General features: G+C 39.7%; 1 protein-coding gene across 2 annotated transcripts; it reads left to right on the top strand.

The window, feature by feature from the left end:
* The first annotated feature begins 35,017 nt into the window (after positions 1–35,017).
* Positions 35,018–142,587, top strand: LOC133452442 (netrin-G1-like). 2 transcript variants are annotated; one of them, XM_061731749.1, is made up of 7 exons: positions 35,018–35,439; positions 40,833–41,352; positions 74,701–75,344; positions 117,853–118,025; positions 130,153–130,179; positions 133,309–133,353; positions 140,513–142,587. In XM_061731749.1, the coding sequence occupies exons 2-7, from the start codon at positions 41,107–41,109 to the stop codon at positions 140,749–140,751; spliced, it is 1,374 nt and encodes a 457-aa protein (XP_061587733.1). In that variant the 5' UTR covers positions 35,018–35,439; positions 40,833–41,106; the 3' UTR covers positions 140,752–142,587. The 2 variants fall into 2 exon arrangements, with proteins under 2 accessions (XP_061587733.1, XP_061587734.1); XM_061731750.1 differs by lacking the exon at positions 133,309–133,353.
* The last annotated feature ends 1,592 nt before the right edge of the window (positions 142,588–144,179 follow it).

Here is a 144,179-nt window from a genome sequence, read left to right as displayed (position 1 = left end):
CATATTGGACCAAAAACACAAAAGACAATTATGTCTCAAAAGACAATTATGTCTGGAGGCACAAAAAATGAAAAGGTCTTGTATAAGCCTTAGAATGAAGGCAAATGGTGAAAGGAGAAATGTGGAGAAAAAAGTCAAAATGTGGAGAAAAAAGGCAAAATGTGGAGAAAAAAGGCAAAATTTCGAGAAAAAATTCAAAATGTCGAGATAAATGTTGAAGTACAATCTCGAGAAAAAAGTGTAAATGTTGAGAAAAAAGTCAAAATGTCGAGAAAAAAGTCAAAATGTCGAGAAAAAGGTGTAAATGTTGAGAAAAAAGTCGAAATGTCGAGAAAAAAGATGAAATGTTGAGAAAAAAGTCAACATTTTCGAGAAAAAAGTCAACATTCTCGAGAAAAAAGTCAAAATGTCGAGATTAAAAAGGAAAGAAAAAAGGAAGAAAAAAAAGGAAAAAAACAAGAAAAAAGCAAGAAAAAAGGAAAAAAGAGAAAAAATAGGAAAAAAAAGAAGAAAAACTGAAAAAAAAGGTCAAACATTTTTGAAAAAGCTCTAGGAGCCACCAGGGCGGCGCTAAAGAGCCGCATGCGGCTCTAGAGCCGCGGGTTGCCGACCCCTGGTCTAGACAAAGAAGTACAGAGTTTGTGAGAAAAGCAACAACAAGAAAATGACTGAACTGGGAATAATCACTGGTCCTGGTACCAGTAAGTGACAGCTAGACTTCTGACATATCTTTGAAGAAAAAAAATGAAAAAAAAACTAAAACACCCCTTTTATTTCAGATTTTATGCAGTTTTAATATAATTTTAGCTGATGAGGTACACAAACTGCCTTGAGAGACCCAAACTGTTTTTTTTTTTTTACTTGACTTAACATGTTTATTTCTGCAGCAAAGAAGCAGAAAGATTTGGGTTAATCGCAGATGTTGCCCTTCGGGCAGAACTGAATCTCTCTTGCTTTCAGTGCTCTTAAAATTAAATTTTGAGACTCCTCAGATGTTTGTTTGTGACTGGTGTTGTCCAGGGCCAGCCCAAGTTCACTCAATGCCATGAAGAGTCCCTGGGCTCTGTGAAATCCATATTCCGTTATATAGGTATATACGACCTGTAATTTGTTCTTGATAATAAGTGACAATTCCACTGAGTAGCTCAACACGTTGAATTAAACATTAGCTTTATTATTTCTAAGGCACCTTTATAAACCCAGTTACTGCACTCGAGGTGTCACAAAGTTTAAACTCCCTCACAACAAAGGTTTTTGAAATCTTAACAAATTTGTACCTATAGTGTGTGACCCAAACAATGAAAGATTCCATTCATAAATTCATCCAAGTGCCGATGCTAATAATGGTAATCTTCCACAATTTCTCATAAACACAATTCCGGTGTGAACAAACATGACAGAAAAAAAGAAAAAGAAATGAAGAAATGAAAGAAAATACGTTATTTACATCTATAAGAATCCAATCATCCACCCAGCTGTTTTAATCCTCTTCGGGGTCTCCTGGGTCTGCTCTAAACCAGCTCCCGTCAGATTAGAAGTGGGGTACACCCTGGGCCGGTTACCAGTCCATCACTTTTTCTGACAATAACCAAAAACAGACCAGGAACTTTAAAACACAAGTTGGAGGCACACAGTTGTGCTTTTTGTAAATTTAAATGTGGCTCAGGTCTGTATTTGTAAAATAGACGGTCTCTTTGAGACATATTTATTACACAAACATGAAGTTTTTTCTGTCAGTTAAAGCAGCACTATGTAACTTTTCCACCTTAATGTAATATTTCCAGAGTCATTGTGATGGTACATCAACTTCCAACAGGTTTAATGACACCTCTGTCATGGTCTGAGGGGTCTGTATCGCCTTCACTGGCATTATGTATCTTGGAGGTGGATGGTAGGAACCCTGCCACACTACTGGTAAAGAACTACCGCTTTTGTCCAAAGGAGCCGCCAAACTCAACAAAAGCTGAAAGTTACATTGTGCTGCTTTAATGTGATTGAGTATCATTATGTCCCAGGTAACAGTCCACAGAGCGACTGAGTCTTTGTCATCAGGATTTGTAAATCATAAATATTGACCATGTTATATATTTATGATTTTAAATTGTGGGGCTAACTCTTCAGTCGCACCACGAGAAAATCTGATCCGCTAGTCCAGTGTTTCTCAATCCTGGTCCTCGAGTACCACTGTCCTGCATGTTTTAGATGCTACCCTGCTTCAGCACACCGTGATACAAGTACCTGTGTCATCAACAGAACTGTGCAGACCTTGGTGACAAGCTAATGAGGACCTTTAATTAGAATCAGGTGTGTTGGTGCAGGAAAACATCTAAAACATGCAGGACAGTGGTACTCGAGGACCAGGATTGAGAAGCACTGCGCTAGTCTGTAGAACGATCCAAATGCTCAAGGCTTTACCCAGGATCATTGGAAGGTGAGAACTGGATCCAAATCTGCTCTATTGAGCTTCTAGTTTAAATACACTTGAGAAAGTTCATTTACAGTGAATGGAAGAAGAGTTTCCATCCACTCAACAGTTCTGTTGAGTGGATGGAAGCTCTGTTACCTCGCTTACTGTTGTCCAAGACATTTGTTTTTTTTTTTTAAATGGTATGATTCATTTTCTTTAGTGTCCCAGCAGCTCTCCTGAGCCTACTCATGGCTGTACAGTTCTCTCTCTGCAACTCACCTTCCACAGGATTTCAGAAGGAGACTCCTGCAACTAGTCTGCTCTTAAATATCAGACACATGTTTTTTTCTGTAGGAATTCTCTCCATCATGCCATCAGATTAAAGTTAAAATATCAGTCCGAGGACATCAGTGGCAAATAAACAAGGACTTTAACTTTGAAGTAGACTACTGCCCCCTTTGATTATGAGCAGGTGTATCACTCTGGCAAGCTATTGCATAATCGCTCCATATTGGTCCAAATTTAAAAAATCTTTCATACTAGTTCAGAGCCCATTCAGAGCATAATGATCAGAGGTGGACAGAGTACTCGACCCCAGTACTTGAGTAAGAGTACAAATACTACTGGTCAAAATTTACTCCGTTACAAGTAAAAGTAGCTCAGTCAAAATATTACTCGAGTAAGAGTAGAAAAGTACTTGCTTTTAAAGGTACTTAAGTATACAAAAGTAAATGCTTTTAAATTTAGTAGTATTTAGTAGTATTTATTTAGTAAATTCAGTAAATTACTATATTTTTTCTAAATTAATTTAAGGATCTTTTAACTCTTGTTTCTGAGAATTCGATGTTGAGTTGTTGAAAGCAGAGAGGTAGTTCTGCTTCGGCAGACACAATAAACATTTGAAAATAAATGTCTGTGGTTTGTCTGTGCCCTCGTTTTTTACTCGGTCGAACTCAAACATTGAGTTAAGATACGGCCAAGGATTTTGTGAAAGTCCCTGCTCCGAGTCCGGCTCATTATCAGACTCAGACGACTCAGCGGATTGTCTTTCTTCTCCTGACGCAGGCGTAGCCATTGTTGCAGCTCTGTCTTGACTTGTTGCGGCTCTGTCTTGACTTGTTGCGGCTCTGTCTTGACAAACGCAGGCTACTTTGGCGGTATCGTTTTGAGGACGCTTGACGTATTTCCGCTTTACGTACATCCCAGTGGAGAGCGTGCACTGTGATAGGTCTCCTCCTTTGACAAAAACAGCTTGTGTCCAATAGGATTTTAGGGAAGAAGAAAAAAGAGCAGACCTGAAAGTAACGAGTACTTTTCAGCCTTCCTAGAAATTTACTCGAGTAAAAGTAAAAATATTTGTCTTGAAAATGTATTCAAGTAAGAGTAATAAGTACCAAATAAATCTAATACTCAAGTAAAGTACAAATCCTCTGGATATGTACTTAAGTACAGTACTCAAGTAAATTTACTCCGTTACTGTCCACCACTGATAATGATGACATCATATGCACCAGGTTTAAATTTACTATAATTTCCATTTATTAAAATTACTTCCCACAAATATTCAAAATAATGAAGCAGAAAAGGAAGTTAATTTGGCTTTACAAATCCTGGAGATAGAGTTTTGCTCATATCATTTAAGAATGGCTTAGCTTGTGATCCATGAAAAAACTTTGTAAGCTGCCATAAGTCAAGTGCAGAACAGCAGGAGGCTGTCAGAGCGTCTGGCAGAGGGGTTATGGTATCCACACTGCCAGTCGTAGTGCATATTCATTCATGCTGCTCGGCTCTGGTTCACTGCTGAACTGTTCAACTGTGTCTCAAAAGGTGAGCATCAGGCATAATTTCAAAGCCTTGTGCCCTCATTGCTATTCTGAACCATATTTACCTGTTTAGCTGAAGGAAGAGTGTTTTATCAGTTCAACAATAAGGGCTTTACATTTTGCATGAGAACGTCTAAATAAATGTCTAACTTTTCCGGATGAATAAGTCATGGGGAAAGTTTTTCTTTTCAGGTTTAAAAAGCCTGAGCAGGGCTGAGGAATGGACAGAAAACACACAACAAATGTTCAAACACAAGTCTAATATATTTACCTTAAACAGATATAAATGTAGCAAGGGAACAACACATCTGGTTCATTAAAATCAGGAATGTTTTTGTAATGTCGCTCACTCTATTCAACTTTGTCTGCTCTTGAGCTTAGCGGTATGAACATGTACATGTTGGTGTTACAGCGAGTGTGGATGAGCTCCAACATACAGGAACAACTCACTAAACGGTCCAACTATGGGACTGGAGAATGGCTTCAAGTGTGTGTGTAACTTGGCCCTGTCAAGCTTTATCAAAATGTCCCTATTGTGCCGTACAACTTGCTCTGCATTTGAAATCCTCCCCCCCGAAATCACTGCTTCTGAAATACCTGTGTTTATGGTCCACATTTTCTTCCCTTTACTTAACAAAAATCAGTATGAAACACATTTGCATAATGACTTTTTGGCATACCACAAAGAACAGCTCACATTTTACAATTTTGGATCAATTTACAAAGCAATCAGAGCAGTCGGGAGGTACAATGAGGAATGTCTCAGCATCTCATCCTGACTAAACTAGGGATGTTTGTGTCCACCACTTCACACTCGGTAAAACCAACATTCACATCAGATTCATGTGGAGATAAACAAACAAACAAAAAACCTTTCTTCAAACTTCTTTTTCCAGACAAACTGCACAAGGCTTGATGTCTCAAGACTGCAGAATTATCCCACTTATTAAGCATTAATCCATCCCCACTTGCTCTTTGTAACAGCTGTAGAGACTTTTTATTTACAATAGTCTAATTCAGAAACACTGAGACCCAACCTAAAGCAGTTTTAATAACTGTATGTTTTAGACCCAAACAGCAGGTCTGCAGAGGGAAAGATGTAAGTGATTTTAAAAGCACAGAACTTAAAGGAGACCTATTATGGCATCTAATCCCTATTTTAAACAGGCCTTGAATGTCTTAAAAACAAGCTTTTGATAGTTTTTTCTATATAAATGAGAAATTCAGCCTCTGGGCCATGTCTTTATCTTTACCGTTTCTAACCTCATTCTCTATGAGGGATTCTGAGTGGGCGGGGCTATGATAATGAGGCTCTGTGCTGATTGGCTGCCTGAATGACGTGTAGCAGGGGAGGGCACAAAGCCTCGCTCTGGACTGAAGAGCAGCCGGCTGCGTACACTATTAAGGCTGATTTATGGTTCCGTGTTACACCAACGCAGAGTGCGTCACCGCGTACCCTACGCCGTGCAGCGCAGCGCGACGCGGCGCGCCGTTTTGAACTGAACATTTGTCGGATGCAGGCTTCTATTCTCTTCCTGCCGTTCACGTTGAAAGCCAGTTGAAAGCGCTGTAGGAAACTGTCACGGATGAGGAATGGCTGATCCAGTTAGTTGAAATGAGAAGTTATCTCTATGATTCCTCCTCATTTCACTACAAAAACCTCAATAAAGTGGCAGCTGGCTGGAGGGAGATGGACAGAGAGTGTCCGATGTCGCGCAGTGCGATGTGATAGTCGGACGCTCGCATGCAGTTACACGGTTTTATAGTTGTTGGTGTGGTTTGCATTTTGGTTACGTAACGAAAATGCACCGAATCTGACTCGTAGAAGTCACATCACACTGGACGGCTCATCCGGGCGGCGGTACAGACACTGCAGAATTTGGTTGCTTTCCTCCTTCTCTGAGTTGGCAGGCTGAGGGGAGACCACTTTATATATGTTAAAGCAAGAAAAAACCTGTTTTTCATATAGGTCCCCTTTAAAAACAATTTAGGTAGTGGTTGTTTGAAATGAACCCCCCCCTTCCAATTCGTTTTGCCATGCATTGAGAGATACCTATACATATACATCTTTCATGTCAACAGGTCTCTGTGTAGCAGAGCATGCTGTGCCTAGCATGCTTTACCGTCAGGGAGATGTTTTTTTTTTTTTTTCTTCCCACGTAGTCGTCTCTCAGTAAATGTGTTAGAAACATGCAGTATATCACAAAAAGCTGGACCAAGTGCATATGGAGGCCCAGGCCTTTTTCTCTCACACCCACAGGTCTCCTCCACATCACCCTCTCCCAGGCAGCAAATGCCACCCACCAGCTATCCAGCTGCCAAACAGTAGGTGGTGGAAAATGAAAGACACATATATGAATTTCAATAGCCTAAAACATACTGTTGTGACTATGTTAAGGATCCATTTAAACCCAAACCATGAACTTTTCCGAGTCATATTAAGTTTGTGCGGCTTAACCTAAGTGAAAAGAAAAGTCATTGCACATAAATTCTGTAAGTTTAAAGGCAACTAAAGAAAATACAAATAAATACCACAGCCCCGGAAAATCAATCAGTATAATTATAAAATGATACTAGATTTAAAACCAATATAAAGGCCACCACCGTGCAGTGTGTACTTTAAAAAAGAAAAGTGGAACAATTTAAATTGCACTTATTCAATTTGGAGAACAAAATTACAACGTTACATAACATAATGTTTAGCATTTTAAAAAAATAAGCCAAACATCACACAGTCCCCTCGGTGAAATCATTTTAATTGCACAGTTTATTATTAAGTATCAATTTATTATGTGTAGAAAATGATATAAACAAATCAAATTGAAAAACAAACAAACAAAACCATACACAATAAGCCCACACAGAGTAGACTTGGTTCACGGCCGTGACAATGATAACTCATTATTGCACATTTTAGACAGAAACTGAACTTTTCCTCATAAAAAGAGGTGAAGAGGAGATGAGATCTGCATGTGAGGGTGAGCTGAGGAACACATGACAAACACTCGCGGCAACACTGAGACGCCTCTGTTTTATGCTAAGCCGTTATTTGGTCTGTGCGAATTTCCGGAGGGAAATGGCAGCAGTGGAACATGAATATCTTTTATATTTTTCTCTTCTTCTCATGTGTTGGTGTGGTGTAGCCTCTGGACTAAAGGCAAGAGCTTAGCTTTTCAGAACGGATGGAGTTTTTTCCACTTTGTGTTTTTTTTTTTTGTTTTTGGACCAGATATAACAAATATTATATTCTATGACTAAAATCACACTTCATGTGCAAGACCATTTAAAGTGCTTTACATAAACATTTTTTTAAATGCATAAAAAAAACAAAAGAGTTTAAAAGCAGAAGTAAAAACAGACATATGTTCACAAGAATAAAACAAACGAGATGGAAGAAATAAAGGTTGTAGTGCATTATGGTGGATTACTGAAATGCAGCAGTAAAGAAAAAGGTTTTCAACCTTGATTTAAAGTAACAGGGTTTCAGCAGCCCTGATGCATTCTGGGAGTTTGTTCCACAAGTGAAGAGCTTAAAAAGTGAACGCTACCTCATGTTTGGTTCTAACTCCGGGTTAAGAAAGTAGGCGTGACCCTGATGACCTGAGGGTTCTCGTTGGTTAATAATGGACCAGGAGATCAGATACGTATTTATAAAGGAGATTTATAAACACACAGTAGGATTTGAAACGCTATTCAGGTAGCCAGTGTAAAGATCTAAGAGCTGGAGTTATGTAGGCCTTTCTCTCGGTCTTAGTGAGGAGTAGAGCTCTGAACTAACTGGAGCTGTTTGATGGATTTTTTTCGGGAAACCCGTGAGAACAGCGTTGCAGAAGTCCAGGCTACTGAAGATACAAGCGTGACACTGAGAATTTCATTCAATTTTTCAATTCACACATGTATTCATATTCAGATATTTCATCACTTCTATTTTTCAATTGTTTTTTGATATTGTTATCCTCGAGGCTTCTTTCTTGAAATAATAAATCATAACTTTGTTGTGAATGATAAAACATGGCTTTGTGGTTATAACATCCCTTCTGTTTTAATAAAATCCCTTTTAAATTATAAAATACGACTATGCATCACTCCTTTTTTCGGTTCACCTTCATTTTTAACTCCTCCATTTTCCAATTCACATGCAGTACTCAAGATTCGCGTTAATATTAAAACGCGATAGATTTTTTTAGTAACACCAAGACACAGAAAATTTGCTCCAACTGCCACCTTACATTTAACAACCAAGGTCCCGGGAGTTCATCCCAGCTCAGACAAGACTCTCTATGATGTTTCTTTCAACTCTGGAATTGTAGAAATATCTGTGTAAAAATGTTAAATGCAATGTTAGATATAAATATGATTATGGTGGCAATGAAATGGCAAGAAATCCGACTTTTCCAAGCCACTGGACCACAGTTTCCCACATACTTTTCATGTAACACCATGTCAGATGGAGAACTTGCAGCCCACAACTTGTTTTTCAAAAGTTATATATATATGAAACTGTTTATGGACTGTCTAGAGGACTCTTTGCACAAAAGGAGGGAATGGCTCGTTAATAAAACCCACTGGCATGTTCCACGTCAGAGCTGTGCTCCTATCTTTCTGTGGAACAACAGCATTTGTGATGCAGTATCCAATTATAGAGGACAGAGGCTTGTTGGGGGCAATGAGCTTCGGTGACCTCCACTGACTCTACAGTCAATTTATCGGTGGCTACGTCTTGATTCGCAACATCCTTCAACAAGTTTCCAGAGCACGGGTCATCATGAAACCACATCAGTGTTTGTGTGAAGGTCATGAATCTGTCCTTTTATTTAAAATGGGTGGGCGAAAGCTGAGTCTGGTGATAACTGATTGAAACACTGTGGAATCATAATTGACACAGACAGCTAATGACACATGCAAGTCGAATGAGGCAAAAAAGGTCGGTTCCTTGTATCCACCCAAAGCTGGAACTGCTGCATTCTTTTTTTAATCCGTCAGTCTCTCTGAGGTAGGTCGAATATTACATGGTTCCTTTTTTAATGTTCTCTGTAAATCCTGTGGGGAAATTACCCAAGCCCAGTCACCAGAGTTTGTGAGGGATGGAAACCCTTTCCAAAAGGGATTATGATGCCCTAGACTTGCTCTCATTCTCATTTCTTTTAAAGCCCAGGTATCAGTTATCTGTCAGGCAAGCTCTGGATTGCCTTGACAGGAGTGCACATGTCACAGCTCACCCCTCATCAGAAAGGGGATGAAATTCCCTTATATGACCTGTCTGCCTCTGCTATTCAGGGCTGTCAGGCAACAGGATGACATAATGGTGACATTTGAAATGCACCATTATAGTGCCCCGTAGGACCTTGTTACCACTACGGCTCTGACCTAAGAGAGGGCTTTATAGCCCATCAATAGTGTGTCACTTTCACAATTGTCCCTTGGAAAGAGGATTAAATTTCAAGTACACACCTGACACAGACACACTGAGGATGAATTGATGGAGTCATCCATTAGAAAGGATATTGTTGACTTTTCTTTTATTGAGATATAAAGCACTTCAGGGAACATCTTATTTAACCAGCCATGCAGGCACATAAAGAACACTTTCATCGTCCTCTAAGAAGTTCCATGTAACAGTCAGTGGGCACATGTATTTGACTTTGCTTTATCATCACTGTAATTTGCTTCGGGTTCATCATATAGAAAATCTGCACACGGTAGTTGATGAACATTTGTCATCTGTTTATTATATGCATGCCAGTGGCATTGTAATGCAAGCAAAATGGCCTGGAGGGTCAGTTTTGCATTACACCGCCCTGATATGGAAGATCCCACCCCGCCCCAACAAAAAGAGAAAAAAAGAGATTTGTGAAAGGGGTATATTCGTATCCAGGAAGGGGTTCCCTTTTCTTCTTCTTATTCCACACATATTTTCATCCATTAATGCAGCCTGAACCGTATGGTACACCCAGGCAACATCAAAACGTGCGTCTCGATCGTGCAACGATGGCCATTACTTTTCTTGGTCAAAAGTGTTACCGTGGGGACGCTAGATGCTAAAAGTACAACATACAGTACATGTTTTGTACCGTATTTTCGCGACCATTCGGCGCACCGTGTGGAAAGGCGCACCCTCATTTTTGTGTGTCATTTTTAGATTTAAAACATACATATGGCGCACCGACCCAAAAGGCGCAGTCTACAGAGCAGAGCTGCACACACGCGTGCCGCAAAACACGCCGGCCGGAAAACACACACACCCGCTGCAGAACGCACACACATGCAGAACGCACACACAAGCACACAAGCGCTTATTTCAAAAATAGAGCGGGAGCAAAACCTCTGTTTCTGCATTAAAGAGCTCCGCTAATTCAGCTGCGCCAGTCCGAATTTCCTCGGTGTCAGTCACTTTCTGCACAACAGTAAATAAACTTTTCATAGCCCGTCTCTCCCCAGCGGGGTGGAGCAGTGCGCGTCACAGCGGCTTTAACCGGGAATGTGACCTGTTCGGACCGGCTGGGACCGAAGCCACCCACCTGTATGGGAGTAGGGGCTCCCGGGGAAAGACCAGCGGCATTTCGGCCGGATCTGCCCCGGGGATGGTGCGCCCTGGCCCGGCAAACCCGCGGCGGGAGCCTGGCGGCTCCTGAGCGCATCCTCTGCATCTTGGTTAGGCTACCAGAGATCAAACCTACAGATTTGCCTGAAAATCTCGCAGGGTGAAGTTGTTCCGACCTGGGACAGACCCCTGAATAAATAAAGGTAAGAAAATAAACGTTTCATACCCCGTTGTGCTGCGTTGTGCTGCGGATCCCGACCGCGGCGGTCCCGGGTCCCGCGTCCCGGGTCCCGCGTCCCGGGTCCCGCGTCCCGGGTCCCGCGTCCCGGGTCCCGCGTCCCGGGTCCCGCGTCCCGGGTCCCGCGTCCCGGGTCCCGCGTCCCGGGTCCCGCGTCCCGGGTCCCGCTCCGCGCTGGTCCCGGGTCCGCTCCCCGTCTGCTCCCCCGCGCTGGACCCGCTCACACACGCGCTGTCGGGGAGCCGGTACCGGGGTTTGTATCCGACAGGAGCTCCAGTCCGAATTTCCAGACCTGTCTCAGCCACCTGATCATCATCATCCCTTCATCCAGCCCCCCCCTTTCCATTCGTCCTTATAATGACTCCGGCTGGAAACGTCTTATGCAAAGTTTTTCTTTTAAAAATCACCATAGGTTTCTGTCCATCAGCTGCGCCAGTCAAGCGCTACATAAATGAGAATCTGTGTGTCGCGCCGCGAATACACACCCGCGCATGTCGGGGTCCGGTACCGGGTTTGTAACCGACAGATTTGGCTGCAAATTTCGGAGGGTGAAGCTGATCAGACCTGAGACAGACCCCAGAAATCTCTGCTCGCAAAGCGGCCGGGAACCAGGTCGATTGGACCGCTTGGGGAACCAGGAAGTCGGCTGCAGCAGCGCCCATCACCGCGCTGCTCCAGCCGCTGCTTTAACCGGGGAAAGTCACCGGTTCCGACATGCAAAACACACGCGCGCTGCAGAACAAGTGTGCTTATTTAAATAGAGCGGGAGCAAAACTTAGTTTGATTGTATTTTATTTCACTTTACACATCAAGCAAATCCTTAAAAGTTTTCATCTTCTGTTTCGCATTAAACAGCTCAGTGGATGGTCTCATTCAGCTTCACCCGCCCCCTTCTCCCTTTACCGTTCTCATGGCCGGCCTTACATTACCGTAATTCAGGTAATAGACACGGCGCACCGTTTCTTAAGGCGCCCGGCACATTTAAAAAAAAAAAAAAAAAAAAAAAAGTTGCGCCTTATGGTCGCGAAAATACGGTATCCCTCTTACTTCTCTTTTCTTTTTTTTTGACTGCTATATTATGCTGAAGAGACTCCGAGGCGTGAGCAATATTTTTGTTTTCCTCGTGAGATAATTTTTTTCCTCTGCAGCTACAAATAAGAGTTAATATTTTTTCCTCAACAAACTAGTTTTATCTGAAGATTGGGGTTAATTTCCATGCAGAGAGCTGGCCCCATTCATTCCTATAGGGCAGTGCTACAGTGGCGACGCTAGACGCCATTCATTCCTATGGGGAACATAGTAGCTTCTTGAGCAACATAGCTGCAGCTCATATGACGCTTCAAAATAGCTCTTCATAAACCAGTGGGTCGTATGACTTAATACATTGATTGTTAAAATCTATGAACGCAAGTGTCAATCATCTTACTTTTAGGTTGATCCTCAAGTAAAACTAAAATTATGTGCAGTTCCTAGAATGACCACTAGAGGCTGGCTACAAAAGCGAGACAATCTCCACGGACTCCCATGTTCAAATGTCCAACTTTAGACCAGAAATAAACATTAACAGCCTGGTTCAAAAAATGGTTTTGGTCTCAATTGTTTGATTTCACACCTGTGACAACTCTGAATGGGGTGAATCTTTTCGTAACACACCAGGAAAGTTTATATAAAGCAATACATTTATTTGTAATGTGACTGATTGACAGTTGCCTTAGCCAATGGCTAGCCATTATCCTTCCCTCATCCACAATAGTCATGCTACGTACTTAGTTAATCACGTAGCATCAGCAGTCTGAAAGAACCCACCATTGGCTAAATGTGACAGTAATTTTTGAGTTTACCATTGAATCAACACGTGAAATGAACATCTGCTACTTTGCAACTACTTCGGCAGGGATCGACTGAAGGAGCCGGTAGCCTCAACTAACATTGATTGACATACGGTTGGCAAGTCCCCTTTCATCTTTAGAAACCAATGTGTCCCATAACTTAGTGCTCCATCCACTCGTTTTTACAGTCCGTGCTCTGGTGCAATGTCTCATTCATGTTCAGGCTGCCAGAATGGAATCATGTGCTAGAGTTTTGTTTTTTTTTTCCTCGATTAAACATCTTCCCCTTACTTTGTATGAAATCAGTGTTGGTGCTCTGTAATCTTAAAATATGTGCATTAAATTGCATTTTTATACTTGCATACTGCTAATAGGTAACTGCAAAATATTTTGGGAAATTATCCCAGGTCCAGTCTGTTAGCAAGTTCGGTATCATGTTAAACCTTGTTTCTGTAGTGCCTGAATGAATGACACCTTGAACTGAATGTAACTGAAATGATCAGAATGGCTACAATTCCAAAGGCAAAATTGATATATTGTTCGATACTACATGTAATTGTAAAGTTTGTGAATTTCTGTCTTTCCTTGATGGATATGTGAGGAAATCTGTGGATGATCTGTTCATGTGTTCACAGTAGTCTAATGCTGCATTACTATGTTCAGTTAGACAAGAAGTATACTTGCCAGTAGTTGTCAGTAAGTCTCTATAAATAAAGTTACATTGAAGAAATTTTAGTTAGTGAGTGGACCAAAGTTTCCATTAGTGAGGCTAATTTATTGCAAAGTCAATACTGGAACTCCTCCCCCTAAGGGTAAGCGATGCATGTTCTGTTTTGTTTTTCTTTGACACAACTGCTGCAAAAAAAATAGATGACACACAACATGACTTACATCTAAACTGAGTGGAAACATGAGTCAATGCATTTGTTTCCGTCAAAACTCACTTTTTGTGCAACATAATTTTCCATAAGTTGTAAGACATTAATGCTAGACATTCAATGATATAAGGAGGAAATAAAACACCAACAAAGCTTCTTTGTATACGTGAACCCCCCCCCCGGCGCTGTTCTGACTGAGAATGGAGATTGTGCTCTCTGGTAGATATTCATTGTGTATTCTTCCAGCAGGGATGTGTGACTACTTCTTTGCATCTTTGACTTTCTTTTCAATGACATTCTGTCTGCAGCTGTCAAAACTTTAAAAATCCAAAATGTTTAGGTCTCCGACTTGCTCAGTCGATAGACAGGAAAGGAAAATCTATCAGGTACTGTGAAACTAATTTGTGAAGTAAAAAAGTGACTCAATGCAATGAAAATAATACATGTGGAGAGAGAGAGAGAGAGAGAGAGAGAGAGAGAGAGAGAGAGAGAGAGAGAGAGAGAGAGAGAGAGAGAGAGAGAGAGAGAGAGAGAGAGAGAACAAAACCAAACCCCATCACTTAAAGGAGCTTGAGGCCTGATTGTGGCAAGATTTATGAAAAAAATCCGTATACATTTTAAGTTTTCTAGTAATAATGTCAGATGAAGCGTTCCAAACCCAAAAGAATGAGCCCTCTAGTGTATCTCTCCGTTGCCTTGAACAGGCTGTGTGCTGCAAAATGTGCTGCAATTCGGTCCCGAATTTCCCGTGCTGTCCTGCGGATGTGACGTCACATGACGCTGCATGTGCGTTCTCCCCGTTCTCCGTGCCGGTGTCGGTGCTTTTTTTTCCCACCTGCTTTTTTTTCCCGGCTCCCCGTACGTGATGACGTTTCGTCTTCTGAAAACTGATGATTAATAAATGTAATAAAGCAAATCGATAATTTAAAATGTCTATTAAGATCAAAATATTTAACTGCTTACTGCTATGCAGCAAGCAAAAGATTGTTTACCCTATACTGTATATAGTAGGCTATTATTGTTCTCAGCTCACTGATGAATCTCCAATTGTCTAATGAAAATAGTCCCTAATAAATATTTTAACTCTAATATTTTTTTTAGCCTATGTCAGTAAGATCACTGATCATTCTGATAATTCCTTGTATATGTTTCTTCTCCCTTTTACCTCCACTATGATCTGCTGCTTCTGACTAAAATACCATCGCGGGGAAAAAATGCACACTTCCGGGGAAAATATTGTAGCCCGATACAATCTGGTACCCACACCGGCTTCACTGTTGGCTGCAGTACCCCCAACGGCCGTCGTGGTAAAGGGTGGCACTAGAGAGTCTCATTTCTTAAAAGGAGCCTCAAGCTCCTTTAAAAAGTGGTTGAGAGCAACGCTTGAGAGTTTCAGCTCACTGAGGCCCTTTAGAGTCATGGAGGGTACATAGATTTTAGTTTTTTTTTGTTTTGGCACATTCCACCAATTTTATTCTTGTCTCATCTCTTGCTTGGTCACTCACTCATTTTCTTTTCCATCATTACTTTTTTTAATTTCTTTGACACTTGTTGTTAGCTAGTTTCATCTTTGTTGATGAGTGACACGGTGCTATAAAGCCAAATACAGTTGTCACTAGACACAACCAGCACCAGAGTCCAAGATACTATGGCTGTTTTGTAATGAGGCAGCAAAAGCTTAACAACGCTTACCAAAAATAGTCATATATTGCCTCAAACGATATTGAAATGGATCACATGGAAAAACAAATGTGTGCTGCTTTAAGATCAGAGAAGAAGAAGAATTAAGAATTAAAAGAACAGTTTATGGTACTATTCCACTTGCGATGAGTCATCAAATATAAAATGACTGAAGTTTTTGAAAACAGCACCAGTAAATAAAATCTCTCTAGAGAGAAGATTTGAATTGAAAATCTGAATTCTTTAAAGCTCATTTGTCTTCCTTTGAGTATTGAAGTCTAACATTTTAAGAATATTAGCTCTGGCTTTTATTTGAAGTGTCTATCATAGAAAAAATAAAAAGATGAAAATGAAAAAAAGTCAGCTATGAATATATTTCTGATTGGAAAGTACTACTTTAGATGTCACAAAATCATGAGTCCGCCAAAATGTTCTGACATCTAATTAGGTCTTTGGTCTTTGTGTGTGTGTGTGTGTGGCGGGACGGGGGGGCTGTAATTTAGTTAAGTGAGTTAAGTGAGTCATCAAAGAAAGTCATTTAATCCCAGATATATCCCAGACAAGAACAGAGGACTCTTTTGATCAGGAAATCAGGTCAGCAGTGGGCCTCCAGAAAAAATACCCAAATCCATTTTGGGGATTTAAGTCAATGCAGGGAATGAAAAGATCAACAAATTGTCTGTCGGATGAAAAGTCCATGTTTTTTTAATTAAGCAAATTGTATACAAATGAGTTGCCACATCTCTGAGAAGACTTTTCTGTGTTTCAGAAGATAAGAAGAATGACCTCCCAGATGGTGCCAGCCAAGAATATCCACTCATTAAGTACATATACGCATTCGGTACATTCCCAGTCGGAGGTGAAGTTGTTGTATTGTTGTAAACACCCTTAATTCATTCATTCTTATGCAGTCATCACTGTTTCACACCGAGAAATATCACAGCTTCGATGGCCATTATATATTATTAATGAGAGAGACAGAAAGTGCAGGTAGTTGGTGTTTAATATTTTAAAGGTTTGGCGGATTTCACCACCTGCCTTGCATACCGAAAAAACAAACGGTTTGCAGACTTGTCTTGCAGACACTGTGGCCTCTAAACCGCCACCCCCTCCCACATCACCCTTGATTCCCACTTCCACCCACCACATCCTTCAACCGGTCCACAAAGCCATGTCTGCACCCAAACACTTCACCTTCATGCTTTATTCATTTTCTACAACATCAACATCAAAAGTAAGTCTCTCTGTCTGCCAATCCATGGATTCTGAGATTAATGTAAATCCAGACAAACAAAGGAGGATTCAGTAGGAGTTGATAATGGATAGGTTTCCATTTGCATTACAATGTGGCGTTATTAGATCTACGTATAGCCAGAGGAGGGTCGACTATTTCTGAAGTGATGTGTTGTTTGTTTTGTCATTGTGGGGAATTGTGCATTCTCCAGATGAGGCCTGGAGATAGAGGTGTCCTTCTTCATACAGGGAAATGTTTATCATGAGCCTGTTTTTCTTTCTGACAAATCAACTGCAGCACTTTTAAACCAACATTTGTGCGGAGATGTCTCGACAAACTCCCTCAGGACCCCCAGTACTTAAGCCTTTCAGTTTTGTCCTCCCCCCGCCCCCAAAGATTCTCAGCAGGGGTTGGATGCAATGTTTTATGTCTGAAATGAAAAAGAGGTGTCATGAGGCATCACTTAATGCACCAGGACTGTGTTTGATTGCTTCACCGCGGTATGAGGTGCCGCTCTCGTGCCTCGTGTCTGCCTGTGCCTATAACTTGCTGCCGGTTTGCCTCATCATAAATAATGCAGTCTTCACCTTGCCCACCCAACAAACACCTAAATGAAAACAGCCTGCATTGCAGGTTTTCAAAATGAGAAAGGTTAGCTCAAGAAGCACGGCAGAATGAGAAAACAACAGGGATTGTTTGACGAGGAAGCATCTGTCTGAGGCTGGTGTTTACAAATGTGTGTACTCTTGTTTGAATGATGTGTGTATGGTGTCAGCATGCTTGTCTGCATATGTATATAGTCATGTGGGTGGAATAAATACAGATGCTATAAATAACGAGTGGAAAGACAACTGTATGCGTGGATATTCAAATCTGTAAAATACAGTAGCTCTGTCTCCAAAAGTATCATGCTTTTGGTAGAAGAAGAGGTTTTCTGAAGAAAAAAAAAGAAACAGTTATAACTTTCTTTATGTTGAAGATATATCTTCAACATAAAAATATTCTCACCCTACTCCAGAAAAACCTTTTATTGAGGCATTTCCATGAGTCGGAAATAGTATTTATTTAGTAGTAGTATACATTTAATTATCGAGTTTCTCATGAAATTCTGTAGCTGGAGGCAACGCAATGCCTGTTAAAACGGGAAACAAAGACAAACCAACTGCTTTCCGATGAGTATGCCACTGATAAGCAGATGTTATTGTAAAATTTGATGGCACATTGGTAAATAGATTTGAGTGACAGTTAAATTGTTATTGAATCATCTTAAGCCAATATGTACAGTATCAGGATCTTAGAAAGCATATTTCAGTACTTAAACGTATATCTTACTGAACTTAAATAATGTCATATCTGAAGGTATAAACACTTACAAGTTTATTCAATTCGAAATTTTGTTTATATTATTTTTCTATTACGTACAAATGTATATATGAATATATATAGCGACGATGAGCTAATACTGTTGAATATGTATATGTTGTTTCGGATTGTTCTTTTGTAAATACTGTTTACCAATCGCTTTTGTGCCAATTGTCTGAATTAAATTCAAATTCAACTGAAGAGACATCAAATACCTCGCTTTATCAATCACTCATTATTGATGCAAGTCAATTGTAGTTTTTTTATCCAGTTTTAACTGTAGATATTGACAAAATACTGTGGTTTAAGAGGACAAACACCAGGATAGATTTTATTAGGGATGCCCCGATACCATATTTTTCACACCGAGTACAAGTATGAGTATTTTAATTTGTGTACTTGCCGATAGTGAGTACCGATACGATACTTCTACCACATAAATAACTAGGCTAAAAATGCAATGAAAAATGCAATGAATTGGAAGACAGGTTTTCTTTGCAACAGATAAATTCAATAAAAATAAATAAAATGAGTAGAATAATTATTTTAAACAAAACTCAGCCGGCTGGGCTTTCCTCCGCAGCCGGGTGGCGCTGGGAGCGCGCAGCTCCCCGGCCACGCGCCGCGCCGACAGCCCGCTGAGTCCCAACACGGCCCTTGGGTTGTTGCTTGGCATTGTCTGTCGCTTTTGCAGAACCTGAGCTAATGTTGGCTGTTTTGCAGTAGCATTAGCAAACTCTGTATACTCACCTTTATGATGCGCCTTGAGATGTTTTATCAAGTTTCTGGTATTAAATGACGTATTCTCCTTTCCTCCTCTTGACACCTTAGCAGCACGTAGCTTGCAGTCTGTCTTGCTTCTGTCGTAGTCCCTTATTTTGAAATATGTTCACACTGCTGACATCCCGCTGGCATTAATTGTCGCTATCTTGCCTGAAACGGCGCTGCCAGTCTCACTCACCGGTATCACTCTCTTCTCATCACCATGCTAAGCTTAGCCAACTAGCGGCTAACCAGAACAGCTGGCTGAGCAGCGGCGGCTCGGCGGCTGCTCCGCCGCCAGGCTGCACACCAGCCCCCGGGTCTGGCAGTCAGAAGGCGCGCCGATTTTTTCCAGTGGCCAGCCGCAGTACTGCAACAAAAAATCCCATGTGGCCCAGAAAGCTTTTTTCCCATAGACCGCAATAGTAAAAGAGAAGCCTCTAAAACTGTTCACAGGACACCTCCAGCTGTAATCACCGGCAATTACTAATCTTTGTATTCTATATTTTTAAGTCATGGACTTTATATCCGTCAAAGATGTTTTATAACGGCCAGAAAAGTCAAAGAAAAGTCTCTTTCTGGGCGTGACGTCACGGCTGACGTCACAGCCGTGTCCGTGCATGCCACAGATGTTTATATTAATATATATTATGTAATTATAATATATTAATACATTAATAATATATGTAATACTATACATGTAATAATATACATTAATTTATATATTATATTAATACATATTATATTAATACTCGCGTCATTGCCCCGGGGCATGATGGGAGGCCCCAGAGCGTCATGAGAGGTGACTCAACTGCGCATGCTCTATGGGCCGCATAACGCGGAAGTAAACCCGGAAGTCAGAGATTTTTTCGGCGTATGCGCTGAGTGAGCAGAATGCATTGAAATGAATGGGCGGCCATTTTTGATGTCCCATCCAGTTTTATAATAGATCCATGCTGCACACTCACCCGGGGAGCCGCGGGGTGGCTCAACAGCTCCCCATAGAGTCACTAACCAGTAACTACAACAATGAAGTGGTATCAGTGCGTGGTATCGGCCCCGATACTGATACCAGTATCGGTATCGGGGCATCCCAATATATATATATATATATATATATATATATATATATATATATATATATATATATATATATATTAGGGCTGTTCGATTAATCGATTTTAAATCGTAATTGCGATTATGCAATTAGAACGATGTTAAAACGTGAAAATCGTAAAATCGATTTTTCACTTTTTTTTTTTTTTTTACCTTGTCTGCACACATATTAATGATTGATACCATATTAATGATTGATGGAAATACCTCTCAATACCTGCGACAAGTGCCCCATCGGAGAGGCTCTTTAGTGTAGGAGGGGGCGTTGTAACGGGCCACCGGGCTTCCCTCAAGCCAGATGCGGTAGACCGGCTCGTGTTCCTTGCAAAAAACTTGCAAATGTGAATAGCAAATGTAATGACTGACATTACACACCTCTACCTCCTTCATGGGTTGCATTATTATTTAGCATGCAAAGACCCAGTTTAGTTTAATTAGAAAATGTCTTGTTTTATTTAATTGGAAGTATAACTTACTGTATGTTTGCAAGTGCTGATTTGCTGATTTTTTTTTCAGAGATAAAACTTTATATTTTATTATATTTTTTTAAACTTTTTTTCAACTTATTTTACAGAGTTTTGCACTTTATTCATTCATTTTTGGTTTAATAAGAGCAAAGTTTGCACAAAGCCCAATGGGGCAAATGTTCAATAAAAAAAACGCATATTTGAAATAATTTCTTTGCCTTTTGTCAATTCACAAAATAATCGTAATCGTAATCGAAAATCGGATTTTGAGAGAAAAAAATCGAGATTTTATTTTTGGGCAAAATCGAACAGCCCATATATATATATATATATATATATATATATATATATATATATATATATATATATATATATATATATATATATATATATATATATATATATATATATATATATATATATATATATACATATACAGGGCTGGAGCCTATGAATGAAAACAAACGTTCTTGTGACACCGCTTGTACACTGTCTTGTTGGTGTGTATGTTCTTGTCTAATAAACCTAAACCTACACCATCCCCCCCAGTCCCGTTATAGATGTACTTAGTACTGTTTCTGAGTAGACCAGCAAACTTGTATGGCAAGCCGTTTTAACATTTAATAGCTAGACTGGATATGTGTTGCAGATATCTGTAATTCAATTCTTCCTAGTCAAAAAGAACATTTCAGATATCTACAATGATATATTAACCCATTTTAAACAGGGGGAACGCATTCTGACAGCCTGAAATACTGCTGTCAGAATGCGTTCCCCCTCTGTTTATCATGAAGGGATGCTCACACATCTTTCAAATTCATACTGCTGACTTCTTTCACCACCACAGATAAGTCCTGTGATTTTCAGGCTGATATCATCATATTTGACCATTTTAAACAGGGGGAATGCAGCGCTGCCTCTGTTTTTACTAACTAATGACCATGAATTGCCTAAACAGAGGGTTCTTCCAATATATGTATATATACACAATGTCTTTGCTGCGATGGCATCACTGTAGGTAAACATTTCTCCAAAAAGATTGATGTATTATTTCACCCACCAACTATTAATCACAGCATTATTAAAATTTAGTGACAATCAGGAATCCAAACACCACTGTCCCTGTCAAAAAAGCAACTTAAATTTGGAGATGGTAATTTAGTTTTATAGAATATATAAGATATTGAATATGAACTCATCATTCTTCAAATAGTATAAATAATAATATCAATAATAAGCCACGCGCTCTAATGTTGTGACTACTCCAGCCAGAGCTGCCTGGGAGACTTGCGAGGCCCTGTGCGGAATGGCCGGGGGGGGCCCTCGAAATTTTTTGGGTTTTTCGGGTCGGATCGGGTGTCTATATGCGCAATTTTAACTCTCCAATTAGCAAAATACTGGATACCTTCCCCTGCCTCATCATCATTTGGCTTGCCTCGACGCGGGGCCCCACGGCTGCTTGAGACCCGGTCGGATCGGTGATTTTTCTAACAAATTTATCAAACGAGCCTTTCAGAGAGGCATTAAACTCTTCCATTTTCTTTAGTTTTTTTTCTTTTTTCATCCCTGATGGAAATTTCCTGATTCTGTCTCATTCTCTCGACATTGTGACAGTTTGTTCCAACTCCACCCGTCTGGATCAGAGCAGCTCGTGTCTGCGCTTGGTCTGATCAGTTGTGTTGAACAACAGACATGCGCATCATTGCACATATATTTATTGATATGCACAGACTAGTACACATTTAGGTCTGTAATGGAACGTGACTGTTGATATTTATAAGGGAAAAAACGAAAAAAAATTGAAAAAAAAAAAAAAAAAAAAAACGGCCCATAGCGCGAGGCCCCTTGGGGCGCGAGGCCCCTTGGAGCGCGAGGCCCCCTTGGGGCGCGAGGCCCCTTGGGGCCTCCCCTTGGGGTGCGAGGCCCCGTGCGGGGGCACGGTTCGCACACCCCTCGCACACCCCTTGCAGCGGCCCTGACTCCAGCCCATAACCAATCTAGTGGTACCAGTCTGGTACCAGTTGTTGTCAGGTAAAAAACAAAATCAAATGGGCCGGGCCGGGCCGGGCCAAAAAAAAAAAAAAAAATTCAAAAAAATTCAAAAAAAAAAAAAAAAATATATATATTTTTTTTTTTTTTTTTTTGGCCCGGCCCGGCCCAAAATCACCATCGGCCCACCGGGCAAATGCCCGGTATTCCCGATGGCCAGTCCACCCCTGTACATATATATATATATTAGGGCTGTTTCGATATAATATATATAATAATATATATATATATATATATATATATATATATATATATATATATATATATATATATATATATATATATATATTATATACACACACACACACACACACACACACACACACACAACCAGCAGCGTTGATAGGAAGCAAAAAAATGACATTTTCTGGCAAGTTTTATTTGGTTCAACTTTATTTAGGAATAATAATATCTTGCTGTGTTTGGTGTCTGGAGACCAGCGAGACATTGATCACTGGAGCAGCAGTAAGCCAATTCGTGTGCTGCTTTGATTTCCAACTGAAACATGTGTAAATTGGTGGAGTTAGTGGAAGCAGGAGGTTTGTTTTCCTTTGAACTGGCCTGAGTTTTTGAAGATGTGATCTTTTTTCTCTCAAGTGTTAAGATGTATAAGCAACGGGATTCAGTTTACAAGTAACAAGAGTCCCTGTGGTTTTCAACATCTCAATTTGTTGTCTTCAGTTTAAAAACAATGATTAGACATGAATGAATGAGTGCTTAGTCAAGCCTTTACCAGCACAAATGGTGATAGTAATCTTTATTTAACCATTGTGATGGTTAAATAAACTCCACTGAATCGTTAATCTTAAGGAGCACCTACATATGAAGAAGCAGTATCCACATCAAAGTATGTTATTCTTAATCAAAAGTAGATTACGCAGAGGTCAGTGACTACCTTGGTGGCTCCCAATGGTCCATGCTGGAAATAATGAGCCGCTCAAAACATGACAGACACAAATAGCATGATATAGGAGGGTAACAGACTGTGAAAGGCCTAATTGATATGAATAAGACAGTAAATGAACAACAAGGCGATAAGGTAGAACATATAAACTCCAATCAATTAATCGTCCTCGCAAGACAGCACTTACACGGCCCTACGCGCGAAAAATAGAGATGAATGTTCTCATAAAACAAGGATTAATGAATGGCCTGCTTGGAATTTTAATTAAAGAAGGTAGCGCTGTTTATTTGCCGTAAATTGTTTTTAATATGCGCACAGTGCTGGTTGGCTACACCTCATCTGCAGAGCACCTGCACAACACATATGTAGCACTTTTCTGTAATATAATAATTCAATTTATACACAACTGATCTTAGATCCATTCCATCCTAGCTCACCTTATGGGAGACATGATGTTGGTCATAAATATTAAAAAGGATTCTTGATGTAAAGGTCTTGGCAAAAAAAACAACAACATTCTAATGGATTTCTTTTTTACTCTCTTTTATTCTCGCTGCCAAAGCAATAATCCATCTATTAACTTCCACTTATCCAACTTCCAGTAACAAGGCAGCAGCCCAACCAAAGACCTCCTTTTCCCCAACCGCAATCTCTAGCTTTTCTGGCACAATACCAAGGCATTCTAAGCCAGCTGCAAGAATATCTTCAGTGTACCCGGGTCTGCAACAGGATCTCCACCTGGTTGGACATGCCCGATGCACCGGTATAGGGCAGCAGCCAGGAGGCATCCTAATGAATAATTAGACCAACCAGAACAACCTCAAGCCTGAATCATCCCCTTATCATGATGATGGGATCTGCATGGCCAAATGATCACACCCGCTACGATATCGAGGGCTCCTGGGGTCTCCTGTTGTAAATTGCTCCTGGAGGGCGGACCAGACCAAGAGCAATTAAAATAGACTAATTTGAAGAAGTGAATGAAAGATTACAATGTCCATTACCTAAGCATGGGTTACCAGTCTCCCACCATTGAGCCAGGGCTGGGTGAAGAGCTCCTTAAAGAGCACCTGGTGGCTGGACCTTCATCCATGGGGCTCGGTCAGGTTTATTCATAATGAATATCGTAGGCCCACCACTTGCAGGACGGGCCGTGTGAGTTTGGGTGCTACATGAAGTGGATAGTGGCCAAGGAAATGGCTCTTGGCGTTATGACTCAGACACAAAGCAAAAGATGAAACAAACTTTCAACATGCAAATTAAACCACAGTTTCTGAAAAAGTGGCTTTAAACTAAACAACAAAATGAGTGCTGTCAAGCGATTTAAAAAATTGAGCGATTCATCAATTAAGATCTGTAATTAATTTATCCCTTTTTTAATCTCACCTAAAAATTGCCGAAAAAATCCCTCAACTTGAGGTGTTTTCCGTTAAATTCATTACAATATTGTGGCAGATCCAAAGACTGATATGTAAAAACAAAAAAAGTGACTTTATAAAGTAATAAGCAGACGTGCTCATGCGCAGGGAGCTCTGGTCGAGTTTAATTTGGGGAAGAGCGTTGTTGTGGCTCGATAAATAGCTAACATGATGCTAACGGTAGCTGTGGCTGCGCTCGCGACTGGGTCCTTTGCGTTTATGTGGTAGCTAAACTTGAGCTGCTTCAGTGGTAAGCAAATTCCTTTCCACAAAGAACACGTATCACTCTACATTTATCAATGGTTTCATCGGGGCATTTTATAAATGTGAATTCCCCATTCACCGGACCAACAACTTTCACGTGCTCCTCCACTTTCTCTTGTCCGCTACTCACCGTTCCTCCCCCAGGCCTGTCCAGCCAGTGTTGCCAACTCCTCATTAAGGAAAGTAGCTATTGGCTGTCCCAAAAGTCGCTAAATGATGTCATCGCCTAATTTGCATAATTGGCAATTTACATATAACTGTAATGGGCGCTGTAGGAGAGAGGAATAACGTCGTGGGACAGACAAAAGTGAGTAAAAAACACCCTAAATATGTTTAGAACTACAAATAATTTCAACATTAACAACATTTAATGATTTTAATGCTTTGTCTAGATCCACATTACACACATCAGTTTTGTCCTGTATTGCTAAATGTTATAACAGCAAATTTAATCAAAAGATTGTTATGTAGGGTGAAATTGCTAGCTCTACAACCAACCCTCCTCCTTTATCCGGGCTTGGACCCGGCAAAGTGACCCAAAAGAAAAAAGAAACATTTACATTTACATCCTGCTCTGCAACCCAGCGGCGGCTTTGCGCAAGCACATTTCATTTGCAGTATGGACGCGGAGTGGTGAGGGTCTCCTCTCTGCTCTGCTCTGCCCATCAGATAAGTCTCCAATAACACCAGAAAAAGTTGCTAGATTTGTCACTAGTCGCTTTTTTGAAAAAATGTCGCTATAGGGGTCTGAAAAGTCGCTAAATCTAGCGACAAAGTCGCTAAGTTGGCAACACTGTGTCCAGCTACAATGGGAGTTTACTAGCGTTGCTAAACAGGCCCAAACACAGTGACAGCCAAAAAACATAACGCGCTCAATATGCCTGTAAATAATTAATCGCAATTAACACGCTAATTTAACACCCCTAACCAAAAGAAACAACAACCCCACAACAAGACAGAAGAAATAACATAGTTATCAGCAATTAAAAAATGTGATGACTGGGTGTGAATCTTGGCTCTCTTTGATACCATGTTAGAGAAGAAGAAACCTTGTCAAGAGATAGTAAAAGAATCTTTGGGAATACATGTTTTTATGGCATGCCCTGTCTAATAAATGTCATGAGGGATGGCATGGGTCTGCAGACATGTGAATGAAACGTACAGTCATCTGGATCAAAGCAAAGATATGCAAAAGCTCTTTCAGTCCACTGCTTTGTGGAATTCTCTTTTTCACCTCTAAAGCAGCCACTTCTTTTATTTTAATTTACATTCATAGCTGTTTTGTGAAATCCAAAGCACTTTGATTCTATCATTATGAATACAGTTTCATTCAAGGTCATTTTTTATGAAAATCTGAATAAGCCCGCAGCAAGTGTGAACAATTCACAGTGCATACAGCGACAATTAAAAACACTCAGTGGCATCATTTCACCTGTCTACTGAGTTAAGAAGGCAGAAAATATTCTCAATATATCAACTTGCCTGTTATTCAGACGGGAGTAGTCACTGCCTCATTAGAATTTAAATTTTAGCCTTGCTACTTAAAGGAAGCTTTTATCTCCTTGCAAATATTGAGGAGGGCTGTTGATGAACTGATTCATTGTTACATTGTCGAAAATGACTGGAACTATCTATCATGTTATGAAATGTAGCACAGCTCCCACAGAGTTTGGCATGATGCCGACTGCTCCCACTGAAAGAGATTCTGGATTCCAGCTGCTCACATGCCCTGGTTTTGGAATAGATCATACCTGGCAAAGAAGGGAAGTGTGCCATCCATTCAGATCTCTTTAGAAAGTCATGAGGGAAATAAAATTATATTGTAAATAAAAAGGAGTTGCTTGGTGGAATGACTCCCAGCATACTCTGTTAAATATAGATTTCGAGTTTATATTAATTTGCAATCAGTATAGACGAGACAACGTGTTTTTACACACACACACACACACACATACACACACACACACACATACAAAGGTGATGAAGCACTTCCAGTGCAGTTTTGTCCCACTCTTCCTGCAAACATGACATTAGGTGTGCAACAGAAGAGCTTTGTTGTCATTCCAAAATTCCTCACACATCGTATATTGGGGCAAGTGAAAAGCAGACTATCCAGTCTAGTGCCTGTATTTTCTTCTTCCATAGCCATCCCTTTGCAATGTGTACAGAATGTGGATTTCCTATGCGTTGTGGAATCATTTATGAAGATCCTTGGGATCCGGGTAGTTCCGGGTAGTTTTTTTCGGGGCCAAGCCGTTTGCCTGTGTCTGCATTACCAGGAACAGCCCTGTAATGTGGCCTTTAGGAACCTTTACGCGGGCAAAAAACGGCCCTGTAGTAGGAGAGGGACGTTTTTCGGCCGAGAGGGGCTACCTGGTGGGTGGTCTCTGCTGATTGGTTATTCTAAAAGCAAGAAATTACATTCAGCCCTCTCATGTGAACTTAAAACCATGTGACCACAAATCATTTAAGCATTTGGACCAGATACATTTTGCTACGAGTACATTTGATGCAGTAAGAGAATACATGAAAAAAACGATGGATGGACGGATGAGTCGTTTAGGGCTTGTTGCCATATTACACCAACATAGGAAGTCGGCGGGGGGGGTTCTTTTAATCTCAATTACCATGACTGCTGTGTATTTTTGCTTTATTAAAGTCTTTTGCAAGTGACTTGACAGTGTGCGGGATACCCCTTTTTTTCCTTTGTTCACTCCTACCTACTCCAACGCACCTGTTTTTCAAGTTTTTTTAGGTGTGCATCAGCCTCCAGATCTTTACTGCTGTGTATATTTTAAAAAAAAACAACAACATCTGCTGTTTGTTTCTTTTTCGTCTTGTTTTATGCTGCTGGCCATTTGTCAACAGCAAAAAAATGTGCATTACTGCAGTCAGCTGTGCTATTTTTCAGTCAAAGGTTCTTGTGCGGCGCTACAGTGTAGTGGAGACACTGAAGGGGCCGATGAGACGGCCGGCCCTGTTAGAGGTTCCTCTCTGGCAAATTTAACCTGAACTCCTGCTAGTGGAAACGCACCTAATGTTACAAACTCAAAAGGGTACATTTCCTTTGACACTGATACAACTCCATACATCACAGGCAGGCTTTTAAAACTTGTTACTGATAAACTGTTATCAGTAAAAAGTTTAAAAAAAAAACAGTTTGTATTAATTTATTCTTTGGTATGAAGACCTTAATATCTTTCCATCCATCCATTCCTGCTTCGTATTCAGGGTTACAGGGCCTACACACACACACACACACACACACACACACACACACACACACACACACACACACACACACACACACACACACACACACACACACACACACACACACACACACACACACACACAGTTTAAGCATCTGTTGTGGTTATAGATCTGTACTAAAGGTTTCCCAAAGTAATCCCCTGTCCCTGCCTTGTGGTTATACCAGCTGTTGATGAATGACGGTTTTTGCTGTGCCTTCTCAGGGATTATAGATCACAAATGTCCAACTTGAGTTTTTGTCTTCCCTTTTGTGCACTGAAATGCCACCAGATTCCATGAAAACTACCTTTTTTCGACATTTGCAAATTGATTTGTATAATTTCTAGGGGTTAGCGCTTTAATTGCGATTAATTAATAACAGGCATATTATGTTTTTAAAATCTTTTAATCTCTAATTTTACTTTTTCTGTTTGCGAGTTGCCTTTATTTTGAAATCAGTGACACATTGAAGTGGACATTGATTGGCTGTCAAACGGAGGAGCATGTGAAAGTTGTCGGTCCAGTGAGGGGAATTTACATTTCTAAAATGCCCCGATGGCACCATTGATAAAAGGTATTGATATGCTTTCTTTATGGAAAGGACTTTGCTTACAACCGAAGCAGCTGAAGTTTAGCCACATAAACATAAACGTTGCCACAGCAACGCTGAGTCGAAACTAAACTCAAGGAGAGCACCACGCGCATGGCTATAAATTGTCTGCGATCGAGAGGCTGGCGAATGTTCTTGCCAAGTGGCTGTAAATGGCTAGAACTCCATCTGTTCAAGTCTGTTAAAAAAATAAATGAATAACTTTATAAAGCCACTTTTTTTGTTGTTATGTATCAATCTTTTGATCTGCCACAAAAATGTAATGAATTCAAAGGAAAATACCTAAAGTTGAGGGCTTTTCTCACCAATTTTTAGGTGAGATTAAAAAAGAGATTAATTAGATGAACTAATTACAGATCTTTATCAATTAATAACTCTAGTTTTTTAATCGCTTGACAGCACTAATGATTTCCTCACATTTGTTGAGGAACTGGAGATCATCCACCTATCTAAGCTTTCGGTACTGATTTATCCTAAATCATGATTACAATTAGCATTTGACATCACCCATTTCAAACAATTTATTAATAAGAACACTTTTATAACTTCATTACTAATCCAAAATTGCCCCATCCCAAATTTTCTAGGCCTGAAATGTATATTAATGTCTGACATACAGGTGAAAAATCATAGCATGAATCATCTTGGAGTCATACTATATGCACTAAAAGAAAAAAAAAACAACAGCAAAAAAACCGAACACATATTTTAAGAAACTGTCAGGGTTTGACATTTCTCCCAGTTTCTGTTCTTCCCCACCTGTTTTCCATCTGCCCTGATTGTCCACACCTGTGTCTCGTTATCCCCTGGGTATATCTGGTCTTGTCTTTCCCTGCTCCATGTCGGTCCGTACTGTTTCCTCCCTCCATGTGTCCTGTCAGATGTTTGGTTTTTGCGCTCTTGTTTTTGTTAATCCTGCTCTGCAGCGTTTTTTGTTCTTGTTTTTTTGATTAATAAACCCAGTTTTTTGCAACTTCTGGCTCCTGCTCTCCAGCATTTGGGTCCTCAACAAACCACACCCGTGACAGAAACATTCCCATTTCTTTACCCGGCCATCTTTTTTCTCATTTAATACTTGCATAAAACATAATGTGCTTCATAACATGCACAATTAAAGTTCATTTACCAACATCAAAATCTTATCAAACCTTCCGTTCAACATTCCCACGCCTTATGGAGACAGAGGCAAACGGTGCAATACTCCACACTCCACGTAGATCACCATGTACTGATGTCTGTTGACATTCTTTCCATTAAAAAGAAAAAAAAAAGAAGGGTTAGAAATTAATATATGCAAGTTCGGACGCTATGCTGCTTTAAGGATATCTGCTGGGAAGCATAGCACTAAATAACATGTTTTATAATGGGTAATCAAGACAGTGACAGAGTTATTCAGATATGGGTTCTGACTTGAGCTTTTCTTTTTTTTCTTTAAGTATGTGTAACGTCCAGATCCTGTTGGGTTGAAGGGTGCAACTCGAGCTGGAGTATAATGAATATCAAAGAGGACAAAGTTCAAACCATTTCCATCCTGAATTTCATATAGATTTAAGATCACTGGCAGATAAAATAGAGCTGATGAAGAGAAATGAAGACCGCTGACATGCTTACGAAACATAATGTGAGACCTCAACACTACTATACCCAGCTTCCATACATCGAGACAAAGATTGCAGGCTGAGTAGTAAGACTAAAAGGAGGGACTGCAGTGCTTCTTGACCACAGGAGTTGCTAAATCCTTCACATATATCTGTGAATGACTTAGCAACTCCTGTTATTCCAGATATTGAACTGTTGCGTGTGACTTTCCCATCCCCGTTTACTTTCTAGAGAGTTCACTCGTGTTACCTGCCAACACTGCATGCAGTCTCATCATCTCAGTTGTTGCCAGGCTACATACACTATTCAGTAGGTACTGTGATTTCAATCTCTCCTACTCTTCAAAAGTTTAACTCATTTTATTTATTTTTTTTCTTTTCAATTTATTTAGTCACTTTATATTACCATATAACAATATATTTTCCCTCGAGGATCAATCAAGTAATATTCAGTTCGGTTGTGGCAAATGCTTTCACACACACCATTTTGTGGAAGTTTTGGTGAAGCAGAACCCCTGTCAATCATCTATCCAGACAGCTGCCTAGTGGTGTCCATCAAGCATCCAGTTCTGGGAAGACGTATTACCTCATGCTAGAGGAGATACAGATTTTAAGATTATACATTTTCAGAAAGCATAATCTAAAACATTTCACCAAAAGGAGTAAATAAGAATGTTTTCAAACTGGATACTCTCAAATGAGTGAATGCATACAAGGACATACTCCAGTGAATTAATTCCAAAGAGGGTTTCCTGACTTTCTCCATCTCCTTCCTTACCCTCATCACTTCCTGTTCTGAGATTCACTGCACCAGCTTTGCCATTATCCCTCAGAGATTTCTCACATATTCAATTAACACAGGGACTTTATTTGTGGTAACAGACTCAAATTGAGAATGAGGTCCCAGTGAAAAAGCACACATCCCTTGCCACCAGGCGGTGGCTCAGCTCATCACTTCAAAAGGTGACGTTTCACCTTGATTACTGGGAGGCTTGTGATGATGCAATCAGTAAAAGGTAAGCAGTTATAACAGCCTTTTAATTCAAACTCTAAGAGAATTGAGTTACGTTTCCAAATTGCACTTATAGCCTAAAGTGCCTGGGATTTTTGTGGGAAAAAAAAAACAAAAAAAAAACAAAAAAAAAACTTTAAGTTCACTTTCCCAGAGATTGGAAAGTGGACTCATCTAATATTTACATCCAATCTAATTGCAGGCCATAATTACAACCATGGCCTTTCGAAAACCTTTTGTATAAATTGAATTAATTTGGAAGCCATGAGTTGTGTCTGAATGCTGATTCACTCTGCTCAATCTCTAGAGAGTATCTGATTAAATTCACTATTAATGTATTTAAAGCAGATAGAAATTCTCAATGTAAAAAGAAACCTAAATCTGGATGAAATATAAATCTGTATCATTCCACATCTCTGTGAAAGCACATAGAAAACATCTTAATAAAACAGATTTTTATCACTGCAGGTCAGAATGCTTCTATTTCCATCTCTTTATTTCTAGTTTTCCTCCTTTTTCTTATTCTCTTGACTGCTCAGTGCTCACATATCCAGGCTGGGGAGACTGATGCCGCCCCCCCTCAGTGGTCTTCCACTGGGGGTCATGGATGATTAAAGCCGTGGCAGGTGGACTCCACTTTGAAACCATCAATAGACCCCAGGGAGCGGAATCAAACAGAAAACCTCCATCTCTGTCAGCTCAGGCTCGCTTTGGCACCGAGGTAAAGGACATGCAGAGGGTGAGAGGGCAGACTCCACCTCTGGATCCTTCCTCAACGCCATACTACTCAGCTCCAAAACTGTGGAGCATGTGGAAGAATTCCTGATGTGATTTCAAGCTGATTTTGTGTATGCACCGGGCTGATCCTGCACCCTTTGACTCGATAAGACTGTTTTCTAGTCATCTATCTATCCATCTACTTTCAGGGCATCATAGTAGCATTTCCAGGAGGAATGATTTCAGGGAAACGTCAAGAACAACGATAGCTCAAAGCCAAGAGCTGAACCCTCTGATACAGCGTATAGCTCAGTGGGGATGAGAAACTTGTTATTCAGCTCCGGTCTTGACTAAAATCTGCCTTTATCAGAGCAGAAATGGCATTGTCACTTTCTAATAGGATTACAGGTCTTTCATTGCATATTAATTTCAGAGAAATCAATACAGGCTGCTGTTTGGGGACATTCTGAACACTGCTTAGCTTACGTTTTACAACAGTGGTGATGAAGATAGGGCAGAAAGGGGGGGAATTTTGAGTTTTACGTTCTGATTTATTAAATAAAGTGGGGGAATGGTGGGAACACGTGGGAAGAAGTGAGGATAAAGTCCAAGAGGTGTCTGGAAAAGAATGTGGGTATTTCCATTTTAGAATCCAAGGCATCAATGGATTTTAAATGTAAAGAACTGACAGAAAAAGAAGGAAGGAAGGTGCAACAAGAGCTCATCGATTACTTTTATGTGCTTTTTATAATGTGATAAGTGTTTACAAAAAACAATGTGCTATGAAACTTTGTCATTGAATGCAATTTAAGTGGATTTCAAATAAAAATCTAACTGTTTTAATGACTGAAGGGTGTTGGAACTGTCCAGTGTACTGATTTCAGACTTATATTATAGCTTTCTTGGGAAGTTTCTACCATCAGATCATATTTAAAAAAAAGATTTGAAATCGGTAGCTACAAGAAAATCCAAGTTTATTAGTTTGGAAGAACTGACGTCGATCAACGACAAAGAAAAGGAAGGAGTTATACGTTTTACAACAGTGGTGACGAAGATAGGGCAGAAAGTGGGGGAATTTTGAGTTTTACGTTCTGATTTATTCAATAAAGTGGGGGAATGGTGGGAACACGTGGGAAGAAGTGAGGATAAAGTCCAAGAGGTCTCTGGAAAAGAATGTGGGTATTTCCATTTTAGAATCCAAGGCATCAATGGATTTTGAATGTAAAGAACTGACAGAAAAAGCAGGAAGGAAGGTGCAACAAGAGCTCACCGATTACTTTTATGTGCTTTCATAATTTGTGTAAGTGTTTACAAAAAAAAACAGAAAAAAAGTGTTTTAATGTGCTATGAAACTGTGTCATTGAATGCAATTTAAGTGGATTTCAAATAAAAATCCAACTGCTTTAATGACTGAAGGGCGGTGGAACTGTCCAGGGTACTGATTTCCGACTTAAAATTATAGCTTTCTTGGGAAGTTTCTACCATCAGATCAAATTTTAAAAAGATTTGGAATTTGTAGATTTGTAGCTACAGGAAAATCCAAGTTTATTAGTTTGGGAGAACTGACGTCGATCAACGACAAAGAAAAGGAAGGAGTTACTAATTTGTCCAACTAAATCCATGTGAAGCGTGTGCAGCACGGATGTGCTTTACAGTCCGTTACTGTGTGACCTTCAGCTGGGCGCGGCTGTTCTGATCATATCTTCTCCTCCAGCTGACATTATAGCACAATTAAAATGCGTATTGAGAGCGGGCTGTGTGCGTGTTGCTGCTCCAGCCTGTAGTGGAGGGGTGACATCTGGGACTCTCGCCAAGGGAGCACAATTTTGGTTATTCTTTCTCTTCTGCTTGCAAAACCCACCCCATGATCACTGAAGGAACTCCAACCGGGAGATTTTTTTTTTTTTGTTCAAAGCTACCTTTCATGACTTTTCCTCCAGATTTTGTCTTAAAGGACTGATCTCATCCCTCGTATTTGTACAAAAGGTAAGATCATCATTTTGTTCTCCAAAAGCCTGAGGCGAGTTTGTAGTAATAGTTAGTACATGTGATCTCAAGGTGTTATTATTGCATTAGGATTATAATTACATTCAAAACTGAATCTTAAGAGGGAGATTTTCTTAAACTCTCGAAACTTAATTTGCATTCCAAGTGTGGTACTTTGAATTTCTGCGTTTGGCGAGTTTTGGACAGGATCACCCTCAAAATTCAACACTTACCTTTATATCGCGCGTGAAATAGAATCAAAAGTTTATCTGTAATTTATCAAATGTGCAACTAATACAGCAATGATCGGTGAACATTTAGATGCGGTAACTCATTTTGCTGTTTTCTTTTCTGCATTTGCACGATTAAGGTGACATCTTTCTTAGCTGTCAGAGTTAGACTCTCCTGGAGTCACCGATGCATTACATCCCTAAAAACGGAATAATCCCACCTTCACGCCACGACAAAAACCGATTAGCCTAATGCCGAGACTTGAAAATCATTTTTACAAGAATGATTCTCAAGAATGATAACCCGCTGTGAATTTTTGTACGTTAGATGGCACAAGTGCGTGTGTGGACGGAATGAAATAAAATGCGTAAAAAAGTCTTGGATGTCGGAGACGACGTGAATGTATTTTACAAAAGAAACGAGAATAAATCGACATCTTCGTGAAATAAGAAGTGAAGTTGAGATTTAGCGTGGCAGTCCGCATTCCCTTTAGGACCCGGCGGAGCGCTCACATGTAACTGGACAATGTGGCTCCATTTCAGCGAGATCGCTTATCTCTCTCCTCCTCATTCAACTCAGTGGAGCTGAGAAGTCAGTGTCACCTGTCCGATCATCCAGCCCAACTCCGGCTCTGCACTGGGATGTGCTTTTATACGTGTTGATGGACTTTTCTAAACCTGGAACCTAGAGTGAATCCCGTCAGCTTCTTTAAGCCGTTTCTTTTTCTTTTTTCTGTTCGCCATTCCGATGAGTGGTGCGTAAAGTCGGGCAATCCGTGCGCACTTTCGTTAATCGTGTTTTTCTTTTACCTTTTTCCTTTTTGGAGAAAAATGCTCCGTTATTGAGGCGCAAAAGTTGGAGAAAAGTTGGGACAAATTAGTCAAACCGCCTCGGTCTTCACATGAATCCACGCGTTCAGTGCGCACCTTCACTTCTATTGATCCATCCTTGCCTGAATTAGAGATTGGAAAAGGATTCAGCGGAATGTTAAAGAACAACTATAGGCAATTACCTGTAATAACTTGTTGAACGAGAAGCTCGCCTCAGAAGCGCTTTGAAATGTGAGTATTATTGTGATCCTTTTGTGCATTTTGTCGCTTATGTGTCCTGGCGACAATAACCGGTACTAAATGGGCAATTGATTTTATTACACTGAGCTGTACTTACGTTTTAAGTGAGTTAAATGACGAAGAAATGAGCGGTTTGTGTCACTAAACTAAATGAATAAGCCGTTTATGTACACATGCCTTCTCTGACTCCCCTCCTGATCCCTACTGAACAGAAGAGATTCTTGTAGTTTTGCAAGATATGAGACCTTATCTTGCTCTATGTGCACTCAGTACTTGGATAAACGAAATATTACTCCTTCAACCTGTTGTACAGCAGATAAGCAAAGTCAAATCTAAGTGTTCCTTTCAATCTGCATAAAAAAACAACTCCACTGTTGCACAGTCCCCTTAAATTGTTTTTTTGCATTTAAAATTCACTACATATCCATGCAAGAAACTCATGCAAGAGACATGGCTTTCATGTCTAGGATGAAAAAAAAAAGAATGAAGAAAGAATGTGTATTCTAGATGGCCAGTAGAAGAACCTTTAACTATACATGGCAGTAGATTTCATATACTGTTGTAAGCTTGCTGACTGACTGGATCCATCACTCACTGACTCTCAGGGAAAAAAGCTCTTTACAGAAAAACACATGGACTCCTTGCTGTAAATGTTGGGGAAGTTAAACAGTGGATCAGGAATATTTTTCATGTTCATAATGTTGTTGGTATTGAGACACAGAAAGACGATTAAATAATTGATATAAAGATGAGCGATTGAATGAGCAATTTAGAATAGAGGAGAAATTGTAAGACCAACCTGCTCCAACACAGACATGCATCTGTTGCCAGTCTGTCCCACCATGACTCATATTGTGGGGTTGGTTCTTGGCTCAGACAAAGTTGGACGCATTAACCCGTTTATTGTTGCTCTCATCAGCCAGACACAAAGCATCCGTCTGCAAAAATTGGCAATGGATCAGAAGTTATTGTTTGGAAGTCAACTGAATCAATAGGGGCAGCGAATGGGCATTTTATGTGTGCGCGTTTCCAAATCCTGACCAGGTGCACAGAAAAGAAAGGAAAACCAGCAGTATTTGTAAGATAAAGATTGTAAATATCGATTCTTTATTTTAGAATTTTCTGCCACCGACATTAGTCCACACATAATGAATGGATTACAATTTGGAAATCATGAAAGACAACGAGAGGGCCAAATTCAGATGGAAAGAAAAGCCTCACTTAGGAGAGATCCCTGTAAAATGAGTGGAACAAATCTACCACAGTATTTAAGAATCAGGCTGTGAGTTTGTAACCAGTATAAGCCACTGGGCACGGGTGCCTGCTGACTTTTAAAAAACACTCTTCTATGCTTGAGCTGCCCAGGGGATGGCATGCGAGCAGACACAAGGGGGTGTTTCAGAAGCTTTAAAAACAAGTAAAGGAAAAGGAGATGGAGAGGGAGAGAGGTGAACCGGTCAAACCTAAGCTCTTCCTCTCCCTGCATATGGTGAGCTGCTCAAATATTTATGAATTTTAATATAGAACCTAACCTCATATTTTATCACTGAAATTATGACATTCCTAGTTTATTTTATTTATTTATATATGTTTTTTTACACTTCATTTGGAATATTAGCACTGAGTTTCAGGAAGAGATGTGAAGATGGAGGGAACGGAAGCTGGGGTGTTTTGTCAATATGAGCCCAGTGGGAACTGAGATGATACCACTTTGAGGAATTTTCAGAGAAATAAAAATCAGTTTGTTTGACTTTTTGATGTCAGATCTTTAGAAATATTATCTTTGGTAGATCCAAGCATTTGGAATACAACCATATGTATTGATTCACCGAAAATCCTCGCTTTTGTGTGATGAATCCAGTGCAAAATCCCTGTGGTGAACACCCTTTGGTTTCTTATTAAGTATGAAAGTTCCCCATTAAATAAGAATATGATAAGTGACCATCATTAGTCTTTCATTTGACTGGCTGTATTTTGAAAATCAACCTCAGCATTCTGAGAAACTGTGTGTGTGAGTGAGTGTGTAAAATAAGAGTGGGCTACCTGATGATGCATCTGTGATCAAGGACTTGAATTTTTGTAATTTGATACGCTAGTTCCCATGAAAGGAATGACTTATTCATCACACAGAGTTCTAGCTGTGTTATCAAATTTGTAACTGGTCTCTTGTTGATTTGTTTAGCATATTTAAAAAGAGACCAAATGTTCCCCTCTTGCTTTTATTTCCACTGGTTTCTTCCTTGCTCCCACCAGAGGTCTGTCAAATGATTTCTGGCATTTACGTCTTCTGATGTGAACACTTTGAAGGGTCTGCCGAGTCGGGACATCCATGGGGCTCAGATCAACATCTTTATGAGCGTTGAAATCAAGCACATGGTAATTTTTGCTAAAAACGACATTATAGGCTGGAAAATGGATCAGTAATTGCAGTATCGGTATTTGCTACAAATGCGGTGAAACAGAACGGTGAGTTAGTTGGTTCCTTATGTTGGCAGGGAGCACACAGTGCATTCACACATAAGCACATCATTCGTTAAGGTGAGTTTCTGTTAAAGAGCATTATTAAAATATGTTAATTTCATGTGAAAACCTCGTACACTGATTTTAAAAAAATACTATGGAAGTATATCATTGCTCTTTAGGTAAAAGCCTCTCCACAGATTGAATGTGTTAGTTCAGTAATGAGTGCCGGTCACAGGCCGCAATCATCGCAGAAAGAGAAGCTGGAGATTGAAAAGGTGCTGGTTAAAGTTAAAGCTGCAGTGATTTAAAAAAAAATAAATAAGAAAAACCCTTGTTGAACTCTTGTCTTAAGCAGTAATCATGGAGGTTCACTTGTGTGAGGCAGTTAACGTCCAGCAGCTTGAACGGGATATGCTGCATGACAATTGTGGTTATCATTCGTGACTCTCACAAAGAGACCATGGAAGTAAGAAATGTTCTTATTCCTTCCTATTCCATGTCAACTCTCCAGGTGTGCATTCACAAAGATCCCACAAAGGCACAATATTCGCTCCCCAGTGTGTGCTTACATTATTCCACAGTCTGAGGGTGCTCGCTCTCCTCTACTTCTCGGTGCAGAATACACAAACCTGAGGTCGGCGCTGCTCGAGCTTGCAGTGCTTCCGGGGGCTGAAGTGACTCCTCCAGGTTGATAAACCATGCAGAAGGGATCACTGAGTAACTATAGCGCCCTAAGTTTATATTACAGCCAGTCAGGCCGGTCTCTGCTTCTCCAACCAGAGTTTGAAGACTAGTGTTTTAGGCCTCCGTTTCTACCTCCCGAGGCAGAGCAGATGTGTAGCAGAGAATGTTGTGCCAGTCCATATCCATGCAATTCACACAGCACTGTGGAGCGGAATAAGGTGAGCTAGGGAATTCTGTCAAAATAACTGTTAAAGTAAATGATGTAACACTGCAAACTTGTTAGATGTTTTCAAAGAGAACAAGTTTGTAGGTTAATATTATACCAGGAGACAAGCTAACATTTATCAATGTAAGCTTGTTTTGACTTTGGAGAAAACTTCCGGCCCTCTGAGCACACTAAGGGCCTGATTTACTAAAGGTTTGCGTGCGTAAAAACGTGTGCAAACTTGACAGCATCCGCAAACCAAAGTGCCAGCTGATATACTAACAGCGTGCAAAGAGGACTGCGCCTCTCAAATGCGCCAAATAGCACACGCAATCCATTTAGTACTTTTGCCCTGATGAATAATCAATATGGGGCGTACCCGCCAGAAATCGCTAAATACTGGGAGGGGAAGATGCAAATTGGTCCATTTACCACGCGCAATGAGATTTACCAAGCCTGAAAGTTTTTGCGGGGATTGTGATTGCGTCTGTATTTAATACGTTCGAAAGGAAGGTGCTAATCTCCACATGCAAAAGGAGAAATATTTTATTTGAATGTTAAATCGAGTATTATTCAGCAAAAGGTTGCCACAGGAGGCACATTCATTTTTTTATTTGTGATAATAAATAAATCACGTGTTTTCATGGAGAAAAAAGTGTTTCTTATTGTGCGCCTGTTCTGCAGTTGTCATACCCCGGTGTTGTGCCGTATTCAGCACCCCTGCCGTGAAAAGCACCCCCTCGTCTGACAAAAATGATATTCTCATTCCGTGTCATGTTCTGTTTAGCGTCCAGTTTTGTGTTAATGATTCATGTTGAAATGCGCTCATGGATTCCACAATAGTCATACTTTCCCACAATCACAGTCACAGATAACAAAAATCGAGTAAATGGTTATTGATGTCATTAATTAATAGCCTGCTTACTGTGTTGTCTTCCATAATATTTGTAAATATATATAATATAAACTCCTAAGTATGTGTTTGTGTGAGTGTGTATATATAAATATATTGAAGTGTCAGTGTGTTGTTTTTTTTCTTGGTCTACTTATCATTGAATATACGAGGGGGTGCTTTTCACGGCAGGGGTGCTGAATACGGCACAACAATTTGCCTCTTCCACTAATATCTCTAACGCCAACTCGTCAAATTTCATTTTGCGCTTGCGACTATATCCTGCTTTCCATCCAGACTCTCCATGGCGCAAAGTTTGCGCCGCAAACCGTAAGACGCGCAACACCTCATTTAAATACTGCTGTTTGCACCTGTTATCAATTGCGCACGCAATCTTAGTTGATCACCCGCAAAACAACAACACGCGCAAACTTTTTCAGTGCACACGCAATTTAGTACTCTTTATTTAGGATCTTAGTAAATCGGGCCCTAATAGTCTAGAGTATCTTAACTTCAGTTTAAAATCTTCCTCTGGTAAAGCCAACCATATATCGCCACCTCTGTTTCTTCCCCATACACACACTTTTTAGGCGAGACTTTGAGGTTTTGCACAGATCTCCACTGTCTGCTAGACGCCATTACCAGATGTGACACCCCATCTGACTGATGGCCCGTGATAGCTCTGAGAAACATACAATCCCTCAAATAAACCATTTCTGTCTGCCAATTTTGCTTTAATATTTCCCAAATGCCTCTGTAAGTGTTCAGACAAGCCCAAATCACTACGAAGGAGTCAGAGAAAGCAATAACTTAAGTGCAGTGATTTGACACACGGAAATAAGCCTCTTTATATGAAAATCAAATGGAGATTACATTTTTGCAGAGCAAGCTCAACTTGAATTGTGTGCAGTGATTTTTCCACAAGGTTGTTATTGAGGGATACATGCCAATTTGGTTGTGTTTTTGTACACACCATCTTTGAATGCAATCGTAGACTGAAAGATGCATCAATCATCCATCCAGGGTCTTCAAGTCATTTTTGAAATTCTCTATATTTTATTGCTGCATTTAAAGTATTTTCTGTGTTATGTGAGCTGTGTAATTCACCATGTAATTTCTCCCCCTTTTCTTGTCTTTTAGGATGCTCCCAGCGGCAGGCATGGTGGCAATCAAAGGCAAAATAACTGAATGGAAGCTTATTATTGCCTGAAGACTCTCAAACACAAGTACAAGATGATGCCATTGTTCCTTAATGCTCCATCACACTTTTCAAAGCAGAAGTTAATTTAGAACATCCTCAGTGGTTACCACCTGTTCTATGAAGAAGCAGCAGCATTGAAGTTCCCCCCCCTTCCCCCCCAAAAAAGAAATTATATTGAGAGGAACCCTAAAGAAACTATAAAGAAGACCAGCAATGCTTTGGCCTATATTGTTCACTCTGCAGGCTGTGTGCACCGGTGTGACACATGCTATGCAACATTACCCCGCGGCCTGGGGACACTATGACGTGTGCAAGTCCCAGATCTATACGGAGGAGGGCCTGGCGTGGGACTACATGGCCTGTCAGCCAGAAGCCACCGATATGACAAAGTACCTGCGAGTTGCCCTCGACCCTCCAAATATCACATGTGGAGATCCGCCGGAAATGTACTGCGCTTTGGTGAGTCATAACCTCGGTTGTCCCCTGATGGAGACAAATGAGGCTGTAGGAAGGATCACAGAGTATACTGGGTCAGGGAAAGGGAGCAGAGCATTCAAGGCGATGCCGCTGCAGCTCCACAGGAGATTAATGCACACATAGACCGGGACCATTAAGACACACCTATCTGTGTCAGCATACAGCTGGAGCCACATGTACTAACAGAGTTATTATGATAGTGTTTTTGTACACCCACCACAATGGAATAGAAAACAAAAACAAACCATCAAGTTAGGATCATGATTGAGGGTTTGTAAAAGTGTGGAATTTACCGTTTAGTATTTACAACCTTTTTAAGCAAAGCAACTTCATTTTCATGGGCTCAAATGTCTTTAGAACAAGTAACAAGTTGGACAAATTATAAATAATCCCATTATATTTAGTATATTTAATACTTGAAAGAAGACACTTTGCAGTCATTGACTACGTTTACATGCAGTCAAAATTCGGGTTATTGCTAATATTCCGGTTACTGAAACATTCGGAATATTCCGGTAACATGCGTGAGCGAACAGGGTTATCCCTGTATACATGGTAATTAATCATTTGGGATATCTGGATAAAAACAGCGACACGCGGAGAACGTGATGACGCAATTCCCGTCATTTCCGCTTCTTCTTCCTGTATCCAAATTCAAAACAAATGCTGCTTCGTGCAACTTTTCGCTCACCTTCTTGTAAATCTTGCTATCCCGGTACTTTCTACCGTCTACAAATGCCAAAATGTTCATATCCTTCATTACATTTATGAAGTGATTAGTCTCCTCCTCACTCCAAAAGTGTGGCGTGGTCTTGCGTTTCTCCATGTTTATAAGAACATCCTGGACTCAAAAGACCAGGATTCCTTGTGAACAGAACATGCGCAGAAAACAAATTCATGTTCCGTTTGACGGGGATTTTCCGTTAGGCGTTTATATGACCCAATATTCTGGTTTTAAAAGGAGTAACCCAGGGCTTATATTCGGGTTTTTAAAAACCCGAATATGAGCAAATTCGAGTTATTCAAAGGGGTTATTGGTGTTTACATGCCCGTGCAAAATCGGGTTATTACTAATATTCGCTTTTTAAAAGGGTTATTGACTGCATGCAAATACAGTCAATGACTGTCTCAAGTCTGGAGCCCATGGACGTCAGCGAAGTCAAAGTTTCCTCACTGGAAAAGCTTTTCCAGGCCTTCACTGCAGCTTCATTTGCTGCTTGTTTGCAGACCTTTCTGGTTTCACTTTTGTCTTCAGCATGCTTGAAGAGGTCAAGGTCAGGCAAATTACTTGACTTAATATTCAATTTCTTTGTCCTCAAAAAGTCTTGTTTTTGCTGTTATCCATCTCTATCGTGACGCGCCGTCTTATCAGTTTTGTAACACGAATGTGAGCAGAAAGACGAGATAGCCCAGTGTACCTCTGGCCAATCCTGTCAGCAGTCACATCATCTATAAACACAAGTGAGCCTGTTCAAGTGAGAGCTATACATGCCCATACCATAACACTGACTCCACCATGTCAGGCACATGATCTATAACTGTTCCTATCCCTCTCAACACTTCTCTCCCCATCATTTTATTACAAGTTTATCTGGGTTTAATTTGTTCAAACAATCTGATTCCAGAACATGGGTTTATTTTTTTTTTTTATGTTTTCTGGAAAAGTTGAATCTAGATTTCCACTTCTTGAGCATTAACAGTGTTTTGCACCTTAACCCCCCATCTTCAAGACTTTTTTGCTCAGTAGTGCCGTCTTGCTTTTCAAAAACTTACTGAACTGTTAATGTGGCTATACCTAAAAAAGGTTTTCTAAAGAACAGAGAGCTCAATTTTGAGTGGAAGACCCTTATTTAATCGTTCTTGTGCTTCTAACATTTGAAAGCTTCTCCTGTGATCTTGTAAAACTGCCCTTTAGATCTTATTTCTTCCAATCTGATTTTTCTCTATCTTCTCATATCTTCAAGGGTTGTGTAGAAGTTGGCAGTGATTAACTTTTTTCTTGAGTTTTAATTGCATATTTCAGTCGAAACACACGCGCACACACACACGCACACACACACAGCCTTGTACAGTGTGTGAACTGATGACTGAAGACGTTTAGTCTACATAACTGTTTATTCACATAACTGCACACAACACTGTGGAGGTGACGGAGTAATTGTACCCGTGTTGTTGTAACACAGAACCTGCTCATTGGACTGCTCACTGTTGCGTTTCATTGGCCCTTACCAGTGATTATTAACAGTTCAACCTCAGGTTGGGTTTGTTTAGAAACACACTCAAAGTAAGCTGCAAGAGCCCATAAGCTTTAAAGTGCTTCATTAGAAGTCGTGCGCCTGCCCACAGAGAATTCCAGCAGGTAAACATTTACCAATTAAATTGAGGCCCCTTTAAAAGGAAAGTTTTTGTTCTGCAAGTCCAGATGGCATTGAAACATTGAATGCACTTCAGGATACAAAAAAAAGGAGCCAGTCTCCAGTCATGTGTGTAATTCTGCAGGGTCATGAATCAAATCAAACTATAAAACCTTTATCAGGCAAGTAGATTATCCTGAATGTGGAACATTAACATAAACAAGTAGCATGAAGAACAAAACAGAGACAGAATCAATGGGTTTTGAGAGCTTTTCCCTTTCATTTCACCCTTGTAATGAAGGGTTTTCAAAAAAAAGATCTCATTAAATGTGCCATTTTTTACTCCCTTTCTTTGTATTGTTTTAGTATTATTGGCTTATAAAATTGACACCGTAGGTAGATGATGATGCAACACTGCGCAAGTTTTTATTTTCAGCAATATATAATGGAGTGTCAGTCATTATTTGCTTGTGTCAGTGTAACCAGTTAGGTTTATCAGGCACACAAAAAAGGAAGCTATGAATCCAACCAATCTTGGACATATAATGCCATAAAAATCTTTATAGTGTGTCAACAAAATGTGAATATTTTGGACTTGGATCTTTAGGTGTGTTTTGAATGAACGCAAATTATTATATATTTGAACATAATGCGGAAAAGCTCATTGAATGAGATGTAGCAGGTTTAAAAAAGAAAGAAAATCCAAAAATTCAATAATTGCTTTGTTGCAAGTCATCACAAGCAAAGTTTCATCATAACGTTTATCAGCATAAGTTTAATCTTATTCACTAGAATTTTTGGATGCCGACATATCAGCATAATTTAAATGTGGATTGTTTAAAAATAATAAAATTGTCATTTGCAGGGAACACAAAATAATTTCTTCCACAAAAAAAAAAAGTTCTGTGGCGACGAGAAACTTCCATGATTAGATTTGTCTGTTTAACAAACTATAAAAATGTTAATAGATTCAGTGTATTTTGGTTTACCTTTAAGTGCCATAAGCACATGACATTTTGAATTTGTTTAGCAGCTGACATATGTCAGACATACAGATGTGCATGATATTCTGCTTTGACATTCATGGTATCCACATGACACGTTTTATCGATTTTTAATCTGACCCTAGTTATTCACTTTGTGACAATTCTCTTTTGAAATACATCTGGTATCCATTTTCTTCCAGTGGCTCAGAACATACAAATCAAATCACAATGGGAGAGGATTTATGTCCTGACTCATATAGAGTCACTGTTCAAAACAACCCATATGGCTGCAGAATTGCTAATAACACCTTCGGTCAACAAAATTTTCACTGCAAAACCGATAACAGTCATTCCCCGACATTCCTATTCCACTCAACAGCATTTTGTACGTCTTGTTTTGTATTGGTACTAGTAGTTGTTCTGCCAGAGGCAGTTTCTTCTGGAAATCCAACTTGAATCCAGAGCAATCAGACTAATTCTTTGTATTGACGAGGAAGAGAATTAGGATGGCTCGTCAAGTAAAATATCGTTTGAGCAATCCTCACATATTTCTTGAGGTTATAGTAAAAACCAAACAGTGCAGATTTCATGTTCCAGCACAAATGACAGAAGTTGAATTTGAGATTTATTTGCTAATTTTCTAGATTATACAGGTTGGCTCCAAAGCATGCAGGCATTCTTAGGTTCTCTTTCCCTCCTAGGAATCCCAGCACAGTAACTAGAAGGGGAGAGCTTATTAGTGAACTGCTGCAGCTGGGAAAATTGGTCACTCCTTAACAACTGCCCTACGGCTAAACAGAAATAATCGTTTGAAATTTTCAAGCTTAAGGAGGAGACCTGAGCTCAGTGCAGGGCCCTCCCGGGGTTGGTAGAGGATGGCAATGCACAGGACTGTCAGTAGGTAGGAGCACGGGGTGGTAAAAATGGGAAAAAAACCGGGATAAAAATATATAAAAAAAAAAAAAAAAAAAAATTTCAAGCTATATACATCGTTTTACTGGATTGCCTTATAAAGTTTGTTACTTTTGGTCTAATTTATGCCAACTTTGGTGGTGCTTTCACTCTCCACTGACTATCTGGTCATATGTACAGTTTGTCCAATACTCTCAAAACAAAGCTGCTTATTATCCAAATAAAATCTGCAAAATCTCCTCTTGGATCTAGTAAATGGTGTAAAGCTTGGAAAACATGAACAAAAATCCCCAGATACTTTGCTCAAATATAGTTTCAATGTGCTGATTCAATGGCCCATATGCACACACACACACACACACACTTTTGGAAAGTCTATATGGTCAACAAATACCCAGTTTTAGGTTATTATAAGCCATTTAGTCACCTAATTAAGTAATTACACATTTTAAGTTTTCCACATTACTCCATATTAGAATATAATGTTTGCAGTAACCAGTCTTTCCAAAAAACAAGATAATGATTTGTTTGAGTACCAAAGTTTTCAGCCACCTCCAACAGGAATTTGAGGTTATCATGTCCAGGTGATGAGGAAAACACAGCCCCTGGATTTGCTAAAATGCCTGTTGCATGTTTGATCAGTTTACATACTTAGTTGGCACACAGGCAGAGGGACACCAGTGACCTTATCCACCAGTGCTTCCTGAGAGAGTTTGTCAGAGATGAGAGAAGCATGCAAATGAGCTCTTTCAGCCTATCGCCACGTTGCCTGCAGTTGTGAGCTCAGTCTAATCAGTTTACCCGGGGGCAGATTTGACTCAGAGGATGGTCAAAAAATCCTGGGTGGCTTTTTCCCCTCTTAATTCCTTGCATCTTGCTCTTATATTTCCAATACTAAAAACATCTGCCACACAGTGACAGAACAGGCATCTACATGTGCTTAATATCCCCAAAATTACACTCATATTTCAAGTAAAAAAAAAAAAAAAAATGTTGTGACTTACTTTTCATCAAGTGTAGTTTTGAAATTGCCATGCTTCATGCAAAGGTACCCTGTTTTGTTTTCTGGCCAGCGATAAATGGAGTAAATAGAAACAGCACGTAGGACAGGTGTTCTGGATCAGAGAGTTAGCCTTGTTTTTATTTTTAGCTACAGACCTTCAGGAGCTCTTCAAAATATTGTGCTATTCAGCCTGTTCTCCTGTGGTGCACAGTGGTGCCATCACTCACTGTCACTCACCGTTTTAACTACCCCCGTCCCCCCATCTCCTTTCCACTATTTCTTTTTACAATTGACTGTACAACAAGGCAAGTTTTCAGGTGTGTTTTGTTTATATAAATGTACAATTAAAACTTTTGGATATGGAGATACAGGACTATTCAGCATTGGTTTAATTCATAATTAAATTTATTTAACTATCAAATTTCATTGATTCATGTTTTTTCAAAACTCTTGTTATAATTCCTGATGGGACAAAAACAAATACATTAGAATATAAATGAAAGGGAAAACATTTTAATAATAATTAATATAAAATAAATTGTTTATCGGCAAAACAACACACTTCGCACCATATGGAGAATCATTCAGAGCTAGGATGAATTCTAGCTATGAATGAAGAGCAAGCTTGTTGAATTCTGTATTTAAAAGCATCACAACTATTTTTGACATGGCTAACAGACAAGATTGTGATTTAAAAAAAACTACAAAAACATAATTATAGCTCTTCACTCACCAGTCAGTCTTTTTAAGTCCAAATCAGATTAGCTTTGGTGAATTTAAGAGCCATACACAAAAGATGCAAGTCATTAAAATCGACTTTGTTGCGAAAGCAGGTTTAGATTGAATGCATTTCAGCGTTAAACCAAGGGATGCTTATTTCACGAGATAATTAAAACAGTGGGCAGATCAATACTAAAAATGGTCATGATACAAATGTCCTGTTTGAAAGAAAGAAAAAAGATGACGACGACATTGACAACTCCTCCCTTATAATGTGACAGTTCAAAATGAATGAACAGAAGCTTTGAGTGAAGGATCATCTGCACATTTTCCACAATATCTGCAGCCACGTCACCAATGCAGTGGAGTAAACGAGTCTGAGGAAATCATGCTCATGGCACTGACTCTGACTATATCTGATAGATTCCTGTAATGCCTCTGAACTTTACTCAGCTTTCTCAGAATGGATGAAAAGAGCCATGGCTGCCAGTTCACCGAGTGGCCTCTTTGGTGGCTTTGAAAAGAAAGACAAGATTAGAGCTCCCTAAGCTCCACGGAGACTGCCACATTATTGACAGTCAATGCAGCAGATTTGCAGGCAATGTCATGAGTCATTGTAAAGTTTCAATCTCTGTCCTACATGTCTCCAAGAAGTACACATGGAGACTTTAGAGGCACAAATAGATTACGGGCTGCTTTAGACAGAGGCTGTAAGGTCACTGGTGACGCAGTGAATCTGCAGAATGGCTTATGCCTCAGCTAACTCTATTAATAGCCCACTTTGCTAGGGTTATTAAAAAAGAAAAAAAAGTAATCACTGTTTTGATTGAATTCTTGGAAAGATTTCTTTGTATTGCACTAGAAATCCAGGAACTGTGTGTGGGAACATTGGAAGTAAATCCATCAATATGAAGTTAAAAAAAAATTTCATTTCAAGAAAATGTTGGTTCGTTAGTTATCAACCCCCAACAGATCCTGGCCCCAAAAGGTATTATTTACACAATATAATTGGGTTGTCAGCTCCCATAAACAAAGACTGTTTAAATTCCCACACAAGGTAGTGTATCTTCTTTTAAAAATTGCTGTTTGTAATTGAATGAATGAATGAATGAATGAATGAATGAATGAATGAATGAATGAAGTTTATTCAGTCATTGCAACACAAAACAACACCAAAAAAACATTGTACACAGCATTAACTATTAAACAAAAAAAAAAATGTGTTGAACAATAACTGAAAAGGCATAGGCAGAAGCAAACTGCTTATAAAAGCCTATCCTATATTAACAACTTTCTATTTTTGGCTACCGACCTCCAGAAAACCAAAAAGAGAATAGAAAAGCAAAGAAACAATAGAAAAGCAAAGAAACATTGACAGATGGTCAATTGCACTTATAAGCTTCAAAAATAGCTTTACAAACCATTTTCTTAAATACAACAAAAGAATGACATGTTTTTAAATTTATGTTGGCATCATTCCAGAATTTAACTCCAGTGATGGAGACACATCTCCTTTTCATACCTTTTTTAGCCATTTGTACTGTGAAATTACAGACACCTCTAAGATTGTAACGAGTCTCCTGAATTGAAAAGAACCTCTGTATTGGGTCAGGGAGCATTTTTGATTTTGCATGATTTTAAAATAAAACAAATCATAAAATTTAATAACATGAGAACTTAGAAAAAGTGGATCTGTGTGAGCGTAGTAATCAGCCTTATTGATGGTACGTATGGCTCGTTTTTGAAGTTTTATTATTGCATTTAAGGTGGTTTTAAAGGTGGATCCCCACAATTCCACACAGTAAGATAAATAGGGAACAATCAATGAGTAGTAAATCAAATGCAAGGCCTTGGAATTCAGTACATTTCTGGATTTATACAGGATTGCGAGTGATTTTGAAATTTTCCCTTTAATATATTCAATGTGTTGTTTCCATGTTAACTTGTGGTCGATGACAACCCCAAGGAATTTAGTCTCAAAAACCCTTTCAATATCAACATTACATATTTTTAATTTAATATTACCATCACTTTCATTTAGAGATAATTTATTGACATCAAACCAAGTCTTGAGATTTTCCAGCTCCCTTTCAGATTTCACTAATTGACAGTTTTACAAAGTGGGTTGGACTGTTTGTAATTGTTAAACAAGTCACAGTGAACTGGATGGAGTGTGCACTGACGCCACCATTCTACATTGTGGAGTACAAAAGTTTTAATTTACTAACAACTACTGGGGAAAATATATATATATATATATATATATATATATATATATATATATATATATATAAAGTGTCAGTTGCACAAAAACACAGCCAGTGGTAAACATTTAGGATCAGACTACAAGAGCGCTAGACTAGAAAGAAGCACGGGACACCTAGAAAGCCTAAAACAATCTGGCAGTGAGATTGGAGCTTAACTGTTGAGCAGGAATAATCAGTCACAGGTGTGGATAATAATCAGTGCAGCTGAAACAGGCAAGCAATCAAGGCACATGCGTATGCAGTAATGAGGTGGATCAATGCAACAATAGGGAAAACAAAATAAGGCAGGATAAGGATGGAATTGGAGAATGGAAAGAAAACACATCAGTCAACAGTTTGTGTTGTGAGAAGTTTGAGTTTTCAGCGACATTAAAGTATCTTTTTCCCTTTTTACATCACTTTTTTCCTACGTTTGGTCAACAAAACACTTGATTTGGTTTGGCATGGATGTGAAGCATTTTAATAGGCCCACACTGCTTCATGACACTGAAAAAAACACATTATTACACTTTGCCCTGTTCAACAAACACCTGAATGTTCTAGTTTGCCACAGAGACATGTATCTATGGGCTGGTAGTAAAGTTTCAGATTCATCAGACCACCCACCTGAATGAAAACTGACATTCAAGGGGTATTGTGAGTATAGCAACTTGATACAGAAACAGAAACAAAAGTTATGTTGGTAACTATAGGTGCATTTCCATTACCCCTAGAATCAAATACCAAAAAAGAAATGTTATGGAAACTAGAAACCAGAACTAATTTGAAAAGAAATCCCAAATATCAAATAAACCTTTTTTCGCTTCCACAAGGTGGTTTTTCCAGGCGATTCGATAACCTAACTTTTATGTAAAAGTGTCACGGAAAAAATTTTGTGAATTTCCACGTCTCTGGATGTGATGACACTGGTTAATCTAAATTACTCAAAATATAGTTTCCAACAGTTTTTGGCCTCATTAATATGATGTAGTTGGTCTGTAAGACTACTTAATCATTATACATTAGATAAGGGCCTTACATATGAATAATCCTTAGAATTTTGATTATCTGCTGCCTTCATCATCTGAACATTTTCACAGCGGAAGCGCCAATCGCAATAATTCGTCAAAGACTAAAGATAATTTAGTCAATTTTGTCCAAAGTCGAGATTTTCTTTTTTGTTGTTTTGAAGAGAAGCCTCACAGGAAACAAGGTACGGAGTTACAAGAATTACGCTTATTCGAAAAAAACAGTTCAATGGAAACACAGACCCCCTGCAGTGCAAACTTTGACCTTTCACAGATTAAATTTTCTTTTGCGAAAAAGTGTAATGGAAACGCGACACCATGGTTCTGTGAGTTTCCGGATGATTGTCGCTGACGAAACATAACTGCTGTTTGGTATTTAACTGCTGGCTGTTTACGGTAAAAACACAGAAGGGAAGTATGGCAATATTGACACAATCGGACTGCCGGATCAAAGTCGTCTCCGTCGTTAAGCTGGGGCCTGTTCAAGACAGGAAGTTCAATACACTTTGCGAGAAACAACTAATTCAGAGTAGTGCTGGGCGGTATGACCAAAAATTTATATCACAGTATTTTTCAAAATTATATCGGTCTCACGGTATATCACGGTATTTTTTTTTTTCATGCACAACTGGTGTTAACCACATTTTCTAATGATTTGGAAAGGAATTGCTGCAGTAAATTGGCTTAGAATGGCCTATTTTACTGTCATGAGGAGGATGCATAAATCAAATAAATTTGATTTAGGCATGCTTTTCAAAGAAAAAAATCTTTTACAAAATTACAAAGTAGAAAATATTTATTCAACATAAAAAAACTGAAATTTTTTTTATTTCATAGCATTATGTTGTTTTGGTTCCACCTCCTGGTGAATGTTGGTAAAATTCTTACGTGGTTACTTTTTGGTTGGCCAACGATTTATGTTTGTGGTGCGCAACCTGTACAGGAGCGGCCAGTCTATTTCCTTATATTACAACGCCGTTATTAATTGTTCAGTTTTTTCCCCACTTATTCCACCGAACACCGAAAGTGTTTTTTTGCCATTTTCGGCCGAACAATTTCGGTTACCGAATAATCAGTGCATCACTACTGCTAAACAGTCCCCTCACAAACAGTGTCCAGCGGCGCTACGTTCCGCCCCGCGGTGTTCCCAACGTTGTGTACGCTACTGTAAATACTCACCGGTATTACGGTATATGAAAAATTCATATCATAAGAAAAATAAACACCGGTATTCGGTATGAACCGGTATACCGCCCAGCACTAATTCAGAGTCAACAAACTTGGAGTTTTTGGTTCATCAATGGAGCTCTGATACTATGATTGACCAGAGTTTCTACATAGTGGTCATGGTGGACCACCTTCAGGAATCAACTCTATAGCAGCACGGAAACCGGATCAAACTGGGGTTAAAATTAGAACTATTCAAAGTAAATCTGCCCAGTTATAACAAAAACTTTTCATAAGAATATTCTTTTAGGAAATGGGGTCAAATATTTGCTTTGATTACAGTAAAACTGAGTATTGATGACCTACCACAGCCTTAAATCTTTTTTCAAGCTCATGGGTTGTGCCTGAAATGACTTCATTGCTTATAAATTGTATTCTCTTCATAAGAGGAAACAGTTCATTCCAGCAAATTGGCATTTTAAGTTATTTCATTATGAGTCATCTGTAACAGTTGTTCTTGTGAAACCAATTTGAATCGCCGTATCATCAACTGTGTGTGTGTATCTCGTTGCTGGAATGTCAAACAGTTCAGAGGTCAAACCTGGAGCTGTCATTGCCCCTCTTTGATCTCTCTCCCCTCCTTCTCTGTGGGAGATTCACTCATCCATATATTTGTTTGGAGACACAGAACAGTTGGAGCGTTTAACTTGCCTTCACCCCGGTGACCTTGACTCTGCTGCAAACCGGCGCTGCCCAGCACATCATCACCACACCACTAAGCACCAAGACACCGAGATGACATGCAACATGTCCCCTGACTCCGGGAGATGGGGAGAGTCATCATTTATTCTCTCACTCGCCTGCCACTTCCTTTGTCTCTTGGCTTTTTAATTTCCCTGTCCCTTGTTTTCTGTCAGCTGATGATGCATAATATCCATGTCTTGTTTGAACATGTGGCAGCTGGATGCACCATATGAGGTGAGCACTTGGCAGGTGGAGATATGTTGGCATTATTTCCTGAGATCTGTGACAGGTTAATTTTTAGAAGGTTGTAAATACAAAGAGAGATGAATTATGCATGAAAATATCAAAGAAAGTGATGGGCTTCACGCTTCAGATAGTTTGGAAAGACAGCTTAACATTTAAATGCATATTCTCTGACTCTTGTGAAGATCTTAAATCTTTACGAGAAGCAAATGCATGAGGTGATCATATATTAATAGACATAACCTTCCACATCATGGTCCGATTGCTTCCTGAGCCAGATTAATTTTATTGATTGACATTATGAGAAAACAGTCATGATGAACTGAACTGAATTGAATTATAAATGATAGCAAATTGGATTTCATTTGAATTTACTGTATTTCGACTAACTAGTTTTTAGTCAAGTTAAAAATCATTAGTTTGCAGATACATTTTCATAAGATGTATCATTAAGTCACAGCTCTTATAAAAAAAATTTAAAAAAAATAAAGAACATTACTTCCTTGGGCATTTTGTTTCTTTGTTTTTGAGTGCAATCCAAAAAGGTTCTGAAAGATTCTTAAAAAACATAAATTCAGACACTTGTGATTAAGTCGGGTGTAAATTTGAGATAAGAACTTTAAAGGAGCTTGAGGCAGGATTGAGGCAGGATTTATGAAAAAATTCGTATACGTTTTAGGTTTTCTAGTAATAATGTCAGATGAAGCGTTCCAAACCAAAAAGAATGAGCCCTCTAGTGTATCTCTCCGTTGCCTTGAACAGGCTGTGTGCTGCAAAATGTGCTGCAATTCTGGACCCGAATTTCCCGCGCTGGGCTGCGGATGTGACGTCACATGACGCTGCATGCGCGTTCACCCCGTTCTCCCGTGCCGGCTTCACTGTTGGCTGCAGTACCCCCGACGGCCATCGCGGCGAAGGGTGGCGCTAGAGAGTCTCATTTCTTAAAAGGAGCCTCATGCTCCTTTAATAAGGCTACCAAAGAAACCAAATTCACAATAGATAAAACACCAAGGTGCAGCAAGAACAGGGCTGGGAAAAAACGGTCCTCGAGGGCCAGTTTCCCTCATTTTCTGGATGTGTCCCTGCTGTAACACACCCTGATATAAAAGGCTATGTTGTTAACACACTTGTGCAGACCTTGATAACATGCTGATGAGGAACTTTAATTGAAATCAGTCGTGTCAAAGCAGGGAAACATCTAAAACATACAGGACACCGGCCCTTAAGGAACAAAATTGTCAATGCCTGTTTTAGAACAAACTAAAGTTCAAACAAAGAACGGAAAAGTAGAAAATATCAATTATACTGAACTCAGAGAAATCAGATGTGTTAATATATATATTTATAACAAATACCCTCAATTTTACCTCCAGTTGTAGATTAAAGCAGCAAGACTTGTCAAAATGTGAGTCAAATGCAGAAACTGGATCTCCAGAACATGACAAAGCAGAAAAGATTTGATGATGACAGTGCAGAACATAATGTTTTATTTGATGGGAAATGGTAATTCAAAATAGAAACATAATGAGACTTTGGATAAGTTGGTGACCTGTCTGGCCTGAGCTGTAGACTGGATGAGCTGAAAAATCTGGACAGAAATTATGCAGATGAACCAATTTATTTCAAAATAGCATTAGGTCTTATGGCGTTTAAATGTCTCCATCAAAAATGCATTAAACCAATGTCCAGTTGTTCATTATGTTCAACATTTCTCATTCAATGAATATACTGGGTATATTGTGCTACCTTTTAGCAGCTACCAGGTGACTCAACAATGACTCAGAGATCCCAGAACATCCTGTCCACTCATGAGTCATTACATCAAATCAAACTTTATTTATATAGCACTTTTCATTCTCGGTAGGGCAAAGTGCTTCACATAATAAAATTGACACCAACATGTAAAAACTGACACACTTAAGGTTAAAAACACACATCTTAAAGCAGCACAATGCAACTTTTCCACCTTAATATAATATTTCCAGAGTCATTGTGATGGTACATCAACTTCCAACAGGTTTAATGAACCTCTGTCATGGTCTGAGGGGTCTGTATCGCCTTCACTGGCACTATGTAACTTTTATGAGCATGGTAGGAACCCTTCCACACTCCTGGTAAAGCACTACCGCTTTTGTCCAAAGGAGCCTCCAAACTCAACAAAAGATGAAAGTTACATTGTGCTGCTTTAAAATACATCACAACTTCTCCACTCGTCTGAATTAAATGATAAAATACACGTATACTCTTCAAGGAAGGCTGTCAAAAAATAGCATTTTATTTTGCACATGGACAAAACCATTACTGCATGGTGGGATATAATCTCTTTGCTCTGCATTAAAACCGTCACAAAAGGGCTGATTATATGTGTGTATTGTGTGGGTATTAATCTGAGGATGTGTGTGAAAATGACCTGATGTGTGTTTTTAAAGGTGAGTGAAAAAGTGAGTTTTTATGTTAAATGTTGATTTTATTATGTAAAGCACTTTGCGTTACTATTATATGAAAAGTACGACATAAATAAAGTTTGATTTGATTTGATTTGGACTCAGGGTAGGGTTTAATTCAAGTAACCATGATTGGCAACTGAGAGATCCACATTAATCTCCCATCCAACCTAGGGCTGGGTATCGATTCAAATGTCAAGAATCGATTCGATTCCGATTCTTAATATTCAGAATCGATTATCATGATTCGATTCGGTCCGATTCGATATTGATTTGGCTTAGTGTTATTTAAAATGTTTTTTGAGCTGTTGCCTGAATTATATGACTGTAAAATAACTAGTGAAATAATAATTTCACAATAATTATTGTGAAATAACTAAGAAATAAATAACTCAAACAGGCCTTTCAATATCCATTTAAAGTGCAAAAAAGAAAGAAATTGCAACATTTCATGCAGTAAACAAATCATTTTAGCTTATCTAATTTATTCTGTCACCACGCACACATATTGCCATGAAGCACCTGGCATTTTTCAGAAGTGTCATGACAAACTGTGTGTCCGACTACTGGGATTAAAGTTCACCTGGCGAAAATGATGAAAAAAAAAATAAAAAAAAATTTGATCTTTAGACATAAGAATCGATTTTTAGGAATTAATATGAGAATCGATTTAGAATCGGAAAATCGATTTTTTCAACACAGGCCTAATTCAACCCAGTACTTAGTTTGAAACTTAACTTCTCTTTTCATTATTTGTACTTTTCAAAGTAATTGCTGTTTGGTGTTAGGCAACAACCCAGTTAGGGTTAGGGAAACATTGTGGCTTGCCTTGAAACAGACACTCATAACCAAACATTGTGAATATCATCATTATCATCATCACTTAACAATGTGTGTTGTCAACTAATACTCTAATACTATCTAATGCTAAAAGCAAAACCTAGATTGAGATTGTGTATAAAAGTCCAGTTGAAAACAGTGATACAGATTGAGTGATGCATTAACTTTGAGGACACTGTAATAAACATAGGAAACCTCAAAGAAGAGGTGGAGGAGGAGGAAGAGGAAAAGGAAAAAGAAAAACAGACAGGACTTTAGATACATGCCTCCCCCCCAACCCTTAAACAATAAATATCACTGGTGAAAGCATAGTCATTGATTACCCCTCACTATTCCTTTCAGGTGTTAAATACGGGAAGCTATTTAACAACAAAATGTGGCAGTGCTAAAATCCCAAACAAATCAAAAGGGATTTTTTAAAGGTCAAAAATATGGAACAGTATTTGATGTTTTGTTCTCCTTTCTTTTCTTTTTCTCGTGCAGTAAGTCAAAGGGCCGGGACTTGAAAGAGAGACATAGTGGCAAGCAGGCAGGCAACTGTTGCGACCCACCTCCCCTTAGGAAACCCAACCATCATGCTGTCAGGCTATATCGATCTCTGAGAAAGAGTAAAAGAGACTGCGCAGTAGAAGGAGATGAATGCAGAGAGCTGGGGATGAAAGTACAGATGGGAAGAATATTCACTTCCAAACGTGCTACTGGTGCGATTTTTATCATGCTCAGTGAAAGGCTGACATTTCAGCAATGTTTTATTCGCCACTTTGGCATTTCAAATTAATAAAAGCCTCTAATAACTATGCAGATTGAAAAGATGAAGGTTGAGTTGACACAATATGAGTTGGTGGATTGATGAACAATGCAGCAAGTTTGGCCTCACATTCACTAATTCTATTCTTTGTCCCCGCTTAATTTCATCCCAGTTTCTATCAATTTATTTCAGACGACCCTTGAACCCCGGTCAAAATCCCAGATTTTCTCCCTGGTTTTCTTCTAAGTACGGGTTCACCAAGAATCAATGGATTTTGATGTGATTTGAAGGTGCTTAAAGGAAACTAAAAATCTAAATCAATAATGCATTGACTGTAGTGTCACGGAAATTGCTAGATTGATGGAGTAATAAATGGATTAGAATTTTTATTTTATATTTATTTTAAAATATAGAGCCAAATTGGAGTGATACTGAGTTAAGCAGTCAAAACAATTAATTCTCTAGTCTAGACAATTAATGATTGTTTGAGTAATGATTGCAGCCCAGTTGCTGAGAAAATATATTTTATGTTTATGGAAACCAAAATTCCACATAATATACACATTGCAGCCAAAAGGACCCTGGTGTTTTTTACACCAGGTGGATTTGGTATGCATGTGTAACCGAAGATACACTTTAAAAGTGACAGAGTGAGACAATAATGTCCACAAATAAACTAGAAAACATATAAAAATCTAAACATTTGCCGCCTAGAATTGCCAAATATTAATCGGGATCGGTTCAATTATATTTCCGTGAGCATCCTGACTTAAAACAGAAGGAAACACTTTGTTTCACACTCTCTTCTCTCAAAGTCTCAAAGTCATTTCTATCAGTAGAATAAAATCATCCCAGTTGTCTTTGATTAAAATGCATAAACAGTGATGTAAAAAGTGCTACTTTCGGAGAGTTGGGTAGGAAAACTATCAACTCTGCTTGAATGCCTGAGAACATCCTGCTGTCTGGCAAACTCACAGTAAACTTGGGTATATTTTGATGAAGTGACTTCTAGCACTTGTGTGAGATGGCATCATCCACTTCAGAAGAAATTCCATGTTTGCCTTTATATGTTGGCAGCTGAAAAAGCCCTGTAGTTGGAGTGATTAAAATCAGAGTAAAGGAGACAGTGAGGTAACTTTATTATGAAGCCAAACAGTCTTAACTTCAGGGAGAAGGTCAGGGCAGATTTTTCTAGGTTTGGGAAAAGGATAAGACCTGATGGTTTGGGGATTGTCTCCATGTGACATACTCTGACAACAACTGGAAACCAGAAAGTCCCAAGTACTTCAAGTATAAAAATCTCTGCCCTGCATATTTTGTATATCAAATTCAGTGGGTATTATCAATGTATTAAAACTTGGTTATTTTAATTTTGCATGTGCTATTACCTGAACCTGTTCACTATTGTTGCCAAGTAAACAGAGATCCTCTAATCTCAAAGTATGGACTGTAACCTAAACCATGATCTTGTCTGTGATCCAGCTAAATGAAGAATAACTTAATGAAGGTTTTGCTAACTTATATTTCATTTTTTTTATTATTATAGTAATAGTAAAGCTTGTAATATAAAAAGTAACCTGTGTATTAATAGGACAATGTATGGAATTAACTCACATCTACAAAAGGCAGGTATTAAGCACAAGTCGTCTAATTATTATTTTTTTCAGTACCACAGTATGATATAGCTGCTGTAGTGTTGGGGAGTAATTGTTACCGTGGTTCAATTAAGTGAGAAATAAGCTATTTTTCATGTAAAATAGGATTTCAATTCTGCAGGAGTTTTTGATTCATACAGTAGAATGTTCATTTCATATTTTTTATATTCAACTCAATCAAATATGGGATATTCCTTTTTTTTGATAGCTGCCTTTAGAAAAGAGATCTGACTTTAAGTATGTGCGTTGGTGGATATAACGGAGTAAAGGGGTGTTTTATTAGATAATGGTAAAAAAGAAAAATATTTTACAGGTAAATGTCACAAAGGAAGTGTGGAAGATCCAAATGCAGAAATAATGGAAGCAGAAGAGATCAAACAAAGTTTTTTAATTAGAAATAAAGTAGTAACTATGCAGGATATTTGGAAACCTAAAAAAAATAAAAAATTGGCAGGTACTTCAAGGAGAAACAAAAATCCAAACCATGAGACAGGGACGGGTAGGAAGATTAACACTGGGGCAAGCAGAGAGATGACGCCAAGCAGCAAGGAAGGAATGAGATGGAAGTCAACATGTAGATGCTTACCATGAATATTGTGGATGAAGCATCAGTCACGTGACCCATAGGTTTGTGAAGAACTCTTTGAAAGCCTCATTTTCCTCATACTGCTTTGCTCATGTTGCCTGGGAACCCGACAGGAGCACATGCACCATATGTCAATCAAAGTTTGCTGTGGCTACCAGCTCCTTCACTTGATTCCTGCCCAAATAGGTGCATAGCTGCTGAGGAACATTTATAGCAGAATATCCCGTTTCACATGATCTTTCAGTGGCAAAATCACTCATTTCTGCCATGTTTGGCCAGCGCCGGGTTTGTATAACTGCTGATTGCCTCAGTAAGTTTGGCATTTGACCATTCCAAATGAGGAAGTGGTAATGGCTATCCACTGGCTATGGCTCACATTAGAAATATGTTTATTACTTTATATACATTCCCCTGATGTGGTTCAAAAAATGAATCCCCCTCAGAGTTGTCAAGGATGAACTCAAACATTAAAGAGAAAAACTTTTCTGAACCAGGCTGTAAATATGTGGGGTTTTTTTTTTGCTGTGAAGTTGCACATTTTAACAGGGGAGTCAAAGGAGATTGAGGCCACGTTTACACATAGCCAGGTATTTACAAAAATGGATATGTCCCCCTTTACGTTTTGAAAAATACCATCATTTACACAAACCCGCATAAATACACTGTTAAGGTGCTATGAGCTGCCAAACCTGCAGGGGGCAGTGTAACGAGAAGCGTAAAGTCATGCTAGCCAATCAGAATCCTCGAAAAAAACGTCAATAAATGACTAGTGTAATTGCCAGTTACTTCCAAGATGAACGAGAGTCTTTCGTTTGGAGTGACAGAGAAGTGGAGTTACTTTTAAGTGTGACTTTAGAATATAAAATACAAGAAAATATTGACAGTGGCCAAACAAATTGTAAACACAGGTCGCACACATGACGCTGGTGACGTTTCTGTCGCATAATTTGACGTTCTGAAGCCTAAATGTCCGTTTCTCTCTGTTTACAAGCAAACGTGAAGACGGGGTTTTTGCAAATCTCCACTTTAACCCGGGGTTTTCAGAAACGATCGTTTTTGTTGACTTTGAGCTTTGTTTTCGTGTGAACGAACGGCCAAAACACATGAAAACAGCACCGTTTTTGCTACGTGTAAACGGGCCTGAGGCAGTCGAGGAACTGCAGTGAATCTTCCACATCTGTTTTTTTTGTAGTTTTTTTTTCCTATTCCCTTTTCATATATTTAATAAAGCACCTTGAATTGCCTTGTTGCTGAAATGTGCTTTATAAATAAACTTTCCTTGCCTCTATCCAGAAGTTAGATGGCTGGCACTTGACACTGACAAACAATCAGGGATAACAATTTACTGGTGTGGACAAATACATGTAATCACATAGGAAGTCACTAGAGGGTTCTTTCAAAATAAAACGATGCCAAACACAAAGCAGGAGTCAAGACAACAAAAGAGCATAAGTAACCATGGATGAGAAACTAAAACAGAACTTAACACAACTCAGATAACCCAATAACCATAGCAATATGTGAACTGTTTTTTTTGGAAATTGATAAAAATCTGAAAAAGTAAAAAACTAAAAAGTTGAGATGTCACAAACAAGACATGCAACATATTGTAAGACATCCTGAAAGTACAAAACTGTGCGTGTAGTTTGTAAAATATGAATGTTTGGAACAGTAGAAGTCAGTGAGACTCAAATTTACAATTTGACAGCGAATGCTTTTTGAAGAATAAAAAACATCAAATCTCCTGAGATGCGTTTGTTTTACACATAAATATCTGCCAGTGTATGATCTCCGTCCGGATTATTATCAGAAGTGACAATTTTACTACACTTGGAGGCAATGTTTGATCTACTGGCACAGAATGATGCCAAGAGAGGGAAATCTACGAAAGAGAATGAAATCTCCTCTAATTATCACAATGCTAAAGCTTTTTATTTATTCCTGACATGAGAGGGAGTCCAAACCCACACAAGTAGGAACCTTCAATCACACACAAACAGACGGATAAATACACAGGTTTGTGCATGCACCTACAAAATCAGCAGATAGACACGTACAAATGATTTTAATTCAGTGCTTCATGCATATAAACACGTGCATTTCATAAACATAATCAAGTGCACATACACAACCTTGTGCCATGAGAATACGTCGGTGCTTAATTTACCACAGTGGACTTTTTCCACATGGGACAGATAATGACGACAGGTGTTAATTAATGTGGAGTGTCTTTTCCTCTCGCCTCCCAACACCCTGAGAATCCCAATCACGCTGGCGTCCCTGAACTGTGGTGCAGCTGATTTACCGAGCAGTTTACTTCAAAGAGCGAGACTGGTGGTGGCGTCGCCCTCACAGGGACTGCTTTGGCGGGGGGTGAAGAGGGGGGGGGGGGGGGGGGGCGTGTTCAAAAGGACGGAGTGTTTGTGGGAAGCAAATTGAAATGTGAACGCCACAAGAAGATTTTGTTTTGTGTTTGATCAGACCTCTGCTTTAATAGCGAGTTACAGCCATCCCCTCGTCACCTTCTTATGTCCTGTTAAAATAACCACTTGATGCGTCTGATTTCATTTTGTTAGCGATGCACAGCTTCACATAAGCTGCAGGCGTGTCATTGCATAGCTGCCACAAATAATATATAGCCACGTGTTTTGTTCTCTGCCGTGATGGCTGACAAAACCTCTTCTGTCAATAGACCCTGAACTTTTATCAAATGACTTGACCGTTCCCTTCTCACACAAAGAACAGACAACCTCTCACATGGAAGATTCTGTATTGTTCTTGCGTCCATTTTGAAGCTCCAATTTAAATTAAAGCTGCAAGCAGCGATGAACGGGCCCTCGCACTCACGGCCACCGCCCCCCATAAGCATATCAGACATGACACCACCCACGACTTCCTATGTCAAACCATTCAAAAGTTATAGCAGAAAAAAGGGACAACCAATCAGAAGAAGGGGCGGGGCTAATTCAAGCCAATGAAGGTCAAGGACTCCATACAGAGTCTGATGACACCACCCACGACTCTCTATGTCAAACCATTCAAAAGTTATAGCAGGAAATAGGGACAACCAATCAAAAGAAGGGGCGGGGCTAATTTTCACTAATTATGGTCAAGGACTCAATGCCGAGTCCCATGACACCACCCACGACTCTTTATGTCAAACCATTCAAATGGCAGAGAAAAGTATTCTAGGGGGCGCTGTTGAGCCGTTAGGCCACGCCCATTAATGCAAACCATGAAATATCAAATGTATCGCCAGGCCTGGCTTGCATGCAAAATTTGATGACTTTTGGAGAACTATCAAATATGGACCAATCAGATGAAGGGTGGGCGCGCTTTTTGGCGTCTAGCGTCGCCACAGTAACACTTTTGAAAGAGAAAAGTAATGCGTGGTGTCGCAGGGTGGAGACGCACATTTTGATGTATAACACACCTGGGTGCACGTTACGGTTTGGGCGGTATTAATTGCCGAAGGAATGGCATAAATTGCGCCAAAATTACACAATTAATTCAAAATGGCCGACATCCTGTTCGGTTTCGGCCATGGCGCCAAGAGACTTTTCTTTAAGTTGCGCCATGATACAGGTGTGTACCGATTTTCATGCATGTACGTCAAACCGTATTGTGGGGCTTGAGGCACAAAGTTTTCCGGGGGGCGCTGTTGAGCCATTTTGCCGCGCCCATTAATGCAAACCATGAAATATCAAATTTATCGCCAGGCCTGGCTTGCATGCCAAATTTGGTGCCTTTTGGGGAACTATCAAATATGGACCAATCAGATGAAGGGGGGGGCGCGCTTTTTGGCGTCTAGCGTTGCCACGGTAACACTTTTGAAAGAGAAAAGTAATGCGTGGTGTCGCAGGATGGAGACGCACATTTTGATGTATAACACACCTGGGTGCATGTTACGGTTCGGGCCGTATTAATTCTCGAAGGAATGGCATATATTGCTCCAAAATTACGTGATTAATTCAGAATGTTCAAAATGGCCGACTTCCTGTTCGGTTTCGGCCATGGCGCCAAGAGACTTTTCTTTTAGTTGCGACATGATACAGGAGTGTACCGATTTTTGTTCATGTACGTCAAACCGTATTATGGGGCTTGAGGCACAAAGTTTTTTCTGTCTGAACCAATCAGATGAAGGGTGGGTGCGCTTTTTGGCGTCTAGCGTCGCAACGGTAACGCTTTTGAAAGAGAAAAGTAATGCGTGGTGTCGGAGGATGGAGACGCACATTTTGATGTATAACACACTTGGGGGGACGCTACAGTTCGGGCCGTATTAACTGCCGAAGGAATGGCATGAATTTCGCCAAAATGACACGATTAATTCAAAATGGCCGACATCCTGTTCGGTTTCGGGCATGACTCCAAGAGACTTTTCTTTAAGTTGTGCCATGATACAGGTGTGTACCGATTTTCGTGCATGTACGTCAAACCGTATCGTGGGGCTTGAGGCACAAAGTTTTCCAGGGGGCGCTGTTGAGCCATTTTGCCACACCCATTAATGCAAACCATTAAATATCAAATTTTTCGCCAGGCCTGGTTTGCATGCAAAATTTGGTGACTTTTTGGGCACGTTTAGGGGGGCAAAAAGGCCCTCCTTTCGTCAGAAGAAAAAAGAAAGAAAGAAAAAAAATTCCTACAGATACAATAGGGCCTTCGCACTGAAGGTGCTCGGGCCCTAATAAAGTGCAGATTAAAATGGCTATAAAACTGCACGCATAATTTGCAAATCTTTGCGATCCCTATATTTAATTATTTAACGATCAAAGATAACTTCAAATGTAGAGACCAAGGAAGTTTGTTTGAATTAAAATGTTGTTCTTTGAAAGATCAATGAATTTGATTCCAGAGGCGGTTTTTGAACAGTTAGGATGTGAACATGTTTACCATCGAGTTGCAATGCCTCCTCTTCTCAGAAGATGCTTTTGGTGTTTGGGAAATAAGTATTACTCTTGCTATGAGAGCAAAATATTTTCCCCGTTTTTAGTTCATATAAATTTCGAGCTGCACTTTATCAGACACTTCGACCAGAACTAACTTCCAATAAAACTGTATTCTACACCAGGAAATGTTCAGGTGTATTGGTATTTTGGATGGTATTGCATTTTGAACTGTACACAGCTTTTACAGGATTTTTATTCAACCAAATTATATCTTTATTTACATTTTCGCACAGCATCTTAACAAAATCCTGAAATTAGGATCGTACTTTATTACACAACACTGCCATCACACAGGACCTGGTTGCCATACAGTGGATTGAATCCTTAAAGGGGACCTATTATCAAAAACACATTTTTTCTTGCTTTAACATATATAAAGTGGTCTCCACTCAGCCTGCCAACTCAGAGAAGGAGGAAAGCAACCAAATTCTGCAGTGTCTGTACAGCCGCCTGGATGAGCCGTCCAGTGTGATGTGACTTCTACGAGCCGTTCAGATTCTGCTCCCGTCAACGGGAGCGATGCGTGAAACCACGCCCACAACTAACTCTGGCCGGAATAACAACAACTCCGCCGGCCGGAGCTTCCGCCATTTTCTACGCGTCATTCAAGCAGCCAATCAGCACAGAGCCTCATTATCATAGCCCCGCCCACTCAGAATTCCGCATAGATAATGAGGTTAGAGAATGGGAAGATAAAGACATGGCTCAGAGGCTGAATTTCTAATTTATTTAGCAAAAAAAAATCAAAAGCTTGTTTTTAAGACATATAAGGCCTGTTTAAAATAGGTATTAGATACCATAATAGGTCCCCTTTAAGAAAGATTGTGGCATTTAATTATAAAACTCCACAAGAATGTGAGGGAGAGGTTTGATGAAATATGCTATTGTACTGATTGTTAACGTGTATGCAAATGATACAATATCTGAATACAATTAGAAAAATAAACCCTAGTTCCAAGGACACAACTGTGCTCGTGTTCTGTGCATTCAGGTTTTCTCGCAGTTCTGTAAAATGACTTGTTTTCCACAAGCTGGGGAGTGAATTACGTGTTGTGTCTTTGGTGTTCATAACCATTCTCCAGCCTCTGCTATGATATGACGGAGCACAGTTCACACGGGAAGTCTGCCCGTCCTCCGTTTCTCTGAAGGTCAGAGAAATGAAAAGCCTGGCTCCGTCGTGAGCCACTGCTGCCCATTAAAGCTCTGTTGAGTTTTTGCCAAAGCTCTGACTCTACCAATATCTCACCATAGCTCATCACAAATGTCCATTCTGTCTGGCGTTTACTGAGCTCCCAAAGGGTCAACACCCAGTCTCTGAGTTCTCTAAACTTTAAAGTATTCCATCTTTGAAAAAAAAAGCCCTATATCTATTCGAATATTAGACTTTTAGCCTCGCAGCGGTACACCACCAAAAACCCAGTGTGGGTGCAGGATAAAGAGTGCTTTTTTATGAGGTGGGAATATTTTGCTGTTTCACATGGCCGTCTTTCCTCAAATGGTGCATCGGCTCAGTTTTTCATCATTTTTATTCAACTGGATTTATTCCCTTAAAACTGAGTCACAGCTATTGGAATTGTCACTTCTGAAATGTCTACTCTGGCACACCCCATGGACTTGGATGGACATTGAAACGTGTGATTGAGGGGATTTGAGCCAGCGACAGGTCTGCAGGTGTCGTGCTGCTGGTTGGGAGGTGTAAGCTGAAGTGGGATGCTGGTCTGATTAATCCAGCAACACCTCAGGTCCAGGGAGAGAAACTTTTCTCACAGCCACACAGGAGTCTCAGAAGTTTTGTGAATACTCAATATTCACCAACAAAATACACACAGGTTACACACTGTATCCGTATTAAATTGCAGTTCTTTCTCTCATGATGTCCATTTTAGTTTGTGCCATAAAAAGTCAATGATCATCCATTTTACGAGAGTCTGCTGATAAGCTAAACTCATTTATTTGAAATGACAGATAAAATCATAATCTAAATGGTCCATTACAGTTAACAAACAATCTTTGTAATTTGGATTTTGTTTTTAAGCTCTTAGCCCTGTCAACATTAAAGGCACTCTTTGAAACAATACAGCCCCCGGCCACATGGGGGCAGCATATCATGAGGAAGTTCATGTGCCATTCCTAATGTAAGACACAAAAAAGTCCATATACTGACGGAACAAACAGCAGGGCTGCTTGTGCGTAGTGTGTTCGCAGTACTAACTATAATTGGAAAAGACTAAGGATGTGATTAAATGTGCAGAAAGCAGACTATCTGTGCATTGTGTTCTAATGAAAAATGTGTTATCTAGTCGAATTTCGGCATACCGTGTTGAGCTCTACAGTGTTTTCCTTCCTCATGGAGACAGGCAATTCTTTTGTCTTTCAATGTGTAAAAAAAGAAAAGTTGCAGTTTCTCTACCAAGAAACAGCCTCCTAAAAAAGGCAGTTAATATTGAACCTAATGCTCAAGCTTTAAATTCCAGAAAAAATAGACAAAAAGAAAAAACTATGTTTTGGTCTCAATAGGTAGATTTCACTTGATAACTTTGGGGGGATTCTGATTTTTGCCATCAAAACTACATTTAAAATGGCGTGTTGTGCTGCAGATGCTCACCAGTAGCTCCACAGCTCCTTGTTGTGCTTCATTTCATTTTTATTGCATCAAATTCGGTAGATTTACTGCTCTGATTTTCAAGGGTCTCTTCATACTCACTCAGCGTTTTAAAGCTCTGATTCAGGCTTTTGACCAGGCTTGCTGGAGATTCTCAAATCTTACTTTAAGCAGTTTCCCCCAAGTGTCTGGGGCTGATTATCTTGCTGGTACAGTTGTGGTGTTAAAAATTTGGCCAGGAAATCCAACACTCAACAGCAAAGCTAAAGATTTTTCCTTTTTTTAAATAAAAAGTTTGAATTTGCTGCTTGCACAAACAATTTTTATTATGTGCCATTTCAAAAGCCTTCATTATTGAGGGTTTTGTTTCCGCTTCTGCTAAGTAATGATCTCTTCCTAGCAAGTGTGATTCTTGTAATTTCCCCAATGAATATTTTGAAACTTTGAGCTTTACATTTCCTTTTTTTTTCCTTGAAAAGGAGGCGTTGCTTCAGAATAAAAGTAAAGCCAAATACATTTTCCATCCATTCACTAAGACTTTTTTAAACAAACTTCTTTTTTTACAAAAGAACAAACTTATCTTTATAATGTAGGTGCTTAAAACCTTGTAACCTTGTACCTTCAGTAAAAAGTGACACAATGTCTGTCACATGTCCCTTGTGTGCATTACCTTTTGTAATCATTCTGCAGTTTTGAAAGTTTTTTTCACCCATATAGCCCATTTACCAGAAAAACATGAATTCCCATAAATACACCTGTGAAAATTACAATCATTCCATTGATGTAACAGAACTGGTTTTGAAAAAGTATGTTTCGTACCATGCTTTTATAACTACAAATGAAACTTTTATTAATATTTGTGCACAACCTTGAAATCACATCTCAACATCCACTAAGAGGAAGCCAAGTGTGCTGATCGCGTTACATTACCATGAATGACATTTGGATTCCCAGCTCAAGTGTCTGTCTGTGTCTTCCTCGTTCTCTGCCTCTCCCACTGTGTGACTCCCCGATATTGGATTGACCTTATAGGCTGCAGAGATCAGGACATCATTAAGCTGCGACCAGCCGCAGACTCCACGCTCGAGCCTCCTGCACTAAGCCAGTGCCTCCGGACGGATCATATAGCATCGATAGAAACCAGCTGGGCTCGCTTACACAGCAGCTACAGCGGCAATAGATATGTCAGCAATACCAATAAGACACCGATCATTAGAAGCTTTTGCGGTGTTGAACGCGCTGGATGTCAAAAGGTGCGGAAACTCTGAAGGCTATTTTACAGGCTGTGGCATGGATTATTGGATCATGGGGATTAAAATTACAGAGTAAAATCAAAGGGGAATCATAGCGACAAGAAGGATGTGTGATGTGACATTTAAAGAATGTTACCAGGAAAAACATGTGGAAATCATTTAAGTATCACCATTATCAAATGTACAAATGACTCAAAAAGAGAAAAACCAGGGAAAAAAATGAAAAAAAGTTATAAATCTAGGGAAGGGTAATTACACAGTTCCTAGTATCATGTGTGAGCAAACAAAGGTTTTACTGTGATAATAACTGAGTTTCTCTTACAGCTTTGAAGCAAAGCTTTAGCACTTTTTCAGATTGTCAGCTGCTAATTCACTGCGTTTCCATGGAGATGCTTATTATGAAGCAAAATGTCCATAGTGGCAATGGAGGTCCAGAAACAGTTTGTTAGGATCATTTGTATTCACACAACCAATCTAGCCATCAGGTTTTTTTTGTTATCTGCAAAGAATTGTAATTGTAGATGTGGGATGACAAGGACGTTATAGAGCTGGCCGTGTCTGAGAGACTTCATAGAATTGCTGTGTTTTCCAATCTTTATGATGACTTGTACAACTGTTGATGACTTTTGCAGGACAATAACTTGTATTGTTGCGTCTGCAGCGTCGTACCCAGGATGAGCCAGCACCTATAGAAATACAGATGTGATCCTTTGTGGGTCATCACTGTGACCTATAGGTGTTAGAAAGGGTGTTTCTGTTGTAATTTTGTAAAAATATTTCTTTTCTGAAAAGCAAGTGAAAAACATTTAAAAAGTCTTGGGAATTTATGCAAAATTGATGCATTTCCATTAGTTGTATTTCCTGTTTTTAATTTGAAATTTGTGTAATTTCAAAGAAAAGGGAAATACACCTTGTAAAAGGATTTTTCATGCTAAAATATACATTTCAATCTTATTCAAAAGAAAATGTGATTATTTTTAGGGAGCGCCATTTAATTCCTATGGGCCCCATGCTTGCCATCAGCTACAACTTCACAAAGTAGCTTTGAGCTTTGAACAACTAAAAGGTGATCCTACCTAAATGCTTCTGCAGACTGCACCATCATTACATCTCATACTGTACAACTTGGATCCGCTTAATCTTGGGTAAGATGTCAAGAACGCTTCATCAGCATGCGGAGCAGTAAATAAAAAGTGAAAATTAACTGATCTGTGTTCGATGCTTGAAGAAATAATTGGCGAAGGAGAATGTCTCATGATTTAGGAGAAGACACCAATTTTGGATATCAGTTTTGCAACGATGGCACAAAAGCACTCTATGTGTCTCAGCCTGCAAATACACACATTATGTCTTCCAAGTGTTCACCTCTGTTACCACAACTCTGCCAACTTTGATTTTGTTTTTTTGTTTTGAAGGAATTGTGCTGAGTCGCATTAATACATCATTTCAAGTCACATTTTAATTGTTGAGTCAGCAGACGGAGTTGTGGGAGTTCAGGCAGGGTCAGGAGATTAAATCAGGGAGACTGCAGCCCAATAAGAGCCTCGCCTATGCAGGGTTGCCCTGAATAAAACAGATTTGGGACACAAACAATATATTTTGATAATAACTATTATTAGAGAAGTTTATCGTTGAATGGAAAAATTGGTCTCCAGCCCCTTTAATCCCTTAAATCCCTTAAAATCAGTTTGTTTCTTATCTGCTGATTAGGAATGGGCGATATTTTACCGTTCACGATAAACCGTCAAAAAAATTCCCCACTGTAAGAATTTGTCATCTCGGGGTAAAAACAATAAATTCCCGTCGATGAAGTTTTTGTGTAAAGCTGATTTATGGTTCTGCGTTAAATCCACGCACAACGTACATGAAGGAAGGAAGGAAGGAAGGAAGGAAGGAAGGAAGGAAGGAAGGAAGGAAGGAAGGAAGGAAGGAAGGAAGGAAGGAAGGAAGGAAGGAAGGAAGGAAGGAAGGAAGGAAGGAAGGAAGGAAGGAAGGAAGAGAGAAAGAAAGAAAGAAATGAGCCTGAAAGAAAGAAAGAAAGAAAGAAAGAAAGAAAGAAAGAAAGAAAGAAAGAAATGAGCCTGAAAGAAAGAAAGAAAGAAAGAAAGGAGCCTGAAAGAAAGAAAGAAAGAGAGAAAGAAAGAAAGAAAGAAAGGAGCCTGAAAGAAAGAAAGAAAGAGAGAAAGAAAGAAAGAAAGAAATGAGCCTGAAAGAAGGAAAGAAAGAAAGAAAGAAAGAAAGAAAGGAGCCTGAAAGAAAGAAAGAGAGAAAGAAAGAAAGAAAGGAGCCTGAAAGAAAGAAAGAAAGAAAGAAAGAAAGAAAGAAAGAAAGAAAGAAAGAAAGAAAGAAAGAAAGAAAGAAAGAAAGAAAGAAAGAGAAAAAAGGATAAATTCCCATTGATGACATTTTTGTGTAACAATCATGGCGGATCTGAGAGTGAGATAGATTTATAGTTACAAAGGTGGAGTTGAATTGGTATTTTTTTTTATCGTCATTTTTATCGTTATCAGGATAAATGCCAGAAATTATCGTGATACATTTTTTAGTCCATATCGCCCATCCCTACTGCTGATGTCTAAATATCTTTCTGAAGGTTTTCAGTCAGTCTACATAAAGATATATAACAGTTTGGTTAGAAATGGTAACTCACACGTTCGATAACGGCCCCAAGCCAGATAATATTTTAATGCCTGTTCTTAATTTTTATGCGGTTTTATGTTTGAGTTGATCAATAGTTCATTTTGGTTGCAAGAAAAAACAAAACAACAATCCTCTGCAGACTTGGTGGCTCTCCTACAGTCATGATTACAGGTAAAGGATCAAGTTGAGAGGTTTTATAGTTTTTCAATAGCTTCCCCCTGGTACCGCGCTGAAGCCTTTGGTTTTAAATGACCACAGAACGTATCGATCTTCATAAGGCAATGTTTTTGTTGTTAAATAACCACCACAGGAAATGTGAAGAAAGGTGCTGACCTTTCTGTTAGTCTCCCATTTCACCGACACTGGACTCTATGAAAGCATGCCGATATGGTCAGGTTCACTGGGAGACAATAAAAACATGGTAAATAATGGTCAGTTAGGGCAGTGTCTTTCTATTACTGGGCTTTTATAGACAATCTTTTATAATAAATGTTTGCCCTCGACCACTTCCCATCTATGAACAGGCTCCTTAGTTGGAGTAATCACTTCCCTGAAGGCCTGAAGTAGGTGCAGGCGCCAAGAAAATGATTGAAAATGATTACATGGAAAGGATGAATATGAAATCAAATCCATGACTACTTCTCACCGGTTTCTGAACACTTCGGCGACTTGATTGGGCGAGTTTTTTTCCTTTTTAGAGATTCTATTTACTCTCCTTCTCACCGTTCTGCCGGGAAATTGTTTTCTCATTAGCCATGGACATTGTGGTCACAGTTCTTTAAATCATCTGTGAATGAGGCTCCCTCCACGGTTGATCTGAAGGCAGCCATCCAAAGACGGCCTCCCCACTGATCCTGAACCAAACCGTGACAACCGGTGAAATGAAAATAAGTGAGAATACGTTTGAGTGACAACAAGGGAAATAACTCCCTCTTACAATGCCTGCGCTCTTGCCCTCCATCACTAACAGACCTCCAGTCCTGTTCGAGCACAAGCGGGGAATATAACAAGCCTCATCACACATCACTGGTAAACTGTAGACTCAAGTGAAATTTATTGTCCCTGTGGCAGAACTCAGACAGCCACCATCCTCCCCTTTACCCTTTAGCTCTCGCTTTCCAATCTCTCTTCATTTTTTTTTTTTTTTTTTTTTTTTTATGCCTGCATTTGTGGTTTCAGGCTACTCTTTGGCCTTTTAAAGTTATGTGTTAGCGTGGCTGTGTGGGTGTGCACGGGTGTGAGAGGAGAATACTTTTAGCAGCGGAGATCGGCCTTTAAAAAACACGATCCAAAAAGGTTACGTTCCCTCTCCCTTCCCGCTCTGTCTTGTTCTCACACGGCATGCTAGCAGTATAACCCTTATTACCCTTCTAATTGGATCATGTAACGCCGCTTTGAGCGAGCTCTGCCAGTCTAGTGACCCACAGTCCTGCAAGTTCCTCTCCTTTCTCGTTGAACAGTTAGCTCTTCTAGCTTAGGGAGCAAGACACTGATAGCATATCACACTTCCACAGGAAATGAAATGGACTCCAGAGATGTGTATCTATAAACAGGGAAGTCATCCATTAAGGTTCTGAGAAGGAGATAAAGAATCAAATATATATTTTTTTCTTTTCTTGGGGAAAAAAAATCTTTTTAGAACTTATTCCAAGACAAAGAGCAGCGTTTTGGTCTTTTTTTTAAATCAAATATAATGGTTTCTGCTTATCAGTATTCCTTCCAGTGATCTCCCCTCAACATAGCGGGAGTCTGGGTTGAATGCACTGCAATATATAAGAGATAAGTGGCTAATATCGCAGATTGCACTGTTCTCACCTTTAGATAATTTTGCATGTAGAGTGTTGGATGATTGCTGATTATCGAACAGCGTTACAGTTGATCTGAATCTCATCAGCACTTAACCTCATTGTTCCTGGAGCAGAGGTGAGAGGAATGTCAATTGGAGTGAGTCTTGTGTTTTCTGGCCCCGTTTCAGCTTTCCCCTCGCTCTCTCTCTCGCGCTTTTCCTCTTTGCTATCCACTCACACTCATGTGCACGCACGCACCCACACACAAACATGCACGCTACATTCACACAAGCAAACGCATTCAGAGCTCCCTGTCACAAACAAACACAAACACATCAAGAGCGCCTCTCTTTCCCCCCACAAACACGCTCGCACAAACAGCCAGAGTCACTGGATGTCTGTGGTAGAGAGCGAACACCGGCCCATGAAAAATGCATGTCCCTTTGCGTGTTTCATAAGAAACACTGATCGGGATTCCGTTCCCATCTCATTTGAAATACCGCACAGGAATATCAATTACACAAGCAATTTGGGTTTTAGCGTAGGCAGCAGTGGCACTCAGTAAGAATATGGTATCCATGGTGTCGTTTCAACGAGAGGGTCAACATCTCGTACAACCGCAGAACTGACATCGTTATATTATGAAACACACTTTGGTTTGAATGTGATGGAAATGGTGTTGGTTTGGTGGAATCATAACAGGACACTCAGCCGGTGGAAGAGTAATACATTTTCATGTATGAGGGTCAACCTGCGTGTTTCCTGTGAGGCTTTTAGCCAAGTCTAAATGCACTTGTGAAACAGTAATCTTGCCATTTTATTGACTTTTTTTTTCCAAAAGTACTTTCAACCTGGGTCATGATTTCTCATTTTCTCTACCAGCGTTCTGAAAAATTCTGGGCCAACTTTTATCACTTAGTTTGCTGTGGGCTTACTTACTTTGCTGTTTTCAGAGGGAGCAGCTTTACAAGCCAATTTAGAGGAAAATGAAGTGTGATAACACACACACGCAAACACACACATATTGACACACAATAGTTATTTGGAAATGCCTTTTCACACATAAAAACTTCTGAAACCTTGATTTGTATTAAATACAGATTGTGTCTACAGCTTTATATATATATATATATATATATATATATATATATATATATATATATATATATATATATATATATAATTATACATACATACATACACATACATCCCCATTTGTTTGAATGAGAAGGTGTGTCCAAACTTTTTTTTTTTTTTTTTTTTTTTGGATTTTTTTTCTGAACACTCAGAAACCATAACCAAGATTTATTTCCCAAATAAGGTTCAAATAATATATGGAAGTGCTTTCAAATGCAGTGGGAAAAGAAAGCTGTACAGAGGTGTCCTCCGTCTCTAGCTCTTTCTTCTTGTAACTCAGGGAAATGTGCATGCTTTGTGTAACTATTTACAACAGTAGCAAAGCTAGTTGACCCCAACGGCCTCACATCCAAATGTGATGAATCTTTTGTGCAATTATTTCGTTTGTTTTAAATCTTTTCTTAAGTTCATTTTCATCATTGCTTATCCCTTTAATGCCTGATATATGAATTAATACACCAAAAATCCTGTTTTTTTTGTGTGTGTTTAAGTGTTGATTATATATTGAAATTAAAAAACACCCCAAGTTTCTTCTTTGACAGATTCTACAAAATAATTGTTTTAATCATTATTAATGTCACGGATGGTTGTTTGAAGACCCAGCAGCAGGAGAGTGGGGGGCAGGAGTTCCAAAAAACAGGGTTTATATAACAAAAAAACAAGAACCAAAAGCATTGCTTGGCAGGATCAAAAAGGACCAGGATCATGAACAGGAAACCTGAAGCCGAGAACATGGAGGGAGCAAACAGTACGGACTGACAGGGAGCAGGGAAAGACAAGACCAGATATTCACAGGGGATAACGAGACACAGGTGCGAACAATCAGGGCAGATTGAAAACAGGCGGTGCAGAACAGAAAGCACAAACTGGGGGAAATGTCAAACCCTGACAATTAATATATTGGGTATATTATCAAGGTTTTTATTTCTTATTTTTACATTTTTGTGTAATATTATTCATTCATCATTTTCATTTTCAGTTAAATGTTTTTATTATGGGGGTGGTTCAGAGGTCTCAGAACTATATGGATTGACTATGATACATCTAATCTGGCATTATAAGGTAAAATGGTAATAGGTTATACTATCATTTATTTTTGGACAAAAACTTTAACTTTAAAGGTGATAATTTCTGTGAAATTGTTGTTTTTTTTTTAAATTTTTCTATTTCTGCACTGTATCTTCATTGCTCATAAAAGCTTCAGAACATTCACAATGGAAGGAAAAACATTTTTATTCTCTTGTTGAAACGTGTTCTGACTTTTATGTAATTGTTTTTTTTCCGTTTAGGAGAATCCGTACATGTGCAACAATGAATGTGACGCTGCCACCGAGGAGCTGGCTCACCCTCCTGAGTTGATGTTCGACTTTGAGGGGAGAAACCCCACCACCTTTTGGCAGTCCACATCATGGAAAAAATACCCAAAGCCTCTGCAGGTCAACCTCACGCTCTCGTGGAACAAGACGGTTGAACTGACCGACGATATCGTCCTCACCTTTGAGTCGGGCCGGCCGGAGCAGATGGTCCTGGAAAAGTCACTGGACTACGGCCGGACCTGGACCCCGTATCAGTTCTACGCCACCGACTGCCTGGACGCTTTCACCATGGAACCCAAGACAGCGACTGACCTCACCCAACGCACCCTACTGGACATCATTTGCACAGAGGACTACTCCCGAGGCTACGTGTGGAAGAATGACAAGACCGTACGTTTTGAGATAAAGGACCGCTTCGCTCTGTTTGCTGGACCTCAGCTGCATAACATGGCCTCTCTATACGGCCAGCTGGATACCACCAAGAACCTGCGGGACTTCTTCACCATCACTGATCTGAGGATTAGGCTGCTGAAGCCGGCCACCGGAGCCACGATGGTGGACGAGAACAACCTATCCAGATACTTCTACGCTATTTCTGACATCAGAGTGCAGGGCAGGTAAGATTCACCGACCTTTGTTAATGTCTGTTTGTTACATTTCTTGAGTCACAATTGCTTCAGAAAACATGACTTTTTAAAGGAGGATGAGGCAGGATTGAGGCAGGATTTATGAAAAAAAATCGTAAACGTTTTAAGTTTTCTAGTAATAATGTCAGATGAAGCGTTCCAAACCAAAAAGAATGAGCCCTCTAGTGTATCTCTCCGTTGCCTTGAACAGCCTGTGTGCTGCAAAATGTGCTGCAAGGCTGGGGCCGAGTTTCCCGCGCTGTCCTGCAGATGTGACGTCACATGACGCTGCAGGCACGTTCTCCCCGTTCTCCCGTGCCGGCTTCACTGTTGGCTGCAGTACCCCCGACGGCCGTCGTGGTGAAGGGTGGCGCTAGAGAGTCTCATTTCTTAAAAGGAGCCTCATGCTCCTTTAAGACCCATTATGAAAACACAAAACAGGCTTATTGAAAAATCTTTTTTTTTTACATAGCACCAAGAACCTGTGAAGGTGTAATTACTATAATTAGCGATTGAATAATCATTGTCTCTTTGAGTCCTCTGATTCTTCATGTAACTGAGCTACAAGTCTGTTGACAAATGTATCTTAATAGAAAAGTAAAAAAAGAGAACCTGAAAGTTGGAGTATTTTTCCTGACTTTGTCCAAAAGAGAGTAAAGAAGTAAATAATTACATGTCTTTTGAATTAATCTTTTCACATTTGAGGCACATTTAATGACATAAATGCAATTGAACAAATTGGAAATAATACTTCTGGTAAGCAAATATTTATCAACATAAATGCATTTAAAAACAATATTTCACTGATTAGCTTCACAGAAATACAATTAAATTGTAGAAATTGAAATACTACTAATACTACTAAGTATACAGGACTTAAATGTGTCTTATGTTAGTCATTTCAAACTTTTTTTTGATTTTCAAGTTAAAAAGCAGCACGATGGCTATTTAACTTGGCCCTGATGATCTTAAAAGGACGTACAACGAGCGCCGTTCCTTTCCATGTAAGATATTTCATGACGAGAGGTTGAGATGATTTTCAACTGTGCACCATTTTAAAACTCTTTTACACTCTTTACTGTGTTAGTAAATTCCGGCCCATCCTTTATTTTCATTCTGTAGACCAGCATGACACCTGGCATGTTTTTATAAATGTCGGCGCAATAAAAGTGTGTCAGAAAAGGGAAAAAAAACTAATTCAAGTGGTCAGGTATTCATGTCCATCTGAATCATCCAATTCTCACAATGAAGGTGAAAAATACTCCTAATGATGATGAACTGATAGCAATTGTGCTTTTAAATCATCCTGTCGCTGAAGTAGAGATTAGGAGTGTCACAGACTTCCAGCAGTCTGCAGGATTATAAAACTAAAGAAACAGCACACTGATAAACACTTCTACAGGAGAACGTCAGTGAAATCCTCTGCTAAAATGAACAGGAGTGTAAACGTGTCTGCTAGTAGTCTGTGACATCCATGCTAAATTATGGACATGATTGTGGACTTTTTGAGTTTAGTTTTGTTGCAGATTTGCATTTTCTATAATTATTTTCCAAGTGATGGCTCAGATGTATTACTATCCTATCACGTTGTACTATGAGACATTTGTATTTTCCCCATGCATGCACATATTTGCTTTTGTTAGGAGGCATGAAATAAAAACAAAAAGAAAAACTTTGCAAGATAAAATCAACTGCCCTGTCCAAATATAAATGGATATTTATGGATGACTTTATTTCTCATTAAAAAATGGGACAGGGAAAACAAAACAAAGCATGTCATGCATTACCCCTAGCTGGACATGCATCATGCCCACCATCTTGCCACACAAGTTAACAGTTACACAAGAGACATCAACAACTGCAGTTTAAGGCGTTAATGATAAGATATTGAAATTATCCAAATGAAAACAATGCTCAAAACTGCAGTTCCCTCAGTTTAACTGTTAAGCTGGCAGCCCGAAGTTATGTTTTTAAAATTACTCAAAATTAGGAATGGGGTGGGGTGAGCGGAAACTGAATTCTAGTCTCCTGAATTATTTATTACAAGGCTAACTTGACAAGGACAAAGGGCTGAGAATGCTGCCTCCGAGAGACAGTGAATATAGGAGTATTAATAAATGTCCCCCTACATGTTTTATTAAGTAGACACATCAAGATTCTGCAGGCGTCTCATCATCCTATTTTATGATTCACAGTCATTGTGAGACGTTATTGGTCTCCAAATTCTTTTGGTAGGCGGCAAAGGCAAGTGTAAAAGCATCATCCAGGATGTCAGGATGCACATTTTCCCAGCCATGCATTGGGTTGTAACCAGATGAGCCATGTTACACATTGTAACAGTCAGGGGTTTCAATGTTATGGCTTATTGGCGCTAGCGCCATAAGAAGACGGGATGAAACATCTTCCAATTATTATGTAAAGGCTTGCTCACAGGGGTCTGCTGGATCATAGGGGAAAGGCAGGAAGACACTTGATCAGGTCACCAGTCCATCATACATACAGTATAGTCGGCAAAATAAAGTTTAATGATATCATCACATCCGTAGGACTTGAGTTCCTTTAAGTTTTTTATTTGTTTTTTTGTCCTCTCTACAGCAGGGGAGCATACTGTAATCTCCACAGGTCCTTAATGCACAATTGTCAGCAAGCAGCCAGTAGGAATGGGAGATATTTTACCGTTTAAACCGAAAAAATTCATCACGGTAAGAATTTGTCATCTCGCGGTAAAAACGATAAATTCCCATTGATGATGTTTTTGTGTAAAGCTGATTTATGGTTCTGCGTTAAATCGACGCACAACGTACGGGAAGGAAGGAAGGAAGGAAGGAAGGAAGGAAGGAAGGAAGGAAGAAAGAAAGAAAGAAAGAAAGAAAGAAAGAAAGAAAGAAAGAAAGAAAGAAAGAAAGAAAGAAAGAAAGAAAGAAAGAAAGAAAGAAAGAAAGAAAGAAAGAAAGAAAGAAAGAAAGAAAGAAAGAAAGAAAGAAAGAAAGAAAGAAAGAAAGAAAGAAAGAAAGAAAATGAGCCAGAAAGAAAGAAAGAAAGAAGGAAGGATAAATTCCTGTTGATGACGTTTTTGTATTGGTATTTTTTTTATCGTCATTTTTATCGTTATCAGGATAAATGGCAGAAATTATCGCGATCATTTTTTTAGTCCATATACCGCCCATCCCTAGCAGCCAGTCTCTCTGTTTACCATCAGGAGATGGGCAGAAACCTTTCTCAAATAATAATTGTGTTCAACGCGCATAAACTTGAACTCTCCTCTTTTCCACCCTTGAAGTATGATGTTCTATATATGTTTTAATAATGTTTAGACAATTCATGATGACAAATGCCTCTTCTGCATATTTATCTTGCAGTCATCAGATGGACTCTGATGCAGGAAATGGAAACATTTTCATTCGTTAGGTGGGTCATGGAAATGTCTGACATGGCTGTAATTTCACTGTTTTGCTTGCTGCAGTTGGTTTATATGGAGGATAACTCTGTTGCTAATGACCTACGAGATGAGTCCTTAGGTAAATTTAAACAGTTAGTCCCCAATAAGTATTGGGTAGATTTTAATGTAGATTGGAAGCTGTAGCAAGTTGGTTAATTGGTTGGAGAGCTTATCTTGTAATTAAGAGCGCTTACAACTGATTAAATGTTGATCATCAGGGATATATCAGGAAAACACAAAGACATTTCCAGGTTATGGTTCCAAATTTAGCCATGACCAGAGTATACTCACAATTTCTTCCACAAGGTGTCCTTTGTTTTATTTGAACAAATTGCTCTGAGAACATGAACTGTCATAGTCTGTGAAGAAATCTCACAAGGCCTCAAGATCCATGATGTCTTTGATCACATGCCGAAATAAGTTTTTCATAATGGAGCTGTTATATTTCCAATTCCGCCCACTGTAAGAGATATGTGTTCTGCAATCATGCACAATGCTCCTATTTTTACACTTAGCGCAAATTTGAATTGATGAGCTCTAAATTGAAAGGCCTGCTAGCCGGCACAGAATGGCATCTCCCACAGTTATCTTATTTTCCCATTCATTAGAAAGAGTGGCAAAAGGGATGGGTGTGGGGAAAATAAGCTATTCTGCCCAATTTTCCATCCTGCCCCCAGGCATCAAATTCAATTTTCGAGCAAAAGTTTGCAATGAGAAAGAAAAGAAAATAAACATACAATTTCTGTCCAGAGGTGGATCAGTAACTCACTTGAAAGCGCGTGATAGAGGCAGGTGGACAGAGACTGATTAGAGTTCCCAGCAGCCTCGGCAGCCTTCTGGCTACAACAAAATGTGAAAGGCTTATCACAGAATGGCCATCCTGTCCGAGAACTCCCAGAATGGCACGCAGAGACTGATAAACATTCACTGCCACACATACAGTTGAATATTTGCAGGTTTACTAATGCGATGTCAGACTGTGAAAGGATGTAAACGGATTTGTTCTTTTGATAAACACAGGAAGAACACTTTTAAATTAAATCCATCCAGGGATCTGTTAATGGTTTTTTCTTTTCCCTCATTCATCATACTTTTGCATTTTTGAACAAACATCTGATTTAGGTTGATATCGATAAAGATAAGACATTTAGAAACACAGTTCAAGAATTTATTTTTGAAAGTAACAGGCATTATTTTAAAAGTCTGCTAAAACACGAAGAAAGATTTCCTTACTAAATGTATTCTTGTATCTTTAGGTCATGAATTTGTTTCTATATTTTAAAGACAATTTAAGAAAACATCAAAGGCAAAGTCTCTTTTTTCTCTTCCTTGACACCAGGGAAAAGAAAACACACAAAAATATAATTCCGGGTTGGAGTTTCACCGCTTATTTATTGGGGGTTACACAGATCACGAAATCTTTGATTTTCAAAATATACTTCTTTTTGGTTTACATTTTTTTGCTTTAAAAAAACAAATATACACTGTTGGCAAAATTGAAGACTTTGTTCCCCAAGGTTGCATTTATATTACAAAACTCAAACGTCTATTCTGTTTTTTAGCTCCTCTGGAGGTGCAGGTCAGACATGACCAGTGGACATGTAGTGGTGAAAAAAGTGCATCAATTCGTATTTTCTCTGACAGGTTTCAGGCTTCATTCATATTTGGACACGAATTGGATATGAATAAGATATGAGTATTTCCATCTTTCATCGAAACAACCAGAATTCCTTTCTCAGAAGTTCATTATTTCCTATGGAAACCTCTGTAGTTTCCATCTGGTGTTTTTCATAGTGTTATTTGCCTGACGACAACAGACATTTTAGCGAAAAATTTACTTAAAAACTGTTCTTCAGACGCCAATGGGTCACGTGACCTAGTGCTTCAGCTATTTTTATTTACAGTCCATGGCGGCTGTTGGGGTCGGCAACCCTGGTCCTCGAGTGCCACTGCCCTGCATGTCTTAGATGCTACCATAGGTTATATATGGTATCGAATGAATGACAAGAACTGTACTTAAGTTCTTTTCTTGGCCACATTTAGTATTTCATGTGACAGGGGGGCAGGTGGAAACGACCTGTTACACGTCTTTAAGAATGTGACAGTAGTAAGTGACATTAAAACAGTTTGACAAGCTCTGTTCAGCTGTCCTCCAATGCATGCATGTGACAGCATCCATCCATCCATCCATCCATTATTTAAATCAATTTATTCCTATTTAGGGCCACGTGGATCTGATTGAGACTATCCCTGCTCTCTTTGGGCAAAAGCCAGGGGTACACCCTGGACAGGTTGCCAGTCCATTGCAGGGCCATACAAACATACATATGTATGTATGTATGTATGTATGTATGTATGTATGTATGTATGTATGTGTGTATGTATGTGTGTGTGTGTGTGTGTGTGTGTGTGTGTGTGTGTGTGTGTGTGTGTGTGTGTGTGTGTGTGTGTGTGTGTGTGTGTGTGTGTGTGTGTGTGTGTGTGTGTCTGTGTCTGTGTCTGTGTGTGTGTGTGTGTGTGTGTGTGTATCTTGTCAGACCACAATGTAAGCATAATACATGTACTGTATTTTCCGCATTATAAGGCGCACCTTCAATGACTGACGTATGTTAAAACTTTTTCTATATATAAGGCTCACCGCATTATAAGGCGCTACAGTAGAGGCTGGGGTTACGTTATGCATCCATTAGACCAGGGGTGTCGGACTCCGGTCCTCGAGGGCCGGTGTCCCTGCAGGTTTTAGATGTTTCCCTGCTTCATTGCACCATGATACAAGTGACTGTGTCATCAACAGAACTATCCAGACTTTGATGACAAGCTGGTGACGATGATGAATTAAAATCAGGTGTGTTAAAGCAGGGAAACATCTAAAACATGCAGGACACCGGCCCTTCTGGGATTCACACCTGTGCATTTGACCAAGGGTACCGCACCGCACTGCGGCTCTGAGTGGCTTGGGAAAATAAATTACAAAAAAAAAAAAAACTAAGTATTTAATTGAAGTGTATTTTATTTGTGTTAGTTCTTTAATATTTTAGTTCTAAATTGGAAGATTATTGTGATCTTGACATATTAGAATACATATATTTTATTGTTTTTCGTTGCTCAAAATAAACGTCATACTCCAGAAAGTCGGTATACCAAGCCAAAACGCCATCCATTCGTCGCGACTTTCAACCCTAGCAAGGCCAAGTATGGAGAAATGTAAGAAAAGAAAAATATCTGAAGAAAATCGAACATTCAATGATACCTGGGCAGATTCATTTGAATTTACCTCTGATGAGAGTGGCCTACCAGTATGCCTAATTTGTGGAGAAAAACTGTCTAACAATAAACGGTCAAATGTCGCAAGACATTTCAACAATACATACAGAGCCTTTGCTGAAAAATATCCAGAGGGAGAAGAGAGAAAAAAAGCTGTTTCGGAACTGATGTGGAAGGCTGATCTGACGAAAAATCACTTCAAGAAGTGGGTGAAGTTGCGGCTCAATATTGATCCATATATAAGGTGCACCGGATTATAAGACGCATGGTCAGCTTTTGAAAAAATTGAAGGCTTTTAGGTGCGCCTTATAGTGCGGAAAATACGGTAATGCTAAATAAAAAAACAATTAGATTTTAATATGGTGCCTGTAAGTTTGAAAAAGGCATGCCTTTCACCAAAGCATTTTATTTTACATTTGTGTATTCAGAGACTTTCTCTGTACTGGATGTTGCACACCTCCCAGGCTGTGGGAGTGTACAAGAACTAGAAGCTGTGTAAATTAATAATACTTCTATGGCCTGTTGCTCTGAGGGCAGTTTACGGGAAGACGCAGCCCCTGAATACACAATCTGACACTGGTACATGGACACATTTGACGAGCCCTGAAGGCCCGAAAACTGACAGTCCAGTTTGACATGTAGCAGTAATGGTGTCAGTGGCAGTAGATATGTACAAGAGCTCGTACCTGAAGCAGAAATTATTGTATCTGAGGTATGCAGTATACACACACACACACACACACACACACACACACACACACACACACTTTTTTGTTGTTATATACCATCTTTTGATCTGCCACAATAATGTAATGAATTTAAAGGAACACATCAAGTTGAGGGCTCTTCTCAGCAATTCTTAGGTGAGATTTAAAAAGAGATTAATTAGATTAATCAATTACAGATCTTAATTAATTCATCTCTCTTTTTTTTATTGCTTGACAGCACTAATTTATATATATATATATATATATATATATATATATATATATATACATATATATATATATATATATACACACACACACAGGTCTTAGTGAGGAGACTTTTTTTGGTCTGGATAGTTCTGGATGACCTGCAGTTGCAGTTAAAAATGAATGCATGGTCTAGTTTTTCCAGATCCTGCTGAGACATCAGATCTTTTATTCTTGGTATATTCTTAATAGGCTGACTTTGTTATTTCCTTAATGCTCATCACTACACCAAGGTTTCTGGACTGGTTGTTGGTTTTTAGGTGTATTAAAGCTCTGTGGTGACATGTAATCATTTCTCTGTGGCACCAAAGACAATGACCTCAGTTTTGTTTTTGTTTATCTGAAGAACGTTCTGGCACATCAAGTGTCCTGGTGACATAATTATTGTTAAACAGATGAGGTTCCTGAATAGAACCTTGGGGAACTCCACATGTAACTCTTGTCATCATGTAGTTAGTTACCTATTGACACAAGGAACTTTCTGTTCTCTAAGTGCGTTTTGAACCAGTTAAACACATAATTGTATGTTCCTGAGAGACCATACAGACCAGGGTAATATTGATTTCATATCTGAGCTACAAACACACATCTAGAATCTCAATCAATTTACTCAGAAAAAAATAAACTTTTTGTTTTAGACATGTTAAATAGATTCTGAAGCACTAGTAATCAAAACAGTATTGTTTTTCAGTAAGATATAAAAAGATACAGAGCAAATACAACTTTTTTTTGCATATTATACTAAAGTAAATGATCCAATTCTATTTTGCTTCATCTTCCTCATTGCAAGAGATATGTTTTCCCCCAAGTCTGGGTTAAAATGTCTATTTTCAGACTCCATAGTTTGATTTCAGCAAGACATGCAGCTTAAATTTATGTCATCACTGTGGCAACTGCTGTCATTATTCCAGTTGAAGTAAAGTGCTGTCATCAAAACAATTACTGTGCTACTTTGAACAAAACCTAGATACATAAAAAAATATAATGTATGCTAGCTGTTTGACAAATCTTGGCGTTTTTGGTAGCAACTGTCAAAAGAATATCTAAACTAAAAATATCAAAATCTTTTGTACATCTTTCCATCTTTAAAATCTTTTTGCTTTGTCTCTTTTTCTTACCTCATGTGTATCCAGTCAGTGTGTATGTGATAGCTATGGCATTGATTTCTAATGTTATTTCACATGAACACAAAACAAAAACCTTGAACTGTGCTGGCTGTCCCACCTTTCATGTCTTCTCCCTCCATCATTCCTCACTTATTGATTAGACGTCTGCTTGTTAATTAAGACACGACCGCTACCGGGTGGTTGCACGGTCAGTGCTTCACATCTGCAGGGCTGCAGCGGGTCCTGGGAATGAGAGGCAGCTAATCCATAAGTGCTAATGTGCTATTTTTTCTCCTTCTACAACCTCCCATGTCTTTTTTTCTTTCCTTTTTTTTTCCATGACCTTTCCTATAATTTTTCTGTCACCAATATTTCCTCTTCCAGGTGGGGAAGTATGCATTGTGTCAAAGCAACCTTTGATAACACTTGCTCAGCATGGATTTCGATGGCTCTAGTTCCTTCCTGGTGTGGGTTTGTACATGTACGGGGCTTATATGTGAGAAAATAATTGAAAGTGAACCACATATCTTCAGCTCTTATTGCTCAAGTTCAACTGAGCAAGGTACTAAACAATATTTTTTTAAACCTGCAGGAGCAACTAGTTGAATTATGTCTGTGTGTGAGCATGAGCACTTTGTAAAATGCTCTGGTGCAAAAGGATTGCAATGTTTGTTTATTATACTAATGTATAATTTATAAATGTAAATATTGAGCTGTACAGTTGAATTGGGGACTCTCTGTGTTCTACCTGTACCAACATTTTTTTTTTCTCCGAATACCCTGACTTTCTCCTATATGCCAAAAACTTTCACAATAATTGACCTCACACTTTAAAACAGTGATTTCACATCACAGAAAAAGATCCACAGTCTTGCTTAAATTGGAGCGCATTGGGCCGCTCGGTGGCGCAGTGGGTTAAGCAGCAGCTCATATACTGAGGCTACAGTTCTCCTGCAGCGGTCGCAGGTACGAATCCCGTCTGCAACTTCAATAAAGGGCCACTAGAGCCCAAAAAAAAAAAAAAAAAAAAAATTGGAGCGCAGTGAGGTGTCAGTCGGAGCAGTCGTAGTCCATGTCTTGCTGTAACGATAAAATGTTTGACAAGTCTTTAGCTATGTATTATTCAAATTGTGTCATTCCATGACATTTACGGTATATATCGACAACCAATCATGTAAATCATTGAGTAAATAGTCACCCACTTTTTTTTCCCCAATTTTTGTGCAAAATCTGCAACTTAAAAACACTAACTTTAGAATTGAGAGGTTATCGTTAAGTTAAAGTCCTCTGGTCCCATGGTCCGCTATCCACACTCACTGGGGAAGTGAGTCCGCTATCCACACTCACTTCTCCAGTGAGTGTGGATAGCGGAGTATGAGACCAGTGCTTGTCTTTCTGACCGAGGTGGAGATCATCCACTAACTATCCACCCAGGGAATTCACCAGCGCCGCCATTGTTGCTGTTTACATCCCACCAAGTGCCAACGCTAAACAAGCCCCGAGTGTTCTCTACCAGCAGCTACATGCAATCCTCACACCGAGAAAGCGTTTTTATTGTTGCTGGACACTTTAACCAGGCCAACATGAAACATGTTCTTCCCAACTTCTATCAATATGTGGATTTTGCCACCAGAGCGGAAAATACATTGGACCTGATTTATACAAACATCAAGAAGAAATTCAGAGCAGCCCCCCGCCCCCACCTTGACTCCTTAGACCACCTTTCTGTTATGTTAATACCTGCATACCAGCCTCTACTCACCAGAGAAAAGCCTGCTGTGAAGGAGGTGAGAGCATGGCCTGAAGGAGCTATTGGCGCTTTTACACTAGTACCTACTCAGCGCGCCTCTACTCACCACGCCCCCGTTTTGCGCTTTTACACTACGGGCCGAGGCGGGTGGAGGCGTGCCGAGTAGATACTTTTTCTGTATCTATTCTGCCGAGGTTCTAAGCGTGCTGAGTCGGCCCTGGAACGGACGTCATCACACTACACGTCACCGATTGGTCGGGGGGTGGGGCCGTCAGACGTTTGAATCAGGAAGCGGGAATCGGCACAAGAGCTCGTGGTTTCCTCATTTTACCCGACAGGCAATGGCAGAGCAAAAGTCTGTTTCGTGATCCAACTCTGAGGTGCAGATGTGGTGGCTGGTGGCTGGGGAGAGAATTAAAAAGGGATCTAGACGGGTGATAAGGAACGACCACATCTACCAGGCACTCCGTCACTCGCGGCTCTCAGCTGATTTCTCAGCAGCGCCGACACAAACAAAATTTTTTAAAAAAAGCGTTGCCGCTTGAAGCTTCTTTCACTCTCATTTTTTAACTTGATATCGAACACAAGTCACAGACCAAGCATCACATATATCATCTCCTCCATGTTCTACATCTTTAGTGTTGTTGTCTTCTCCATTTAGATCACACAATCAAATACGTCACAGCAGCTTCGCTCCAATCCTGCCCACTTCTCATCTGGATATTTAAAAAGAAACAAGGACGAGTCGAGTCGCGCTGAGTGGGTACTAGTTTAAAAGCGCCATATGTCTGCACTTCAGTACTTTTGAATGCCCTGATTGGAGCATGTTCAGAGAGGCTGCAACAGACAACCAACACATTGATGCGGGAGAGTATGCTGCATCTGTGTCAGGCTACATTCAGTGGGGCATGGAGGGGGTTACAGTCACCAAGTCAATCATCATACGGGCCAACCAGAAACCGTGGATGACTAAGAAGGTAATAAGGAGACTGAAGAAGTGTGATGCTGTATTCAAATCTGTTGGTGCAACGGCACTTAGATCAGCAAGGACAAATCTAAACCGAGCTATCAGGGTAGCAAAGCGCGACCACAGTCAGAAGATCCAAGGCTTCTTCCAGGACCCCAGCAACATCAGAAAACTGTGGCAGGGAATCCAGTCCGTCCAATGGCCATTGGCCCCTTCTTGTTTCAAATCAGAAACTATAATTCCTGTGCCAAAGAACTCACCATCACATTCCCTTAATGACTTCCGGCCTGTTGCACTCACATCCACCATCATGAAGTGCTTGGAGAGAGTGTGAAGGACCACGTCATCTCCATACTCCACCCATCATTTGACCCGCTCCAGTTTGCATATCAGCCCAACCGCTCCACTGAGGATGCCATCTCCACTGCTCTCCACTAAGTTTGGAGCACCTGGAGAAAAACAACCCCCGCATACGGATGCTGTTCTTGGAGTTCAGTTCGGCATTAAATACAATCATACCCAAGGACCAGGTATGCAATCTGGGGGGCCCTGGGCCTCAAGACAACCCAGTGTAATTCTTCCTGACTTCCTGACCGATGGAACCCAGTCTGTCTGTGGGGGTAAAAACAACTCTGGTGTCATCTCCCTGAACACTGGCACCCCCAGGGTTGCGTTCTGAGCCCCCTGCTGGTTACCCTGATGACACCTGATTGCTCTCCCAGGAACGATACCAACCACATTCTGAAATATGCAGATGACACAACAGTTGTGGGTCTCAGTCAGGATAAGAATGAACTGGCATACATGGAGGAAGTGAAACATCTAGCGCACTAGTGTAAGGTGAAAAACCTGGTCCTGAATGTCGACAAGATGAAGGAGATCATCATGGACTTCAGGAGATCCAAACCCAGTCACACACCCCCATCAACGACACAGCCGTGGAAGTCGTGAGTAGCACTAACTTCTTTGGGGTGCAGATCACCGACAACCTCAGCTGGTCACCACACACCTCCTCCCTGGTGAAGAAGGGACAGTACTTCCTGCGGAGGATGAGCAGAGCTTCCCTCCTCCCTCCCATTGTAACAACCTTATACAGCGGGACCACCTAAAGCCTGCGGACCAGCTGCATCTCCGTCTAGTATGGGAGCTGCCCGGCTGCGGACTTTAAAGTCTCTGCAGAGAGTGGTGAGGGCAGCGGAGAAGATAATCAGGACATGGCTTCATCACATCAAAGCCCACTAGATCCTTTCTGATCCCACCCACCCCAACCATGAACTGTTCTCCCACCTGGCGTCTGGCAGAAGGTTCTGCAGAACAGCCAGATTCACAAACAGTTATTTCCCCCTAGCCACCAGACTGCTAAATGCCAACCCCCTCCAACCCGCTGACACTGTTTCTGCTTATTTTGTTTATTCTGTATATAAGATACATTTAAATGTTATATTTTTCCGACCCCTGTAAATACCACTATATTCATTGTATTTATTCTACCACCCTCTACCTTCAGATAATTGCAATAATCCACACCACTGCTGCTACTATCTTTTTTCTGTTTTATACTGTTTATACTGTGTATCCTTTTAGTTTTACTCCTGCTGTATATGGAAGTCGAGCAACAACATTTCATTGCATAAGAAATTGCTGCTGTTTTTTTTATTCAATGACAATAAAGAAAAGTCTAAACTCTGCTAACTCTGGACTTCTGCTTTAGGTTCATGGGACATTCCCATAAAAAGAGCCTGGAACGCACTTCAACACAAAATTCAGTGAACTCTTTAAAAGAAGAACAGGTTTTGTGAATGGAAAACTGAAAATATTAAAAATACATAAATAAGGAAGAAAGCACTGAAATTCAAACAGGAAGATGTTGGATCGTTTTTGTTTCTTCTTTTTATTATCTCTTTGCTACGCTAAACTCTGACCAGAATGAAATAGATGGAAATGAATAAATACGCTAGGATTATCATATAAACTCCAACTGTGCAAATATACAATGCAATCCAATATACAATTTAGTGTTTCATGTGGAAGAAAAATTACAGTAAGCTGTTAGATGCTAAATGAATTTGATCTGATGCCCTCTTTAAACACATACTATAGATTCCCAATAATTTACCATAACGCATGATCTATACTTCTGCATAACAGCTGCAGACCTGACCCACGTCATAGTTTTGTTGCAGTTCCCTCGCAATGATGCATAGTTACAATTCAGGGGAGGTGCACGTCAGGCTATACGGCTTATGTTCAGCTTCACAATGGCCTTGTGATTAAAATGGCCTTGTGGTTTAAAAATGTGTGAGCAGTGATTTTTTTTTTCATTCTCAAATCATTACCTGGTGGTGTGCCTAAAAAAATAAAGACTCAAATGTAGTCCTTAACCACAATTTTAAGTTTGTATATTGAAAAACACAAAACAAGAGCTTACTGTATATACAGGTTGTTCAGTAAACAAAGCTGAGAACAATCATCAATCAAGGTAAACAAATGAGGTGAGAAGTTGGAACAGGAAGTAAAAAACAGGTTCATGTAAGGACCGCATGAAAGGCCAGCCTAATCGAGACGTTTGCAGCATGTGAAGTGGGTTTTTTAACCAGACTAATTGCTGACATATACCTGACATTTTTCACAGTTTACACTCAATGCGTCACTCAATGCCCAATCACTGTAAAAACCTCAAATCAAAATCAACACCGCTCTCAGTTTAACATACTTTAAAAAAAAACTAAACAACTCTAACATGTCCATTGGTAAACATATACAACTGATCCATGATTTTAAAGTGAGACTGTGCAGAAAAAAAAACACATACAAGCAGAAAAATGTACCCTAAGGCACACTACAAAAATGTACTAAGATTACTAAGAGGTTTGTAAGTATTAAGTGTTTATGCACACATTCAGTTTGTTTGACTGTTGGTAACTACAGTACCAGATTTTACTAAATTCCCAGTAGAACAATTTTAATTGCCCGCTTGCTTGCTTGCACTATGATGTACAAATAAGCACATACTGTATGTTTACACTGTAAACCCCTTCCTACAAGCATTTGAAGTTTGCCAAATCCCATTGGTCATATTTTTCCAGGGCAATGTCTGTACAGTATGTGCTGTTAATCGAGCCAGGTCATTTTATGCAAAGCTGAATTACTCTTACTTTTTAAATGTTTATCCAGAACAAAACAAATGTAAGATAACAAAAAGACAATTTGGACATCAAGAGGCAAAGCTTTGAATGCTCTGTACTTGCATGGCTGCATCTTCACTTAACAGGGAATAGAAATTAATTTTGATCCAAAAATCAATTTGAAGTATTTATAATCAAAATTCATAAAAGTTCTACATAAATGCAACAGTTTGTATTTCTGATTTCATGATTATCATTTGCAACAAATGGTTTTGACTTATCTGTCAATATTGGAGACAGTTATATTTAAAAACAAGGAGTTCAGTGCATCATTTTTAAATAACAGGGATGAAAGAGAATTTAAAGTTAACATAACTGCAAGCATAAACATGTTAAAGAAGCATGAGGCAGGATTGAGGCTGATTTATGAAAAAAATACGTATACGTTTTAAGTTTTCTAGTAATAATGTCAGATGAAGCGTTCCAAACCAAAAAGAATGTAGTGTATAGTGTATCTCTCCGTTACCTTGAAAAGGCTGTGTGCTGCAAAATGTGCTGCAATTCGGGGCCCGAATTTCCCGCGCTGTCCTGCGGATGTGACGTCACATGACGCTGCATGCGCGTTCTCCCCGTGCCCGCTTTGCTGTTGGCTGCAATACCCCCGTCGGCCGTTGTGGTGAAGGGTGGCGCTAGAGAGTCTCATTTCTTAAAAGGAGCCTCATGCTCCTTTAAAAGAGCTATGTTGTTTACCCAATGAAAAGCTTAGTCTGAAAGCCAAAAATGATATTCTCCTGAACTTCCAACTGCTGTGTACATACAAGTTATTCAAAGGCAATTTAGAGTCAAAAGAATAATAGTTTGAGATAAGGTATGAAACATTTTGCAGATATTTTATCTTCTCAAATGTTCCCCTCAAGCCAGAGACAAACTCTGTATCTCTCTCCCTGATGGGAATCGTAAGCTCTTAAAGTAGAGTATTGCACACTTCAACAGTGTCTTGCACTTAAAAGAAGTCTAAATTGGTACATAGCTGCCTTACAGATCGTTCACACGAAGGGAATTACACCCCTCTGAGCCACATACGGAAGATTTACACCCTGAGGATATCCACAGCTTCACAGTACGTGCACTGGAGTTTAAGAAAAGTCAGTGGAATGTCATCAGGCCACGACATCTCATCTCCCGCGTGCTCCTCCCTCCTACAAAACACTGACAGTTTATTCCCTTCCAAACTGACAAGATAGCATCCACACTGTCTTCACAGATATCTCTTTTTCTTTCAGACCTAGTATTTATTTTTTTGAATGCAGGAGAAAATGCAGCAGAGGAAGTCAATCAATATTCCTCTTGAGTATTTATAAAGGATGTTATTTAGCTGCTTGATGGAATTGTAGCTTGCTCTTAGTTGATCTTAATTCAGACCTAGGTCTTCTGCCGGCAGCAACAGATTTAATGAATATCACTTCAACAAAGAATATCCTCTTTAAAATATGAAAATAAGGGTTTTTTCAGGTAAGACCATATCTCTCCCGTCAATGAAATTGGAAAAATATATTTCAATTGGTCCCGATGCCAAATTCTGGACTCAAATCTGTAAAAATATTTATTTCATGACTAAAAATACTAACTTGCTAACATCCACAGAACTTATTGCACAAGACAATAAATGTCTAAAATACGATTTGTATTAGAGACCCGTCCATACTGCTCATAAAACATTCCAGACAAATATATATTCACACCACCTGGAATTTAACACCCATTAAACATTTTTAGAAAGAAGTCACTGAAACTTTATCTCATTTGTTGGGCTGCTTCATCCCATTATCTCCCTCATTTTGCTTATTAGGAGATTTATCAGATTTCAATCTGGACACAACTCAAAATAAACCTTGCCTTATTGCCCTATTGCCAAGAAAACTATCTTCATGAGCTGGAAAACAAAGAACCCCATACATCTAACTTTGTGTAAAAACTCCATTACCTCCTTCAACTGACACTACCGAGCTACAATCCGTTTGGTCAGCTGTCACTTATTTTCTAACCCAATAACTAACTGTACTAATGTAGTGATAATGATGATAATGTTTTTGATTATTTAAAGGTGGCAGTTATAATTATTATCATTATCATTTTTACTTTTCTCTCATCATTAATTTTGTCTGAGTGCCAGTTGCCCACACTAATATCTACGTGCATTTTTGTTCAACCACACACAATACACATCTGTGCTGTAATCAGTCTGATACTCGTGCTCTTCTTAGACTGAGGATCCACTGAGCCACGTACCTCGGGGGAGGGATAGAATCACGTATCTTTATTGAATGTAAAGGTTGCTGTTGGTGTTGTTGTTATCATGCCACTCTCCCCTTTTCAACCCAGAGCTGGGCCAGGCCGCTCTCTTTCCGGGCTCTTTTGCCTGTCGTGTTCTGGTCTGTGCTGGTGGTATCGATTGGATCTGGAGGCTTGATGGGCCATCCCCCGGTGTTGCCACGTGGTGCTACTGGCTTGGGGTTGCCTTGGGCTCTCCTGGAGCCCTCTGTACCCCTTGACCTGACTCCCTCCTCCATCCCAATTTAAACCATTTCAGCTACGGGGAAGGCTGGCGATGCTAAGACCTTCGATCTGCACGCCATACCTTTCTCTTTTTAAAGCATTCACACACACATATACCAAATAAATATGAACTAAAATCAATAAAAGCAGACAAAAAAATATTTCTGGGACCTTCCAGTCTGCATGCCACATCTTTCTCTTTTTAATGTACTCAGACACACACATTTCAAAATAAAGACAAACACCTAAAATTAGAAGAATTAGAAATAATCTATTCAATTCAATTTTATTTGTATAGCGTCTAATACAACAGATGTTGTCTCTAGACGCTTTCCAGAGACACAGAACATGAACATAAACCCCCGAGCAATTATTGTATAAACAATGGCAGGTAAAAACTCCCCTAGTGGGAGAAAAACCTTAAGCCAAACAGTGGCAAGGAAAAACTCCCCTTTAGGAGGGAAGAAACCTTGAGCAGGACCTGGATCATAAGGGGGGACCCTCCTGCCGCAGGCCAGACTGGGGGGGTCGGGGGGGTCAGCAGCACACAGCAGGCAGGTGGAAGCAGCAGCGGGATGCCCAGAGGGGGGGGGCGGGCAGGTGGAAGCAGCAACGGGATGACCGGGGGGGGGCGGGGGGGGACCGCAGGCCAGCACGCAGCTCCCGAAGCTCCGGCCTGCAAACATGCACAAAAGAGAAAAAAAAGGGGGCCAGCACAAGACTGGTCAACTGGGAGTGAGGAAGGCCGGCAAGTGTTTCAACCCTCTTCTGCCATGTGGGTCCCTTGGGCCCCTGCGTGGTCTGGGTTGTTGGTGAGAGTGTCTGGTGTCGGGGTGTCACCTGCGGCGGGGCCTCAGGGGGCTTGTGCGGGGCTGAGGCACGCCTCTGGGGGTGGATTTGGGGCTTGGGACGCTTTTGGGTAGGGTGGTGTGTTGGCTTGTTGCATGCTACATCCTGGTGTGTGGGGGAGGGGGTACAGTTTAGCTGTGCCAATGTTGCCTTTTGGTGTAGGTTGTGCCCTGTTAGGGCCACTGTGTTGGGTACTGGCGGTGGGCAGAGGGCGGTGGCCATCTCCTGTATTGGTCTCTTCTTTCCTTCCTCCGTTCTGCTGTCTTCTTCTCCTTTTATCAGCTGGCGTTTAGCGGGTGGGGGGAGGGGTGCTGCTGCTGTGAGGCTGTGCATGGTCACAGTCTGTTGGGTCAGTTGCTCTTTGCAGCAAACGTGCCATAGACTGGGACGCAGCTGCCATGGGCCCTGTTTACACCTGATATTAAAATAATCCTAAGAGATCTTAATAGAAGTAAACACTCTTCAATATTGGTTTAAATGCCCCAAACGACATTCAGATGTTGTCTGGACCACATGTGATCATATTATTTTTGCATTGTGTCCTGGGTTACAATGAAGGGCTGTTTACATAACTAGCATCTTCTGTATAGGCTGGAGGACACAATCATTCACACAATAGTGTTGTAATAAAGTGCAAAAAAGATAACGAAAGCCGTAATAGGTGACAACACAAACCAAACACCAACTTTATGGATACAGTTTTGTTGTTTCGGTTTGCCTGCAGTAGATCTACTTAATTTAATTTCCACATTTCTGTTGCAATCCATTGAAATCTTTTGTTGTCTCCCATGTTTTTTCATTGCTATTGTTTCTGTTTATAGGGTTGATTTATGAAATGAAGCTGCAGGTATAAAACAACAATAGTCTTTGCTGGAGGATATCATGTAGTTGTTTATTTGCAGATGGGATGGGGTGAGATCCAATCACAAGTTGCCACAGACAGATGTAGAAAAGACATGCTTAGAGCTGTCTACAGGGCCATGGTTGTAGAGTGCGTTACAGTAGGGGCTTCCTCTTCAAAACATCCAAACATGATTAAACACACTGTAACCTATACTCTTCTATATTTATTCATAATAAACAATACAGTTTAGAGATTTTTCAATAGCCAAGAAGGTAAGAGCTACTCATTGATAACATATAATAAAGTTCATGTTAGTACTATTTACACATATGACATTTTATGCTGTATGTTATGCCTTTTGTGCTTATAGAAACCATCTAATGTCAGTGTTTGTCATGTTACCCTTTAACCTTAACTAGAAACATGAATTTATGCTGTCTTTTTTGTTTTATCAAAATCTTTGAACAAGTATTGCATCAACCATCAAGCCCTTTGCTATTTGAGTTAATTTGTACTTGTGAGATTCATACTTTTTCAAAACGTTCATACTTTTTTTTTAAAACTTTGAAACATAACTGGTGAAATTTAAGCACCAAAACTACTCTGTTAAGAGATGGGAATTTGGATTGGCTTCTTAAAACCCTGCCAGTATCTCACGGTGTTATAGGGTGGGAGTAATTCTGACATCTTTTGGCTAAAGAATGTTAACAATACATTTTTCTGTTGCTAAGAGATATTGAGAATGTACAAGTGAAAGGAAAGAAAAATAAAGAACTGTTAAGAGTTTGACTAAGGCTGAACTCAGAAGGCGGAGGCAGAATGTCATTTTGACAGTTTATTGAAAACTGAAAAAAAAGATTAGAAGTTGTGTGGTTCAAAGTTTGGTCTCGTTCTACTTCAAGTGTGTGTTCTTAGATTAATTCATGGGATCTGGATAAAGGGTACTAAAGATCCTTTGTATTTGTTGATCTCAATGACAGGTGTTCTGGGAGTCCAGCACAGGAAGAGTCTAACTAAAGCCGGGCATATACTGTGCGATTATCGGCTCGTTTTGAGCCGATTTTCCAGTCGTGCGACTTTTTTTTGATCGGGCCCGATTTTGACCCAATCGTTGCTCGTGCCTCGTGCCTCGTGCAGTGTACAGTGTGCAGGGTAACGACGAGAGATTAACACCTCACGACGAGCTCCTGATCACAAATCGTGAGGTCGCAAGAAAATCAAACGTGTTTGAAATCCTGGTCGCTCCTCGTAAAGGCATCGCACAGTTGAAGCAGCTGCGACCCGATTTGCCTCATCCTTTCACAGAGAGCATGCGCAATATCTGATGTCACGTCAAAAAACTATTATTTGTAGTTTAAGTGTTGCAAATTCACATTACAATCATGTTTTAATAGCAAAAAAAAGACCGCATTTCCACGTACGGTGCGCGTCGCCGCGTACCCTACGCCGTAGGCTCTGCGCTGGTGCAACCATAAATCAGCCTTTAGTGTGTGCGCTGTCTGCTGTTCGGAACACCTCTTTTTTCTTTTCTCATTTTGCTGGGACGTCGGGACACAACTTTTGCGGTATGCGTTCTTTGTTGTGTCTAAAAATGATGCGCAGTGCCCACCCAATCAGAAACGGTACAGATATTTTGGAATTTTTTAAATATATATATAAAAAAATAAAATTATAAAAAAATAAAGGATCCCCATAACCTTTGATCGGGTGGGCAGGACGCACGTTTGGGTGGACACAGCCCACCCCTGCCCCAGAACCGGCCCCGAGTTCCAGTACACAGAGGTCCGACGGGAGGATTATGATCGTATAGTGTGAGCAGACGGGTCGCATCAGAGCATCGGGTCGTACAGTGTGAGACCATAATCGTGGGCTGTGAACTTTTGAACTCTGCGATCTAGTCGTGCAGTGTGAGATGGGGCAGTCTCGTACGATTTAAAATATCGCACAGTGTATGCCCAGCTTTAAGTAGTAAAAGTTCCTCTAGTAGACCAGCTATTTTTAATATGGAACACTGTGCACTATGTATACAATGCCCTATACTTTACAAAATGCATGCTTGTCCAAGACTGATCAATAGTGCATAGTATGCCACCATAAAATATATATATACACACACACACACACACACACACATTATATATAGAGGTAGAGAGAGAGAAGGGTAAGACATGCAGCAAAGAGTCACAGGCCGGGTTTTGAACCTGGACTGCCTACACAAGGACGATAGTTTCCGTGTATGGTGCACCTGTTTAACCACCTGAGATACTCATGTAGAAAAGTTTTGACCAATATATGCTACCTTCAAGACTGTATTATTTCCAGGGATACCATGTATTTTTCAACAAGATTATACAACACCACATTCTCCACACATAACCTAGGCACAACTGAGGAAGAAGAGGGAGCAGGTACTGAACTGCAGTTCAGTACACTGAGAGCCCCTGAGAAAAGCGGTTTCAGAGTAGCACCAACTCTTCACTGAGCTAGAGGAAAGAACAGCTTATGTAAGCGATTTCTGATTAGAGAATCTGTTGAAAATGTAGAAGTTGATAAAGCACCAATGACCCCCATACTGTTGCACAGCTTAATTTCAATTCAATTCAATTTTATTTGTATAGTGTCTATTACAACAGAAGTTGTCTCTATGCACTTTCCAGAGACCCAGAAGATGACCCCCAAGCAATTATTACATAAACATAACATAAACAATGGCAGAAAAAACTCCCTTAGTGGTACAAAAACCTTAAGCCAAACCGTGGCAAGGAAAAAGATATGTTTGCTGAAGGACTGGGACAAAATATGAGAAATGCCTCATTGTTTGATATCCGGAAACTGTGTTTAAGTATTGTTAGAAGGAATGGCAAAAATTATAGGAGGTAGAAGTGTTCCCAATTGGGGGCGTATTAAAAGAATTTAGAGAAATAAAGTACATGATGGCTTGTCTAAAACATCTTTATGTGTATAGGTCCTATTTAATGAGCAGCAGAGCTGTTTGCTAGGGATAAACTGATATGCCTGAAAGCTAAAGTCAACCCTGAGTTCTAACACAAAAAGCAGAGTGGTTTCGCTCATGTTATCACTATAAATGGCTACACAGCAAACTTGCCCTTCACAAAACCACACAAACGCACGCATACACACACAAAACTCACTCCCTCTTATCCAGTCTCTCACATACAGTACACGCATACAGGCTCTCCCAATCCCCTAAGCCCGTGCCCTGTGAACCATGACAGCTGTTGCCAGCCTGATTGACGGAGTCTGAAAGTCAGGTTCAAGTGCAGGTTTACACGACTCCAGCATTGCTCTGCTTCAGCCATAAGGTTCTCTCCAACTCTGCCAGCGCCTGCTCACTTATCTTGCACCAAATGTCTGTCACATGCTGCGATGTACTCTGCCAGTCATCTCCCAGTTGCCCGTGTTTAATTAGTACTCATTAAGACCCAGGCTTTCTTGGTAAATAATATATGGGTGCCAGAGAAAATACATCATCATAAACATTCTCTGGAGGGGAAGCATTCATGAATAGTAAAATTATCATATTTGTTTACTACATCTTTTGTCTGATCAAGCAAGATTCAGCAGTCAGTGGAACAGAGGATCTTGTTCAGAGGTGTCAAAAGTATTCACATTCATTACTCAGGTAGAAGTATAGATACTAGAGTTTTAAAATACTCCTGTAGAAGTTGAAGTATCAACTCAAGTTTTTTACTCAAGTAAACGTATAAAAGTACTGGTTTCAAAACTACTTAAAGTATAAAAGTAAAAGTAATGTAAGGGGGAAAAAAGCCATTAAGGACAAAAGCCATTGAAAATGAATGTATCTTAATATAATGCAAATATATTAAAGAACCATATATGTGTACTATTGAGCATTAACATGTGTTTCAGAGAGCAGAAGATATGATGACTAGTCGCCTATAAGTATTGTAATGGTGCAAAAAGTCAAACTTCAGAGGCATGTTATCATTTATCCTAACCTTTATTGGAATGTACATCCAAGTTTAGTTGCAGGAATCTGAGGGAACGGATGTAAGAACAAAACTGGACAAGAACATCTGAAACAACCACAACCAAATTCACTCTATCCGGATGGCGCAATTTAACTGGATAGTTTTGTTTTTAAAGGCCGAAATGAAATAGAGTAACAAGGCTGTTTATAAAATGTAAGGAGAAAAAAGTACAGATAATTGTGTGAAGCTTCATGAATGTCAGGTTGCATGGCTTTATGTGGGTGTATACTCACCTGACTTCTGAATTGGATACATTTGCTATTTTTGAATCTTCAGGTTATAAAAAGTGTGAAAACTATGCTATTTTTTACACTTTATACAGTATGCACACATGTATGCAGGTACGCATTCAGACAACCTCTACATCTCATATCAATACATTGTTTCTTCCCCATGCTGATTTCTCCAGGGCCTCGATCTCATCTCACCTGCTAACATCACATCACAAATAATACAGCCCTCCACTATGAGCATTGAAGTGGGATTTAGGGCATTATGCATTACAATACTGTATGACTACTTCAATGCAGTCTCAATAATGTGCCCTGTCATTGAAACAAATCACAGTCTTTCAGGGGCAGGGCCCCCCCAAGCCATGCAAATTCAGATTCTATTTCGCACTGAATGAAAATTAGAGCAGGGGGAATTAACTTGTGATCTCTGGATATTTTCTCAACAATTTGGAGGGGGAGGGGAATAACAATTTGCCTAGTATTGCATTACACCACCAAGAATGACAAAATTGGCCACAACATAGAGCAACAAAAGACAGACCTAATCAGACTCTTCAATTTCACGGTGACAGAGCATGCAGTAATGAGGTGACTCTTCCTCTCCTCACGAAAAATGTCAATGACATGTGCAATGTGAAGGAAGGCAATGTAAAGAAAAACTCCAGCTCATTGTCGTAGTAGGATTTGTGCACTTTCCCACATCTCACAACAAACTAATAAAAGTTAGCAGAACTTTACTAAGTTGTAGAGTAACAACTTTGAGATGCGAGTACTGACAACTGACTAGACAATGTTTACGCATTCAACTACCTTGTTTAGCTGGACTGACTTAAATGATTGCACGCACTGAATAACATTTAGATTTAAGTTTTTACAACTGGAAATACTTTAAGAAAAAAAATTTAAGTTGCTTTAATTACAGTGTGGGTCTCAAAGTGTAAGAGTGGAGCAAGTGGGTAATGAGCAGTTTGTTGCTAGGGAAGCAGATTCTTTTGCGGTCTTTCATAGTGAAGAGAGCACTGAGCCAAACGGTAATCCTTATGACACATTGGTCAATCTATGTTTCCACCATTACCTGCGGCTCTGAGCTTAGGAGCAGATGAAACAATCAGACTGTGAATTCAAAACAAGCATCTGAAATGAACTGTCTCTGAAAAGTGTGCTGGCCTGACCCTGAGCAACACTGTAAGTAGCTTGGTCATTTGTGCAGGGCCGTGAACTTAAAGGTAATGTAGGGGATAATGGAAGATTTCATGTCTGTGGGTATTCCAAACAAAACATCAAATAAAACACAGAGAGCTAGCTCCTCCCTCCCACTCTAGTGCTCCAAACGGGATATAAGACCCCGTTTACACGGAGCGAAAACGGTGGCGTTTTCATGCGTTTTGGCCGTTCGTTTACACGAAAACGAAGCTCAAAGTCACCAAAAACGATCATTTCTGAAAACTCCGGCCAAAGTGGAGATTTTCAAAAACTCAGTTTTCACGTTCGCTTGTAAACGGAGGGAAACGGAGATTTAGGCTTCAGAACGTCACATTATGCAACAGAAACGTCACCAGCATCATTTGTGCGACCTGTGTTTACAATTTGTTTGGCCACCGTCAATATTTTCTTGTATTTTACCTGTTTTATATTCTAAAGTCACACTTAAGAGTAACTCCACTTCTCTGTCACTCCAAACGAAAGACTCTCGTTCCGTCTTGGACGTAACTGGCAGTCAAGGCTGATTTATGGTTCCGCGTTACACCAACGCAGAGCCTACGGCGTAGGGTACGCGGCGACGCGCACCGTACGTACTGTAGGCTACGCCGTCGATTTCACGCGGAACCATATTATTCAGGCTTCACACGTGTCATTTGTTGACGTTTTTTTCCAGGATTCCGATTGGCTAGCATGACTTTATGCTTCTCGTTACACTGCCCCCTGCAGGTTTGGATGCTCATAGCACCATAACAGCGTAATTATGCGGGTTTGTGTAAACAAGGATATTTTTCAAAACGTAGAGGGGAAAATATCCGTTTTTGTAAATACCTGGCTATGTGTAAACGTGGCCTAAGTCACAACATGAAATCTCCCAACGTCCCCCCCAACCCCCTGATTTGGATTTGTTAGCTTGTGAATGTGTTACTGGTAACAGTATAGATCAGGGCTGGGAAATTCCGGCCCTCAAGAGTCGCTGTCTTGCATCTTTTAGATGTTTCATCACACCCTGATACAAATGACTGTGTCATTAACAGATTTGTGCAGAGCTTGATGACAAGCTGATAACGGCCACTGATTTAGATCAGGTGTGTTACAGCAGAGAAACGTGCAGGACAAGCGGCTCTCAAGGGCCGTAATTGCCCAGCCCTGGTCTAGATGGTCCTTTGTGTTTGATTCAAAGCATATGACATCTTTTTCATCTTAGAACAAAAAACCTCTGCGGTCAAAAACTTTTGGTGTACGGAAGAATTATAATTATTATTATGTATCATAATTATGATATCCAATTATTTTCTTTATACGGGTGCTGGTGTTGTTCCACCTTTTTTATCCTTCAAATGTCTGTACATTTCTGTATATAACAGTGCTGAGTGAGATGGAGATGGAGATTTCAATTTCCCTAAGGGAACCTCCCAAAGGGATTAATAAAGTTGTCTGTCTGTCTGTCTGTCTGATAAGGTAAACATACAGTTTTGATGGGCACTTGTGAGAAGACTTTGTAACTGTAGTGCTCAGGTTGTAGTGACCATAAATGAAGGTTCTTTAGGCAGTGTCATCTCAGCGATTGGTCCACAAGTGCATGGCTTGGGCATGTGGCTTTTGTTTTTTTACTCAAATTCCTCCACATTATTTGATTCCTAAATAGTATTATCTTCTGTAGAGAAGAGAACATGCCAATTCCTTCCAATTTTTCCTTAAAGGAGCATGAGGCTCCTTTAAGAAATGAGGCTCATTAGCGCCCCCCCTTCACCACGACGGCCGTTGGGGGTACTGCAGCCAACAGCGAAGCCGGCACGGGAGACAGGGGGAGAACGCACATGCAGCATCATGTGAAGTCACATCCGCAGGACAGTGCGGGAAATTCGGGACCGAATTGCAGCACATTTTGCAGCACACAGCCTGTTCAAGGCAACGGAGAGATACACTAGAGGGCTCATTCTTTTGGGTTTGGAACGCTGGCTTCTGGACATTATGATAACAATCTAGATATTTTCATAAATCCTGCCTCAATCCTGCCTCATGCTCCTTTTAAGGAACTCTTTTTTTTTTTTATTATTTCTCTAAATTTTCCCAAACAGTGAATGACAGTGACAATAGAAGGAACTACACTACTAGTGGAAATGTCAAAAACAGACTTCTGTTTCAATAAAACATGCATAAAATCAGCAGCAGCGTGGACCTTTACCATGAAAAGTTGAACAAAAACTTCTGCTTCAAATGTATTTCTCTAAACTGTCGATATATGGGCCAGCTCTCAAAAGGCACTAGAAATGAGTCTGCACCGGTATGTATGATCCTGATTGAACAGAAGAATGAGATAGCTGCAGCTGTCAGTTTTGTGGACTTGCAATATAAATAAGCCATGCTATTCACAGACTCACTTTCCCAAAGTAGACTGTAACATCTTTTTAAAGATTGAAGATTGTCTGAGACTCGATGTCACTGAAGAACATTATAATGCAAAAAGGAAGGTTACCAATTCCAGTTATAATAGTAAACAGTACCGACTTTAAAAGGAAATTCTTCCATTTTGGTGGCACTGTGGCTAGCTTGCATCACAGTCCTTATCTTTCTTGTAAAAGACATCAAACCGGCTCTGTCTCTCTGCTGGTGTTGGCAGGTTACTCTGATTCGTCTTGGTAACACACTGATACTTTTAAACTTTTACAAGGGCAAAGTTTCCTTCAGCAGCCTTGATCTATCCATATCTTTCAAAGCAATCACTGGTCAGGATATCTGAGCCTCTCCAAGTATCTTGCTGAAGAACATTTCAGAAAATCTCAGTATGTATTTATACAGCATGGAGGCGCTTTACAAGCTCTGGCCATGGGTGACTGGTGTGAGGGAACAGGTGAGATACAGCGCTGAGGGGGCTGCTTTTCAGCCTTATCAATCAGATGGGCAGTCACGAGTTGAATCTCTGAAGGAAAAAAAGATTGTTCATGTTAAAATGGCTATTTCAGACAGTTTTAAAAACAGAACACTGAGAAAAGATATTTTAATTAAAAAACAGAACTCTCTTTCAGTTCTTTCAAGTGTGTGTGCTTCTTCACACATTTTACGACCAGCCTCACAGTAGAGTTTGGCTCTCGGAAGGTGTGAGCATTTACAGTATACCCTTTTTACACCTATATACACATATCTATTTGTCATTCCACAAAAACAAGTCAGTGACCCAGAATACAAGCTGGAACGTAACACCCAATGACAAACAAGGAACGTCTGCAGCATGGTTGTCAGCGACTCTTCACATGAAATAATGACATTTATTCGTGTGAGAAATTCATTGAAATAAGAAAATACATAAAACTTGAAGACACGAAACAAACTGGAAACATGAAGCAAGAAAGAGAATTGTTACGTTTGGTTAGACGGCATTGATTTGGTTATTTTGAGAGGACATCTACAGTAGCAAGGGGTGTTTGAGACGTTTTATTCATTTTCTATACCGGCTTAATTCCCCCGGATGTGATTTAAAGCAGGAACCTTCTTGCTGTGAGGCGGTGGTGTGTCAGAATACCACAAAGAAACAGTAAGGTTACTTCACTTTCAATCATGTCTTTTCACTTTTGTTCATAGCGTTGTATCTTTAGAGGTTGAATGATTTGCTTAAAGGAGCATGAGGCAGGATTGAGGCAGGATTTATGAAAAAAATTTGTATACGTTTTAAGTTTTCTAGTAATAATGTCAGATGAAGCGTTCCAAACCCAAAAGAATGAGCCATCTAGTGTATCTCTCCGTTGCCTTGAACAGACTGTGTGCTGCAAAATGTGCTAGAATTGTGCCCGGAATTTCCCGCGCTGGGCTGTGGATGTGACGTCACATGACGCTGCATGCACGTTCTCCCCGTTCTCCCGTGCCGGCTTCGCTGTTGGCTGCAGTACCCCCAACGGCCGTCGTGGTGAAGGGTGGCGCTAATGAGTCTAATTTCTTAAAAGGAGCCTCATGCTCCTTTAATAACAGATAAATTACAGATTACAACCGACTAACTTAAAACACACCTTCTTGAGCCTTTTTACCCTCTTTTTTGAGGCACGAGGCTCAGACAAATCCTTGTGGTAGTTCCAGATCGACATTACATTTACTTTAACATGTTATGCTGTATGAGAGCGCATACACAAGTTTACCTGTAGTTTGCAATAGCACACGCAGGAAACTGATCTCACATTAAAATTTAAAATACAGAAAAACTGGACTTCAATTAAATTCCTGAAAAACTCAGATTTTGCTCTATTACAATTGCAATACAATGCAATTACAATACTGACGTTTGGTACGGATTCCTCTTCTCAGCACAGTTTTGTGGCCAGTCATCCATTGGACTGAACCATGGTGATAAAACTAAACACAGAAAACCGAAGCACTGAAGTGATTTAACAGTCTTTTGCCAGTGGGTAGACTTGTTAAAATCAAGACCACAAGGCACTGCTCACATCTAGGCTTGTGTTTTGTTCAGGTACTTAGAGACTAACATTAAGATATATTGCATATATGTACGACCTTTTGCCAAAGTTTACAAGGTTTTTCTTGTAATGGTAGCTTCTGGACTTACTGATGCATTCAGTAACAAGCAGGAACCCAGAATTTCCAACTTCCAAGTGGAGAGGGGGGGAAAAAAAAACATTCAAAGAACGGCAAGAACGGTACTGGTTGAGTGACATTAGCTGATTTCTTTCTCAGGTTAATGGAACTGTATAACTGCTGATGAGAATGTTATTAATACCACATTGACAAGCAGGAGGAAAGGAGTTTTAACTTCCCACTTCTGAAATACAAACACAGCATGACTTCAAGTTGTGGGTGGAGATCATAGATGGAGATTAAGATGGGGAAGCTGGATAATTCTACCCTGAGGTGGCAGTGTGATGTAATAATACCCTGCAGATCTGAATCACGCAGTGAATGCAATATTCTCTGACCTTCCACTTAGATTATGAACACTAATTAGAATAAATGAATACATGTACTGTAATACTCTGCATGGGCAAAAACTAAATAAAGAATAAAACACAAATAAACTAAGATAACAGTAACATGTCTTGTGTTACTATGGTAACCGCTCCTTTTGTTTCACTTGTGCGGCGTAGTCTCTCCTATCTTTCACCTGTATCACATCCTGCGTTGCTTTACCCTGACAGTTCATGCAGCTCCCTCTTACTCGTCCTCTGCAACATCCAACATAATCAAATAAACAGCAGCCACCAGAATTTCATACAGTTTGAGGAATTATTTTAAGACCCTGCTAAGTTACATGAAATTATTGTGGAATCCACTGCAGTGAATGTAGGTAAAACAAAGACTACCTTATCGTTATAACCATATTTCTATCCACCTTCTCACCTGCTCTCTCTTTGTCTCTTTTTCTCTTTTCTCATGACTCCATCCTGCTCTCTCTCTGTCCTCTCCATCTCTACCTCCTCCTTTCCCTCTGTGTGTCAACTAAAAGGAAAACATAAAAAAATGGAAGTTAAAGTCTAATTACAGTTATAAATTGATCCATATCATTTTATCTGACATTAGCAAATCTTTGGTAAGAAAATATCAAAAAGTTGTCCCATAGACATTTATCTATTTAGCAGCAGAGACAGATTGTACCTGCAATATCAAAAACAACCTAGTAAGGACAACAATTGACAGATTTACCACAGATTTAGTTTCAAGTGAAATTGGTAAAAGAATATTCAACACCACACTCATCCAGTACAGTTGTGCTCATTTTCCAGTAGGCCGTCGTGAAAATACCAAAATAGAAGTCCAAATACAGTCCATGAAAGCTTAAAAAATTAAAATAGGTAGAAAAGTGAAAACATTCGCATTCATTCCGCATCTACACATGTGACACCATCTGACACTATTTTTTACACTTATTCAGTGTTGGGTGGAAGCCAGATAGACTTTGTTTATGAAAACAAAAAGTACTTTACAGTATTTCTACTACTTAAGGTCACAAGTTTCAATACATGTTTCTTTTTTTTTTAAATATGCAAATTGAATCTATGTTAAATATTCACATTAAACAGGTGGATGGAAATGGATTCAGTGTTACAGTGAGCAGTCATGCGCAACATCACGACCTTGAAACCAGAGCAGCTACATGAAGCGCAGCAATCATTACTTGAAGCATCTTTGCCCGTCAAACACAGCAAACACACAAAGTTAAATTCACAGTGGAGTTACTTTTGGTGTGTAACTGAAGCCCGATGTATTGTACAAGACTATGGATTACATCTGTAAAAGTGCACTCCTTAAAAACCTTTGAGATACAATGTTAATATTTCAAGTTTCCCATTTGCATTTACAGATACTGTGTAGAAAATTGGGCTTTGATTGTTTTGTTTTGGTTAGTTTTTTAAATATCAAGGAATCAGATACATCATGGCAAATGCATGCAATCTCTCGCGCTGTGTAATAAGACATCAGTAATAAAATCTTTTGTTGGCGTGCTTGCACTGTAGAGTCTTGATTGAAATAAAATCTGTACCTGTAGCGGAGCAGATAAGTCACATAATCGTGCATTTGGTGATACAAGCATGAAAATTGGCATGAGCAGTCTCCATGGGTCACTTGACAAGAAAATTGGTCGGGCCACTTGAAATTTCAAGTTGGCGGCCATTTTTCAAGATGGCCTCCACCTTGGTCGATCAATTAAGTGATGTAATTGTTTGGTTGGTGATATAGGCATGAAAATTGGCATGAGCAGTCTCCATGGGTCACTTGACAAGAAAATTGTCCGGGCCACTTGAAATTTCAAGTTGGCGGCCATTTTTCAAGATGGCCGCCACTTTGGTCGATCAATTAAGTGATGTACGGTAATTGTTTGGTTGGTGATATAGACATGAAAATTGGCATGAGCAGTCTCCATGAGTCACTTATCAAGAAAATGCTACCAGCCACTTGATGGCAGCCATTTTTCAAGATGGCCACCACCTTAGTGGAGCAGTTAAGTGATGTAAAGTTGGTTATACAAGCATGAGAATTGGCATGAGCAGTCTCATTGTTCCCCTGACAAGAAACTGCTCACAGCCAATTGGGATTTCAAGATGGCGGACATTTTTTCAAGATGGCCGCCACCTTATTGGAGCATTTAGGAAAATACAAGCATGGAAACTGCCGTGAGCCACCACTGGATCCTCAAAAGATCAATTTTCCCATATACATTTTTTTTTTTCAGTAAAGAGGACTTGGAGTCATTATTTTTTAAGTTTTGGATGATGCCAAAACAATTTTATGCCATGAAAAAAACCTCTAACACTTAGGCATAAAAGTACATTTGTGTTGATTTGGTGATTACGGGTAAATTAGACTAGAGATTAGACAATTGCAAAACTAAGTGCAAAGATGGTGCAGCAACCCATAGGCACTCGAGAGACCGTGAAACTCCATTTGCTGTTTACATTGGAATGGCGGTGTATGCTAAAACACGAAAGCGACAACTCATTGACCTACTTCATGAGAATGGGATATGCATCTCCTATGACAGGGTGTTGGAGGTTTCCGCACTGCTAGGAGAATCTGTGGTGAACCAGTATGTGGTAGATGGGGTTGTCTGCCCAACGATTCTGAGAAAGGGACTTTTCACCACATCTGCTATGGACAACATTGACCATAATCCCACAGCAACAACGGCCCATACATCCTTTCATGGTACAAGTATTTCCATGTTCCAACATCCAGGTCTTAACAATGAGGGTGAGATAAGGCCACCACTCCAACTTTCAGATGACAGACAAAGCAAAGTTCCTGAAATTCCTAAATCCTTCTCGAACATCCAACCAGCTTTCTTCAGAAAGAAAAACCCAGAGCCCCATCCTGTAGCCAACCTACCTTTACCAGACATCACTGTATTCAACAGAAACTTGGCAGTTGGAGTGACTGGCTGGAGAAAGTTAGCCTAACCCAAGCAGTCGATGCTTCTGCCAATATAACATGGCCAGCCCACCTGCATCCCAACGGAGGAGCCTGGATTTTAAAGTCAGCATTACATCACTGCTTCCCCTCCTCCGAGACCAAGCCCACTCTGTTGCAACAGTAAAGCATGTCATGGACAAAGTTAGTGATACAGTGGCATTCCTGAATCCAAGACAAACGCCTGTCATAACTGCTGACCAGCCACTCTATACTCTTGCAAAACAGAACCCTCTGCAGTGGATGACAGCAACCTGCAAGCTTTGGTGAGATTTGTTGTGCTAATGTATGACAGATCCAGCGATGTCACAACTGTGAATGAGGCGAGGCTTGATCTCTTTGCCAGAAAGCAAAGACCATATGACGTGATCCCACCAACTCAAGCAGCACTCAAAGAGCATGCCAAACGTGCATCTTATGAGGTTGGGGTGAAGTGTGGGGACAGGCATTAAAGCGATAAACACAAATGCCAAGCCCATCTGACTGGGGATGGATAAAACAAGATGAGGAATGGAAAATCTTTTGGACTCCTTTTCCACCTATTGCAGAGAGTTGTTGGGAGTTGACCAAATGCACCAAGGCATGTACTGGAAGGTGTAAGTGCTTCAGATATGGACTCACTTGTACATGTCTGTGTAGTTGCCCCTGCTAGATCCTATATGCATATTCTTTTTGCCAGGGTTACTCCCCCTTGGCACCTGTGTTTTCAGGTGTAGACCTATGGCTCGGCTCCCCGTGGCCACATCAGTTTGTCTTCAGTTTTACCAGTTAATCGCATTTTTAGTTTAGTTCTTTAGTATTTTTTTCCACTGGGTAATTACCAGTGAGAGATATTTTTAGTTGAGGAGATACTGTGTAATGTCAGCACCTCTACCTTTTATTTGTGAGGGATATTTTCAGTTTATCATGGTTCCACGGCTATGTCAGTCAGAGCTGCTGTTGCCTCTAGATCTGCCCATATTGCCATTCAGTAAATAATTGTTCAATTATTTTTTGGAGCGCTATCCATTCAGCACCAAAGCTGGCCATTTTAATAATCTTCCTTTTTGTTTCTCCATTCCTTAGTATTTATTTGACAACGTTACTGTCTGTTCATTTAGGTAATAATAATAATAATAATAATAATAAAAAAAAAAAAAAAAACTCCCTTGTGACTGTTACCTTGTCGTGGTAAGGGAGCTTGTGCACTTCACTGAACCCTGAGAGCTATGCCGTTAGGAGGCAACTCCTGGCAGGTTTTACCACATCGGACAGGTCAAGGGTGAGGAGTTAGACAAAATACAGTAAAAAATCCACTCTTGGCCTTTTTAGGACCTCAAATTAAAATGGGAAAATATATTATTTAAAAATCCAGGTGGCAATCTCAAAGAATGGCTGCCATCTTGAAATTTCAAGTGGCTGTGATCAGTTTCTGGTCAAGTGACCCATGGAGACTGCTCATGCCAGTTTTCATGTCTATATCACCAACCAAACAATTACATCACTTAATTGATCGACCAAGGTGGCGGCCATCTTGAAAAATGGCCGTCAACTTGAAATTTCAAGTGGCCCGACCAATTTTCTTGTCAAGTGACCCATGGAGACTGCTCATGCCAATTTTCATGCTTGTATCACCAAATGCACGATTCTGCCTAAAATCCACTCTTAGCCGCTCCACTATGCTGTTTCATTTTAAATGCAAATACTGTATTATTATTTCTTTATTGATGCATGACTGAATTCTGTTTTGTGATTTATTTTTCTAAATCTGGTGTTCTATTTCATACATTTGGGGCTTTAGAGCTCCGATCTTTTCAGTGAGACACTGGAATCACATTTCAAGATTACTTATTTTCTAGCTTCTACATGTATATTATCACAAAAGCAAAACTGTAGTAATGACATATTCTTTTATCCTCCAGACCTACTTCAAGGTTATATGTTTAACTGTGACAAATGTTAGCACAGTTTGGCAAAATTGAATTTATTCATCTATAGTTCTGTGACCAGCAATAATAATTTGCAATTTACTTCACGCTAAACTTACTCTTAATTGTATGCATACACTTTATGGTCACATTAAATTTCAACTTAAAATTGAATGCCCCTAGTCTGCCAGTTCAAGCTCTCCATCTAACTTGTTCTGCATTTTTGTTTCAAAATGTGTGAGGCTAAGAGCTGTCACAAGGAAGAAAGGCTGTGTTAGACGAAGTGAGCCTATCAGCACAGTGCCAAGCAGAGAGGAGAAGCCAAGGTTATGCAGCAGCTAGAGGAGAAGATAAAGGGCACGCCTGCTGTTCCCTCCACAATATTTACACAAAAGAAAACACTAATTTCCCCTTTGTTTACTCTATTTATTTATATTGTCCACTGGCACAACTATTGCATGAACATTCACAGGCGACAATTCCTTTAACTGCAAGTATTCAAGGAGTGCAGCATACAGAGACACCTTTCTGCCATTATTCACAATTTTATGAAAAAAATATAAAAAATGAAAAGCATATCCGAAAGCTAAGTATGTAATAACAGTACTCGCTTATATGATGAAGCACCTTTGCTCAGATTGTATCATGATACGCTGAACCAATATCTGAGCAGAAATGTGTTAATTTTTCCAAAATGAGATAATTCTGCAATATGTGGTACCAGTTTTGTTCATTTTCATATCTAAATTATAAAATCCAAATAGTAATATGTTCTTCCTGAGGGCTTTTTTATTTTTTAAGTACATTTTATTAAATGAGCTATCCTCTCGGGCGGCGTGATCATAGAGTGCGTTTACATGGGAAGTTTAATTCCTCTTTAACAATTAAAATTAAATCCGATTTAAAATGAGTAAAAATTACCATGTAAACACCTAATTCCGAATGAAAATGGCCATTCCGAATTAAACTTAATTCCGAAGTAAGTGGCTGGTTTATTCCGATTTTAATTCCGAATAGAATAATTCTGCGATCATGTTTACACTCATTCCGCTTTAAATTAATTCCGGTCTTTCTGCGCTGCTCGTTCCCTCGCCGCGCTTTATTCCGCGCTGGGTTTTTTTTTTAAACAAAGTTTCAAGATGGCAGCACGCAGTAACCGGTGGTCAAGAGCAGAGACCATTTATTTAATAAATAGCTTGGAGGACCTGGAAATAATTAAAAGAACAGTTGGCAGGAAACATAAAAATTGTGAGCTTTTCAAAGTTGTAGTGGCTAAGTTTGTTTTTCTTCCGGTAGACGTAACTTCCGGTCCACCCCCCTATCCAATCAGAACCTTCCCAACCCTCAGACCTTAAGAAGAATTGGATAAAGCCGATCAAACGTGTTTTCCATGTAAAGCTTAATTCAGAATTACTATTTCCATGTAAACTTGAAGGAAAATAGTTTAATTCGGAATTATTTAATTCGGAATTATTTAATTCCGAATTAAAAAACATAATGTCAACATGGCCATAGAGTGGTTAGCACTGACTACATTTACATGCAGTCAAATTTCGGGTTAAGGTCAATATTCCGGTTACTGAAACATTTGGAATAATCTGTTTACATGTGTGAGCTAACAGGGTTATCCCTGTTTACATGGTAATTAATCATTTGGGATATCTCGATCAAACCAGCGACGCACGGAGAATGTCATGACGCAATTCCCGTCATTTCTGCTTCTTCTTCCTGTATACAAATTCATAACAACAACAATAACAGCAGCACGGCGGATAATGAACAGCCCAATATAAGTTGTTTTGTTTCTTGGCCCTGTAGTTCAGCATCTTCCAGCGGTGCTTGATCTGGTCTGGTCTTCGTACAAATCCTGCTTCGTGCAACTTTTCGCTCACCTTCTTGTAAATCTCGTTATCCCGGTACTTTCTACCGTCTACAAATGCCAAAATGTTCATATCCTTCATTACATTTATGAAGTGATTAGTCTCCTCCTCACTCCAAAAGTGTGACGTGGTCTTGCGTTTCTCCGTGTTTATAAGAACTTCCTGGACTCAAAAGACCAGGATTCCTTGCAAAAAGAACATGCGCAGAAAACAAATTCATGTTCCTTTTTATGGGGATATCTTGTTACATTATACATGACCAAATATTCGGGTTTTTAAAAACCAGAATATGAGCAAATTCCAGTTATTCAAAGGGGTTATTGGTGTTTACATGGCCGTGCGCAACCGGGTTATTGCTAATATTCCAGTTAGAAAAGGGTTATTGACTGCATGTTAACATAGTCACTGTTTCCTCAGAGCGAAAAGGTTCCCAGGTGGACTCTGGGCTGAGGACTTTCTGTGCAGAGTTTTTACGTTCACCTTGTACCTGTGTGGGTTTTGTCTGAATAATCCAGGTTCTCCAATAGTCCAAAAACAGAAGTCTGTTGTGATGTCCCATAAACCAGCTTCATCAGTTAAACGTTATGGTCCACATCTTCGACTGCCACCCATGTTGTATCCTGCTTGACAAACAGGGATCTTCCTGGAGGGGGTTTGCCCACAGAAGTGTGAACCCCTAGGTAGGAACCCCCCCCGCGCAGACCCAGCACATGCTAGAGAGATTATTCTCTCGGGCGGTTTGGAAGAAGGAAGTCCTGACCGCTCTGCTCCGGCTGCTGCTCCCCTCGACCCCAACTGGGATAAGTGGATGTTAATAAATGGACGGTGTTCATTTTCACACTATGTGAAGGAGTGCACCTTTCACGAAGGACAGATGGGTTAAATGATTCTTGGCATCTTGAAGCGAGGGTTACATGTTTGGATAATGGCTTTTACCAAGTGCTGTATGACTGGATATGAGATAAAAGGTCATTAAACTTTCTAAAAAAACAGGTTTCCATAGCGGTGTAGGTTCAAAAGTCTGGACATACAGAGGAAGTCTCCTCTCCTGTGACAGAAAACTTTCAATATGACAATGCCAGCGGCAAAAGCATTCCAAGGCTCCCCTGAGTCCACATTCTCCATCAGCCTGCTGGACCCACCGGTTGGGCCTGATGATCCAGATTTTGCAGGTTTTTAATTAAGTGGAAGGTCAAATCTCGCTGCACTTGACTTCAGGGAACTGCTGCTGTCTGCATGGCAGAGAAGCACTCCCAGTCATTAATTTTATGGAGCAAGGACTTGTAATTGATTAAAAAATTAAGGACTTTGGGGAGTTTTTGCTAAAAGGCACTTGTATTTAGTTGCTGTGAGTATTGGCTGCTATACAGTTTCATTCATTACAGGTGGTTAAATTGTGAGATTGCGCTTTATTTGACAGATTATCCCAGTGTTAAGATACTAAAAATATATGACTTACATGTGGCTTCTTTCAATAGTATTTGCAATATTATTTCAGTGCAAATGAGATGCATTCTCTTATGTCTCCAGACCACTGCTACATAATACCAGAAAGATTGAGTTAGTTTTATGGGCCATGCCATGTTTAATGTTAAATAAGAATCGCCCTTTAACAGCGTATGTGAGAAACCAGTCTACTAGTCTTTACCACCATTCAAACTCTCCTCTTAAGTATTCACAAGCTATGTGAGACTACATTAAGAGCCCTCTCCAGGCAATGAAAAAAGTCCTTAAAACTCACCTCTATTCATTTCATTGAAATTGCACTATTACCTTTCCAAGAACCCCCCTCAAGCAGCTGAACAGCACCTGTGCTACATTTGTAAATGCCACACAGGGGGTCCTGTCATGACGATCGGGAGACGGAAAGAACATGTCAAAAAATCCAGACATTTGTGACAGATTTTTACAGTGCAGTAATTTCCCCACACTAAACAAAACAACCTCTTGATATAAATGATGAATAACTACAATTAAAGCTGCAAGCAGCGATGAACGGGCCATCGCACCCTTGTGCATGTTCAGTAGTGCTGCAGTGGAAGCGCTTGTATGACTTGCATGTAGATTCTTCAGGCCTGGACATTTAGCGGATGACACCAGCCACGACTCTCTATGTCAAACCATTCAAAAGTTACGACAGAAAGTGAGAACTATCAGATATCGACCAATTAGAAGAAGGGACGGGCTAATTCATGCCAATGAAGGTCAAGTACTCAAATCTGAGTCAGATGACACCAGCCACGACTCTCTATGTCAAACCATTCAAAAGTTATGGCAGAAAAAAGGGACTATCAAATATCGACCAATCAGAAGAAGGGGCAGGGCTAATTTGCACCAATTATGTTCAAGGACTCAAAACCGAGTCCGATGACACCACCCACGAGTCTTTATGTCAAACCATTCCAAAGTTATGGCAGAAAGTAGGAACTATCAGATATGGACCAATCAGATGAAGGGGGGGCGCGCTTTTTGGCGTCTGTCGTTGACACGGTAATACTGTTGACTGAGAAAAGTAATGCACATCGTCGCAGGATCGAGACGCACATTTTGATGTATAACACCTGGGTGCACGTTACGGTTCGGGCGAAGAAACGGCCGAAGAAATGGCATAAATTGCAGCAAAATTACACGATTAATTCAAAATGGCCGATTTCCTGTTCGTTTCGGCCATGGTGCCAAGAGACTTTTCTTTAAGTTGCGACATGATACAGGTGTGTAGCGATTTTCGCGCTTGTACGTCAAACCGTATCGTGGGGCTTGAGGCACAAAGTTTTCTAGGGGGCGCTGTTGAACCATTAGGCCACGCCCATTAATGCAAACCATTAAATATCGAATTTTTCGCCAGGCCTGGCTTGTGTGAAAAATGTGGTGACTTCTGGGGCACTTTTAGGGGGGCAAAAAGGCCCTCATTTCGTCAGAAGAAAAACGAGGAAAAAAAAAATTCCTACAGATACAATAGGGCCTTCGCACTGTAAGTGCTCGGGCCCTAACTATGCGTTAGTGCTATGGAAGAAAACAACAATCAGAAGGCCCACATACTACAGACTGTAACGACACCCTAGCTGCAAAGAACGTTCAATTCAAAGGAACCAAGAAATTAAAATTGTATCCGTTTTTTGGGTAAAGTTGGGTCCAAAGTGTGTCTAATCCTAACTCCAGAATATTGGGTTCTTAAAATTATTAGAACACAATATGTTTACGTGGTAAAAACAAAATAATCTGTACATTTCTATAGAATGTCTTATATTTATATCTTGATAATTAATACACCTTTATAAAGAGGAAAACATATAAAGTATATAAATGGTTGTTGAGACCACTTTGTTAATAAAAACTCCAGAAAATGAGACTGGACTTTAACTAGCTTTGTATCAGTGCCACAAAAAAGACCTAAAACTGTGTAATGGAAAGATTATATTTGGCCTTATGAGGCCGTCTTCATGGAACTCTAAGACTAACGCAAACCATGAACTTTTAACCATGTATGGCTATATACTTTTTTGTCATTGTAGTTAAGTTTATTCTGATTGGCTGGTTAAACAAGATGCTTCGCAGTCTGTTCTGTTGTTCATATTTACTACTGATGCTTTCAGTTGGAATAAGTTCAGGCTGTATATCAGGCTGTAGCTACGACTTTTTCAAGTTTTTCATACTGTAAAACTGGAGTGTTTTTTGTCTGGTTGAGTGTAGCAGACAGTTGTTGGTATTTGGTTGATCTTAATGAAGCAATGGCATCAGTATGCACTGTTTCAGCCCAGCACGAGGTTCCTTCTCTCTCAAGTGCACCATCATGAGTACATCTGCATTCCCCTATTTTACTATTATTCAGGTGGTGAATACTATTCATTTATTTTAGTGTATCCACAAGCTGAAATCTCATCTATAGTCCAGTTAGACTTCAAAGCTGGCTTTTATAAACATGTATATGATATGTTAGGAGACATCTATGATCTGGCCTCCCAGGTAATTACTGTATGTCAAATCCAGGCAGGTGCAAAAAACGTTTATTTACATGGTGGAATTATTCATTTGATCAGTTTAGGGAAAGACTTGTCCCACAAATCTCATTCTGATTTAAATTTCAATTAGGTTGCATGATTTTATTCTATTTGAGGTGTGTATATGGAGCATTTTCAGTCCAGTTCGACCCTTAAATGAGACATTAAATGTACCCAGTGAAAGTGAATAGTGAAAGGGCTCAAAACACTTGTGGAGGTCATTGGCATGACCTGCAGATGGTCTTCACCTTCTTTACAAGGGTTTTTGGACAGTTATTTTATTGGCAGTTTTTTATAATGTGAAGGCAGACATGTCAGCATGTTTTAAAGCAAATGTACTTTCAAGCTTTCAAATTCTAGTCTTTATGGAGATGTTTTTTGTCTTCATTATGAAACTTACCTAATTTATATATATATTTATCATTTTTCAATATACATAAAAACAGATTAAAAGTTTGATTGCTATAGTTAAATGCTTTATAGTACACTTTAAAATGGTATAAGCCAATATTTACCTTGGCAAGTTGTTAAAACGGCATTTCAGCTGCTGCTTATCAGCAATACAGATCAGGCTACAATTTCCCTTTCTTCCCTCAGTTATCCATCATTAATGTGGGATGTCACAGCGAGGCCAGGAAGTCAATTAGAATGGATGTATTTCTGACTGCTGCTGTCATTTCTCTGTCTCATGTTCACTTGCAATTGTAGGCAACAGATACCCAGCGCCCAGGTCTCAAATGGGAGAAAGCCTCCCCCTGAAGCACTTTGTACAAACAAACATAGGCATGATATGAAACCATGATCTGCACAAACCTCTGTGGAGGTTTACAGTTTCAGATCCATGCGATGGTCTCCTCCCAGATGTTTCTGTATCATTCAATGCCCTCACTACAAGAAGCTGAGGTCACAAATTGTAACCTTTAACTCTATTGGAAATAAAACCAAATATGCAGTTATATTTTAAATACAAACAGAATATGACACTGTAAGCAGTACTCGAAAAACACAGGGGGAATGGTGGATTTTATCATATGGGGACAGATAATTTGTGCTGATTACAAATAATATATTACAAAAAATATCACTGACCAAAACACCTGCAGAAATACTGCAGGAATGACATAGCAGCAGTTAAATGCAGCCTTCTGTAAGCTTTAAATATCCACTGGGCTTACATCAAATACAATCAAATCAATCAAAACACAAAAATAAAAAACAGTTTTCTGAACTTATCAATATGCCTCTGTCCTTCACAGGATAAGTAAAATGGATCACTGCAAAAACTCAAAATCTTAACAAGAATATTTTTCTTATTTCTAGATAAAATGTCTCATTTTAGTAAAAAAATCTCATTACACTTAAAACAAGACTCATCACTGGAAAAAACAACAATTTTCACCAGTTTCAAGTACATTTTCACCTAAAATAAGTAGAAAAATCTGCCAGTGGAACAAGATTTTTTTGCTTGTGATGAGAAGATAAATCCTGTCCCATCGGCAGATTTTTCTACTTACCTGTATTTCAAGTGAAAATGTACTTGAAACGGGTAAAAATTGTCAAATAAGTTATTTTTCTGGTGTTATTTTTCTGGTGATGACTCTAAATGTTGAAATAGCAGTAATACCACATTCATTGATGAATGATGATAAGGGGGGATGGCAGTTTTACAGGGGGGATGATTTTGACCGTTTTTATTTCAGGGGGGATGCCATCCCCCCCTCAACTCGAGTACTGACTGTAATACCTAATATGACAAGAAGCACACTGTGCTTTACCTTAGAGTTCTTCACTCGGAGAGAACACAAATCTTGCTGGAAAACAGTTATAAATTGAGCACGTTAGTTGCTCTCTGCTCATTTAGAGCCTTGTGGACTGAAACTCCAACTACGCTTGTTCCATGTGGTCAAAGGGAGGTTGGTTTTGGTTCAGTTTAAAAAGCTGTCAGACTCTCTCTGTCTGTCTCTCTCTCTTCCTGTCAGGAGCATCTGTCAGTTCTACCACAGCTCGGTCTAATAAATTAGCTCCGCCAGCCGGGTTGCCTTCCTGGAGGATCACTTGCCAAACAAAGCAACTTTCAAGATAAAGGGACAAAGAGAATTCCCAAGATAGACAGTATTTTTTCTTCATTCTATCATTGCTCTTTTAGGTCCCGAATTGTGCTCGATTAGTCAATCTAACAAAGTGCCTTTCATGTCTCTGAATAAAAAAAAAAGACCTTATTCGCATCACTAGGGAAGCAACAAATGAGGCCTTGTGTTTGTTTTTGGTTTTTATTTTTTAAAGAGCATAATGAAGCTTTGAGGAAGAATGATCCAAGTCAAATAACCCACCAGGATTTCCATTTACCTTGTTAAAATTTAAAAAGGCACAATACACTTTGCTGCACGGGCAGATTCAGTCTATTCCCTATAGCGAGCATCTACTCAATGGGTGCAGAGGGATGCCTGTTTATGTCTCTTTCTTTTGTTCCTATCTCCTTCTCTCAGGTGCAAGTGCAACCTGCATGCCAACAGCTGTGTGTTTGACAAGGGGAAGCTTGGCTGTGAGTGTGAACACAACACCACAGGGCCAGATTGCAGCCGCTGTAAGAGGCATTATCACGGAAGAGCCTGGAGCGTGGGGTCCTACCTTCCAATACCCAAAGGAACTGCAAATATATGTAAGTATAGATTACTTCGTTTGCTATGTCAATATAAAATGGCCAAGCTGGCTTGCAACACAGCTTCCAGTCTGATATCCACTAAACACTGCAACATCGAAACATCTTATAACATGTTCCTTTCTTTCTTCGAGTTCTTGAGATTTTGCAACCTCTTCTAGGGCTGGGCGATATATCGAGTATAGCCGATGTATCTCGGCTTCTACTCTGTGCGATGTACAAAATGACTCTATCGTGCATATTCAAATATACATTTTCACGCATTTTGCTTTTAGCCGCGGGCATTAAATTACAGGCTTTTCTCACTCTCTCGTCTCGTCTCTCCTTCTCTGAGACATAAAACAAGCGCACCCTGTCACACATGTCAGTCACGTGCTGTCGTGTGTGCATTATCATTGGCCCCCGACCAGCAGCTGGTGTCGGCGCTGCGGTCCGGGACCGCCGCTCACTTCCCCGCTTGAACTTAACTTTAACTTTCCCAAACTCGGCCTGTTTGCGCCGTGAGTTCATCTGCGCGGTTGCTACGCGCGGCGGACTCTTTTCAAAGCTAACCGCCTTAGTAAAGACGGGAGGGGACGTTTTCTCCTCGCACGACGCGAACGGCTCTGTGGAGAGGCGGGGAGCCGCCAGCGCGACACGCGCAACCGAGCCTTTAGGCTGATTTATGGTTCCGCGTTACACCAACGCAGAGCCTACGGCGTAAGTGCGCGTCGCCGCGTACCCTTTGCCGTACCCTACGCCGTAGGTTCTGCGTCGATTTAACGCGGAATCATAATTCAGGCTTTTCTCTTCCAGAACTGAGAAACATCACCTAGTGTTGCTTAAATGTGGCCACATGAAATCAATCACTATCATTGAAACAAAGTCAAACAACACTATATGACGTCATATTTCTAACAATAAGTGAAAGTGATGCAAATTAAAGGAGGAGAGGATGAAACATTGCAGCCCCTGGCTGCACCTACAATTTAATATAAAGGTGCTCTAAGGGGCCCCTGCTGCTCAGAGCAGCTCATCCTGGTAAAACCATGTGAAACCTGGTCATCCTGGTAAAACCAGGTAAAACCAGGACCAGAACATGTTCTTAGCAGATGTTCTTCAGACGGGGAGTCAGAGAGATGCAACGTGCACTTTTCTAGTTTCTAGTTCTTCAGTTTTTATGTTTGTGCCACTCACTGCTTAGTAACTGTTTAATAAATACAGTTTTGGTAAATTTGACTTATTCCCCGTTTTTGCATGAAAGTTTAAAATGAGCATATATTAATGCATTATGAACAAGAATGTTTTAATGTAGACATATAGAATCATCATACTGGTGTGATTGTAGCATCAAATTGTTAATTCAAGGCTAAGGCAAAATATCGAGATATATATCGTGTATCGGGACATGGCCTAAAAATATCGAGATATTAATAAAAGGCTATATCGCCCAGCCCTAACCTCTTCCATACTTTAGCTTCTTAGCAGCATCTCTCGTAGACATCATTTTGAGACCACTTTGTGGCTATGTTTTCTTAAGGCCAGGACACACCAACCCGATAATAGGCCATCGGACGCCGTCTGGCAGTCGGGCGAGGTCAGTGACTCAAGTCGGGTCGGCCAATTTGACATGTAGAATCGGCCACTAGCCGTCAGCCTCTATGACCAATTTTATTGGTGGAGTGCTAGCCCCTTACTACCGAATTAGAGTTACCCTATTTTCCGCACTATAAGGCGCACCCAAAACCCTTTAATTTTCTCAAAAACCGGCAGTGCGCCTTATAATGCAGTGCGCCTTATATATGATCATTACGGTAATTTCTGTTACTGTAGTCAGGGGGATTGAGGGTAATGTAGTTGGTGTCGCCAAAGTAACAACGCTAAAAACGTCAGGAATCGTCACAGACGTTCAAGACAACAGCAGCGACGCTGACTCGCATAATGGTGACTTTGATGAGACGGAGCAAAGCTGGTTTTTATTTTGTTAATAAAGTTTGACATACAGTACTTTTCTTCTTGTTTTTTTTTTTGCATTTGCTGTAGGATTTTGTAGCATTTGTAGCGCAGCTCCATGTAGCGCAGCTCCATCAGGTAGATACGTAACTCAACCCCAGCCACTATAGTACGGTATTTTACCAGATATTTAGTGCGCCTTATAATGCCTTATAATTTAAAAGAGGCCATTTATTGAAGGTGCGCCTTATAGTGCGGAAAATACGGTAACCGGAATTGACGATGATAAACATAGATTAGCGCCACCTGCAGTTATGGGGACGTTTTACGCCTTGCGCAGGCGCAGAACCTACGCTCCAGTCGGTGTCGGGTGTATTTCTTTGACCGACTCGGACAGACAGGAGCCGATTTTCAGTCCGACTGCTTTTCTGCCGCCGGGTTGGTGTGTCCCGGGCCCTTAGGGATAGTAGAAGTTATAATCTAGCTACATTATAACGAGACCCAAACAGCACCACAAACAATTATCTTCTGTGTCAAAACTTCAGCCTTGGTGGTGGAAAGTTGTCTTCTCTGTTTACATTGTGACAAGCTAACTTTTACTATCAAAATATCATGTATGCCAATGCCCTGTGTTCATAAAAACTTCACGGAAAATGGAAGTACGGTAATGTCACAAAATGTGCTACAATGGCAGACTGTTCGGGATCATCCGTCTGGTAGGCCTACAAATGAGAACACTATAAAAGCATACGACGTCAAGGAAAAGTGAAATTTAGATTTACCATAGACTTTTTTTTTTGACATTTTGGGACATGTTTAAATGTAAAGTACAGTACATACGCAGTCCTTCACAAAAACAATTTGGATTCCCACATCAGTGGGAGTCTAGAGTGATAATCAGTAGCTTAAACTGTCAGAATCAGGCTCAGCAAGTCCAAGAGCAATGTCAAACTGTAGACCAGTTGAAAAAGACTTAGAAATGATTTAAAGCCAGGATTAAACTCCAACAGTCAGTGAAGAAACCTTTTATAATGTCAATATTTTAAAGGAAGGGTCAGGTTTGTTTGTTGAAGCAACAGTACTGACAGAAGCTGAGAATCATGAGACAAATTGCAAACCGTTCAGCTGTTTTTCAGATCCAATCAGATTCTCATTCAGAACTGAAAGATTCTGTGAACAAATCTTTTTTTATGGTTTTAGTGATTCAGTATATTGAAAAACACAGCTATACCCATCACTAAGCACAGGCATCGTGAAGGGAGTGGGCGAGTAAATTATGGGACATTGTACAAAACATTACTGGAGTTAATGTAAAACTGAATCTGCTCTGGTATGCGTGACAAACGTTAACAACAGTTGTTAGCGAATTGAGCCTATCATAAAGAGAGTTAATAAAAAGCGCTGTAAAATAAACTGGAGGACTGCTGAATTGTAAATCCCTACCTCCTATCTTGAGACCGCATCTAGCCCTGTTAAGCCCCACTTTGCCACAGAACAAAAGTTAAGCACTGGAGTTGACAATAGGAAGGCAACTGGCCTGGCTCGGTTTGCTTTGCCTCAATAATGGAAAAGTGTCTATTAAAGCTGGTGATTTGGGCCAGAGCTTAAACCACTATCCCTGGCTCTTATTTGGGGCATGGCATCCATGAGCCCAAATAACCAAGGCAACAACATGAGCTGGCTAACTGACCAAAAGAGAAACTGAGAAGGATAAAGAAAAAAGCAGGATTCTGACTTATTCATGTGGCCTGCTTCTTCAGGTAAAACAGTTAGGTTATTGATCTTTTATATATGAAAAAGGATCTAAGGTAACCCTTTCTTTTACACTACAGTAATAACCAGGTAATACCATGGTAATTACACTGTAATTACCTAGTAGTACATTCTATTTACAAGGTAAATACCGGATAATTTACCCAGTAAGTACTAGGTAATTATTACATATTTTCTTGTACCATTTAATTATGTGTATTTACCATGTAATTACATGGTAAATACCTGGTTGTTTAAACTAAACATGACTAGGTAATTACAAAGATATTAGATGGGAACTATGAGGGAAATTACAGGTATTTACTAGGTTAATATTTACTAGGTTAATATTGGTAACTACCAGTCAATTTACCATGTAATTGTTCTGAAATTACATTAATTATTTCTAGGTACCTACTGTAGTACTTTCTGGGTAAATTACCCGGTAGTTACCATGTAATTACCTTGTAAATAGAAGGTACTACTAGGTAATTACAGTGTAATTATCATGGTATTACCTGGTTATTACTGTACTGTAAAATAAAGGGATACCGGATCTAACCATTACCATTACCAAGTAATGTAAATTAACCATAAATAAAGCTGACCTATTATATTTCATAGCTGTAAGGAATTGTTGTGCATGCATATGTGACTTCCTGTGTTTTAATTCATAGCCTAAGATAATGTCGAGCATCATCGTGTAAGGTTATTGTGATGGGCAGAAATGGCCTCCTGTAATGGTCATTGTAGCCAATCTGAAGTGGTCTTCTTAACCAGTCCACTCTTGTTTGTTTGAGTGACTCTGATGTTGCTCCAATGGATGGAAAGAACAACACACTCCTCTCCACAGAATTATTGAAAACATGCAGAATGCTGTTTGTTGCAAATGTTGAAAGACTGAAGCTTTTTCAAAAAATATTGTATTTTTTTCCATTCTTTTATAAAGCCTTTGTACTGTATTTTTAGTCTAGTCTGTGAAGGAACATCTCCGCACTACAAATACCTGGTTGTTCATCATCTTTCATCTTGTCCTTTTGCAAGGCCACCACAGTGAATCATGCTTTTCCATCTTACTCTGCCTCCTAACAGCCTCCTTGGCCACACCTGCATATCCTCTTTCGCCAAATCCAGAATTTTCCTCATTTGGCTTCCCGTTATTCCCAAAGACTGTTGTTAATAATTACTTCAGTAGCAAAGCTTAGCAAACAATTAAATGTTTTTCTTAATTTCTCCAGTATTTGTGTAGCACCCTCACTAAAAGGATATTATTGAATTTTTTCGCTGCTATCTCAGCTCCATGAGAAGTGTGAACACCATATCTCTGAGCCAGAAGGTGCTCTTTTGAATGATCCCCATTATAATCTTAGACAGGAGTTGAGTCACATTTATCAAATCTCATGGCAGAGGCTGCGAGGCTCTTTGCCACACAGAATCTAATACAGCTAGTCAGCGTTGTTGTAGTTGATAGCCAGGCGGGGTCAGATGGCAGAAGATCTCGCCCTCTGGTCTCCAATTTGCACTTATGTAGCCTTCCAGCCTAAATATCCCATGGCAGCAGTCTACTAGGATAGACAGCAGGCTTGTCAGATGCTCAGTTTGATTGTCTGAATTGAATTATTAGGCACTATGTTGATTGGATTTGTGCTGAAATATGATGTTGAAGTTGAGCCACTGTTTTTCTGGTTATACATTTTTTTCAGAAACATTTTTTCTCTTACTCCTCCTCATCTGCTGTTGATGATTTGAAGGATTACTCAGTAATTTCAGTGAATACATTTTGTACGATTAGGCATGTTTGTAGACTTAGCTTTTTGTGCACTCATGGATGTGTATACAAAATGTTTTGATTGTCTTGTGGTTTGTGATGTTATGTTTGTTGAAATTCTGCTTTTGTTTGTTTATTCTTTATGTTTATTGTCTTGGTCAAGTTCCTGTTCTGTATCAACTAGACAAACCCCCAGTAATGTCACAAATGGATTTGAAGCCCATTTTTGGAGTTGATCCATTTGAGTAAATGAGCCGAACAGAAAAGCTTGGTAGTCACTTGGTACATGCCAACTTTAGCTCAGTCACCACAAGCTAGCCATTTCAGCTTAGCTTACCATATTAGATGAGAGCATCAGCTAAGGACCACCAGAGCAGGGGCGTCAATTGGGTATGGCAAGGTATGGCAGCCGCCACACCTTGGCTTCAAGGGAAAATGTAAATGTTTGTTTTTTAAATACATTTATGGAATTACTCTGTGTCTATTTGTATTGATTATTCTATTACTTAATACATATAGAATAACTACAAATGCAAATCAGAACAACATGATCGATTTCACTAGTTATTACACGGCAAAAACTGAAAATCTTAACAAGAATATTTATCTTATTTCTGGTTAAAATGTCTAATTTTTAGTTTAAAAAAAATCTCATTACATTTAAGATAAGACTCAAAAACAACCATTTTCACCTGTTTCAAGTAGATTTTCACTTAAAATAAGTGGAAAAATCTGCCAGTGGAACAAGATTTTTTTGCTTGTAATGAGAAGATAAATCTTGTTCCACTGGCAGATTTTTCTACTTATTTCAAGTGAAAATTTACTTGAAACAGGTGAACATGGTCAAATAACAAGTTATCTTTCTGGTGATGACTCTTGTTTTTAGTGTAATGAGATTTTTTGACTAAAAATTAGACATTTTAACTAGAAATAAGACAAATATTCCTTTTTTTTTTTTGCAGTGAGCGAGACTGCATTTAAAAAAGTTCCAATTTTCTTGACCACACAGATAAGCTACATAGCAGATTTCTGTGATGAGTATTTGCTGGACGTGTTGATTGATACTCTAGTTAAGTTCTGGGACTCGTAACCTTGCCATACCTTAGCTTCCACTGAATTGACGCCACTGCACCAGAGCTATTAAAGCCATCCATCACTAGCCACATGGCAGAAGCTAACCAGTTAGCCAAAGTCCAGCTAGGAATAGCAGACAGCAGCAGCGATCAGACTGCAGCCGGTTGGCGCTAATGCTACTTTAGCTCCCAGCTGCCGCCTGGAATGGCGTCTGAGCTGTTGCCGCTGCTGCACCGGTCAAGCTGGCCGCCAAAGGCAGCTAGCCAGCTGGCACATGCCAACAGGCTCCAAGCAAGCCACCCTCGCCCGGACTCTTTTGGCGCTTTTCCACTAGTATCTACTCAGCGCGCCCCGACTCTGGACGCCTCGTCACGCTTCGTACCGCCTCCACCCGCTTTGTCCTCGTTTGTTTTTCGATACCCAGGTGAGAAGTGGGCGGATGGGGTGAAGCTGCTGTGACGTACTCGATTGTGCAACCCCTTTGTTTGTGTCAGCGTTGATGAGAAATCAGCTGGAGCCGCGAGCGGCTGAGAAGAAAACAGAGCGCCTGGTGGATCTGATTGTTCCTTATCGCCCGTCTACATCCCTTTTTTAATTCTCTCGTCAGCCACCAGGTTTATGAACATCTGCACCTCAGAGTTGGATCACCAAACAGACGTTTGCGCTGTATAATAAAATTCAATTCAATTGTATTTATTTAGCGTCTAATAGACAACAAAAGTTGTCTCCAGACACTTTCCAGAGACCCAGAACATGACCCCAGAGCAATTATTACATAAACAATGGCAGGTAAAAACTCCCATAGTGGGAGAAAAACCTTAAGCCAAACAGTGGCAAGAAAAACTCCCCTTTAGGAGGAAAGAAACCTTGAGCAGGACCAGGCTCATAAGGGGGTACCCTCCTGCCGAGGGCCAGACTGGGAGGTCGGGGACGTCAGCAGCCCAGCAGGCAGGTGGAAGCAGCAACGGGATGACCGGGGGTGGGGACTGCAGGCCAGCACGGAGCTCCCGAAGCTCCGGCCCAATCAGCAAGCCCCAGATTAGGTGCAGGGTCGGGGAAAGGTTGAGAAGGGGCAAAATCACAGCGAGCCGCAAGTCGCAAGTCGTTCTCGCGCTGACTCCCCGCTTCCTGATTCAAACGTCTGACGGCCCCGCCCCCCGACCAATCAGTGGCGTGGAGGGTAATGACATCAGATACAGGGCCGGCAGAATAGGTACAGAAAAAGTACCTACTCGGCCAGCCTTTACCCGTCTCGGCCCGTAGTAGAGAAGCGCAAGACGGGGGCGTGGCGAGTAGAAGCGCGCAGAGTAGGTACTAGTGGAAAAGGGCCATTTGAGGCTAACCCAGAGTCACTTTGTAGCAAGCCATCAGTTTCATTAACAACACAACAAACCATAGTACGGTACCTTTAAAAATAATAATAATTAAAATGTCAAATGTCAAAGTCACTGAATATTGTAAGCACTAAAGTAGGTGAAGTGATGATAATCATTTGACACCAACAATCACTACTGTCGCTCAAAAAAATAATTTTGTGTATACAAAATGTAAAAAATCCTCCCTCGACACAGGTGTTACAGATGTGAAATCTATCTATGGAGACCAACAACATTTTTTGTACCAGGCTGTAAGCATGTTTATTTCTTCTGCCATGTTGGACATTGGAACATGAGGGTCAATGGAAAATGAATGGCCTTTGGAGCCGGTCCTTAGTGATCAGTTGAAACCCCACGTTTCTGCACTTTTAAGATCACGTCCGTCCAGCGAGCTGGATGTTACCCCTTGTTTGTGTTAATTAGCTCCTTGTCTTCTTTGCAGTCCGTTTCATTTGTTTAATTTTGAAAATTGTTTTCTCCTTCACCTTAATTATCTTTACTTCATGTTTCATTTGGTAGAATGTACCTTCAGGTTTCCCATAAGATTTTCTTCCTGTCTGTGTCTAACACCTGGGTTCAATTTCAAATTGCCACAGCTGCTCCATATTTTCCCTGAGTATTTTAATACATAGGTTGTCTTTGTTCAGTGTAGAGATCCTTGTATTTGTAAGAATTCTTTTCTTTGTTCAATTTTGGGGGGATTATTCTCCTTTTTCTCCTTTGTTTCTGGCTTACCTGTCACCGAACCACCAAGTTTTTTTTTTTTTTTTTGTTAGTAAGTTAATAAAGTTATTTTTATTTTAACATCAACCTGTCTCTTCCTGTGAGCCTGCATCTGGGTCCTCTCCTGATATGTGTGTGGGAGTGTGTTTGTGTGAACGCCTGTGAACTCTAAGGAGATATTGCTGGATTTACCCCTGCACATCTTTTGTGTTATGAGCCTCCCCTGCGATGAGGCGCTCACTGTCAGATTGACAGGGCATTATTAAAAAAATCCCACACTTGGACGCATCTGCACTGAACTTATGAAACCCAGGTCTAGCCGTATCAAAAGCAATATTAGTGCTTGTTTGGCAGTGGCATAAAATGCAATATTATTGAACATGGAAGTGACGCAACAATATTGGTCCCCCAGGTGTTGGATGAGCACAGTTTTGTCTTGAATTATTCTTATTTCTCTCATGAGTAAAGCTTCGGCCTGATAAGATGCCTTTAACGATTACGTGATGCTCATATTTCCCATAAAGATATTAAACATACAACCCTATTATTAAGACAAATATGCTGAACATGCACAGTGTAATTTTAGTTTAATACGTTTTATGATTTCTTATTATTATTATGGAGGTCATTAATCTTGCAGGTAAAACTGAACAGGGTCTGTTACATATGCAGATATATATGAACTTTTTTGACCTGTCATTAAATAAGTTGGACCCAAAATAAATCCCTATGTTGCTTTGGGCTATAGTTATCAGACTTAAGGAGTCATAGAGAGAGATTCACATTCAAGGTTGTACTACAAGAAAGGGTTGGAGGAAGAAGAATCGTTTCAGAAATTATATTGGTAGGGCTGTCAGGCAATTAAAAAAATTGAGAGATTAATTAATTAACATCTGTAATTATTTAATCTAATGAATCTCTTTTTTAATCTTACCTAAAAATTGCTGAGAAAGGCCTTCAACTTGCGTTGTTTTCCTTTAAATTCATTACATTATTGTGGCAGATCAAAAGATTCATATATAACAAAAAAAAGTGGCCTTATAAAGTAATGTATTTATTTTAAAGGTTTTTGTGGCACTATTGGCCTTTATTTTGAAAGTAAGTAGACAGGAAATGGGTAGATAGAGCGGGGAGACATTGCAGTAAAGAGCAACAGGCTGGGACTCAAACCTGCCCTGCCCGCACAAGGACTATAGCCTCTACTAATGGCGCCCGCTCAACCCACTGAGCTATCCAGCCCCATTTATTTATTTTTTTAACGGACTTGAACAGACGCAGTCCTAGTCATTTACATCCACTTGGCAAGAACATTCGCCAGCCTCTCGGTCGCAGACGTGCGCATGCGCGGTGCTCTCCTCGAGTCTAGTTTGGAGAAGAGCGTTGCTGTGGCAACGCCGTTGCTGCTAACGTTAGCTGTGGCTGCGCTCGCGACCGGGTGCTTTGCGTTTATGTGGCTAAACTTGAGCTGCTTCGTACGGTGGCCGACAAGGGCCAAACGCACTGCAACGGCCTAATGCGTCTCAGTTAAGGAAAACGGTTTCAAGTACAAAACGATTCAAATTCACAAACTTGCTTTGCATCGTTTCTCTATTTGCAGCGCGTTTGATGATGCTGCATTTGTCTTTGTTTTTTGCAGCACATTTTTTTCATTTGGACCACGTTCCTCTTTTTGTACCTTGTTTTGAGTTTGTGAATTTGAATCGTTTCTGTACTTGGGCCGTTTTCCTTAACTGAGACGCATTAGGCCGTTGCAGTGCGTTTGGCCCTTGTTGGCCACCGTAGCTTCGGTTGTAAGCAAATTTCTTTCCACAAAGAACACATATCACTCTACCTTTATCAAAGGTGCCGTCAGGGCGTTTTAGAAATGTAAATTCCCCATTCACTGCACTGAAAACTTTCACAAGCTCCTCCATTTTCACTTCTCCGCCACTTACACACACACACACACACACACACACACACACACACAAACAATGGGAGTTTACCAACGTATCTAAACACCCCCACACACGGTGACAGCCAATCAATGTCCACTTCAAGGTGGGACTGGCCGTTGTTTTCCACCCACAACTCAAGCAGAAGAAGCCCGCCGCACAGACACAGATTTCATTATAAAGGCAACTCCCAAACACAAAAAGTGAAGTTAGAGATTAAAAAAGAGATTAAGCGATTAAAACACATAACGCGCTAAATATGCCTGGAATTATTTATTCAATCGCATTTAATACGCTAATGTGACACCCCTAGATATTGGCAGTCCACTTTGCATGGAGCATCAACTGATCTTGTTTTCCCAAGCAAGTTCGCAGGTAAAGAAATGCTGGACCTGCGTTTTGGTTCCATTCCTCACACAGAACAACTTTTGGTTATTTGTGGCTTTCCCACTGGCTTGCCGATTGGAGCTTGTATTTTTGCATTTTTGTATTTTCTGGCTGCTGCAATGTTGTGCTAATGCCAGTTTTTGTCTGTGTCAGTTTCAACTGGGTAACAAGGAAGGAACTTGATGCGAACAATATGAAAACCCCAAACAGAACCATAGATGATGATTAAGATAACGTTTTTGAAAGGAGTCAGAACTTCCTCTGTTTGTGGGGTAGGAATCACATGCTGATGGGGATCAAACAACGTAACAATAGTGAACACAGAACTGAAAAACAATGGATGATTATAGTTGAGATTGTAATGTTGATTTTGTCTAATTTTTCTACATTTTTGGAATTGCACTAACGAGATTATCACAAACAGATGCTTTTTATTTTCCTTCAGATGTTAAAGGCTTTGTATGAGATATTTGTCTGAAGCATTTTTTTGCTTTCTAACCAAGAGTCCTCCAAGCAAACAATTATTTAAATGCTCTGACGTTGAATGAAAACAAAATGTTAATCCCCTGTGGAAGTGACAGGGCTCTAAAACCACCAGCCAGTCATTGTGAATGACTCCAGCAAAGTCACTGCACCGTCAGCCTTTCTGTCAAAGTCTTTTTCCGTGTACCGGCTGTGTATCGTCCGTCTGTGCATTTGGGAGGCGTGGCTTCCAAGGCAGGTCTGAACAACAGACCTTTCACTTTTTGATTGTTTTCAAAATATCTCTGATTCTTACTAGTTCTTCCAAAATCTCCTCTCTAACATTGTAATCAACTCAAAACTGGTAAAAAAAAAAAAAAAATCACCACAAAAATAAAGCTTTTATTCCAAGTGTGAACAACTCTGGTGAAAATACTGATTTCTATTCTGTCTCATGAAAAGAGATTCTGTTAACATCTTGCTGCTGGCAGACTTGTTATTATCATCAGCAGAAGGCCGGTATTAAGCCATGCGGCGATCAAGTTCTTTGCAAAGCCGTGACTGCCGTTAATCAGTGTTGTGACGGCCGGCTTTTTTTCAGGGTAAATAACACCCTCACAATGCTTTCTCTTCCAATTTTGTGACCTAAGTTACACAAATGAACAGAACCGAGCTGGCACTTGAGTAAAAGATTATTTCTCTCTCTGCTCTTTCCACAGGCATTCCCAGTAATCATGGACCAGTGCGTAAGTTGATCAAGCTTTTCATTTGGCATGTTGACTAATGTTTCCTTCCCTCAATCATGACTAATGCTTGTTTGACTGATGATCTTAGGGTGAGATATTGTACAGTATTTTGTAATCGACAAAACTTCATTCTAATAAGACATTCTGGGGAAAAACTGCATTTTCAATGGAGTCAGGAGGTGTATGTTTTCTCCAGTGACTTTTATGAAGACATTTTAAGTAATACTTTGAAGAGCTCTTGGGATAAAAACAACCCATGTATATCTGAAAAAAATCATTTCAGTTTACTATGAACCATCTATACCAGGGGTCGGCAACCCAAAATGTTGAAAGAGCCGTATTGGACCAAAAACACAAAAAACTAAAATATGTCTGGAGCCGCAAAAAATGAAAAGTCTTGTATAAGCCTTAGAATGAAGGCAAACATGCTGCATGTATCTATAATAGTTATAACTGGGGGAAGATTTGTTTTTTTCATTATGCACTTCGAGAAAAAAGTCAAAATGTCCTGAAAAAAGTCGAAATTTCGAGAAAAAAGTCAAAATGTCGAGAAAAAGTCAAAATGTTGAGAAAAAAGTCGAAATGTCGAGAAAAAAGTCGAAATGTCGAGATTAATGCTGAAGTACAATCTCGAGAAAAAAGCCGAAATTTCGAGAAAAAAGTCGAAATTTCGAGAAAAAAGTCGAAATGTCAAGATTGATGTTGAAGTACAATCTCAAGAAAAAAGTCGAAATGTTGAGAAAAAAGTCGAAGTGTGAAAATGTCGAGATTAAAAAGAAAAGGAAAAAGGAAAAAAGGTCATTTTTTTTAAAGTTCCAGGGCTAATGCGGCTCTAGAGCCGCGGGTTGCCGACCCCTGATCTATACTATTGTAGCCCTTCTAATAGTTTTTTTTTTTTTGTAGAATGGAAAAGTTTCTTTCATGACTTATGTAGATTTCATGTTAATTGTTCACTTCCGTGTGGAATTTAAATCAGGGACCAGTTAATTTCAGCACATTGGAGCTTTAAAAGTACTGCGTTGAATAATACCACAGGTAGTATTGAACTTTCTTATACCTACGTCACACAGGGGACAAAGCTCACCAATGTAGTACTAAGGTGGTCTATCTGAATGTGACCAAAATACTTAAGTGCAACACTTAAGCCCACCAAGTCTTGTTAGAAGTCATTCTTTAAAATGTTGGAATCACTGCAGAGTGTTCAGTGTGCTGCGACAACATGGGGTATTAACTTTAAGGTCTCATATTATGAAACTTCAATCCCAGTTCATATTGATTAAGCACCACAATGGAGTCATTTTACTTAAAAACTGTTTGATTGTACAGCCTAAATTTTCTCTTTTTGTATGTGTTTGGCCTCCCCTTCTCTCAGCTCTCCGTCACTCTGCTGTTATTGGGTGCTTTCCTAAACCTAAAACTTCATCAGGCCCAGGGGTGGCGAGGCTGACCCCAGTGGGGATAGATGCTTGGGCTTAGTTGATCTGTGGACTTTAGAGGACCAATCTGCAGATGCAATCCATGCATACATGAAGTGACAGTTGTGTTGTGTTTAGAATCAAAGAAACAGCCTGCAAACTGATTATATTACAGTTTGAGTCAGTTTTAAACCTTTGAAAGTGAAGTACGGCATAATATGGGACCTTAAACTTCACCATGCAATGTATTGCATACAAATATTCACCACATTTGATCAGAGCACTCATTTGAGAATTCAACAAATTTGGGAAAAAGAGATGAGAGGAATCTGAAATGTCAACATAAATCAAAAAACTGTTGGCTGCTTGTGCCCGAGAAAAAAAGTTCTCTACGGATTAGTATGCTTAAATTCAGTTAATCTACAGATTTGTACTCTGCTGATTAGTATAAATCATTAGTATGGGCAGAAGCTTCTTCGTAGCAACCATGTTGTAATTGGCAAATGTACTTGTTTTTTTCGTTTATGTTGCTCTGTAATTACACACCCAAACACTAGGCAGCGTCAGTAAGAAACAGTAGTAGCAGGAAGTAGCTAGAAAGAAAGACAATGCTGCCAAGATGACCAATCCTGTTTTGCTGCAGTCTGCGGGAACCCGTTATTTTTCTGAGAAAAGTGTACGTCAGGCTATAATGGAGGTTACAACAGGGTTCCCGGCTACGGCGGACATTTATCATTGGTTGGATGGAGAAGCATAAATCACATATTACAGGCAGTTCCTGCGGTGATCATTGGAGGAAAGGGATTCTGTCCCAGCTTCTCTTGATTCAGGGCTGAGACAGCGGTGGGCAACAGAGCTTTACTTATTTTGATAGTTTCATATCAATCAGGACTTGTTGACTGGCTCCAGGTGACAGGAGCAGTCCATTTAGTTTCAATAAATCACAATGCTGACTTGCTCAATTTAAATGGCATAAAAAAAATCTGTATAAACTAGTTAAAATGTCTCCTTTGTACACTGTTGGAAAAGTTTTAAATGGGTATTGATTCTGAAAGCAATATTATTAGGCTGAAATTAAAAAAGGAATGTAAAACTGTTCTTTAAGCCTGTAATTTACATCTATAGGAAATTAGCCAAACTCTGCAGCATGATTAGGAAAAATACACAAATTGTAGTAACTGGGCTGAAATGTGAAAACAATGCTGGCATTGTTTATTCGATTTGCTGGTTCATATAGTGCTGCAGGAGCCACAGTATTAGCACAACAGAGAGAGATTTCTCCTTTACACATCGGAATATCTGCTATAAAACACACAGAGTGAAAGAGAGATACATGCCCTGAGCGAAAAGAAAAACATTTTTCATGAAGGCGTGGTTCCAGCCGTGCATCCCTATGTATGTTGATGCCTGAAGGTGACTCCACATGCTGAATAACAAAAGCAGCTATGGAGGAAATACCTTCCTCTCTTTGTCTTCTGGAAGACTCGTTTAGATTGAACAGGAATTATTTTATCTGCATACGAGAGCATTTATTACCCCAAATGTATGGCATTACATTTTCAATAACTCTTAAGTTAAATTGGGCCAGATATAAGTCATTATTGTTTGATAAAACATACTAGTGTATGCATGATGTCCCTATGCTTTGTCAATATAACAGCATGAATTACATGACAACACATTTTAATGAATAACCTTTCCCATTTTTGCACAGATCGAGCAAATGCTTCATCTCTTGGTGTTGCAAATCGTAACCAAGGTAGGATTATGGGCTTTGTAACTTCAGCATGACCATTTACATAGAAAGAAATGACTATTTATTCAGTAAAAAAAAAAAATTATATATATAAAAAAGGATTGCATGTGAAAAATGGGAATGGCAGAATTCAGAAGGCTGTTTTGCCAAATGCTCACTTTCATCCTCCTGCACAGACACAGCCTGGTCTTTATAAGATGGACCTTTTGTTATGAGAACGCTGCAGGGGATGTACCACATGGCTCATGATCACGGAGTCCACAGCCTCCTAACCTCTTTGATCGTGCCCTCTTTTTAATTACCCAGAATGCTCTCTGGGGGCGCACCCTCTCTGCCTTCTTCACATGGTAAAAAATAAATAGATAAATAAATAAATAAAAATAAAATGTGAGCGCAGGGAAGGAGAGGGAAGGGGAAGAGAGGCTGCAGGGGGGCTTATGTAGATTGATCTCCAGCTATCTCCAGTTAATCCTCAGGCCCATATCTTGTGTGTAGTAAGTGTTAAGTCGCCTCTGCATCACTGCACTCACAACCAGGGGTGGAAAAAAATTAGAAGGATGACTTTAAGGATTTCCACAGTCAAGGAAGGGTTTTTATTTTCACTTCTTTGGAGTCACAAATAAAAGCAACACCCTCCCATAATGAATCTCTATAATGACTATTCTTTCACTAATACATATACAGTTGTACAACAATATATTTTCCCTTTGGGGAATTATAAAGTATTATTCCATTCAATTTTTTTCAAGTCTGAGTAACATTATCTAGTGTTTTCCAGTCACTGCAGTGAATTAGAATTCTGCCTAGTGGTGTAATCTCCGGCATTTCAATAAGACGTGTAAATCATATATTATTATTCCAGATTCATAAAAACTTTTCATGTAGGTGAGGCTCATTTGCATTTGATGTTCAACTCAACTCAATCGAATGCATCTCCTGGCCTCTTTATTTATTTTGAAAACATCATTTTGAATTTTTCATATTTCAGGCAGTTCCACAGTACATAGTTTGCACAGTGCAAGCTAGTTTTCTGATGCAACTTTTACATTTTCCAATTTTCCATTCTGTCTTTAGATGTTAGATGCTGTCAAGTGCTGCATTATGACACCGACAGTATATATATATCGACTTCAGAACCTGGAAACACTGACTAATGATGAAGCCTGCATGTTAATATGATAAAGGAAGCCAGGCAAGTTTCGGCTCACGGTGGCATCATGGCGAAATAAACTGAATGTAATTAAAGCAATACTGTTCTAGTTCCCAGCATATAAATAGCAGATCCTGTATTTCTAAACTTATTAATTAAGTAATTGCACTAGTGAATCTGGAGTCCTAAAGGCCTTTGAGCTACATTAAAAGATATGAATATGGTTTCATTTCAGTTTTAACATGCAATTAAATGACGCCGCTGCTGGCTCAGGAGGATCGTTAATTTTCCCTTTCAGGCTTTATAAAAAAAAAAAAACAGCTTGACTTATGTTCTATCGGTTTTGTTGGTAAAATAAATGATATTTTCAGTGAGGTTTGCTAGAATTCATTTCTTTTCACCCCATAAGATGTAGATCTTCTATATAAAAAAAAAAAGTGTGGCAGGAGCGATGATTCGGGACATTGATTTGTGACTTTTGAGCCGTTATCCAGATTGGTCTGATTTTCTGTATCTCAAGACACTTCAGCAAGAGAGTATCAGAAGACATTGAGAGTTCAGTGAGATGAACAGATTAGAGATGTGCACAAGAGTGTTTATGACATTTACAGAGTACAAATTCCTCCAGAGGAAAGGAGGCTATGCAGAACTTCCTCATTGCAATTGATTAAATGTGTTGTTATTGGCACAATGAACTAATCTAATGTGCATTTGAGTGAGGTACAGTGCAAAACAGACATTTAAAAACACATATCCACCTATTGCATCAGCCTGCCTGTCCTTTCAGTCACGAGTTATAGTGGTGGTGTGGAGAATTTTCTCTTTGTTGCTTCATCCATCACTTAGGCCTGAGGATGGATCTGTCACAACACTTATACTGTTAAAATGTCACACATCTGACAGAGGTGTGAGGTGCACATATGTCCATAGGGAGCATACTGTGTGCTGCTCAGACAGTTTGGAAACTGCTGTGTCCTCATTCTCTGCTTGGACACATCCAAGAGTGAATGATGTCACACAAAGCAAATCTGGAAACCCAAGTAAACGAATTAAAAACAAATTAATGTTACAAAAAAAGAAAGGAAAAAGATTTTATTCAATTTTAAACATCACTTGTGTTGAGCTACCGACTATAACAACAGTCATTTCATTTCCTTTGTGATTTTTATGTTTTTTTCCAAAGAGACACTTTGCCATGAATTATTTTGTGGATAGCATCTAAATTCTAGGCGGAGTGCCTGTCTTTCATTGCCTGGACAGCCATACCCAATGACTTTCTTGTAAAGGGATTCTAGTATGTCTCCCATTCACAGCTGTTTCTGTACAGAACGTCTTGAACCAACGGTTTATGCAAAATGTCATACAGGGGCCTCCAAATCTGGAGACAAAAACGTTCTAACTGCAAAACAGCAGTCAATGTTCCTTCTCAATTGCATGGCAGTTTACATGTCTTTTGCTGACACTGGTGATGTTGTTTGCTTTTTTGATTGACTATATGCTTATCCAATGGGACTCACAAGAAGTTTCTGTGTCCGTTGCTTTACAGCCTGGAAATCAATCTTGAATCCAGAGGACTAATTCTTTGTATCAAGGAGGAAATGGCCTGGCCAGGCTACATTTAAAAAAATAATCAGGCAACGTTATTAATTACTAAGCCACCGTTCTGCTCACACAGAATTCATTTGAAAGTCATATTTTTAAGCTGCTTTAAGAACACAACAAAAAAAAAGTAAAAAAAAAAAAAATGCTTCATCATTTCAGAAATTACAGCAAAGCTAAAATAAAATGACATTTCCAACAATGAGAATAAACCAACGCTGTTTCCCAAAACGCTTTCAAGTGTAGCTCATTCTAAAACATCCGTTTTCTTCTGTTTACTTAGTGTTTTGCAGTGTACTGTAACTGTGCCAAATCTGTTAGTTAGACATTTCCTGTTTGAGCATGGAATCGCATCCACCCATAATCTGATTTCTGTTTTGGACAAAAGACAGATGAGTTACAGGAGAAGAAGGACACTTCCGGGGTCCAATCAGAGTTCATCTGAGGCCCCGCCCCAAACCTAGCATGATTAGAAGACAGTTAGGGATCAGTAAGAGCAGATAATCAGAAATCGAGAAAAAAAGACCTTTGTTTTGTGTTTTTCTTTTTTCCCCCAGACATAACATACTTTCTATTTGTTGCTGCATTTTCTCAAACTTTGCCTTTTTATGACATTTCAACATGTTTTCAGTTTTTTTTATGCATCATAAAACCTACATTTATAGTAACCTTTGTGCTAGTTTGTATAATGATTATTAAGGTTGTTTAAAACCATTGTTTTGTATTGAACCATCCAGAGTTAAGTTCAAAATCATAAATATCTTGTTGCTTATAATTTCAGTGGCCTGTCCATCTGATCTGTAAATGGTAGTCCTGAAAGATTTCATACATAACCAATTATTAAGAGACAAATGTATGAATCTATTTTACTTATCTCATGAAGAGAGCACAAAGCTGGCACACAAAGATGCGAATAATTGAAGTAGTGGACATTCATAGAGAGACCTCCGTCCAGAGGGTCTACTGAACGACACGTAGACCAGACATGTGTTGACCAGATAACTGAGACTGTTGATCCCATGGAATACTTTTAGCTTTGAAATGGAAAATAAATAAATCGAAAGCAACTGATTATACATCCCTGTTTATGGTTTATAGCCAGAGGTCCATTTATGTTTGAGCCCACTGAAGAATTCTGGAGCAACTATCGTGCAACATACTTCCCAAGTGTCACTTTTTATGTAAAGTGGAAAGTGAAACTATTTATCTCCCATTTTATCTTTTTCACTTTCTTAAATATTAAATTAAGTGGATGTCTTTAATAAGTTGGGTTTTGCACAATATTGACTTCTGGGACCTAATTTTTTATGCTAATGTGAAGGCCTCAGTGATATTTCATTTTTTTCTTGAAGGGAATATGTAAATTAAATGGAAAGGAATAAGTGGGTTAACATGAGCTGACCTTATATGTGAATAATAAATTGATCTAAATTCAAAGCCCAGTTGCTAATTATGCTTTCCTGCTAGTTCTGCATAGATTTTGCATCAGAAATGGGTACATCCTGGTTTTTGGCAGGTCCCTGTCTTTTAAAAAGGGAATGGGAAGAGCACCAGGACTGGCTGATGCCCAAAATTTTACTCCTGGAACTTTTATTACGATGCTTATCAACCCTGTCAGAGCTTAAGTCACCTTAAAAGTATTTTTTTTTAACAAACAAAGCTAAATTAATAATAAAGTTTTCTTGCACAGAAAAGATCCTCCATCCACTTTCCATACTCACCACCAGACTCATGGGGTGAATTGCGCTGTTGATCAGCATGTGGGTAATTTATCTGTGTTTTAAAACAACACTAAATAAACTGCAACAAATATTCTTATTCAAACTTACCAATATCAAGTTTAAGAAAACATGCAGAAAAAGAGACGTCTAGTAGGTAATGTGTTTTGTCTTTTTTTTAGGACTGGACCACAGCAATTGAGGTCAAGCTAACTATCAGCTGCCGGTTAAGCATCAGGCTTTACCAGCCGTGCAACACGTTTTACAGATCACCTCTCTTTCTCGCAACATTTAGGGGTTTAACGCCAGGTTTAACTATAGTCTTGCTCACACGCACTAGCTGAGCCAGCCGTATGCATCGCTTTCTATTGACTTTGAATATGATCAAATGTCAAATGTTCCTGAACTGAACTGTGGGTCCGTTTCATCACATGAGAAGTGTTGCCTTTTTTATTTTTTTATTTCACCTTTATTTAACCAGATAAAAAAAAGACCCATTGAGGTCAAGACCTCTTTTCCAAGGGTTGACCTGGCCAAGGAAGGCAGCAGCACACGTCCACACACAAATAACAGCAATCACGTAATAAACATTAAAATGAGAGTGCAAACTGTTTAGCAAATAAAGTGCAATAGTGGTGACTTCAATAATATGTAAAAAAAAAAACAACTTCAGAAATAATTTAAAATGTAAGAACATGGGCACATGTAGTTTAAAAAAACTACTTCTCATCAGTTGTGTGAAATAAGACCTGGAAACAGGCACTGTGGCATAGAATTGTCAAATTGGTTTAATTCACCGTACGAATTGTTACAGATTACTTTTGTAATACTGTATTTGACCCAGTCTTTGTACGTTTTCACCATATAGAAACGTAATTCTTGCTATTTTAAGTATGAGATGTACATGTACCTGCTGTACTCTACTGCCCTTACTTTTCAACAATTGTGCTTCTTATTTTACCTCTTTTCTTATCATTTGATTTCATTTTATTTGTTATTTACTGTTTAATTATGTCATGGCGCTTTTAATGTTGATGTAAAGCACTTTGAATGACCTTGTGTTGAATTGTGCTATACAAATAAACTTGCCTTGCCTGAATCAGAAGTTGAGAAAAGTGCAACTTTTGAGGTGTCGACACAATTGTCAGCCGATCATATTGAGGCTAAACAGCCTAGTGATGAAATGGAACTTGGATGCATGCCAATAGCAGCAGAAGGAACAAAAGGGAGAAAAAAACGGAATATTTCAGTGTGCAATCAGTCCATCTTGTATGACTGGACAGGCTGGTCATATTGTGACACAAATCTCAGAGATCAAGGGTGGAGAAATATGACAGAGATAGTAGGTGGATCTAAAATGCACTGGATTTCAGCAAGAGGCATCGGATACCCCTACCTTAGCTTTCCCACAATTATTCTATATCGGTCTAAAAGATGACAAAGGCAACACTTAATGCACCAAACACTGTAATGCACTTTAAGCAACGAGGTCAGCCGTCTGGAAGAGCTGAATTTTCAGCTTAATGAAATTTCTATACACACGTAAGAATAGTTTACCAGGACACTATCAACACAACTCCTCCCTCAGTGTCAAAAGCCAGACAGGGCAAGAGAAGTGCGTCTACCCATGGCATAAATTAGACAAACCCATACTGATTACACAACTCCATATTCACAGGTGGAATTTCCATTTAAGCACATAACAGCAATGGTGTGTAAGTGAAATAGGAGGAAATATTATTAGGTTAGATGCGATACCAATGCCTTCTTAATCAGTTTTGGCATGAGAAATGATTATTTCTCCAGTTTATTCTGATGCATGAGCCACATTACTGAAAACCAAAAATGTGATTACTATTTATGCAGGAGGAGATATCCAATTACACTGAAATCTCTCTGCAAATATTACCTCTTCCTGGATTTCACCTCTTCCAGTAGAAAGGCTTCCTGGGACAATTGTAGCTATAGGGCTTTTGTTTGGAAATATGCATATTATTAGCTTATGAAGTCTTAATCAGCCTACATCAAAACATAGAAATATTTGATTGCTACTTAAGGAGTCGTGGAGATTATGCTTATTTTTCCAGCAGTGCATTGTACTTGGTTTTACGGTTTAGCACAAAAGTAATATAACAGCAACTGGTAAATTACCCGGATATGCTAATTTACATATCAAAGGTTGTAGTGGTTTGAAGGCACCAGGTGTTCGTGCCATGTCCTCCCCCCTGCTGGTTCTCCCATCCTCTGTACAGAAAGGCCTTTAAGTCACCAACCATTAATTTCATTTCATCACTGCAATCCTGTGTTTGATCCTTTGTTTTGCCTGGATGATCTGCTCTCTCAGACTTTTTTTTAAATGCCTGAAATATCTGTTTTCTTTTGTCATCAACAGCCATCAAAAAGAACTGTTTACGCATATGCTTTGCTGTGCACCACAGTTTGCTTCTTTTTTTTATATATGCCACGGCTGTCCACATGCTCTTGCTTTGTCAAATCTGTGTTATCTCCTTGGCTTCACCTTTTCTAATGTGTCCGCCGTGCAGAAAGGACACGGAGCGGTGCAGACGGTACAGGAAGTGGCAGTCTGTGCCCCGCAAACCTGCATGTTGATGTTCTCCGGTGACCCTATCACCGAGCGATCTATTAATCACGCCGCCCTGTCTCCCCTGCCCTTTTCTGCCTTGTCTCTCCGCAGCGAGGGTGTGCGACAACGCGATGCTGCGCTGTCAGAACGGCGGCACGTGCCACCACCATCAGCGGTGCCACTGCTCCCCCGGCTTCACGGGCGTCCTGTGCGAGAGGCCTCGCTGCCAGGGACCCGGAGACTGCGACGACCAGTCGTCCGGACGAGCGGCGCTCCATCACCACTCCATCGGCCACCGGCTCGGTCTTTTCCTAGCAATGCTCCCACTGTCGGCTCTTGCCTTTTGCTGAGAAACCTGAACCAAATCTTCAACCAAAACCGTAAAACACCAACAGATGCTGAGACTGAACTCTCTACCTTTATGAATATAAACGAACAAGGAAACGCGTGGACAGTGTTCTCGGCATACAGCGTAAGCGACTCTTTTGTAAATCCAAGGCCACGTTGGTGGGTGGTGAGGAAATAAGAGCAACATGTCATGCACATCCGTGCATGGCATGTTTTAAAGATAGAAAGATTTATGAAAGGCTTGGTGAAGTCACTGTTATTTTATAATTTCACCGAAGAAAATGTTGGCGCCTTTGCTTTGTTGTGTCATCGTCTAATATCCCATTACAGGCAGACTCCGCTCGGACAAAACGAACGAGCTGCATTCCGATATGTGACAAACTGTGTAAAAAAACTAGACACGTGATTTTTAAGTATCATCTGAAATTATTAGAAAATAATATCGTGGACGGGGGACATCTTAAAGCAGCTTGCTTCACTGCCTTTCTCCTTACCCGTCCAACCTCTTCTTCTCTTTTCCTTCTTTCCCCTCACTCCTCCGCTTCTCGTGCTTTAGTGCCCCTGGTGATTTTACTTTCCTGAAGGGTGTCTGTTATTTTGCCAAATGCTGCACATGTATTACTATCGATCCTCTTGCAAGTACCTGTCTAGTACTTTTTCTTTTTTCAGAGGCTTTGTATTCTTGCTTGAGCTCACCTTTACGGGAAACAAACAACAAGAAAAAAAATTCAACAAAAAAAAACAAGTTGTAACATACTGTAACTGTATTTAATTTTGTATAAAAAACAGATATTTTCATGACTACGCAAAACAAAAAGATGTATTACTTGTTTTCTATTGCTGCCGACCCGTCCTACAGTAGATGTGGACTATGAGTGACTAAGGAACCTGATTGTGTTATGATTTGCTTGTGTGGTATAACGGTTCTTTTCATTCCAGAGAGGCTGTCAGAAATATGTTTACATACGCACTCACGTAATACACTTCCACCAAAGCGGAAAAGATAAAAAGCACCTATTTGTCTTGTTGTTGATTAGTAGTCATTTTTATGCAGCGGTAAGATGACGAGATGTAAGAAAGAAATCTTGTAGATTAGTGCAAGCCAGTGACAACAGCTGAATGTCATTTTTTAAAGTGTTTTGTTTTTAAAAGATATCATTTCCAAAAAATTGCCCATTTCATTCAAGTACCAGTTATCAGTCTGGGCTGGAAAAAAGCAGCTCTGTTGTGCTCATGAAATGAAGGAGAATTAAAAGAATTTCAAGCCAAAATCTCATCAACTTTATGTAAATTTAAGAAGAAGAGAAAAGGAGATTGCACGGCTGCCATAAAGGTTGTCCGGCTCGAGCTGTTATCAGATTTAATCCTCGAATCAAATTGGAAGAGGGGAAGGTTTTTCTGACATGGTACGGGAAGCCTGCATCATGCTGCGAAAGCCACCACAAAGCTACGAGGTTCAGGAAATGAGCTTTAATTCTTGGAGGATCAATGAATAGAAATGAAGTCGCATCCCACTGGGTGACATATTGAGAGCCGAGACCAATTTTATGTGAGAGATTAATTTTACTCCTGTGGTTGTCATGAAACACCTAATTGTGCTGGAGTTTAATGTAAGTGCCTATTACAAAATGACACTGTCTATGATGGAAAAGGAGCAACCCGTATTCAGAGAAACTCTTGCTTTGGAAACTGCAATATGGTATTTGAAATACTGTAGGTCAGTGCACTGTGTAAAATCACTAGCAAGGGATGGATGTTATTTCTTAAGCAAATTCAAAAACTATGAACAGTATAAACATTAAAAAAAAAAAAAAAAACGAACAAAAAAACAACCAACTCTGTGATTGTCAATTAATTTCATGTAGAAAATAAATTAGTAACATCAGTGTTTGTGTGCATTTGGCTCCTTTCAAAGTTACTTTAAGGTTGTTTGGACTGTTTGCATCTTTTGTGCTCCATCCGGCTGAAAGAAACACCTCCTCAAGAACTCAACTGGGACTATTTTTTTTATTTTACAGGGAAAGTATGTCTGCATAGCCCGTAAAACAAGGTTGAAGGAGCACAAAAGTCATCGTCAAAGCCTTATCAAACACTAACATCACACATGTGAAGTTTGTTTTCTTGACTGACACAATAAGAAGCAAATGAGCAACCTTGCTTCCTTCCATTTTATTGTTGTTTGGCTCACATAGATCCATCCATTCATGAATAAAGTTTGTTTTTTGTGAGCTCGGTATTGATGTCACAGTCAAAGCTGTTGCAAAATTGTCTGGTGGATTTTGTGCCACATTTATTTTTTTTAAGAGTCTGAAAGGATCCATTCAGGAGGCTGTTCTTGTGAACGTCTTCTTTAGCCTCTTCCCCCAAAAAGAAAAAGATATATACCGTATTTTCTGGACTATAAGCTGCTACTTTTTTCATAGGTTTTGAACCATGCGGCTTATACAAAGGTGCAGCTATTCTGTGGATTTTTCTTCCACCGCTCGGGGCGCTCTAACCGGAATTAGAATCAAAACTAAGACAAAATAAATGCAAAGAAGAATACGCTACTTCTTCTTTAGCAGATAGAAGTAGGTAGAAGCAGATTTCAAACAGATAAATAAATACCGGTTATTCTCTCTTGGTTCTGTCCCGTTTTAATCAGCAAAGTTGCTGCCGTGTTAAAAGACACCGTTAGGAAAGGAGCTATTTAGGTACAAACATGTACATCATTTACAGTTCAAAATCCTTCTGTACATGTAGTAAATATCTAATCTAACAACATAAATATCTGCGGCCTGCATATCTTTTTTTTTTTTTTTAAATAGAGCGGATGCGGCTTATATACAGGTGTGGCTTATAGTCCAGAAAATACGGTATATGGAATGGGTTTACTGTGTTTATTTGCTTGTGCAAGCTGTAAATGTAAGCAGAATCAGATAACCAACACCCTGCTCACAATAATACTTTGCACAAGGGGCACTTCTGAAATGAAAACAGGCTGAAAATGGAGACATGGAGTCCATATTCCCCTCATGTGAATTGCCCACTTGGATTTGCTTATGTTGTTGACCCAGGTGGGACCCATTCACCACCTCAACAGAACTATTGAGTAATTTGCGTGGGTCCAAAATGGAGCTCAGGAATAATCCCATCTCAGTATCTCAGACAGGCCCCACCTACAAATGTTAGCTGGGATGTATCAATGTCCACCTCCAATTCAGGTGTAATTTGGTAAAAAGAATGTTTTGATGGCCCATATTCACAATTGACTTGCATCGTACTTTTATGTGAATTAACCACCCCTCTAAAACGGCATGTTAGCATATGGGTATCAATAATAACAAAAGGTTATATTTGTGAAACCATATTGGACTAGGACAGCACTCTGTTTAGAAGTGTTAAGAACTGTTATTGGTGACATTTACCTCCTGAGGATGAGAAAAGCTCA

Source organism: Cololabis saira, chromosome 10 (genome assembly GCF_033807715.1).
Source record: "Cololabis saira isolate AMF1-May2022 chromosome 10, fColSai1.1, whole genome shotgun sequence".
NCBI classification, from domain to species: domain Eukaryota; kingdom Metazoa; phylum Chordata; class Actinopteri; order Beloniformes; family Belonidae; genus Cololabis; species Cololabis saira.
The sequence above is the reverse complement of the archived record's forward strand: the minus strand, read 5'-3'. Positions and strand labels throughout refer to the sequence as shown.

Coding starts and splice junctions, on each gene's coding strand:
- LOC133452442 (XM_061731749.1), top strand. CDS start 41,107: ATGCTTTGGCCTATATTGTTCACTCTGCAGGCTGTGTGCACCGGTGTG. Junction 118,026..130,152: donor CAAAGGAACTGCAAATATAT/GTAAGTATAGAT, acceptor CTCTTTCCACAG/GCATTCCCAGTAATCATGGA. Junction 133,354..140,512: donor TGTTGCAAATCGTAACCAAG/GTAGGATTATGG, acceptor GTCTCTCCGCAG/CGAGGGTGTGCGACAACGCG.